The sequence below is a fragment of the Copadichromis virginalis genome, linkage group LG19 (genome assembly GCF_057382275.1).
Source record: "Copadichromis virginalis isolate Kocher_CV1m ecotype Utaka linkage group LG19, C_Virginalis_male_GT1.1, whole genome shotgun sequence".
Lineage (NCBI taxonomy): Eukaryota > Metazoa > Chordata > Actinopteri > Cichliformes > Cichlidae > Copadichromis > Copadichromis virginalis.
The window spans coordinates 32,204,611-32,348,789 of record NC_140636.1 but is presented as its reverse complement, the minus strand read 5'-3'; the positions used below and the strand labels follow the sequence as shown (position 1 = coordinate 32,348,789).

Genomic DNA, 144,179 nt, shown 5'->3' with positions numbered 1-144,179 from the left:
AAAGGGTTATTTTTGTTTATGTACTTTGTTATTTATGTCATTTAGGTTGTGTCTGCATTTTGGTTCTTCTCCATAAAGAGCTAAAATGTCACAATGGGTGAACTAATGATCAAAACTAAATGGCTTCAGACTGCTTATATCATACTTACGACATATACTTGCATGCGGTCCACCAAAAAATACCAACCACCCATAGCCCTGTGGTGATGACACTATGCCTGAGAAGCACACAGTGTAACTTCATTACAAAGAAGGTCTTTGTCTATTATGACTCAGTGTTTTCTGTGTAGGAACAACACACAACCATGCTAGTCCTTAAATTTGGAAAATTGTAATAAATGTGTTTCGGGCATGAGGATCACTGTGATCTTCAAGTTGTATTGTACGTAATGACACATGATGGCGATGCTATTAAACATAGCATGAAAAACGTTTGCATCATCATGATCTGTAGGTTTTAGTCACCAGTACAGAGGAGGGTCTGAATCGAAATCCACACATCCATATGCGCTAAAAAAAATGTGTGTAATATTGTTTCATAAGTACAATATAAAATGTTGCATTTAATGGAATCTGGTTATTTGAAATTCACTTGACAGGTGCACATTCAGTTTACACCAAGCACATTTTCCTTAGTGATCAATTATTTGAAAAAATAAATCTTTCATTTCATATTTCAGTCGCCTTTTTTAAAATATTGCTTCATGTTTACCGAGGGTCAGGGATGTTTTTTTGTTTTGTTTTTTTTGAGTGTGGCCTCATGCTAGAAGTTTTAATTCCATGCTACAAGTCTGGTTAATTACACGTTAAGGTTTCGTGACAAAACACCATAATTCACCACTGTTCCATCGACACGCCTTTCAATGAAAACTCAGAAACTCGCAATTTAGCTTCCCCAAGGTCTTTAGACTAAACTGACCAAATATGGAGGATGTCATTAAGATAGAAAGCCTGAAAATGATGAAATCTGTAAAGTGGAAAATCACGGATTTCCTGTTTGGTTGAGGGCACTGTGTTTTGTACAGACATGTGGACTTCCTAAGGCCTCGACTGTTATTAACTGATGTACACAGAGTTAACGTGTAAATTCTTGCACTAACTATGTGGTTAGAGAACACCTGTAAATTAAACACCATGTTGATGTAGTATATCATGATTAGAACGCACAAAGCTCACTTCCCACTCACGTCTGCCATGTAAATGTCTGCAGACTTGAATACTTGTAAAGGCTGTGAATTCTTGGGCTATTTGAGTTATAACAACTTCGTGTGCCATAGCGAAACAACTCACGTGCTCCCCCAGATGTGCTCTTTATCAGAAAAAGCCTCATAATTTAGCATTATGAAGAACAATTCTGGTAAAAAAAAAAAAAAATCCAGTACATTTTTCTGGGTGACTTAAAGTACAATGGCTGAAAACTGCAAAAGCAACTGAAGACAAAAAAAGACGTTTTGCAACAACTACATGCAATATGAAACGTATTACCATGTACGAGGTGTGCGCTAGGTGTCATAGATGTTCAAGCTTCCCTAGTCCCTCAACAACAACCTCGTGTCAGAGGTGATTTATCATGTCGCCAAACTGAAAACTTGGCGCATTCACACGAAAGCAGCACGGAAGTGTGACAGTTCTTCTGACCTCATTTGAAGTGGATGTGGTCAACCTGCTAAGAGGGCTACATCAAAGTATCAAACATTTCCTAAAAATCTTTTATCTTTTTGCCTGACTTACTAGCCCAGTATCAAAGTTATTGGAGTGGGTGGACAGATACACATGGCGAATGTGTGAATTTATATCCTGCTTGATACTAATGAGCGTATCCATTTAACTGCCAATATTTCTAGTTTTGTGGATTGAATTTAGCATTTTTTTTCCTCAAATGGTTTAGTATGTGGTTTCGACCATAAATTTTGCTTGTTCTGCCAGGAATAAACAAACAGTCCCAGTGTTGCCGCCTCAGTTGCAGAATTATTTAACTGAAAACTATGAAATTACAAACCAAGCATCCGAACTAGGAAGAAACGTAGTTTAAGGAACTTTGGCATTGTTGTTGGTGCCAGATGGGCTGGTCCGGGTACAGTACCGTACAAAAGTCTTGAGGCAAAATGTCTGGAGCAATAGTTCTCCAGGTTTTCTGAAGATCTTTTAAAGTTTTTCCTCAGACATTGGCTGCTTTTACTCATTTTCAGTCCAGTCCTTGTACCTGACCATTTTCAGAGGAATGCTTTTGATCTACTTTAACTATGATTCACTTAACCATAAAAAAATGTCACGTTTACAGACAGACGACAACTTGGAAAAGAATCCATTTTAAATTGTATCTTTAGGCCAGGGGTGTCCAACTCAGGCCTCAAGGGCCGGTGTCCTGCAGGTTTTAGATGTGTCCTTGATCCAACACAGCTAATTTAAATGGCTAAATCACCTCCTCAACATGTCTTGATGTTCCGGGCCCTTGAGGCCTGGAGTTGGACACCCCTGCTTTAGGCACGTTATTAGCAACAGCTTGTCATAAAAATGCATCATTTGTGCTTATATAGTATTAAAAAGGCACAGCACCTCAGAGATGCATTCAACCATGAGCTGAAGCATCTAATTTTCTCCAAAGCCTTGTCAGAAATGGCCTCAATTGTACAAGTGATTTTTCCCATAAATACTGTATTTCCATTTATGTTTCCATTAAGTCTCATATTTTCTACAGAATTACAAGGCAATGAGGAGTAGCTCAAGACCACATGTAGTTTATTTCTGCTGTGATATTCAGATGGTCAGAACTCAATATCAATGTGGAGTGTGGGAGATCCTTTCTTGGGATACCTTGAGCCCCCTAGCACCCTTGAGCACAGTTTAAATGTCACAGTCTTCATAAGTACTGTTCATGTTTGCACCTTGTTGAATCCAAATATGTCTCTCTCTCTCTGGAAATGGGTGAAAATCCACCCAGTAACGCAGCTCCCATCCATGTTTAATTCCCTTCAATTATAGCTCGAGCTACTGGCTCCTCTTTGGCTTTTCCCTGTGTTCAGTGGATACAGAGGAACTATAGAGACATGCTTTTACCAGACCTCTTTTTTATTCCAAGATACAAACAATGCACAAATGCTCTTCTAGTTCACAGAAATAAATCCAACCTCCCTATCTTCTGCACATTAGTCAACCTGACTCATACACGGCAGATATGATATCATGTTAACAGGTGATGGAGAAGTTTCAGCCACAAGTTACTGAGAGGGATTGTAAAGCCACAGGGATCACAGAGAAATCATTAAAGATTTAGTAAGATGACCCGGAAATAGAGGTTCATTTTTTTATTGCTGTTTTATATGCTTCTAAAGTTCAGATGTATAATTACACATTTAACTTCAACAAAGTGACTGTCAGGAGTACCTCATGTGTTCAGATATAATAGGCTGTAATAAACGAGTTCCCCCTCAAACTATTAAAATGTAAAAAAAATGCAAAACTATGCTAACACGTTGTCCTCATAGTTTAACATTTGATAGCCTCGATTATGAATTTGACTTTTATAACTTATATTTTAATTTAGGGCATGTAAATCATCCCTAAACCAATATTCATCTTGGTTGTTTTAAGGCTACTCTAACATGTAGGACAGGGGGTTTAAACACATATCACAGGTTATGCAGTGCAAACTGGAGGTTTTGCATTTTACAGACAGGATGCTGTTCCAGTGTCACAGGAGATATATCACAATAATTCTCCCAAAAAATTGAAATAAAATGGAATTAAACCAAATTTATCCGGGCTTCATGGATTGAGGTATGGAGCTCGACAGCAGATTTATTTTCCCTGCAATATTTCTCCCACCCATATAAACCTGACTAATCTCATAATTCACAGCAGCTGTAATTCTCAATCAGTGCAAAACGCAAGGAGAAAAAAAGTTCATGGAACGTGGATTACAAATCTTTCATAAATGTGTGCAATAAACACAGACAGAAATAGAAAATTACAATTTTTATTTTATAAGATTTCATTTCATACACGTTCACAATGTACAACTACATAATTCTTTGCAGAAAGGAAGACAAATCTGAGAGATTTCTACAGACTGATTTTTATTGTATACAAACAGTGACATATGCTCCCAAAAAGAAACAAATGCTAGCAGAGCGCTGACAGACATTTGCCCTTTTCACATATTTCAGTTTGCTTTGAAATCATGTTTCTGAAGATCTGAACTACAGTTAGATTCGATTTCACACTTACAAATCAAGAAAATTCAGACAATGATGGCGGCAACGTCATCAGACTTGTTTTTTTAAACTGTAGTGATAATAAGTGAGGTAACACTGAGCCCCTATATGATACACGGTTCTTCAATGCAGCCAGTGAGTGTAAAAGTTGCACAATTTGAAACATGTTGGCTGAAGGGTTTTTAGTGTATACCTCTCTGTGACCAGCGACTGCCAGTAACCTCCAGCAACCACACAAGGAATACACATTTCAGTGACCAATCACCAAAATGATTGGGCCTTTATCAACAGATTTCACAGCAACTTCTTGCTACCTGGTTGGAGAATACAAACATTTTTGTACTGTAGCTAAAAAAAGTCACATAAAGGCCACTTAATGTAGTTAAAATTGCTTTTCATTATGTCGAGTTCTAATATCACAATTTCATAATGATCTGTTTTGACTGAAACTAATCAAAATCCTTGGTGACAAGTTCTTTTGTAGAGTAAGGCCTTGTGTGTGTGAATAACTTTTATCATCCACAGCAAACCACTCGCAGTCTTTTGGTGATCACCCCCTCAGCTTTATTTGAACAAGGAGTTGAAGGCTCGTCCAATGATGAGTCTGCGAACTTCACTTGTCCCGGCACCAATTTCATACAGCTTTGCGTCACGCAGAAATCGCCCCAGTGGGTAGTCATTGATGTAGCCATTGCCACCTGACAAAGGACATAAAGATGTTAGTGCAAAGTTACCGAGTAGTAACAGAGCTCAAGGGTGGCCATCTGTTAATCAACAAAAACCATGTTGGAATATCAGATATCTATGTCTCCAAAACAAAATGAATGAAAAAGTGACTTCATATAGGCACCTCAGCAAATAAATTCTATAGATCTACGTCAGCTCCAGCAGCCAGTGACTGTCAGAGCAGAACGGATTAAAACAAGTCAGACTGTTGTTGCGGTTTATTAGGAAAGAATCAGTGTAATGGATAAGGGGTTATCACATCAACTAATTAGTAAGAGGTTTTTACACATGAACTCCACAAATTGTCGGGCGAACTAAGCTGGTAAGAGATCACAGTGCTGCCCTCTCACAACAGGAAAAATATGTGTTTCAGGCACATTCTCAGTACTAGAAATCCTCCAGCTGGTTTAACAGGGTCTGCAAATAATTTGCAAGAAGTCAGACATGTGACCTACACTCGACTCTTTTTCAAGTAAACTAACAAGGTTACACTCATTTAATGAATAATCTGACTGCTACAGACATCTTTGTTTTGTGCAGTTTTGCTGGGTGAAGCCGAGAAAAGCTCAGCTATAGTCTACGTGTGAAACTGGCTTTAGGGGAAATCCCTCATTTTACTATGAACTTTCTTTCTGTTAACTAGACCTTCCTAACAGCTGTGTGTTGGTTGCAACCTGAAATATGTTGTTTGTACATTGTACATTGATTAAATCATGACAATTTCCTCAGTTTAAGAATCTACTCTCATTTCATTTCAGCTCTGGTTCTTGGCACTCACCCAAACATTGAATCCCATCCAAAGCAACCTGAGTGGCATTCTCAGCACAATACAGGATCACTCCAGCACAATCCTGCAAACACACAAAGCATCACAGTCACTGAGTTAGACAAGAAAGTCTCTACGGAAAGAAAAAAAACAAGTAACTGGATGCAGACTTGAAAATGAGAACCTTTAGGATCCAACAAAAGATTATATATTACAACATTTTCTATAAAATTCTTATTTAATGCTTAAAAGGGGCCATTATACAGGATATGAATTTAGGAAACTTCTTGGCTAAAGTGACTGACTGAGTGCTGCAGAAGCAGACGTGATTACAAATCTTCTCACCTTTGCGCTGAAGTGTCCTCTGTCACAAGCACGTGCAACACTGTACAAATACTGCCGACAGGCGCTCAGCCTGGTGTACATGTCAGCCATCTTCCCTTGCATCAGCTGTCAAACAGATGAACATCAGGTCAGTCTGACTTGAGTAAACGTGAATTAAACAAATCATTAAACACAATGGCCGTCAAAATATTTGAATTTTTATTCTCTGAGGAAAGTGAAAAATGAAGGCAAAACCTGAAAGTGTCCGATCTTCTGTCCGAAAGCCTCTCTGACATGCAGATAGGGAATAGCAGCATCCAGAACCGCCTGCATGATGCTGAAACACAATATGAGGATGTCACATTAAATGAAATGTGTCACATCTCTAAGGTTATAGGACAACATTCAAAAAATATATGTTAAACATGTTTAACTAAATTTAAATTACAGGACAGTCTGGCCAATGAACTACCAGAACTTTTCTGTAATTGTACATGTTTATCATGTAGTTTCATTGGTCTGGGCCACTTAAGATTAAGGTGAGCTGTATGTGGCCCATGATATAAAAGGAGTTCCTGCATTAGCCAATCAAATACTGCAAATCAAATGAACTTAAATTAACCACTATACAGAGACGTGAAATTTCAGCTTTGAAACGGCACAAAATATCACTTCATCAAAGTCAGCATGGGCAAACACCTAATGTGCATGGAGTCGTTACGGCAACACGGGAAAAAGTCCGGTGACGTCATGTGTGCGACATGAACACCACAACAAAGGAGGGCGTTGAGGCAGCGGTATATACCTGCTGCTCGGTGTATAGCTTTTCGTCCAACTCGCGGGCCATAGTGTTGCGTTTTGTGCAGCCATTTTCTTTCTTACTGGGCTTTAAAAACGGCCGCATCACGTGATGCCACTGACTAGCCAATCGGTGGCATGCAGTCAGTTGAAGTCACATTTTTGGATTGCCTCAGATCACTTGGAATCTCAGCCAAGTGGGTACTAAAAAGGTGGCTAGTACCAGGTGCTACCACTTAATGGAAAACCCTAAAAACCAAGTGGAGCTGAGCCAACCTGAGCAGGTAATAGTGGAAAATGGCTGTGTCAGTCCAGGCTCAGCATGCTAATGAACAACACATAAACCAACTTCTCGCACACCAAGTCCAGTAACTTTCAAAGCTGAAGCACACACTCACAGAATCACTGGATACAGCATTTATGTACTAAAATACTTGGTCATTTCTAATTAAATCAACATGTATATGTGATTAGATATAACTTGACATCAGTGTAAACCAACCAGCCAACCTCTTCTGGTGAACCTTACCCAATAGGTCCAGATGCAAGCACCAGTCGCTCCAGATCTAAGCCGCTCATCATCACATACACGCCTTTGTTTAATGGACCCAGGATGTTCTCCGCTATAAAAGACAGGAGAAACGAAAACAAAATAAATTCCACGCTGATAAAAGACAATCAGTTTGCATTAGGATGACATAAAGTAACAATGCATAGTGAGGCACACCTGGGATTTTGCAGTCTTCAAAGATGAGCTCACAGGTGCTTGAGCCTCTCATGCCGAGTTTGTCGAGCTTCTGTGCGGTCGAGAATCCCGGTGTTCCCTACACAAAGCGTATATATAAATGCACAAATAAAGACACTTGTTTATTATTAGTACACCTTCTTTTACTGAATTTACCTTTTCGACAATGAAAGCTGTGATGCCTTTTTGATAGGCCTCGGGATCCGTTTTGGCATACACAATAAGCACATCGGCATCCGGGCCATTCGTGATCCAGAACTTGTTTCCATTCAGAACGTAATAGTCTCCTGTGAAAAGATTATGTTCATATAGTAGTTACTTTGTAATATAACAATTTCAGGGCACTGCATTTTCCAACAACTTAAAAATTCTCTCTGGGCTTTGTCAAAATACTGACAATCACCCACAGCTTGAAAGGCAGTACTTACAAAGCATGAATGCTGCCTCCAAACCTCATGGCTTACACCTGATGGCAATGATTCTTTCACCAAGTGGCGCATGTGTGGAAACACTAGAGAGCTGTGCAGCTGGTAATTTTGAGGATTTGACATTTGATATTGTCATAAAAAAATTTTAAAAAATTAAAAAAAACAAAAGGCACTGATACTATTTTGGTTCTCTTAGGCCTGCCAGTAGATACTATCATCTTTTTGCTGTTAAGGCATCACATTTTCCTGCTGGAATTCATGTTTGTATATATTTGCATTTGTTTTCACCGGCCTTGGGCAGTATAGGTGCTTGGCATTTTGGTCTTGTTGATGCCTTTGGCTTATGCCAAGCTCTTCATGGACAGTCCTAAAACTTTTATGCACACAACCTCTAATATTTCTATTTATGTTGAAGTTTGAAGTGGAAAAACTGCTCGTCATTCAGCCAAATATACACAATAGACTGTATATAAAAGATGGACATGGCATTTGAGTTTGAAAAGTGAAGTGCCTCAAACCTGCATTATTTCAAATGGCAAGCAGACAGCGACTTTGACTGTACAGAGGCCCATTGGAGTACAGTGCTTCGGCTCCCTTGATCCATGACTTCATTAACAATGTTTTATAATGAGTTTATGCTCTTAGTTTGTAGTTTCAAGTCTTAATGAATAAAATACGATACATTTTACAAATAATCTTCCCCATTTGTGTCCAGAAGGAAGATAACACAGGGTATGCTTTAGGATGAGGGTTAGTGTGCATGTTTCCCTCAGGGTCTTGATCAGATCCACCACTGCCTCATCACTTCACCAATGAGTGACCTCATGGTAGCTATGTTGATCTTTTATATACAGTCTATGTATAAAACAAAACAAAACAAAAAAAAAACACTGCCTGCATCCACTGCAAGGAGACAAACCTATCAAAGACATGTGAGAACTTTGCTTCACAGCAGTGAAAATTTTCTCCCCATCCCCGAATGTCGCACCAGGCAGCAAAAGTAATTCATCCATGTTCTTCACCACAGCTTGAACCCACCCCAGCAGTCCCTGAGCAAGCAGTGGGGTGCAATCTGTACAGGTTATCACTCCATCAGGAGGCTGAATCAGTGAAACTGAACAACACATTCACCTATTGCCAATTTAGAATCAGCAGCTAAACTAACAAGCACTGTGGCAGGAAGTACCAGGTAGAAATCTGATGCAGGTACAAAACTGTCTTCCTGTGAGCTGATGGTGCTAACAAGGCTGCGAAAACAGCAGCTCAAATAGTTCTATTCATAACTTGTTTATGACATACGCAAAAAAAAAAAAGCTTTTAACTTCAATACTTACATAATACAGTCTATAACCTCACAAACTCCATTTTAAAAAAGCCCGACTTTTTGTTGCTGCTGTCACATCTTATTAACTATCAAAATAATGTTTTCAGATAAACAACACAGTCAAATTTTATGCCTCTATAAGCAGCTCATACTCACAATCTGGCCATGCAGCACACACACGACACCTTGCTGAGTCTGACTCATTTGTACATTTTCAGTGTGGTAAATGCCAATAGCATTTCTGTCAAACCCTGAGCTAATAAAGCCCTGAAAACTCTCTCCCCCCCCCCCATCAAGAGAGTGTCCAACACATATCTATTAACATACCATGATAATAGCTTTCAGAAGATGTTCTTATGTAATAATGCATTCAGATATTAATGATTTTGAGGTGAACAAAATAATAGAATAATTAATCCTTCTTCTTGTAAAGTCCTTGATATTAATAGCACTCAATAAACACACAAATAAAGCTACGTGACACTGGCAAAGCGGACCAAGAGTACAAAAAACAAACACAAAACAAACACACAGATCTGTAAGACCAAGAAAGCTAATAGCAGATCTTATTTATGTGCTCCACATACTGGATGTATGATTAAGCTGAACATTTATCATTACCACAGAGAAGTGAGTCACAGTTTGGGCGTCTTACCTTCTTTCTTTGCTCTGAGTTTCATTGACACAACATCAGAGCCAGCATTGGGCTCACTCATTGCCAGGGCTCCAACATGTTCTCCTGTCAGTAACTGGCAAAGGAAATAACACGATTAATGAAATAAGTAAACAAGCTCATTACGTTCAATGTTTTTCGATAATATTTAAACATGAATTGTTTGATCCTGACCTTCGTCATATACTTCTCCTTCTGCTTTTCATTGGCGTGGCGTACCAGCTGGTTAACGCAAAGGTTAGAGTGGGCGCCATAACTGAGACCGACGGCTGCTGACACTCGTGACAGCTCCTCCATCACAATTATATGATCTAGATAGCCCAATCCTGTGCCTCCACATTCCACTGAAAGGGATATACAGTGTGAGCTGAGTGTAAACTCGCCTAATAACAGCTAAAAAAAAAAAAAAATAGAAACCTTTATGCCTTGATATGAACCATAAAATATGTGTTAGACATAACTGTAACTGTATGAACTGCCTGCTACATAAAAATCACAGCTGTCACACCTGGAGCAGTGACGCCAAGAAGTCCCATCGTCCCCATTTCTATCCAAAAATCCTGTTTAAGAGGGAAAGCAGAAAGTTAGTAGAAACAATACACTGGAGGTACAGTTGAACATGCATATCTACTAGAGCTCAACCAATAGTAACAGCCGATATTAGCTATATATACATATATTGGTGTCATGCAGCTGTGGTCAGATGTTTACATACAGTCATCATGGGCATGAACGTCACGACAAATTTGGTCTTTTAATGATTTCTTTGAACTGTTCTCTTTCCAGGAATGCTTGTACAGCATCTTTAGAGACTTAAAAAATACAAGTGGTTGTTTTCCTGTGGCAGCACAAAGAGGATTTGTTTGATTCTCCACTCATTGGCTTGACCAATGCTCAGAAATGACTTGTAAGTAATTGCAGATTCGTCAGTTCACACAGTTGCATGCAGGTAGAAGTAAATTGGATGTGTCACAACTTTGCCAAGTTCTGGAAGAAGACCCAAACTGTCACCCAAGATGAGAGGAAACTAGTTAGGAGGTTCAGGAACAACCCAGAAACCACCAAAGCTCAAGCCTGAACTGGAATCCCCTGAAAAGAAGCCCCTGCTCCAAACCAAGTTTTAGCAGTGGTTTATGTATATATTTGAGCCTATACATGTACTTTTGAGCCTGTGTGGATTAGAGAAAATCCAAAATAAATTCAAACTTGTGAGCCAAATTCTTGTTTTTTAAAGTTATTAAAGATGTATGCTTTACAATCGCTCCACCCTAGAAAAAGAACAGCTTAAAGAAATCGTTGAAAGTACAGTAAGCTTTTGACAACCACATTTTCCGATATGATTAGATATAAAAGTGCTTTTTTAAAGCTCAAAAAGCAATGCCGATTCCTTTAGAAAAGCCAGCTGAGCTCACTGGATTGCTTACGATACTCAGAAGTGGTGGTGCAGGATACAGCAAGTAAGGAATGTCAACAGATGTATCAACAATGTGTTGTTTTCTTTTACCACCTAGAAGTACTGTCCCCAAGTTCCATTACTACTTGGTACATCAGCTACAACTTTCTGAATTTTGTCACTTGTGCATTTCAACTCACCCGCATTCCTGGGAACTCGTTCTTCTTATCGATCTCGTCGGCATGAGGTGCAAGTTTTTCTACAAAGAATTTGCGAACTGTTTGCCTCAGCTGTGGAAAGGACGTAAAACAATTACTTAGCAAAAACCATACCTGTAATGACTGTGCTGGGAGGATGAAGATCATAAAGTGACGGCTTGAGAAAGCTTTTCACCTGCCTGGAGATGGAGGTAAGTGTGTTGTTTGATTTACAGGTGGATGTGTTGTTTGCCCAATCATACTGAAATGTTTTAACTGGCATTGCATGTATATTTGACTTTATAAAAGGTCTGGGATCTGAGACAACTCCTTCCATCCAATCAAATCCTGTATATGAACCCCACCCACCCCCTGCTCTCCTTGCAGCCTCGGGTCCAGTCTCCTTCACTTTGCGCAAAAATATACCCGGCCTGCAGTCACCTTTGATTTGATTTAATATCGACTGTAAACCAATGTCGGCATCAGTCACTCCATTACTACCATTTATTACCACAACCTACTTTGTAAAGTCATACGTGGAAATTTAATAAAATTGTTTAATAATGTAACTAGTAAAATTAGTTAAATAGACCATTTTCTAATTAGATAAATGTAATTAGATAAATTAATCGAGTATTAGTCGGTAGCTTTTGATTTTTTTCATTTAATTTGTAGCTGTTAGCTAACTTATGTCATCACGTAATGGGGGGCGGTGTCCTCGCAAAACTGTCTTCTTTTATTGCCCTTAAAATTCACAAAACTATACAACACACTAAAAATGTTGGTCTCTGAGAGTATGTGATTGTTTTAATGCCTGCGGTTGACACGCACAGACACAAGTGTGCACTTTGTTTTGCTAGCATTAGCTAGCTAGTGTGGCTAACCTGTATCTGCTCCTCTGTGAGTCCGTTCACTACGTCGTCTATGGGGATGGCAGCTCCGGCACAGCCTCTTCTTGTCACCGCAGGGATGAATAACCTGGAGCCGAGGCGAAGTGCATTTCTGACAGCAAACATGGTGCTGCTTGCAAAATAACAAGGATGAAGGTTAGACCACGGATGAACGTCTGAGGTCTCCTGCCTGGCTGTCTTGTAGCAGATAAAAGGGAAGAGGTCTCACTCCGCCAATATTTCCTAGTCCTACAAAAGTAGTCCACGCTGTCGTTCTTCTTACCTGAAGGGTCGCGCAGGCACAGGAGTGCGCTTAAGTACCCCGCCGCCCCCTGAACCGGTGAAAAATAAAACCACATCATATCTTCCACTTCGTCTTCTTCTAGTGCGATACTGCAAATTTTGGTATCGATCAGATATCCAGTAAATACAGGACCATCGATAACGATACCTATAACTTACAAACTGTAGGGGAGGAAACTCACAATTTCTGAAATGAATCATCATTAATTTGCAAATTTAATGGCCACTAAATCACTGTGATATTTCCTTTTAACAATAATTAGTTAACACAAAAACGCATCTTTCAGCTTTTCATTTATTGTTTCCAGCATAGTATTGTGATATTTTGCACGGCAATATTGCATTTAGATACGGGCTGTACAACAGCTTTGTGTTAATGTACAATCCTTATGTTTTATCTGTGTGTCTGTGTGTCTGTGTGTGTGTGTGGGGGGGGCGCCAAACCACTGGCTACGTTGCGTTTGGCGTTTCGATGGTTTTTGTAGTGATGGCCCGCTTGAAGCTGACGCTCCGGAGCATGTGTCGAAAAAAACAACATACTGGTTCAGAAGCACTGTGTCGAGGCTTGCTTCGTTTGGCAAAAGTCACGTGACCAGTGACGTCCGAAGCTTCATTACGCACGTAACTGCTTCGGTACCTGATTCAAACAGATATAAGGAAGTGAATCATCCACGGGATTCGTGGAGTGTGTTGATGGTGACAGATAGCGACGAGGTGATCATTCCACTGACAGATATGGAGCCAGCGAGGAAGAGAGGACGTTCTGGCGTGTGGGAATATTTTGAGTTGATTTTGCTCAATTCATTTTATCTGCCGAAGTGAAAAACTTGAAATGTCCAAAATCATGTTTTCATAATGTAAATATCATTACAGCATATGACTTTAGGAACACTTCCATGTGAATTAAAGCTAATGAAGACTACAACAATGTATTTGACACTATACGTACATTACATTGCTACACAGTTTAGAAAATCATTTTGTTTATTGTTTTTAGGTGATAGTCTGCAGGACCCAGGAATACCTGCATATCTACCAACTTGCAGTGTAGTTCCTGCACTCCACAGCCTCTTCTGTTCCATGCAAGTGGATTTTCTTCAGGGCAGGAGAAACTATTTCTAAGAAAAGAAACAGACTCAGCCAGCGCACAGTAACACTAATCCTCTTTTTAAATGTAAATAACAAAAGGGCTACCTGACATAGAGCATGTTTTTACTTTGCAAGTTCTTGATTAGGGGTGGGTTTTGATTATCGCCTTTCTGATTACAATCCATGCTAAATTGAATAAAGTGATATTGATTCATTAAAATCCCGTGTCGATTTGTAAATTAACGTTATTATGCCTGAAACGCCAGCATCTCAGGTTAAACCTCACAACATGTCGTCAAACACCATGCAGCTAAAACAGTAACTGGGAGCAGGTTTACGGATTCTGCATACAAACGTGAACACAGAGCGCGGACCCGACGCGTCAGAGTCAGATTTTGATGTGTCGGCGGGTCCGCGCTGTGTTTGCCTCTTTTTTTTTTCGCTGGCTTCTGCAGCTGCAGGTTTCATAACTCTCTGTTTACATCTCTAATTAAGTCTCACATGTGTCAGCTTTCTTTTAATAGATACGAAATTATGGATATATACTGTTAAATGATCAGAATTGTAATATTTCTGACTGAGGCAAAACTTTCCAGATTCCAATCAAATTGAATCGGATCCTGTATCGAATCAAAATGATTCTACAAATCAGTGACGATGCAGCCGTACTCAGCTTCCTAAGCATTTTCCCTTTCCAGTTCACAATCAATCCCACCCCTAGGTCAAAAATATGTATAGGACAATTGGCCTAATCTAATATTTTGTATGAACCTGTCCAGCTGTCCAGTGATTAAACGACAAGTAGATGGAGGCAGGACTTCACAGCAGGGGCATACTCCATAATGTGCTGTGCATTATCATATGTATATTATATATATTGCTCACTTATTGTATTTACCAACATCAAGGAGTTATGAGCAAAGAAAGGCCACCATAGTGCATGTTTAAATAGGGAAAGTTTATTGATCAAAATGTATTACGCAGATACGCATTACATTTTTTTCAGCCCCCCAATCGAGAAAACAAAACCAATTACATGTTCAAAGCAACGGAACGGTGGCCCAATATCAGAGAGAACTCCACTCTTGAGTGAGCAGTGATAATTGAGCAGTCCGTTTTATTTTGCAGATTCAAGCTGCTCTTCAAAATTTTCACCACCAGATGTCACCGGAGAGGACTGTGTTGAAAAGCTTCGAGTAATGAACCGTTTTTCAATACAAGCTTCAGTGCTTCGGAAAGCTTCATTTGGCCATCACTACCGCCAATATTTCCTAGTCCTACAAAAGTAGTCCACGCTGTCGTTCTTCTTACCTGAAGGGTCGCGCAGGCACAGGAGTGCGCTTAAGTACCCCGCCGCCCCCTGAACCGGTGAAAAATAAAACCACATCATATCTTCCACTTCGTCTTCTTCTAGTGCGATACTGCAAATTTTGGTATCGATCAGATATCCAGTAAATACAGGACCATCGATAACGATACCTATAAAAACTGTAGGGGAGGAAACTCACAATTTCTGAAATGAATCATCATTAATTTGCAAATTTAATGGCCACTAAATCACTGTGATATTTCCTTTTAACAATAATTAGTTAACACAAAAACGCATCTTTCCGCTTTTCATTTATTGTTTCCAGCATAGTATTGTGATATTTTGCACGGCAATATTGCATTTAGATACGGGCTGTACAACAGCTTTGTGTTAATGTACAATCCTTATGTTTTATCTGTGTGTCTGTGTGTCTGTGTGTGTGTGTGGGGGGGCGCCAAACCACTGGCTACGTTGCGTTTGGCGTTTCGATGGTTTTTGCATCTTCTTTAAGTGCACGTCATTACATCTCGGAATTCGACAAGACTGGTAAGCTCTCAACTTGCTCTCCGTCTGATATGATCAGGGTTTTTTGTGTGTTTTCTTGAGGTTTTGCGACGCTGCGTGTTAAAGGCCTAGCAGCCGTCATTTAGCCAATGTGAGCCACTCTGTAAGAGCAGGTGGGAGGGAACAGCTGCTTCTGTTGTAAACGTGCTTCCGACTTGGAAATTTCCTCGGTCGAGTGGGTTATCTGGCATTTCCCCTCTTGAGTTTTCTAAACACTAATTTTTGTCGATATTTTAAGCTTGTTAGTTGGACAGAGTTAAATTAGATGTCGAAAGTTACTCTTGTCTCCTGGTGTTTGTTATTTAAAAGGAATCTGACAAGATGATTCAAATAAAAACAAAGGGTCAAAAACAAATATTTGGTCCTCACTTATGCTAGTCTGTTTTTGAATGTAAACAAATCATCCAATCTAACACAATTTCAGATACTTGTTTGCTGAAAGTTTAGTCGATGGTATGAGGGCAATGTTTAATATAGCGTTATTTAACTATAAGCTATAAGAGACTTAGAGCTTTTTATTGTCATTGTGCAGTTTCTTGCACAGCGAAATTGGGTATAATCTGTTAATGTGGCTTTTGTATTTAGTTGTTGTTGTCCAAACTCACTGTACTGCTACCTAACCAGTGTAGAATTGATGTAGTATTTAAGTTTTCTTTCCCTTTCCCTTTTTCCAAATTAACAATGAGAAAATTCAAACCTAGCAACGACTTTGTTTTGTTTTTGTTTGTTTTTTGTTTTCAGTTCATAAACGTATGTGTCTTTGTTCCTAATGCAGCTATGAACAATGACCATAGTTGACAGATCTTCAGAAAAGTCTGACCACGAGTCAGCCGGATGTAACCGATCTTCCTTCACCAGTGGAGACGTGGGGATGGACGGCAGTTGTTCCAGCAGCTGGGCAGTGGGCCCCACTGTACCCAGTGACTCTCCAGACTCTCCAGTAGGCTGCCTGGCCCCCACTCCTGGAGCTGCTGTGTACAACAGTACACCCTCCTCTGTGGACCGGCCCAAGGACCAAGGTCAGAGCAAAGCCTGGCTTTTTTTCAAAATGTCTTTTTAAGCTGTTTGAAGATTTTTATTGTCAGACAGAATAGTTTTCCAACCTGTTTTAGCAAATATGGAACCACACTTTTTAGCCATTATTTACCCATATTTGTCAGAATTGGTTTTAGTAACATACAGCTAATCTTTTTGCTTCTGCTTTCACACAAGTTTGACAACTGCTTTTGTGGGTGTTGTGTTGCTGCTTCCCTTCTCCATTCATTCATCCAGTTATGTAATGCATCCAGCTTTGCATGATCAGTCACTTCAGCTCGTGATGCAATTGCTGTTTTTATATAAAGACCGGCAGTCCAACTTGTTTAGCAGAAACAAAGGAGAAGGCAAACTGTCCTGTCTTTCTTCCTGAGCCTGTTTAGGAGTTGTTCACAGTGGCCAGAATCACATTATATAACTGTTAATAGTTGTAGCTATTACTGTGATGTCCTGACATGACTTTGCCATGTGCCAGTGTGTGGTTGTATAAGTAAGGTAGCATTAAATTATGTCCTTTTTAAAATGTATTGAAACAGATTTTTAGTAATAATTGTGGCTCTGTGTGTCAGTGATGAGCAGTAGCGATGGAATTGACTTGCCCCAGAAGGTGCTGTTCTCACCAGATCGGCTCAGCCTAAAGTGGGCCGAGGTTCACCGCATTGGTGCAGGCCTCCAGAACATGGGGAACACCTGCTTCCTCAACTCAGCCCTGCAGTGTCTCAGCTACACCCCTCCTTTAGCAAACTACATGCTGACGCGGGAGCACTCCAAAACATGTACGTTATTTCACCAACAGTGGTGTTACGCAGTCCTGCGCTGATTCTCACATTGTATCACTCCTTACTCACTCAGTATTTTGTCTCTGTCTCTGCACAGAAAGTGTTGGAGCACTCAAGTTCATTGAAAAACTTGATATAATAATGAGGTATTATATCAACCCAGTGTGGGTGTGGTAAGCTTGTTTTGGTAACAGGGCTTGAAAAGATCAGAAGCAGCTTAAACGTGTAGTAAAACAGGTGTCTGGGATTATGGGGGAGAGCTGCCAGACTTATGCTGGGCAGACACTGTGCGATTTTTTCAGTCGCTCGTCGTGAGGTGTCAATCGCTTCTCGTTACCCCACGTATACTATACGATGCATGACGCACGATGAAGGCCAAAATCGGGCCGATCGCCAAAACGCATAATGCTGGGCTTATTCTGGGCTTACACTGTGCGATTTTTGGCCCATTTTGAGCCGATTTTTGAGTCGTGCGACCGTCGTATAGTATACGTGGGGTAACGAGAAGCGATTGACACCTCACGCGACCGTCGTGAGGGTGTCACCGCAGTTTGTCACACTGCGCACGCGCAAACACAAATGTCAGCGAAAAAGACGGCGCAGCACGGCAGTGCAGCGTGTGATCTGGACACAAGCGACGGAGCGACAACTTGTAGAACTTTGGAAAGCTCATCCGTGGTGGTGTGTCTGTGTGAGTGAAAGACAGAGAGGGAGAGCGAGCGACAGAATTTCTATTATAACCTTCGTTTTATGTACGCACAGTGTGAGCACTCAGGTCGCATCAGAGCATCAGGCCGTATAGTGTGAGACCCTGCATCGTGACCTATGAACTTCTAACCCCTGCGAGTCAATCGTACAGTTTGAGCAGGAGCTGAATCGCGCGACTGAAAAAATCGCACAGTGTCTGCCCAGCATTAGTGTCTAGTATCCGGTTGTTCAGTCTGACGTCACTAGCCGTGTCTGGGCCTAAACTCCGCTGCAGGTCCATATATCAAACGATCACTGTGGCATTACTGAGAGTTGAAAAACTGTCTAAAGTCTTTCATCTTTAATAAAATGATCAGCGTTCTGCTCTACCAAGTGTAACAATTGAGTTTAACATCCAGGCATCCATGAAAACGGAATTTATGACATTTAACGGAGTTAGAAGTTAGCAGGGAGTTAGCTCGCTAGCTTCTATCTAAATAGAATAGAATAGAATTCAACTTTATTGTCATTGCACATGCACAGGTACAGGGCAACGAAATGCAGTTTGCATCCATCCAGAAGTGCTTTAGTGATATAGATATATTACAATATATATTAGCAATAATATAGATATGTGAGTATATTACAGAAATGGGTCTATTATGGTATGTTATAATGTACACGGTATGAAGTATGTTGTGAATATTCTATAACTATAAGTATGTACAGGCTGTAGTGAGTACAAGCTATGTACAGGCTATGAACAGGATATAAATATGAAAAACTATACAGAATATGAAATAAATAACTTTACAGAATCTGGGATATACAGCTATACAGAAATGGGAACTATGCAAGTTGTAAACAGTTGTAGGATTAAAGATTATCGAATGTACAGAATGATTATTTACAGAGCTATACAGTAGTGCAGTTAAGATAAGTGAGATATGTGGATAATTTCTACAGAGGCTATATAAAGTGCTAGTGGTTGTGAGTGGTGGTTCAGTCCATGTTATTATTGTGTTTGAGGGTACAGTTGTCCATTGTGGGTGTGTGTATGTTCAGTCCATGAGTTTAACGTGGGTCAGATGTCAGGAGGCAGAGTTCAGGAGTCTGACAACTGTGGGGAAGAAGCTGTTCCGGTACCTGGTGGTCTTAGTCCGGAGGCTCCTGTGGCGCCTCCCAGAGGGCCGGAGGGTGAAGAGTCCATGTGATGGGTGACTGGGGTCTTTGATGATTTTCCCAGCCCTTTTCAGACACCGCTTCCTGTAGATGTCTTTTATGGCAGGAAGTGGTGCTCCGGCGATGCGCTGGGCAGTTTTCACGACCCTCTGCAACGCCTTCCGGTCCGAGGCAGAGCAGTTCCCGTACCAGACTGTTATACAGTTGGTCAGGATGCTCTCGATGGTGCAACGATAGAAGTTCACCAGGATGTCTGAGGACAGGTGGTTCTTCCTCAGAGTCCTCAAGAAGAAGAGGCGCTGGTGAGCCTTCTTGACCAGCTTGGAGCAGTTGGTCGTCCAGGTGAGATCCTCGGAGATGTGGACTCCCAGGAACTTGAAGCTGCTCACACGCTCCACAGCCGTCCCCTTAATGTGGATGGGTGGATGTGGGTCAGCATTCCTCCTGTAGTCCACGATGAGCTCCTTGGTCTTCTCGGTGTTAAGCAGCAGGTTGTTTCTGTCGCACCACTCAGCCAGACGATCCACCTCCTCCCTGTAGGCGGCCTCATCGTTGTCACTGATGAGGCCAATCACCGTGGTGTCATCTGCAAACTTAATGATGGTGTTGGAACCACCAGCAGGTCTGCAGTCGTGGGTGAAGAGGGAGTAGAGGAAAGGGCTCATCACACAGCCTTGTGGTACACCGGTGTTCATTGTGATGGTAGATGAGCAGCGGTTATCCAGCCGGACATGTTGGGGGCGGTTGGTCAGGAAGTCCAGTAACCATTTGCAGATGAGGGAACTGATACCCAGGTCTGTCAGTTTCCTGATGAGTTGTGAGGGGTGGATTGTATTGAATGCTGAACTGAAGTCTATAAACAGCATTCTGGCGTAGGTGTTGTTGTTGTCCAGGTGTGAGAGGACAGAGTGCATTGCGATGGAGACTGCATCCTCTGTGCTCCTGTTCCGGCGGTATGCGAATTGGTGGGGGTCCAGGGTGGGGGGGAGACAGGATTTGAAGTGTGCTAGGACCAGTCGCTCTAAGCACTTAGTGATGATGGGGGTGAGTGCTACTGGGCGGTAATCATTGAGGCAAGATGGGTTGGAGTTTTTGGGTATCGGGACGATGGAGGTGGATTTGAAGCAGGCCGGTACCACAGCGTGGGCCAAGGACAGATTGAATATGTCTGTGAGCACTCCTGCAAGCTCCCCAGAACACGCTCTGAGAACACGCCCGGGGATGCCATCAGGGCCTGCAGCCTTGTGGACATTGATCCTGCTCAGCACCGCTCCTACATCGGTGGGGGAGAGAGTCATAGGTTGGTGGTCTGGCGTCATGTCTGCTTTGGTTGTGGTTGTGGGGTTCCCTCGCTCAAAACGAGCATAAAAGTTGTTGAGCTCGTTGAGGAAGGAGACATCAGAGGATGCGGGGGAGGGTTTGGTGGTCCTGTAGTCTGTGATGGTCTGGAGTCCTTGCCACATGCGTCGGGGGTTGGAGTTGGAGAAGTGTTCTTCTACCTTCTTTTTGTAATGGTGTTTGGCTTTTTTGATGCCCTTCTTTGGATTAGCCCTGGCTGTACTGTAGGCGTGTGCATCTCCTGACCTAAAGGCAGTGTTGCGGGCCTTCAGGAGGAGACGAACATCCCGGTTCATCCAAGGCTTCTGGTTGGGGTACATGGTGATCCGTTTCTGGGTGGTGACACTGTCTGTGGTTTTGGAGATGTAATCCAGTACAGATGAGGCGTACTGGTCCAGGTCTGTGTGGGTGAACATATTCCAGTCTGTGTTTTTAAATCTGTCCTGGAGCACTGCGTCTGTCCCCTCTGGCCACACTTTAATTGTCCTCACAGCAGGTTTCACACGTTGGATGAGTGGTGAATACCGAGGTGTGAGGAACAGGGAGAGATGGTCCGATTGTCCAATGTGGGGGAGGGGTGTGGCTTTGTAGGCTCCAGCCAGGTTGGAATACACATGGTCTAAAGTCTTGTCTCCTCTGGTGTGGCAGGAGACATGTTGGTGGAATCTGGGGAGGACTGTCTTTAAGTTGGTGTGGTTGAAGTCGCCAGCAACAATAAAAGCAGCCTCGGGGTGTTTATTCTGGTGTTTGTTAATGGCTGCAGAAAGTTACAATATAGCATGTCCTGACTGCGGGGTTTTGGAAACAAATTAAAACGTACAGCTCTGCTATCACTTCCAACATAAATGAAGACAGAAAACTAAACAGCAGTGACGTTTGTAGGGTTACTGAAGTTGGGCTAGCTGGTATATAATGATGTGCTACGTGACCGCTAGCGACACAGCCATGTTAGCATAATATAAACAAGCTAACTTTTTTTCCACTCGATAAAAGTTAACGTGAGTGTTCTCGGTGGTCAGGAACAAATGTAATCGCATGACAGGATGCTGTAAAAGGACCAAACTTCAGCCAGGAGAACAACTGAGATAATCCATCCACAATACGAGGTTAGTCATTCATATACTGCTGCATGGGCTGGGCTGTAGTTACATCCTAAGGTTTTAAAAACTGAGCTTAAATAAATGATTAGCGGTAATAAAAGCCGAGGGAGGTCAACGGGGATCACTGACTGTTTTAGGAGCTTTTTGAGATTAAATAGAAGAAAATACAAAACATTAAACATGTTAACAACACAAAAGCCATATTAAACGCAGACTACTTTAGGCCCGGAAGTAGGATTCGTCACGTCATCACTTAACAATCAGATAGATTTCTTCTGAGCCAACAGGGTAAGCAGTTTGAGCAGGAGCACTCAACCCCTCAGGTCATCTCTTATTCACCCTAATGGCATTCGTGCTATTATTGCAGCAGCAAAATTCAGAAAATCCAGGTTTTTCTATGTGTTACTATAGAGCTTCGAAGTCTATGTGCACATTTAACCAAAACTACACGTTTAACAGATGCACTGGGCTGAGTGTTGTGCTTCTTGTTAGACTCCTAAAAATAATTTATTAATTAATTTATTTTTTTAAGAACCTAAAGTGTCAATTCTCATCAAATCAATTCTTCCCGTGTAGCAGCAGATGGCCTCTTAAGTAATTAATCGTGCTCCAATTCCTCCTATTGTCTTTTCTGCTACTTGAATACTGTAAAGTGATCGTCTGGTTCCAAAATGCTAAAAAATAAATGGTCAATCAGTTAATTGTTGCACTGTCCTTATTAGTTAACTTTTGTGCTTTATCTTTTTATTATAGATTGGACAGGCAAACGCAGGCAACCTCTTTCATCCATCAAGTGTTTGGCGGGTACCTAAGATCCAGAGGTAAGTCACTGTTTTTTAAGGTTTGATTTATTTTTCTTTTATTTGTCTTTTTATGTCTTACAGCTTGTGTGATACTCATAGCACTGATTTCTGTTTCTGTTAAACGTTTAAACTGCAAAGCTGTCTCAGATACATTTGACCCTTTTCTGGATATCACTCTGGAAATTAAGGTAATTGGACAACATTCAAAGTGACGTTGCTACTATGTATTCTCTGCATTATGGAGTGTGAGGTTTTTCCTCTCTCTCTCTGTTCATATAGACTGCTCCAAATGTCTCCAAAGCTCTGAAGCAGTTTGTCAAGCCAGAACAGCTGGATGGCGAAAATGCTTACAAATGCACCAAGTAAGTCAAAGAGATGCCAAACCATGATGAATGTTTGTTTCCTTCAGGTGCAAAAAAATGGTAACGGCCTCAAAAAGATTCACAATCCATCGCAGCGCCAATGTGCTCACCCTCTCACTCAAACGCTTTGCAGACTTCAGTGGAGGCAAAATCACAAAGTCAAATGGCCAATAGTGTCTGCTTAAGTCATAAAGATACATGACAGATGCTTTGTTTTATTATAAAACAGGATATTTGCATGTAATGTTTGAAATTCTTTGTGTGGTGGTCATCAGGATGTGAAGTATTTGGAGCATCTGGATCTGCGGCCCTTCATTCACACCCCAATTGTACTTGATAACAAACTGTAAGACCCCCAAAGAAGCATGGGAGATGCTAAAAGCACAGTTTGAAAGAGATACTGTTGCTAACAAGCTATTTCTGAAGAAGTACTTCCGGTGTGAAATGAAGGAAGGAGAACATCTCAATGATCATTTAAAGAGGATGATCAGCTAGGGGCAATAGGTTCTGTAATTGAAGAGGAAGATCAAATTGTCACTAGGGCTGGGCAAAACGATTATTTTCCTAATCGGTGAATCTAGCGATTAATTTTTCGATGCATCGATTAATCTAACGATTCATTTTTCAATCCGATTCGATTTCGATTCGATTCGATTAACGATTTTTTCCCCATTATTTGACTTGTATAGCAATTTCACATTTATTAATTTATGTATATAAGTGAAAAACACAAATCTATTCATTTGAAGACCTTTTAATAAAAAATTAAAAAATTGCAAAATAAAGTTGTAGAGGTCGTACAATCAATACAATAGAGATAGCATTTAACAAGAAATGAAATGTGCAAACATATATAAAATTAAGGAAAAGTTAACAAAACATTTCAAATAAATAGCAACAATGGTGTCTTTAAACAAACAAAATGTAATATTCACTTTGCTTTCTGCCAAAAAGTGCTCTTCCTTCACAAAACAAAATCCACAATAACATTGTACTGCAATCTTCTGTTTTTAACAAAAAATTAAATGTTTTGCAAAACAAATATAACAAAGGAAATCATAGCAAAAAATTAATAATATACAAACAGCAGCAATGGCGTCTTTGAACAAATAATGAAATGACAAGTTTCCCCTAAGTAGGACTCTGTGACCAGACTTGTCCAAGCATCAGTGGTAAGGGAGATTTTGGATGTGGCTTTTTTTAGTTCATTCCTTAGTTTCTCCACTGAAGTTTCATACTTTCTCTCCATCATGCTTGTAAAATGACGCCTAGACGGCAGAGTGTAACCTGGTTGGAAAGTGGTCAGCATTTCTTTGAATCCCTCACCCACAGCAAGTGGTCTCTTGTCTTTTAAAATCATAGCTAAGACGCTCTCAGTAAGTACAGCCACCTCCTGGGGGGTGCATGGTGTACTTCTTCTCTGACAGTAGTCCTCCAGACTTTTCTGTTTATTCCTGAAATCATAAATCACACACAGCACACAGATGAATTCGAATAATTACTAAATAATTATATGGAAAGCATAATATCAAAATAATTTGATAAGGATCTGGTTGAGCTAGATAGATAGATACACACACACTGTTATGCCATGTGCTTTCATAGCATAACAGTAAGAGGTTAATAATAATCCCCAATGTTGAACATATGATATGCAGTAATCATGATGGCTGGAAAAGATAATGTTTAAACAGCCATAGCTGATGGCACCTTTACTGGTGCACTGCTTTCTAGTCATTAGATGGCATAACTTTGACTTATAAGATCAAGCTGGAGAAGCATAATGTATAAAAACAGCGTTCAAATAGGATGAAACACATTAAATTTGACAAATCAAGAGTTCATTGTCATTTTGCTTTTGCAAGCACTTTAACAATGTTGTAACAGTGTCCACGACGGCTACGTTTAGCAGGTGGTGCATTATCCTTGTTAACATTTCTCCTGCGGCCAATTCGCTGTCTCACATTTTTGTCTTTCGCCGATTCTGATAATCAGCCTGCGTGCATTCAGACTCATTTTGCCAGCATGGGCCACAAAAAAAAAACAATAACAACAGCAGCTGCTATATGTTACTGCTCAGCAGCTTAAATGAGTTTTGCATTTACGGAGGTTGGGTGTTTATCTGTGTCTATGAGTGAGTGTACGTCTACGTGGGGGGGGGGGGGGGGGGGGGTCTGGATGAATTAACGGGTAAAAACTAGCGTTAGTAAAAAAGTTGAAAACTTACGGTGGTTTGTCCTTTGCAGAAGCTGCTCCTGGATGCCGTCGTTTGAGGTGCTGGTGCATAGCCGTCGTGCTTTTATGATAGGCCATTTCCACCTCACAAAGCCGGCAAACGACTGAATCACTTCCTTTTCTGTTAAAATATCCCCATACTGTAGAACTGCGTGTTCGGGTGGAGTGATTTAAGTTGACTGCAACTGCCTCACTCATGATTCCGCTACTCGCTGCCGCCATGTCTTTTTTTGAAAGTGACGACGCATCGACGCAGATTTTTTTACGTCGACGTATTTTTTGCCAGCCCTAATTGTCACCCTTCTAGGTAGTTTGCCACCCAGCTATGCAACTGTTGTTACTGCTTTGGAGACAAAGATGGACAGTCTGACACTACAGTTTGTTCAACAAGCCTTGATAAATGAGGAACAAAAGCGAGTGCTTACTGACAACACCACTGTGTCCAGTAGTGTATCAGCGATGTCATCTCAGATGCATAGAAATGAACAGAGTGGATCAAAAACAGTGGGAGCAAACAGCTCCGACTCATGGAGATGTTACAAATATGGGAAGGAAGGACATATCAAGCGTGATTGTCCAAGCATTAAAAAGAAATACAAGGCCCACAAGGCTAAAAGCGTGGTGTATAAGGACAAAGAGGACGCATTTGAGGGAGCTTTTGTTGTAAATGAGTCATGTAAAAGTGATGCACAACAAGAAGAATGGTTAATTGATTCAGGAGTGTCAAAACACATGACATGGAATAAAGAAGCTCTACAGAACTACCAAGAGTTTTCAGAACCACAAACAGTAAAACTCAGTGATGGCAGAGTAGTTGAGGCTTTAGGTCTGGGCAACATAACAATGAAAATGTCATTCAGAGTTAGTAATGGAAAAGATGCCACAATGTATGATGTGCTGTATGTTCCCAAGTTATCAATGAACCTTTTCTCAGTGGGAGCTGCTGCCAAGAAGGGAAACACAGTGAAGTTCAAAAGGACTCATTGCTACATAAGAGGAAAGAATGGAGCTCTCCATAGAATGGGAACACAAAGATCTGACGGCTTGTATCAGCTGGATATTGAGGGAAACTGCACAACCTGTCATGGAGCGTCAACTGCTTCAGTTCCAGCAAGTATGTGGCATCAGCGCCTAGGTCAACATTGAAAACGTATTCTACGCTAGATTCGACACAGCGAACACCATGAGACCGGACAGTGTGCGCACCGCGGATGACGTCAGTGTGCACACTGTGTCTGAGGAGGATGTGCGGAAGTGCTTCAGGAAGGTGAACGCGCGCAAAGCTACTGGTCCGGACGGGATTCCCGGCCGCGTCCTCAAGTCATGCGCGGCTCAGCTGGCTGGAGTGTTCACACACATCTTCAACCTTTCCCTCTCTCTGTCTGTAGTCCCAGCCTGCTTCAAAATGGCCACCATCGTCCCTGTACCCAAATCCTCCACCATCTCCTCATTGAACGACTGGCGACCTGTAGCCCTGACCCCCATCGTGAGCAAATGCTTCGAGAAGCTGGTCAGGGACTTCATCTGCTCTGCACTACCAGACTCACTGGACCCTCTACAGTTCGCATACCGCCACAACAGGTCCACTGATGATGCCATAGCCCTGACACTACATACTGCCCTGTCACACCTGGAGAAGAGAGACACGTATGTGAGGATGCTGTTTGTAGATTACAGCTCAGCATTCAATACCATCGTTCCCTCGAAGCTGGACAGGAAACGGCAGGATCTAGGACTGAGCAGCTCCCTCTGCAGCTGGATCCTTAGCTTCCTGTCTGACAGACGCCAGGTGGTCAGACTGGGCAGCATCACCTCATCCCCCATCACACTGAACACTGGTGCTCCACAGGGGTGTGTACTGAGCCCTCTCCTGTACTCACTCTACACCTAAGACTGCACAGCCACTAACAACTCCAACATCATTGTGAAGTTTGCGGACGACACTACAGTGGTGGGTCTTATCACCAACGGTGATGAGACGGCTTACAGGGAGGAGGTCAGCGCCCTGACCCACTGGTGTCAAGACAACCATCTCACCCTCAACGTCGCAAAGACAAAGGAGTTGATAGTGGACTTCCGGAGGTGCAGAGAAGTACACACCCCCATCACCATCAACGGCGCTGCTGTGGAGAGAGTGAGCAGCTTCCGGTTCCTTGGTGTACATCTGGCTGAGGATCTTACGTGGTCAGTACACACAAACAAAACAGTGAAGAAGGCGCAGCAGCGCCTCTTCTTTCTCAGGAGACTGAAAAGATTCGGCATGAGCCCCCGCATCCTCAGGACCTTCTATCACTGTGCCATTGAGAGCATCCTCACTGGATGCATCACCACCTGGTATGGCAACAGCACCGCCTACAACTGCAAAGCTCTCCAGCGAGTAGTGCGGTGCTCTGAACAGATAATTGGAGGTGAGCTTCCCTCCCTCCAAGACATCTACAGGAAGCGCTGCCTGAGGAAAGCGGGGAGGATCATCAAGGACTCCAGTCACCCCAGCCATAAACTGTTCAGACTGCTTCCATCAGGAAGGAGGTTCTGCAGCATCCGGTGCCGTACCAGCAGACTGAGAGACAGCTTTTTCCACCAGGCCATCAGACTGCTGAACACTTCATAGACACCTCAGCTTCACTACTGGAACTTCAACATTATGCACTACATACTGTATATAAATGCCACTTGTTTTGCACAATATCCAACTACAAACCTCTGTATATTTTATATATTTTATTTTTTATTTTTTTACTATTTAATTTGTAAAAATGTGTATACACACACACGTAGGAAAATATTTAGTATACACATCCAGAAATGCATACACTATTATATATTGTACATATATTTATTAGTTTCAGGTTGGCCATTCTTGTATTTTGCTCGTTTGTGTTGTTGTGTTTGCACATCTCTGTTGCTTGTGGGGCTCGCACACAAGAATTTCACTCGCATGTGCTGTGCCAGTGTGCCTGCACATGTGATGTGACAATAAAAGTGATTTGATTTGATTTGATTTGAAATACTGATGAAACCTGACACTGACATTGAAATAACATTGATTCACTGTTGTTCTGTCATCGTTGATTGTTGATCTATTTATAGTTGACAAGGTGACAACAATCACGTTGAAAAATCATCAATTTATGGTTGAGCGGGAAATTAAAGCTGCTACCACTTGGACTATTCCGCAGCACCCCTATCACATTGGTACGTCCCTCCAGGTAACCATTGTCTTGTACAGTAGAGCGGGACATTAGATTTACTCTCAGCGGAATTGACCGGAGAAGGCATCAGTTCATGCACTGCACTGGCCTGCACCACGATTAGTATAAGGTAAGAATGAATGACTTTTGTTCTAGTCGTTATTTCCATGGTTGCATTTGAATAACAATAAAAAAAAACAAAAACAAACTTGTTAATGTAAAGTTTCGGATAAAATGTGGGAGCCCGAAATTTTGTCTACTTTCATCTTACAATCCGGCAACAAATAAATTGCACTGCAAACAAAGTCTATCAACAAAGAAAACATTTTCGTTTCATACTTTTCCGTTATATTCCCTTACAAAGCTAGCTTTAACGCTTCGAGGGTTCCTTTGTTCTTGCCGTCGCCTCGGCGCTTGACCCAGACTTTCGCTCTGTGGTTGCTTTTTAGCATAGTACTACAAAAAATTGTAAATCTGTGATATATGATTGATAAACGTAAAAGTAACTGTATAAATGTGTTCAATGACTTTGTTACTTTTAATGATTGGAGAGCACCCACTTCGATTCGCACTCAATTCAAACTCTACGCTGCACGCTCACCTACCTTGCGTTTGCACCTTTTGTCCACACGTAAACTGCGTTTTCATCAACTGAAAACTGAGATTTTTAACAGTAGAAGTCCCAGACTTTTCTAACCCTCTGTTAGCCAAGTGGAAGCGAACTTTGCTAGTCTTTTAGCATCAATTCAAATCAAATCAAATCACTTTTTATTGTCACATCACATGTGCAGGCACACTGGCACAGCACATGCGAGTGAAATTCTTGTGTGCGAGCCCCACAAGCAACAGAGATGTGCAAACACAACAACACAAACGAGCAAAATACAAGAATGGCCAACCTGAAACTAATAAATATATGTACAATATATAATAGTGTATGCATTTCTGGATGTGTATACTAAATATTTTCCTACGTGTGTGTGTGTGTGTGTGTGTGTATACACATTTTTACAAATTAAATAGTAAAAAAATAAAATAAAATAATAATAATAAAATATATAAAATATACAGAGTTGAATATGTGCAAAACAAGTGGCATTTATATACAGTGTGGAGTGCATAATGTCATATGTAAATTAGGTCGTTACCTGAGAATTCTGGAGGGGAGTGGGTGTGTGTGAATGATTGCTGATGTCTAACTGCCAACTGCCTCTTTGTGTGTGTGTGTGTGTGTATGGGGGGTGGGGGGTGGGACTTCCTTTTGTGTTGAGGTGGATATAATCTCACTGCATTTAGCCTAATCCTTCATTGCCCTGAAGAATCCTGTGGTGTACGAACCTCCTCTCCAAGGAAAGAAAATGCAGCAGGCCTTGGAAATGATCCTGAGTGAAGTCAACCCTTGTGACTCGGATGGAGAAGACCTACAACTTCAGCCAGATTCGGACTCGGAGCTGTCTGATCAGTCTTCAGGTTAGGTTTCATTTCATATTATTTCCTATTTCATTTCAAACAAGTGAAAAATACTAAAAAAGCAGAGCAGGATTAGGGTTAGCTAGTAACCCTAACTCTAGTTGTTTCTTTTTATTTAGGAAGACATTTCATATCATTTCCTATTTCATTTCAAACAAGTAAATGGATGTAGTAAGTAAGATATTTCAGACATTATTCTGATACAGATGAGGAGATACTGGAATTATAATTAGTATCTATGCATGCATTTGTGATTTTTTTTTTTTTGACCTTCCCATTGCTCACAATTTGAATTTGTTCACACTGCAGATGAGGAGACTGCTTCTCCACCTAAAAAGAGAGCTTGTTTGGGGACTGAGACAGCGAAAGATGGCACAGTGTGGCGCGAAGAACAGGTGGGGACCTGTCTCCCTTTCACCCCAATAGAAGCGTACGCTGCAGATGGAGAGCCAACGGCTAAGGCCAGGAGAAGTATCTCGAGTCGCCTTCAGAGCTTCCTGTGTTTCATCACTCTTGACATGCTTCGTAGCATTCAAGAATGGACTATTCAACATGCACGGCAAACGGAGCATGTTCATTGGTTCATGGACCTCCCTGAACTAATGGCATTTATTGCAATTGTCATCTTGCGGGGGGTTACCAGGGTTCCATCTGTAAATGACTGCTGGTCAGCAAACCTGGGAAACCCACAGATAATTGGAACTATGGCACGAAACCGCTTCCAAGACATCATGCAACACCTACGCTTTGATGACAAGTCCACCCGCAGTGATCGAGCAAAGACTGATAAGTTCGCTGCAATTTCCAGTTTGTGGGGATCATTTGTCACCAACTGCATCACGTGCTACAACCCTGGTCTACATATCACCGTTGATGAACAGCTTTTCCCATCAAAGACTCAGTGCTGTTTCCTGCAGTATATTGCAAGTAAACCTGACAAGTTTGGGATCAAGTTTTGGGTGGCTTGCGACCTAAAATCCAAGTACATTTGCAATGTCTTCCCATATCTTGGCAAGGACCCCAATCGTCCCAGTGGGGAGAGACTGTCTGAAGATGTAGTGATGAGGCTGATGGAACCATTCCTAGACAAGGGCAGAAATGTTACCACGGACAATTTCTTCACATCGCTTTCACTTGCGCAAAAACTTCTTGGACGGAAAACCACCATCCTCGGCACAGTCAACAAGATTCGCAGGGAAATTCCTCAATCCACTAGACAGACAGATCGCAATGAATTCACCACTCAGGTATGTTGCAGGTCTTTTGTGGTTCTATGTTTATGTGTTTCATTGTGTGTAAAAGGGCTATGGAAATAACAATTTATCTTATTTCTTAGGTGTTTTCAACCTCTGCTGCCACGCTGACGGCGTATGCGGCCAAACGGAAGAGGACAGTCTATATTCTTAGCAGCATGCACAGCGTGGTTCAGACTGATAACACTACCAAAAGGAAGCCAAACACTGTCACCCTTTACAACAAAACAAAGTGTGGCGTGGATGTGATGGACCAGATGGTTCGGGAGTACACTGTCCGCAGAGGAACACGGCGCTGGCCAGTTGCCGTGTTTTATAACATGATTGACATGGCAACACTGAATGCACATGTGCTGTATCAAGCATGCACCGGGACGAAGGAAAGACGGGTGGACTTCCTGGTGGCGCTTGCAACAGAGTTGGCTCGCTCTCATGTAGCTGCGAAGAAGGCAAGAAAAGAACAGTTGCTTCGGACACAACCCTCCACACCGAGCCCTGGAAAAAGAGCCACGTGTCAGGTCAAACACAAATGCAAGAAAAATCAGGCCACTATGCGATGTGTTCACTGCTACAGATACACATGTGGTAAATGCAGACGACAGATACCATGGCAGTGCCAGGATTGTGAGTGATTGCTGAAAATGTTGAAATGTACTCACTCACTTTTTATTATTATTTGTACATATGTGTACAAATGGTTGGTTTTTTTGTACTGTTTTCATCAATAAATCTCAGCAACAAAGGACCTACACCCATGTGTGTTGATTTCTCCCTAAGATGGCAAACTGAAACACTCCACTCCCCCACCCCCTCAATCACTCACCCCCACTCCCCTCCCTCCAGAATTCCTAGGTAACAACCTAATATACATATGAATGACTAGCCAATTTAGCTTCCACTTCCAGCATTTGACTGACTGCTCTCCGGCTTTTAAAGGTAGAAACGCAAAATGATGACTCCGCGGGGGTCTAAGGTAGAAACCCAAAATGACTGCTCTCCGGGGGTCTAAGTGTTTAAAGACGCCTGCCAGGGCGGATATTTTCGAAAACTCCGTTTTAGCATTTACGTGTGGACAAAGGAAGACGGAGAAAACGCAGCGTCAAAGGTGTGCGCCTATTTTGATGCCACACTGTGCGCCAAGTTTTTGTCTCGGTGCCATGAATTCCTACAATGGCAGACTTAGACAAAGTACTGTTAATTTTATTATCTTCAGTGTTTAAATGCTTACATATACACACGCAGTTGTATGTTTAAAAAAAAAAAAAAAAAAAAAAGTTTGTTTTATCGGGTTTGCTTGTAATTGTTGCCTATATACATTTTAAGCTATTATTTATTATTTAGTTCAATCAATAGATCAAGTTTTGTAGTGACTATGAAATATATTGTAATTATCTGTTTCCTGTTTATCCTAGACAGGGCAAAAAAGGACTCCAAATTTTAAAAAAAGATAAAAATGAAAGACTGGTGCATTGTGCAGTTCAGCACTGGTGGTACAGAAATAGTCCCTAGTTCATGGATAAATGGGGAGAAATTGTCATGGCCTCCATATCCTCCGTGAGACACATTCAGGATCCACGCCACAGTAAAGAGGAGAGTTCATCCTGGTGCAACATGGCTCACCTATGCACCAGTCCGACTTCTAATAAGCCATGGTGGGTATCATCTGGATTGGTGTTGTATAAATGTAACAATAACAAGTTTTTCGTGTCCTAATTTATGTCTGGCCATACATTGTGTTTGTACTTCCAGACACATTTCACGAAGCAGAACGCAGTCTTCAGAAATATCTAAGTGAACACTGTGATACGTCTGACCTTCAGTCCGAAGCTGAAACTCAGACCAGTCATAAAAGAAAGCACAAGTAAAACTTTTTTTATTTCACAAACATATCTTTGATTGCTAAGAATTTATGATCTTGTCTTTTATACATATCTGTGGTGCTTCCTTACTGCAATATCACCACATAATATAGTCCAAAAAGTGGAAGCTTGTAAACTTTTTATAGATGCAAAGCCGTGTACACTTGTGCACTTCAAAAATTCCTTGTATACTGTACCTTCTTGCACATCTCCGTTTCCTGTGTGTGTTGTTATAAATCAAACTGTAACTTTAGGAATTAATATTCCAAAAGCACATTTGTAATTACTTATGACCGTTTTCAACTTTTTTTCTTTAGACCAAATCCCCTGTACACATAGTGACTCAGAGGATGAGCAGCCCACAAAAAAATGGTTTCCCCAGGCGCCTCGAGTGACAATACCAGGTAATAAAATACTGTCTGGTGTCTTTGTACATATCTGTGTGTGACACAAGGAAACTTTTGACAAGTTGTCTGTATTCTTAAATACTTAAAAAAAATTATCTTTTTCTGTCAGACCTGACAAGAGCTGTTAACGAACTCCGTGAGGAGGTCAGAGCCATCCGCAATACCGGCTGCAATGAATCGGTAGATGCTGGGGTACTGCCTCTGGATTTGCCCTTGCACAACATTGAGGAGCTAAACAATGCAGAGGCACCTCTTCAATCACAAGAGGCAAATAAGGCAATGGTAAGTATATAAAGGTTATGTACACTTTGTAACTATAAAGTGTAATAGCTGTCAGATGTGATTTAAATACATAACAACGGCCTGTTGATTAAACACACAAGCACTTGCATACACATTAAAGACATGAGACACGCTAATTCCATCTCTTAAAATGTGTCTATAGGTGAGACGCTTTACCTTGATTGGAGGGACCACACTGGAGGTGCGAGTCCGCCGTGTAATGGCTTATGCCATTACAAACGAGCTGGCCTCGGTACTAAACTGGGCAGGGAAAAAAACCAAGGACCAGACAAGGCAAAAAAGGGCATTTAAAGATACAGCGCTCTGCAAATGCATATTTGGTAAGTTTTACTGTTTTTTTGCTATATTACTTTGTCCTTCTTAATAACAAGACTTTCATGTCCGGTTAATCTGGAGATGGAGTCTTTGGTCTTTGGCTTGTTTAGTCCTCGGGTTGTAGTTTGTACAGCCCGAGGACCCCATGTTTATTTTGTTTTAAAGACAGTTAACAAGAGCTTATTCATGTGCTCTAATTCACTTTTTTTTGTTTGTGTGTGTGTGTGTGTGTGTGTGTGTGTGTGTATTTTTGTCCTAGATGGCCTGACGCAGCAGTTAGGGGCAAACTCTATGTCCGAGTTTGTCTTTGCACAAGCAGTGCAGAAATGGCTCCGATACGCCCCAGATCGTTTGGGTGGTGCAGGACGCACATCATGCATCCCCATCCCAGAGTAAAAAATTACAAACTTCTGTGAAACATATAAATGTAAATAGGAAACTGTCTTTTAATAAAGTATTTAGCAAACGAAACATGCCTATTGACCTTTTTTTGTTTAGTTTTTTCTCTGTTACATCACATGCAATGCTTTCTTATTTTAGGATATTAATATTGACATGATACATTGTGAGACATTTGGTTTTTTTTTTTTTTTTTTTTTTTTTTTTTTTTTTTTTTTAAGGGTGTCCAATTTGAGGAATAAGTACAATTATGTGTTTAGGTGGTTTAAGTATTGATGGAAACATGCAGTAGTTTAGTATTGGTTAAAATACCTATAAAGAGAGGTAGATTTCCAGTCATGATTTAACTGTTGTTTTAATAAAAAGCAACTGTGCGAAAGAGGTGGAAAATCAACACCATAGCTCAACAGTGTTTCAATATCAGAATCTGACATTGTTTCAATGTCAACAGTATTAGAAAATATAACGTTGAATCAATGTCAGGTTTCAACATTGATTCAACATCAAAACCTGACGTTTCAACGTTAAAAAAGGGTGCAAGAGTGACGTTAGGTCAACGTCACACTTCAACGTTGATTCAATGACATCACCTGATATTGACTCAACATTGTTTCAATGTTTCCTTGCTATCTGGGTAGGAGGAAAAAAGTACTTTGTGACTTTCTTTGATGACTACTCCAGATGTTGTAAAGTGTATTTCATAAGAGAAAAAACAGAAGTCCTGAGCAAGTTCAAAGAGCTTGAAAGAACCTTCTCAAATGAATGTGGACAGGGAGTAATAAGACTCAGAACTGACAATGGTGGGGAATACACATCTAAAGAGTTTCAAGAATATTTGAAAGCTCAAGGCATCCACCATGAAATGACTGTACCACACACACCACAGCAAAATGGTGTTGCAGAGAGAAAAAACAGAACTCTAGTGGAATCAGCTAGAAGCATGCTGTCACATGCAAAGTTGCCAAACACATTCTGGGCAGAAGCTGTTGCTACTGCAGCTTACATACAGAATAAGCTCCCAACATCTGCTTTAAAGAACGAAACACCCTATCAGAGATGGTATGAAAAAAACCCCAGACATTAGCCATATGAAAGTATTTGGTTGTGTTGCCTATGCTCATATTCCAGACAGAGAAAGAAGCTGGACAAAAAGGCAGTGTTGTCGCAAAATGTGCAACAACAGGGACTGAAGGACTAAATACTAAAGGAGCAGTATCAGTCCAAGCCTAGTTCTAGTTGCAATGAAAAACGATCTTCCCGAGACAGGAAAAGACTGTACTCTAGCTCTGGCAGAGATAGAGAAAAACACTACAGGGATAGGAGTCACGAACGAGAAAGCGACGATTACTCCTCAAAGGAAGGAAATTTCTCACCTTCTACAGCACCAGAAACAAACAAGTTCAAGAGCTCGCCTTTCCTCTCCAGACAAAGAGGTTCAAAATCGCAAGAGGACTCTCAGCAAAGACAGGGACGACAGCTCTGAGGCCCGCCACACTAAAAAACACAAAAAGAGTAAGAAAAAGAAGAAATCAAAGGATAAAGACAGACACCGTGAGAGTGGGTGAGTATTGCCATCTTTCTCTCGATCCTTTAATGAAAACAGAAGGAAATGTGTTTGTTTGTTTTAAGCTAGATTTTTTTTGAAAATAATATGGGGTTAAAGCTCACTATCAGTATTAATATTTTCTTAAAAACGGAAAGAATTTTCATCATTTTATTGATAATGGGTCACTTTTTCTGTCTTAGGCTGGCCGTAAAGCTTGAGATCTTGGTTTTGTTAAACAATGTGATTGGTTCTCTGTCATCCCGTAGAAGTTCTGACGGAGATTCAGACAGAGCTGCGGAAATGAAGAAGAAAAAGAAAAAGAAGAGACATCGGGACAGCGATCCCGAACTGCACAGCCCAGTGCTCTGAGCCAGGGCCGTGCAGAGAGGTTTAAAGGGGCGGGTGCTTAAAGCTAAAAAGGGGCACATTGAGCCAGGCTGAATAACAACAACACACATTCATCAAGAATCTAATATGGGCAACAAGGCAAAGCAAACGTAGCCGATGTTTTACCTGATGGGTACAATGTTGCTGTTGAGGGGTTGCTGTGGATAGTGCTGGAGGGCAGGGCTGTGTTGATCTGAGACTGTAGACATTAAAAAGTCCACAGGAGAGATGGTAGCTGATTAAACAAGTGTCATGAGATAATAACTAAATGCAAAGATTGGTGACAGCGCTTAGGCTCTGCCTGTGAATCACTCTTTGCTTCTCTTCTTCCTTCCATCCCATCTTTTCATATATCACTCTCCACTTGCTATGTGAGAACAAGGCACAACTTGCTATTGCAATAAACTATAATTTAATCATCCACACCTAACAACTCCAGCACTTAATCTACAATAAAATGATGAGAGAAAAATGTTATAGCACTGCCTTTAGTAGCCTCACACAGCTCTGTTTCCTCCTCATGTCCTTACCAGGCATGTCTGGACAATGTTATATCATGAGTAATATTTTTTTTTAAAATCCATCTAAATAAAACACACACATGCACACACACAAAGTGACATTTTAGACCTTCTTCAGAATACTGTATATACTATGGGCATCATGGTGCTGATCCAGAATCCTTACATTATTATTTATTACTAGAGCTACAATAATAAAGCAAAGAGGAGGGGGAAGTAATAAATATAAAATAATGTATTTATGATGATTCCATTTGTTTCACTATCCACTCTGTGCAGGGGCAAAGCTTATTACATTTTTAAACTATAGAGATACAATCATTTTACTGCTGTAAAATCCAACTTTTGTCTTATTTAAAATATAAATCTAATATAATCTGCTTCTTAATGTATGTTCTTTAAAATACAGCGTGTGTTTTTTAATATATTATAATTATAATAATTATTATGTGGACATGAATATTAGATCGTTTTTTAGTGAAATATAATCCCTCCAGAAAGGCAGGAAAAGCCCAGAAACTTACTTTAAAACTAAATATGTTCTAAATACTTTAAAACTAAATATGTTCCCTAAAACGGTGACAGAGCTACAGACCCATGACAGCCTTACACAGGTAGCCAGCAGCTATGACCAGCACTACTTGTGCAGTTAATAAAAGGACAGGTAATGTTTGTCGCGCTGTTGCACACACAGCACGCTCGTTTGTCAGTTGCAACAAGACAGCTTACCAACGTGTACGTTGGTAACCTGCGGGACCAACATCACCCTGCGCGCCACCTTTTCCATCTGCTGCCCTCAGGGAGAAGGTACAGGTCTATACAGGCCAGAACATCCAGACTGGCCAACAGCCTGTATCCACAGGCTGTGAGGCTCCTGAACTCTCTGCCCCCCTCTCACGGACAATAACCATATCCAACTTCTTAATAGCAATGAACTGGTCTGCATTGGTGCATCATATCTTTATTCTCTTCCCCCTCCTGCCCCCCCTCTTTCTTAAATAGATACCTATCATATCTGATATCATATCTCACAGTACAATAATATTGAATGGGTTGCATTGTTGTATTTTGTCATGTTTCTCAGGTCTTTGTCTGAATTTCTACGAACATTATTGCTAAGGATTGTCTTATTGCATTGGAGTCACACTGGGTTAAATATGTACACTTGGGTTTTAAGGGGTATTTATTATTTTCTTCTTTTTTTTGGGTTGTATGGAAGCCCCAAACGCAATTTCATTGTTCTTGACAATGACAATAAATAAATAAATACTAAAAATACTAAAATACTAGTAATAAGATAATACTCCTGGGTGCTACACACTACAGTGTACGCTGTACACCTACTTACTGGTTTTGTGGCATCAGTCTGTATGGAAGAAATATAGTAAGTCTGTGTCTCTGAGTTAACTTGTGTTTCTCCTACAGCTCCGGACCGCAAAAAATGCGCGTGCTCTTTGTGAGCTCGTTCCCGGCTCGTAACCAGCGCGTTCTGCCGTCAAGGGCGATCATTGGTTAAATGTGATCATGTGACTGATGTACGGTGGCCCCTAGAGACAAAGCACGTACAACCTCTTTCATCCATCAAGTGTTTGGCGGGTACCTAAGATCCAGAGGTAAGTCACTGTTTTTTAAGGTTTGATTTATTTTTCTTTTATTTGTCTTTTTATGTCTTACAGCTTGTGTGATACTCATAGCACTGATTTCTGTTTCTGTTAAACGTTTAAACTGCAAAGCTGTCTCAGATACATTTGACCCTTTTCTGGATATCACTCTGGAAATTAAGGTAATTGGACAACATTCAAAGTGACGTTGCTACTATGTATTCTCTGCATTATGGAGTGTGAGGTTTTTCCTTTCTCTCTCTGTTCATATAGACTGCTCCAAATGTCTCCAAAGCTCTGAAGCAGTTTGTCAAGCCAGAACAGCTGGATGGCGAAAATGCTTACAAATGCACCAAGTAAGTCAAAGAGATGCCAAACCATGATGAATGTTTGTTTCCTTCAGGTGCAAAAAAATGGTAACGGCCTCAAAAAGATTCACAATCCATCGCAGCGCCAATGTGCTCACCCTCTCACTCAAACGCTTTGCAGACTTCAGTGGAGGCAAAATCACAAAGTCAAATGGCCAATAGTGTCTGCTTAAGTCATAAAGATACATGACAGATGCTTTGTTTTATTATAAAACAGGATATTTGCATGTAATGTTTGAAATTCTTTGTGTGGTGGTCATCAGGATGTGAAGTATTTGGAGCATCTGGATCTGCGGCCCTTCATGTCTCAGTCCCACGGGGAGCCCCAGCTCTACAGGCTGTATGCTGTGCTGGTTCACTCTGGATTGAGTTGTCATGCTGGACACTATTTCTGCTATATTAAGGTACTGGCTGTGCCCGAATCTGTTTGAATGCTGCTGTTGCTTAGTACAAACAAACACACACCATAAACAACACATTTAAGCAGAAAACTGAATGCAAACAGAGAAAAATACTTTGTATGCATTGAAAGAAAGAAAAAAAAAAAGACCCCTATATAACCATAAGATTCTTCTTTTTAGCTCAAATTCAATTCAGAAACTGAATCTGCTGTGTCACATCTCTCTCATTCTGTCTCTTGATAATTCTCCCAAAACCGCCAATGGGGAGTCAGGAGTGCACCATCACGGCAATGGATTAAATGGACAAGCGTATGGAGACTTCAAATCCAGCCAAAATGGGCACCACAATGGTCATCACAAAGTGAATGGACACAGCGGCCCTGACAAGGTAAATCTTGTAAATCTTGTCTTTATTTTTATAAGTTCAAGGGCTCCCCGCCACGGGCTCACCTTTCCTCTCCAGACAAAGAGGATCAAAATCGCAAGAGGACTCTCAGCAAAGACTTTTTTTTTTTTTTTTTTTAAACAAAGTTGCAAAAACTTAACTCAAGGCAACCCACTGCATTTACGTTTTTAGGTTCTGATGGATCACTTATAATTTCAAGTTTAGGAGAAAAGTTGCTTCAACTAATGTTTTTGTGTTTACAAGATTAATAACTGCTTTTTCTTCTCATATTTTATTGTTTTAAGCAATGTATTTCCTAAAGTTTACACAAGGTATTAGTTTTAGTTTACGCAACATTTTGTTTTGCCAATCAATTTCCTAAAGTCTAGAAAAAGTATCCTTTATAGTTTCCCTGTTGTATTAATGAATGTTTACACAATGTTGATTTTCAAATAACTTTATTGTATTCAAACACAATTGCACCACTGACAATGTTTTGAGATGAGCCATTTTTAACATACTGACAACATTCAGCCACAAATAAAGTCCTTTTCCCAAAGAGGAAAAAAAAAAAAAAAAAAAAAAAAAGTCAAATTTTTGTAATAAATGTTACAATTTTAAAGGTGTGGTATTGTCAGACAGAATATCAAACCTATCTTGATTGATAGTCACTAACAAACAGATTCAAAACATCAGATGGCAGGATGTGAACTCTTCTATCTGGTTTCCATACAGCAAACAAATGTGTACTTGAGTTCTTTGGGAAACTCCATGTTGAGTCCATAAAGTAGGCCAGGTAGGCAAAGGCAGTGGGAAGGTCTGGCAGATCATCAAGAATAATGTTCTCATCCAAAACAATGGCAGTGTTGACCCCTGTGGACTGCGAGTTGGGTCCCACGTAGTCCTCCAGAACAGTGAGGATGCCCACCGTAACACCTCAGGTTGCCCTCTCAACTGGATCTGTATCCTATGCAAAATTAACAACAGTACATATAAGTCTCTGTAAACTAAAACTGAAGATTGAGTAGATTTGCATACTCACCAGACATGTTAAGAAGAGTTTGGTCTCGTCGTCGCGAACAAATATCCCTTCCAAACTGATGGTTCGTTGATGCTGGACTATGTTTGAGACCTAAAACAAGGAAATCAAATAAGACTCAGACTCATTTATAAACCTACCATTTTGTTTTTAAAACACATTAAGTGTTGTTGCTAAAAATACAGCCTTAAGAAATAAGATGTTAAAATTAGTTATTCCAGATAATTGCTCATGGTTTTGTCAGTGTTTTTAAAGTAATTTTGATGCACAACCAATGTAGCACACTTATGACAACATTTTTTGAATGCATTTATAACAAAAAGTGGAATGAGAGTTGAACTCTCCGTCATGACCTGCCATCTGCCAAACACACAACGCTGCTTGTTAGCTTATAATCCCCATTCAGGAGGACACACTTTTTGAAAACTAATTTTATATCAATTTGGGAACTTCATGCACAAGTTTTGCAAACAAAGTTATATGGTACTATTTACCTAAAAATGCAGCCAAGGCCTCAGGCGTTTTTTTATATAACCATTTAAATCTATTTACAAAACAATCAGGTGTTCTGCATCAAATAAGAAGGCACACAAATTATTTGTGCCAGTCCAAAAATAAAATAAAATAAAAAAAAAATAAAATAGTTTGTGTTCAGTATAAGACAGGAGAACACCAAAGGCCTAAACCCTGCAGGTCTGGCAACAGGTGTATCAGTCCTGTTTTCCATGTGGGAACAGCGTTTACAATGGAATCTGCTTTTGATGGCTTTTTTTTAAGCAAATGTGACATTGAGCAGTATAACTGACACACAATACAAAACAATAACTACACAACACACTAACTACAGCCTCCAAACATGCTAAACGTCACTAATGTCTCACATATGAAAACTCGCGCTCTCTTTCTTTTGTTCGCCCGCTTTCCGTCGCGGGTGTCACTCCTAAAACGGCCCCTTCTTCCTAAACAACCAAGTGCCACATGTTGCCATATCATTTTTGATTGGCTGACATGGTAAACTCTAACACCAATAGGGAAGGGGTGTTTTTTGTTTCGCTTTTTTTTTTTTTTTACTCGTAAGTAGAGTGTTTGCTAGCGCGGTCGTAGAAAACGCAGTTTTTTCCGTTCTTCTCGCTGTAAACACCACTGTTTTGTTAAAAAACACATCGCGTGTATTTTTTAATCATAACTCTGGTTTTACGTGGCCTATCGACACAATTCAAAAACTGGTGTATAGTTTGAAGTCCGCACTTTCGACCCAAGTTGAAATAGAGACAGAGTTGCTGCATCGTCTTAAATTGGTCATGTGATTTTGACGTGCCCCCAGAGAGTTAAAGTCTGTTTGATATGACTCTTGCAGACTCTAGTCTGCCTTCGTATTTAAAATACCCCCATATTTACTGCTCTGCTGCTTGTGCTCTGTAGCTGCTTCTCCGATCTTCCTCTCCCTCCTGTTTGTGTGTTTGGTGGAGCTCGCTGGCTGCGAGGACTCCACCACACGTTTACACAGAAACTAAACCACATTTTATTGGCTAAATATGCTTTTAACAAATTAAACGACATGGCAGCGTGCGCCCCGAAATTATTATTTTTTAATAAGGAGCGGCGGGGCGGGCGGGGGGGTTCGCCGCCGTTGGTCGTCAGCCATGAGCGAGCTAGCCTATTTTGTGGGGGTTTTTCGTTCGGTGGTATGTCGGCCACAAGCCGCACTTAATGAAATACACGTAGGGGGTGTCGCGGAGGCTTGTCAGACATGAGCGCGCCTGTTTGGTAGGGATGCTTGTCGGATTTTCATTGTTTTGTGACATGGCGATTTTTATACGAAAACTTTAAAGCACTATTTTATGATGGAAAACATTCAAGTTGCTCACGAGGGCATTCAAGCAGCACGATTGAGTAAAACAGTCTAGGGGGAATCTTAAATGATGTAGTAAACACATATAAATACACAATAAAAGAAACATTACTTGCCTTAAGAAAGTTGAGAAGAACGACCTTAGCCGCATCCAGCTCCTGGTGTAAAAAGCCTCGTGTTCGCGTTAAAGCAGACGGCAAGGTGGCTTTCAGTCCTTGCAAAAGTGCAAGTAGACCCCGTAGTATCCAAAAATATGAGATGTACAGAAAGGCGCCAACAGCTTCAACTCATGTAAAACTTGAATTCATTCATTTTGCCAGCAATAAATTTCAGCTGAGACCAACTTTTGCTCCAAAACGTTAAATGATTAGTTGAAACCCTTAATGTATTTGAGTTTATGGGGCAACTCAGCTTTTATTGTTGAATTGTGAAAGAAATGACTGTAAGCTCAGCAATTGCAAGTTTGATTTTTTACAGTGCAGGGATGACAGCTCTGAGGCCCGCCACACTAAAAAACACAAAAAGAGTAGAAAAAGAAGAAATCAAAGGATAAAGACAGACACCATAAGAGTGGGTGCGTATTGCCATCTTTCTCTCCATCCTTTAATGAAAACAGAAGGAAATGTATTTGTTTGTTTTAAGCTAGATTTTTTTTGAAAATAATATGGGGTTAAAGCTCACTATCAGTATTAATATTTTCTTAAAAACGGAAAGAATTTTCATCATTTTATTGATAATGGGTCACTTTTTCTGTCTTAGGCTGGCCGTAAAGCTTGAGATCTTGGTTTTGTTAAACAATGTGATTGGTTCTCTGTCATCCCGTAGAAGTTCTGACGGAGATTCAGACAGAGCTGCGGAAATGAAGAAGAAAAAGAAAAAGAAGAGCCATCGGGACAGCGATCCCGAACTGCACAGCCCAGTGCTCTGAGCCACAGAAACAGAAGCAGCGAGGAAAGGGAGAGCCGCAAGCGACACCACTCTGACAGAGACTTTGAACATGACAATGGCTTTCCACCGGAAAAACGTCGCTGCACAGACTACGCTGACGGCAGCGGTGGCCATCTACTACCTTCCAATCATACCACACCGGCAAACTGTTCAAGTTACGGCCATCTCAATGGACAACCAGGTATTTATATTTAGTCTCCAAAATCACAGGAATGCTGAATTAAATGGTGCTGATGAGCTAGTCCAATTTTAAACCATCAAACCCTGTTTTGTAGGTTACAGCCAAATCAGCGGCAGTGGATTTCCCAGTGACCTGAAACAATGACTCTAATAGCTACTAATACTTTCTCTTCACTAAGACCTCATCTTTGTCATTTCAGATCCATCAACCGAATTTTAACAACAGCAGAGGAATGACATCAACTTTATTGACGTGGTGCTTCTTCATTAGGAATAAAGTGTTTTAAAATTTAAACTATCCCCCTTTCTTTTTCTTTCTTTTGTTTTCTCAAATGGGCTTATTTGCTGTAATTTCTCCTAGCTATCGGCTAAAAAGAAACCTGTTGAACATTTATGATGAAGAATATTAATATATACTTGTATGAACACAAAGCCTGGAGCTTAAACATCTCAACTGCTGCTCAGTGGAACTCAGGACTTGGAAAAAAATGTGTTAACATCAATCACAGAAATCCACCTGCTTCGAAGAGGAACGAAACAAAGGGAATGTGTCACGGTCCGCTGTGGCAGACCGTGTGGAGAGTGTGTGGAGGACTCAGGTGCAGACACAGGCGAGGACACAAAACTCAGTTCGAACGAAAAGCGAGCCTTTATTGTGGCTGATGATACGGAGTGCAAACAAGGCAGAAGTGCAGTGACAAGACAAAACTAAACTATAACCAAACTGGGAAACTGATGCTATGATAAACTATGAAGACACAGAAAACCATAACTATGAATACAAAGACTGGCTGTGAAAACATGGAGGGTGGGAACACAGACGACGCGACACAGACTGTATGAAACACAGAGACTAAATATACATGAGGGATGATCAGGGGAACTGGCCACACATGGGAGCACAGCTGACACACATGAACCTAACGACAGGAGAAGTGAAACTAAATACCCTGACATTGAATACAGACTTTCAAAGTAAAACAGGAAACATGGAGATTAGACATGACATGAACTAAACATAACCACGCAGACGTGACGCATGAACCAGGGAGACTTAGTACAAGGGAAGATGACTTAAACAACTAAGGAACAAAGGACTAAACAGCAATCTCAAAATAAACTAGATGAGCTAAACTAGGGCACAAATGAATTTTCCTGCACAAACGCCAAACCGTGCTTAGAGCTGAAAGCTGCGCCCGTGAGGAAAGTTTTGGCTTTGTGGGGCGGTTTGATCTGTCTGGGGAAAACGGTCCTCAAGATTCCAGTTAGAGCATTCACACGTATTCCAGCAAATTCCAGTATCTTACTTTGAAAGGGTTTGTCGTAATTCTCTTTCATATTACATATACTAACTAAACCTCAGTAATAACAGTGTGAGGGGAAGCTGCACAATGACCCTCTTCCACTATTGTAAACTTGTTAGCTGTCAAACTAAAAATGAGAAGAAAAAAAATGAACAGGTAAAGGCTACAGCCATTATGATTTCCACACTACGTGAACACAATACAGAAAAAACAAAACAGTATGTAAATTATATACTATACATGCATAATGTGAGTCGGGGGGGAGGGCTGCTTTTTTGTGAAAAGATGAGAAAATAAATACAAAAGAAACGATCGCAGAGGTGGATCTTCACTATGTGAGTTAATATGATGCGTTACTGCTGGCAGGCTTTGTTACACACGACTTGGTTTGCCTTTAAAAAGGAAATATCGTAAATGGACGTGTACGAGCCCATGTTGAGTATGTTTGCATATACAGGTACAGTCACTTAAAGGCTACATTAATCAGACCAGCTGACTGATGAGCTTGAGGCTTTCTGTAGTTGCGAATTATCTACAAAATATTGTTGGCAGTTGTCGAAGGAGGTGAAGGTAATAAAACGCTGAGACCAGACAAGTTGGTCTGAGTGGCTGGGAGCTGAACATTCAGCTTTCAAATCCTCCCAATGTGTTGCAGCACCTTATGTGTCCAGCAGGGGGTAGTCTCACATTAGGGCATGACGAAAAGACTAATGATTACAGCTTTGGCCATCTCCAGTTACATGAAGTCCTCATGCTGTTCTCCATCGTCGTCTAGTGTGGTGAGAATTTACCTTCTTTTTTTAATTATATTTTTTGCCTGTAGCAGACTGAATTTGAATCTTTAATTCCCAACAGCCAAGAACTGAGGTGCAGACAAATCTTCAGGCAGAAGTAGGGATGATCCACGTCAGTCCCATATGTTTTACTGCATGTCCCGCAGGGCTGACGGAGAACGTATGAATCGGACGCCTTTGAGACTCTTAAACACACACACATACACACAAGGATTCCTCTGATGACAGAAATGCTGCTGACACTTGACGTAAGTGAGGGGGAGTCATCATCATTTCTTGTTGGCTATCCTCCTCTTCCTGGTGGCCAGCATGTCGTAGAAAGGATCCCTGATGATGCTTGCTCTGTGGAGGACAGGAAGGAACAGATTTAACAACGACAACACCTATTTTTAATATCAGCAAAACTGCTTCTATCTAGTCTGTCTGTGTCAGCCCTGCGACAGGCTGATGGTTTTTCCGGGATGTACCCTGCCTCTCACCCCATGACAGCTGGGGAAGGCTACACCCCCTCCCATCACCTTGAACTGGATATCTCTATCCTATCCATCCTGTTTTGTCTGTATAGTTGAAATAAATCACCCATCTACAAGTTCATCAGCACCAAAATCTGGCACTTACACTGAACGCTGTTCTTCACACACACACACACTCGCTGAGCTAGAAATCTGTGCGACTGATAATTGTGTATCTTAGTTCAGTGGAAGTCAAATATTGAGTAACAGAATTTTAGGATGGAGCAGACATGCTGCAAGCTCATGAGCTTTTAAGTTGATGTGCATTTTTTCTTCTCCAATATTTCAGTGAGGTAGTTGCTAACTTTGCGTGCATTAAGCACTGCTGTGCTGTGAAGGTGAGAGACTGAACCAAAATGAGCTGCGGGCTGTAAAGTCAACACAAGCTAAAAAAAGCTCCAACACGTCACGAAGCAAAGTGGTACTGTGGGGGAAAGTGCGAATCATGTGGGTTTGTCACAATGAGCATCTTTCACCTCGCACATGTGATACGGAGCTGCCATAAAATTGTAAAAATTACAACTTCAAGTTTTTCCATTAACGCAGCTGCTCGTCAACCACGGCGTATTTAACTTGGACTTCTATAGCGGAGTCACAGATCGCTGATGGGAATAACGCTGAGTAATTAGCCGCTTTCCCACCACCATGACGGCTGACGTGTGCAAGTGCAGAACAGTTTCTACAACAGCAGTTTCCAGCCTTGCAGGTTGAATCAGGGCCGGACAGTGTGTGTGTGTGTGTGTGTGTGTGTGTGTGTGTGTGTGTGTGTGTGTCTGTGTATAGTCGCGTGCTTGTGTGAAATCTGCTGACCACAGGACAGTCTGCCGCCCCGGAGTGTGGTTGCGGCAGCACAGCTCTGCCCCGCTGAGTCTAATGTGTAATCATTCCACTGCCAAAGTGACAGGAGGAGACTTCATGATGTGCAGCCACGACAAGCCAGCAGTCCCCCCCCCCATGTGAAATTTTCTAAACCAAGAAAATTAGCAGTTTTCAGTCTATTTAACCATACCCCAGGCCATGCTCACCAAAATAAGATTCCAGTAACTCACCCTTAAACCTTCCCCACTTTCATCAAACATCTCTCCACACCAAGGGCTTTTAAATCTCATCAGGGCACGGGGAAGATTCAGCAGTACAATTTTTCGCCTGATATTGATCGCACTGAAACAGAGCCGATCATAACCAGCATGCTCGAAAGTTACCCAGTGGGTCCAATTTGCAGCAGCACCTCCACTCCTCTCTGTGTTTAACAAGTGTTTGGATGGGAATGCATTAAAACTGTCATTATGTTTTTAAGTGTACAGCAGTGCGCCGAGTCTGAGCAGGTGTGTGTGTGTTCCCCCCCCCCCTTTCTTGTTGCGCGCTAATCAAAGGCAAGTGTGCTTATCCAGCAGAGCAGACATCACCTCCGAGTGTTATCTGCATGGAAGTGTGAGAAAATGAGTCAGTTAGTCACCAGCCTGCGTGTGTGTGTGTACTCAAGCCTCAAGCATAGTTATGATTAAGCTCGCAGCTCCGTGTATGTGTGTGCGCGTTTGAGCTTCTCACAGTCAAGGTCAGACATGAGAAAGTCCCACATGGGAGCAGGCAGGCGTTGGCTAAGTGCCCTCTCAGTGTAAATGGATCCACACTAACGCAGCGTCTCTTACTTGATGGATTTGATCCACTCTTCTTTCTCCTCCGGGGTGGGGGCAGATATCCTGTATACTACGTGGTTTCCCTCGACGACGCGTCCATCCGCCTCCGTTTTGCAGGCCTTGATTACCTGACCTTTATGGTTGGGGTTGTAGAGCTCAAAGCAGTTCTAAAGAAAAATCATGAAACTGTTGATTTACATGATGAAAGAATCCGAGAACACATTGTTTGTGTGTTTTGGATTTTTTTGGCAGTGCAAAGGTATTTAAATTTAAATGAGAGGAGGATTTATTCGCAGGGACAGGAGGTGTTTCTTACAGGTTTTCTCGGCTCATCCACGAGGCTCTTTATCCTGAAGAGACAGAAAAACAGTCCTCAGTATCACTTATTCATTTGCATGCACATCATTTTACCACCACATAAAATGAAGACAATAATCATATCTATGTGCAAATGAAGTCACAGTGACAAAAGATCCGCCTGGATCATTGTCACATCACCTGTGACACCTTTAGCCTTATGCTGTAGCAGCTAGCATGGCTGCCATAACCCAGTCACAGACTGTATATAAAAGATGGATGTAGCCTCCAATTTTTAAAAAGTAGTCTGGACAGAAACTAACTATTTGCTAACCTGATTTATGAATTCAATAAACACCGTTCCGGTGAGTTTATGGTCTCAGTTGCATGTTTCAGGTATGATTGATATAATATGATGTTATTCTATAAATTATGGAACCATCATGGTAAAATAGATGATAAAGCAGGGCATGATGAGATGTGATTGACAAGATGCTTCTGGACGAGTGTTTCTGAGCCAGATCCTCCCAAAAATGACAAAAACCAAAATGTGATTTTTATTTTTTTTTAATTATCCATCTTTCATATACAGGCTATGCTGGCTGTCTTGTTTGTTGGTGGGACAGAATATGATTCATTAAAAAAAAAACAAAACAAGAATTTGTAAAAAACGTAATTGCAAACAACCTTCACACTTTTATCATCACTGGTAATATTGAAGACATTTAGTATTTTTTGTTTTCTAGCGTGGAGTTTTACAGTTTCAAATAACAAGACCTCAAAAATATGTGTGGGCTGTAGTTACATCCTAAGGTTTTAAAAACTGAGCTTAAATAAATGATTAGCAGTAATAAAAGCCGAGGGAGGTCAACAGTGATCACTGACTGTTTTAGGAGCTTTTTGAGATCAAATAGAAGAAAAGCACACCTTCACCATTGTGCACCATGAAATGGTCAAATTCTGTCCTGACACACACACACGTGCACACACCAAATTGCCTACTTACTGTTGTGTATTCAAAGTAATAGAGGCAGTTGTCAGTCAGAATAAACCACCTCCTCTTCCACGTCTTCACTCGGCCACCTGCGAGGGAGAAACAAACAGCGTATGACGGTAAACTGAAAAGGTGAATCTGTTCGTGTATGTGGAAGCTAACCTGCTTTGTTCCACATTCCACATCTGGTTCTAATCAACATTTCCCAGCATTATAAGACCGAATCAGACCCTTATCCCTCAATCCCCTGCTCTTTCAGGGCCACATCTGCTTGGAGATCAATCAGTTGCATTTGAAGAGGCCCAGCATTTGCCCACTTGAAGTGCTGTGTGACTTCCTTTGAGAACCCTCTGACATCAGTGATGGCAAATGGGTTCTTTATGAACATTGTGAGCTGCTGTCCAAAGCTGAAGCTATCAAAACGTTTGCTGAAGTTTTCAATCAGCTTATCAACAAAGTCAACAAAAGAGGACACATCTCTCTGTCCCTGAACCTGTTCCTTCATTGTTGGGAAGTGTGCATAGTCTCCTTGCAGGTCTTCTTTGAACACTTCAAGTTTCCTCTGAAAGCAGCAGACAGCTGTCATCAGTTCACAAATTGTCCTTCCCGTGCAGGGAAGAGGTAGAGAGCATGAGATGACCCGTTCAGCTAATCGGTATGAATCACGATGATTCCTGGCATCTACAAACAATTGACGTTCTATTGACGAGTAATTTGGCCTAACCTTTTGGGTGACTTGCTGATATTTTCATGGCTGTTATATAATTTTATGCTTCCTTTCAGTGAAGTTGCAGAAAGGATTCCAATGGTTGTGTGCAGGTTTTGAAGCTAATGCTACAGCTGATATTGGGCCAGCTTATACAGCTTTTTTTGGTATGGAAAAGGGCTCTCGTAAGAACGAGCTTAGCTGTGTCCTTTGTGCCTTCTCAGTAGCCACAAGAGGAATAATACAGCCAATCCCCACGCAGAATGAGCCAGATCATTGACCTCTGACTTAACTTCGAATAAGATAATCCATCACATCACATTGCTTATACACTTATTTTCCCATTTACAGCTATGATACAACAACACAATTATATGAGCAGGTCAGCATGTTCAAGGGCCTGTTGTGCTAAGGAGATAATGGCAGCCAGTGTCAGAACGAGGGCGCTCGGTGATGAATTGAGCGGAGGAATGAAGACAAAGTGTTACCTTCCTCCTAATACAGAGATTTAAAGAGGGCGCAGCCATCACAGAGCAAAATGGAATAGCAGAACGAAGAGTGAAACAGAGGTCAGAGAGAGGGAGGGAGGAACCAAAACATGGGAGGAAAAAAAAGAGAGATAAAAAACACCATGGCAGGAAGATGAAGAGAGAAAATGCAGAGATTACTATAAAATGAGAAGAGAATAGTAGACAAAACAAAGAGGAGAGGTCACAAGCTGATGGATAAAGACAAAAACAGACATGCTGCAGGTGCACCACAAATTTCCTTTGAAACCTTTTGCCAAGGCCAACTTAGTTTTGCCTAGCTCTTTGTTTCCTTGTGATCTCACTTGCCTGACAACCAAGTCTCCCCTGTGTTTGAAGCTCATGCTGCCCGCAAATCTGTCTCGCACCATCATGCTTCCACCTTCAGCACGATCAACCCCAGCCCTCTACATTTGCTATTATTTTGCTTCTCCAAGGTTTTAATTATTCTGGAGTGAATCTGGTGAAATATTTAATCGAGTCAGTCTACCCTAGGTGCTTAACATTTATTCTTGCATGCTCGCATGCGACAGCGGTAACAGGCAAACGTCATTCGTTGGTCATAGGCACCATTTTTGTAGTTTTTTGTGGCACCTCACTATGTGATGTCTATCACAAATTTATGTTAATCTATTAACAAAAATACAGCACACGTTTGCAACTAACATGAACCACCATGGTGAAGGTTAATTTTACACCTCTGAGGCGCCCCATACATACCGAGCTTTAAGAGCCAGCCTTCCCTGTCGGGGTTGAAGAAGGTGTGCGTCAGATCGTTCCCGCCGTCTAAATAAAATAAATGTCACCGCACAGCCAGGAAACTACCCGTCAGCTTGCTGGTCCGTAACTACGCTTCTCTGCGCCGTGTCAGCCAGCGTGCTAGCTAGCAAGTAGGCAAGCTAGCTAGCCGCACAAAATGCTAGCACAGTTCGATAGCTACGTTTAGTAGCGGTTTTAGATACGGGCGGTTGCCCGGGACGGCATCACGGGCATCGGTTAAAAAAAAAAAAAAAATTGCTCGTACTCATGCTGCCCCGACGTCAGCCAGCGCATATTGGGAATGGCATAGGCACCGATCGGTTTTCTATCGCCCATTTGCTGGGAGTAAGGGCGCCCTTCGTTTGTGAGGTGCACCTGCTGCTTGCGGCGCAGAGAGAAGAGGGCGGGGCGGCGGGGGATTCTCTGACCGGCTGGAGCAGCATCTAATAACCAACTCGCAAAATAAAACAAAATAAACACAAACCAACAAACACGAAAACACCAGACATTATAATACAGACTTATAATTTGCACCAATGTTTTTTCGAAATTCTATACACGAAAAGTGAGCGCGAGAGCCCTCGGTGCGCCTGCTTGCTGCTGAAGTCAAAGTAAACTTTATTGTCATCTCCGCTACAGTCCAGTATATAGAGACGAGACGACGAAGCTCCAGTTACAGCAGTGCAAGTAAACAAACAACATATATAAGAAGAGTAAGAAAATAAATGTACACTTTAGGACTCGGGATAAAGGGATCAATAACAATTTAAAATTTACAGTTTGATGATTTAAAGTCTCACCCCGTTGAAAGGGGAGGGGGGCCGGCTGCTTCCAAATAGAGCGCATTTCATTCATAATGATGTAAATCCAAGCCCGTTATGTAGTCATGATTTGAATCCTGGGTTGTGTGAAATCCCAGAAATACACCTTAGACAAAGTGAATCTGTGAACTAAGGTGTCGGTGTGTTAGATCATGTTGTGGTGATCCTTGGGTTGAGGGATGGGTGTTCATACTGCAGTGCAAAATTAAAACCAATGGAAGATGGACAAGAAAAGTTCAAAGCCATCAGGTCCTCAGTTTAGAAAAAAGAGAAAAGAAGAGGAGGAGAAACGAGCAAAAGATACAGGTAAGCAGATGTGTGATTGGATAATGGCAGGACATCCTGAAACAATCAGAATCAGAATACTTTATTAATCCCTAAGTAAATTATGTGCATTACAGTTGCTCCAAGAAGAAATGGTAAAAATAGTAACAGTAACGGACTAAACTCCAAACAATACATTATGTTACAGATTTTAATATTAATTAGTCAGTGTCAATTGTTGATTTGTCCTGTTCTCATTGTATGACGAATTATGATGGCTGTTTGGTAGCCGTTTGCGTACCATGCATACTCTCTCTCTCACTTCATATATATATGTGTGTGTGTGTGTACAACAGCTTTATGTTAATGTACAATCCTTAATATGTTTTATCTGTGTGTGTGTGTGTGTGTGTGTGTGGGGGGGGGGGGGGGGGGAGGCAGAGGGAGTGTTCGCCCAGGGCGCCAAATAGGCTAGGACTGCCACTGCTTCCAGTGACAACATTGACATCTCAGCTGCCTGTCTTTTTGTCGGTGCCACTGTATCCAAACTACATATCAGAGCAGGTGTCACTACCACAGGTGTCACTTAATTCAAGAGTGTCCCTTTCACTCTTGAATTAAGCTTCCACTCCTTTGTCTTTATGAAGACGTCCTTGCAGCATTCCCAAAATCCATTGCAATGTCCATCCTCCTCTTGTGTCAGGAACGAAGATCCTCTGTTATTTATATTTAGCAGTTAAATAAAGGCTTGATTTAATGCAGTGTTCTCAGGTCTTCCTTTTCCTTTCTGTATTTTCCATTTGAAGTCATGACTCTGGTCGATTTCTGTGTGCTGTAGCAGTATCGCCTCTTGATTCAAGTGTCCATATCTTTTGCCACAAATCCTTCGCTGTCTTTCTTACCAACAACTTACCATAAACTTTTCAACAGTTTCCTCATTACCTTTATAAACTTTAGCTTAAGGCTGCCTTCCACACCATCATCGGCAAGGAATCCCACAGAACAGCAGATTAACTAGTATATACACACACTCCCTCATGACTACTCCCTCCATTTTTAGATCCATCAGTAAATACCGACATGATTAAAATAATTCTTCTTTACATAACTGGAATTCTTTCTTGTTTTTTCTTCTTCTTTGTTCTTGCTTTACCAACCGACTTATTGGTGCATTAGCGCCGCCTGCTGGATAGAATTTAAATTCAAATTTTATCCAAATTCAAATTTTATTTGTCACGTACACAGTCATACACAGTACGATATGTAGTGAAATGCTTGGACAACTGCTCGTGACCTAAAGAAAACAAAAAAGGAAAAGGCTATGAATAAGATAGGAAATAATAATTTATAATAAAATAATTTAATATAAAAATAAAAGATTTCTGGGTTAATCTGCTTGGGGTCCCCAAATGTTCCATTCAGCCTGTTTTGCCATACTTTTCCAGAATTACGTTGACAGAATTTAAAACAAACAAGCAAACAAACTACACTGATTAAGGACTTATATTCATTTATCTATTTTATTCAGTATTAGCATAGCCTCCATAGCCTTCTGTTGCTATAATGTAGTGTTTTACTCATTTGCCTAATAAGTAAGAGAACTCCGAGACACAAATTCCTTGGGGGCTGTGTCAGGAAGGGCATCTGGCAAGAAAATCTGCCAAATCAAACATGTGGAACTACCTGCTGTGGTGACATCTGGTGAAGGGAGCAGCTGAAAATAGCTCTAAATGAGCATAAACTTTCTCTGCTCAGTAGTCTGCTTATGCTTCCATCTGTTAACCCATGCCTTCTGCAGAGAAAGCATTAACAATGCACACCAACATCAGCTCAACACCACCTTGACAATGAGTGCAAGTAAACTACTGTAATCACTGTTTATGAGAGTAAAACACTGAGATTTTATTACTAAGCACATGCAGGTTTTTTGTGATGAAGATTTTTTCGTGTGCATGAATGAGCTGATTTTCCAAACTGTATCTTTAATCCCCCCTTAACTTTAGAAAAAACACTAATTTAACCCCTAACCTCATGTCCTGAGGTATGTATCAACTTCCAATGTGATGATGAGCAAAGACTTTCTCCTTCAGACTAGCACACAGGTGTGGTTCATCCAACAAGATCATAGAGCCATGCCCAGAGACCATCAAAGTATTAATTATTTCTAGGGCTACAGTAAAGTGGAGGTGGCCTCCGATGTGGCATAGGGGTGTGGTAAAGAGGTCCACATCAGGGCTGCTTGTAAATCGACTGAAGCAGAACCACCAAGGCCCAGAGGCTGAAGATGTTGCACAACAGCAGAAGGCAGTGCAGACAAAATGCACAGTACAGTTTTCGCTAACATAATTCAGAATTTCTTACAGCAACATTTCGGTATGTAGGATTATTAAAGGTGGCCAGAGTTGAGCTGCCAAGTGGTCAAATCCTGACCAATGGATGGCTTTGGAAAATGAAAAAAGTGGAAATGAAAGGAAGGCCTCCTCACAAGTATAATTTGTCTCATTTTAAAATAACCCCAACATGCTCATTATTTATAAAATACAGTATCATTTGAGTTGTTTTTCTTTCCTTTTCAAATAAAACCAAATGTAGTCAGACAGTAATACTCAATAAAACAAAAACAGCAACCCTTACTCACAGGGGGACACCACAACCTCACATGTTTGAGTTTTACTCCAGATGTCCTTCCTGAAACAAGCCCAAAAGGACTGTTGTATCCAGCATTGAACTAGGGAGCTTTTGCACATCAGGCATGTGTGTATACCACTAAACTACAGAGCTACCAAAATCAAACAACCAACCAATCAAACCAATAGACAAACATTCTCACACTTGCATCCATAAGTTTTAATGACACTATTTGTGTTATAGTTGTGCCTTTGTACACCAGCACAGTAGGAGTGACTGAAGTGCAGGTCAGCCTTAATCCTTAAAACTTATGTCATTTTATAAAAGTACTAAAATAACTGTTTAGGAATTGCATGCACACTGACACATTTCCAGAGTAACTGGATGAACTCACAGAATTTGAAACATAAAACAGTTTTTAATACTCAGCCTTTATTGCAGTCGCCTTCAGATCCTGCTTGTTTGTGGGTCTCTACCCTCAGTTTTGTCTTCAGTAACTGAAAAGCATGCTCTTTAAATCAGGTGACTAACATGGCCACTAAGAACATTTCTTTGCCTTGAGAAACACTTGGATTGCTTTTTCAGAATACTGTGGAGTTGCGTCCAGTCAATTTTAGAGCATTTGTCTGAATCTTAGCAGAAAGTACAGCCCTGTACACTCCACACTGGCTACGTCTTCCATGCCATAACATTCCCTGCGCTGTGTTTGACAAATAATCATGAGCGATTCCTTTCCTTTTCTCCTTTTAGAAATCTTATCACCTCATTTTGATTTTTCGCTTTAGTCTCATTTGAAGTTTTCATTTCTTTTTATTGCAAATGCTGCATCTGCGATGAAGGTGCTTTACTCTGGTGAAGAAAGCTTGCTGCTCTTCTAGAAGCCCATGCACTGCCCCATGCAGTCCTTCTGTCATCGTGATTATGAGATGATAGTGAGAAAGCCCCTCTTTGAACCAGTGCTGATACAGGGTTTCCTCTCATCGCAGTGTGACTTGTGAACAATGCTGGAGTTCATATTTATAATAGATGAACAGGAGCTGCAAGCAGACTCGCTTACACGAGTATCATCTCCGCGCTGCTTGAGCGAAGGAGTTAACACATTATATATTTGCTTACATTTGATTACTGAGCTAGAAATAGTCACGAATCAACATCTTATGCATTCTACTACTTTGTGTGTGTGTGTGTGTGTGTGTTCGTGCGCGCGCGCGCGTGTACATCCTTTGATAAGAAAACTTAGAAAAAAAATATTTCGAAGTTTTCACGCAGTTATGACAGATGCCCCCTTCTGTGGATGTGAGCGCGTGCGTTTCTGTTTCTTTAGATTTAGCATTTTTTCCGCTCAATGTGTCCGATTGATAAAGATCGATTTGAAGGTGTCCGCTGATGTTTCGGCTCAGGTTTGTCTAGAGAAGCAAGTCAGAAGGAAGTCTGCAAACCTTAAAAAAAACTTAACGTGTCAGCTGGTTTAACGTTTCAGTCAGGAAGCAAGAAAGACAATGCGGAAGATAATAAACGCCGTGCAGTTGTGTGTGGGTGCGCGCACAGTGGCGCGCGCGCGTGAGTAAACCGCGTAGAAGCGCGAGCCACCAAAGAGGGGTTCCCTTTACCTTACAGTCGGCGAAGGGTGCAGAGCAGCGAGCCTGGCTCGGGCTTCTTTTTCTTCTTTTTAAATGCGTTTACGCTTGGACAGCAGCGACGGAGAGCTGCAGAGCACCGAGTGGATACGCGCTCCTTTTGGTCTCCGTCGCGTTTGAACTTTTCTCAAAGTGAAATGACCAGATTTGAAGGTTAGAGTGACGCGTCTTTGCGCCTGTAGTCGTGCGCTCTCACGACGAATTCAGCTCGCCAATGCCCAAGGAGTGCAGGAGAAAGAGCTCCAAGGACTTCGGGTTCTCGGTGAGTGGAATAAATGAGGCGTCTCGTTTAGAGCGAAGAGTGGCTGCCAAGTCTTCGCAGATTTGCGATGAGCTCATTGAGACAGCCGCTCAGATCGCTCCGTCGTCCGGACCGCCGATTGTGATGGATGCGCCCCGGGTACCGCAGGTCACCATCACCCCGGAGGGGGGCGGCTGCTCCCGGGAGATGCAGCAGGAGGACTGGGATCGGGCGGTGGACGGTACGCTGCGCAGGAAACTGTCCAACTCCTCGATCTCCTCCACGGGATCCTCCGCCGTGGAGTCCGAGGATGATCTACTGAGTGACAACGAGAGCAAAAGCAAAGGCATCGTCACTTTAGAGCATCTGGTGGAGCCCGGAGAAGTGAGTAAACTGCAAAGAGATAGCGATCTAATGGTCGGTGCAAGGTCGCCACGACGGTTCATTTTCTCTTAAACAGTGAAAAATAACCGAATGCACAGCTAACAACAGTAAAGGTGGAGAAATACCACTCTGGGTTTTTTTTATTTATTTCTTTTCAAACTGCAATCCTGACTCCCATCTGTGTGCCTTTGCAAATGTGCTATTACACCGTGAAGAGCTGAGGGTTAAAAAAGAAGAAGAAGAGGGCAAAGCAATAAAATAAACAGCACTTAAACAGCAAGCTACTTCCTAACGAAAGACCCACGGGGACTGTTTTACTGCAGAGAACAGGCAATTACAGAGTGATAACAGCATCCTTTCATTTTATATTGTTTAGTTTAGTTTTCAAACGACATAAACACACAGTCTGATTTCTCCAGAAACACATCCCCCTGGGAAACCAGTCACGTCTACATTTCAAGCTATCTTGCATCTCTTGTTTTGGTCATGGAAGTGTGTTCTGGGAAATTTCAGTTATGAGTTATACTGGTCTGACAGGTGTCTCTTGCTCTCTATACAAATACATATGTATGAAGATGCTTTGAGGTCTTTCAATAGCATTGGCAGAAAGCACAGGAGCATTGTGAAACTCTGGGTGACTCTCACCCATTTAAGTGATGTTATCACTCCTTATTTTTAATTGGTCATTAGAGCCTTTCCCATTCTATTAATGACCAGGCTGTAAGTAAAGAAACTGACATGAAAATGCTGCTAAAAGCTGGTTAGCCTTTGTTGCATGGAATGTGTTGGATGACTGATGTCAGAGTTATGTATCATCTTATTTACTGGTTTTTATCTTCAAGGCCACATGAAACTCCTTGAGAGAAAAATACAACCTTTTTTTCAATGGGATGTTTTGCACAAAAGATTGTGCACAGCTCAAGTAATGCAAATTATTAATGTCAAAAACGGACCTGTTGAACGTCAAGCTTGATATATTTTGATACTTTAAGTCTCGGCCTTTTCCCTCCTTAAGCACACAGGCTTGTGTTGAAGGACTGGCCTTTCACCCTCACTGTGGGTGGAAATTTGTTTGTATTTCACATTCTTGTGGCTGGCAAGTGTCAGGGGACATGCTTGCGTGGGCATTAAAACTGAGCTGTCTATCAAATCACATGATCTCTCTGATTATTGTACAATTACATCCGAACAGAATGTTTTTGCAGTTCTGGAGCTCGATAGCTGTCGCTTCACATGAGCTGCTGGGAAGTTGAGTGCGATCACAGTGAGTCACATCTGTGTTTCTTCACTCTGAAAGCATAATCTGCTTTTTGTCTTCATTGTCACCACTCTTAGATTCAGACTTTCTCTTGGCTAGCGTGCGCCTGAAAAGCTGACCGTTTCTCTTTGCTTTTCCATACAAGGTCCGGATCTGTCACTTTCTTTTAAACAGACTGAACACACATGGCCCGTGTGACCCAGAGGACGATCTCGCTGAACGTCACGGTGTCCAGTCTGTTAGATTCCTTCCTAAATAAAAGGTCGTTTTCGTAACTTAAAATGGAAAGAAAATGTCACTTGTGTCAACGCTGATAAAAGCTACTGTTATGCTCCTCTCCCATCAACCCACACTCCAGCCCACACAAGGACGCCCACACACAGAGTAGCATAGGCTAACTTGTCATTGTGTAATAAAGTTTTTGTGGTCAGTACCCAATTTTAGATTTGGCCTTTGACATTTAACAAAGAAGCGCCTCAGGAAGTCAAATACACTCACGTATCAGTAGCTTTTACTTGTTTACATTTCAGGGCAGACGAGATGTTTTTAGTCGACTAAACAGCAGGTGGACGCGTTCATTTGCCAATCTCGCAGTGCTTTGCATTCAATTACCACGTCAAGGTGGCTTCACGTGGAAGGCATGAGTTATCGTGGCTGGTTTAGCAGAACCTGACTGAGTCACATGAAGTCTGATTTCAGCTATGTGTGTGTGTGAGTAAGAGCTTTTCTTTTTGGAGTGTTGTTTTTGACTCCTTTGTTCAGATCAGCCTGTTGAGTCAGTGTCTCACTCACACAGTACGGTGTTACAAAGAAAGGTGCGCCTGACGGAGCAGAAAAACATTGTTGAAGGGTGACCTTTAAGCAAACATTACACTAGTCCTGGAGCTGGATTCCTTTTAATTTGAAAGAGCAAACACGCATTATTCCACAGCTGGTGAATAATTATGAGACATTATTTGATAACTACCTAACTTTAAAGCACTTTGCTGCAAAAAGCAACTAAAATGCAAGACACTGTTAAGGATTCAGCCACTGTTTAAAAAAAAATCTTTTTGGTATCCTGCTCTTATTAGATCTCTATGCAATTACTCAGATGATGGAGAAAGAGAAAAGCTTTCTTCTGCACAGTTTTTCAAGTTTTTCTCATCTTCACTTTTGGGTTGCATTTTTGTTTTAAGATCTAAACTATACTTTTCATCATTAAAAAAAAATTCCATGCTTTTTAAAATTTAACATATGTTCTTTTAAGCTCTGATATGGTTTTATGACCTGTGAATATCTCTGTATTGAACCGAGTTAGTCATCTAATTTAACATGAGTCTCTGTGTCTGTGGAGGCTGATCTCCTTTAGACAAAATCAGAGTAACATAATCAGTCATGGAAACATGCATCGTTGCCAACAACCTCATAATGTCATGCATAATAATAGGTATAGGTCACAGATGTCAGCTTACCACAGAATAACTCTTCATTAGACTTTGCTAATATTAGATAAGCAGAGCTCAGAATGCTGGCACTTTACTTGCAAACGCATTTTTTCACTGTTGCGCCATTGGTGCTTTTTTCTTCCTAAGTAAAACTCTTAAGTGCTTTTCTTTTTTCCATCACCTTTGCCGAGGCATGTTTTGAGCTGCTATTCTTTCTCTAGCAAAAACGCACTGTAAGCAGGTTCCAACATGCGAGTGAAACCAGTATAATATCCAGTGTTATCAGTCCAAACTCTTCCGTCATCAAGGTCAGTGCAGCGCAGGGTGAACGATGTGAAGTTTCAATGTCAGACTGTGTTTAAAATCTAAATAATGGCCTAAGAGCTGCAGGGTCGTTATGTTTACGATAAAGCGCAGAATTCAGATCTAAGCCTCTGGTTCCTCTTGCTTGTGGATGACAGCAAATTATTCCTAAATACTAAGATTCCACTGAATTTCAGCCAGTAGCCACTCGAGCTTTTCTCGCGTTTTTTTCCTCACTAATGTGCTGAAAATGTGTGCACTTAAAGTACTCACATTAACTGATAAATCAAGAAAAGCATCTGAAATTAAATCTGCTTGCTTGTGGAAGTCTTCACAGTGCAGTCTTATCAGCAAACAAGTAAGAGTAAAATCAAGTGAAGCATATCACCTGACATTTAAGAGAGCCCCGGCTGGCCCCTGAAGACTTCTGCTATTAGCGAGGATGGTAAACTGTGAGATACTCAAGCATGAGCTGAGGGTTTCACTGAGAGAAGAGCCCCTGTTTCGTTTCCTCTTTCGATCAGAGCACACAGAATGTAATGACCTCCCAAGGCTAAAACCTAAACTCCAAGGACATACACTGGTCTTTCTATCCCAAAAGTGGGAATGCACTTATTTTGCTTTAGTTGCACTTCTAATTAGTTTTGAGATGATCTGAAGAAGCACAAAAATCTTAGTGTTTTATTTAAGATGTGGTAAGTTTTCTTGGAGGAAAGATAAACAGGCAGTTCCACGTAAGTGTGAAGCATTTTTGTGTTTCTGTAAAAATGCAAGCTGTTAATGTGTTTGTTCTGAGCGTGGTGTGAGACAGAGAAAGAGAAAGAAGAAGAAGTTGGGGATGATGGTAAAAGCAATCCATAAAAAACAAAACAGATTCACCAAGAAAACATGGAATACTCCTGAGTCATGTCATTTTATTTTTATCTCCTAAATTTTTATTAGCTAAGATGACAAATCCTACTTAAAGGTGCATTCCAGATTTTTCCACTGCAACCAGGAAATGAATTAAGCTGCAAACAGGCTCCTGGTTTTTCAGCAGGAGGTTTTGGAGACTTAGATTCTCTCACTGTGAATCAAAGTTGTCAGCAAATCACCACGCCGCGTTGGAGATGCTGAATAGAGATGCTGAATGAGATAAGAGTTTCCACTGAAATGGCATTTAACTGACCTAGATAGGGGGTTTCATGCAGAGGAAAACCAAAAACCTGGCATCAGCCTCACTGGGCAGAGTTTCCGTGTGATCAGATAACTACTCAGTGAACAAAGTGGAGTGGACGAAGGCCCGTTAACGCCACTCCTTCCTGCTATCAGACCAATAAAGAGCCCACAGTTAGACCCAAGTGCTTAAAATAATTCTTAACTTTAGCAGGTTTTGAAATGTTGTATTTCTTTTAACTCTACATGAATTAATTTCCTTTCTCTTTGTTCTCTTGCATGACTTCACCAGAGCAAACCACCGTGGTGGAAGCTAAAGACGTTCGTCCACTGGCCGTTCAGTGTGTCCCAGAGGAAAAGAATAAACTGGGTCCAGTTAGCCGGGCATAAAGGTGTGATCTATTCACATAAACCACACTTGACTCGGACAAATTACATAATATTTGTCCACCAGTTTAGTGGAAGTAAATACTGAAGTTGTTTCCCCATATTTATTGCTGCCCTGAACTTTGCTATACATTAATCATGTCAGACCAGACATTAGTCATTGAACTGCCACCTCTGTATTACAGAGGTTTGTGATGCCCAGTAGAGAAGAACACGTAGCAAGGGAGTCATGTCTTATGGTGCCTACTCATCCTCTCCAGGTGCTGCCCCCCGACTAAACCAAAGCATTTCCTGAAAATCTGCTGTTGTATGAAAGTACCAAATTCTCCCAACATCGCCTGGTAAAAGCTGACAGTAACTAAAAAACAATTTGGCAAGAAAAATCCATTACAATTGCACCCCAGCTATAGACTGTATATAAAAGATGGACGTAGCTAGGACTAGTTTTTGAAAGCTCTTTCTGAAGCTTCAGGTTGCTTTTTTGGAACCTGATGTGAACATATTCAGACAAGAGGCTGGTAGGCTGCGTTGCGACTGTGTGGGTGACACAATGCCTGCTAATTAGTACTAAGTAACTATCATACTATTAAAACAGTAGATTGTTATGCAACAAATATACATTTTGGACAGTCCATTCCTAATGTTGTTTGTCAGATAATCGTATTAAAGTGCTCCAGAAAACAAATACAGTCAAAGCACAAAGTTCTATGGCTAAATTAGGTAGATGAAAGGAGTTGAACCTAGTCAAAGAATCCACCTGCCATTCAAAGATGTCACACACTGAACTTTCTATAGGATTTCAGTCTGTGTGTAGTAAGGATCAAAGTTAGTGGCATGGCATATTTGACTGATAGCCGCTGTTATCCTATTATTCGTTTAAAATAGCCTATATCAAGGCTTTTATTGCGTCTTAATACAATTTCAGCCCTGTTTTGTTGTCAAGAAGAGGCAAAGAAATGGGAAAGACTAAAGCCATTTTTAAGCATGACTGAATTTGGTATTTGTTACATGAGGGTCAGAGGGCGGTTCTTTTGGAACCTGCCTCAAGTGACCGATCAAAGAACTGCAGCAACTTTAGGTACCTCCTTGTTTTTCATCCACAGAAGTCTTTGCTTGGTTACGAGTCATTTAATATAATTTAAAAGAAAATGTAACATTACATTAGAGTACCTACTTGTCACAGACAATGAATTTACATTGAAGGACACTTTAATTTCCCAGTATCTCCCAAGTCTCCACATGCAGGTATATTTACCTCACACTGGCAAAATCAGGCCGTTGTTCATTCCTGTCTTCATCTAATCTCAGGCAACTTCAAAGCAGCAGATGAGGGCACCATTCTGAAAAAGTTCTCAGAGAACGAGATGCAGTGTTTCGAGAAGCTGAGGAATGACGCATTGCTCCCGTTTGTGCCTGGATACCACGGTGTTGTGGAAAAAGACGGAGAGTCTTTCCTTCATATGACTGATTTACTGGCAAACTTTGACCTTCCTAATGTTATGGACTGCAAAATGGGAGTAAGGTATGAAAGTTATGTCTTCACTGTCTTATTTACATGTAATTAATTTTTATGCACTGTTTTTATTTTTTCTGCACATGTATTTTTTGATAATAGAGCCATACATTCACGTAATACATGTAACTGCAGTAATATGTATATATATGTATGTATATATATATATATATTATCACTACCACACTATTCGGCTAGTTGTTAGTTGCTAGTGTTTTTTTTAATGAATTAATAGGAAAGTGCAGGCGAGTGATGGTACATACAGCTTAAAGTGGTTTTGCTCTACAAGGGAACACCTGTTCTAACTGCAGGCTATATGCTTGGCTTCCTGCCACAGCGGGTGGGGTGTCTCAGTGTATCATGTGCACAAATAGGCAAACACACACATGCGCACGCACACGCGCATACAAACACACAATGGCATACATATATGCTTGAATGCACACATGAGCGTATACATGCATATGTTAGTGCATGCAGAGGCATGCAGGTACTGACACTCACCCCTCTGAGGGTTTTGTTTCCGGTTCAGCAAAAAAAATACGCAGACGCACATACGCACACGGACTTAGAGACACTGACTCACAAAAACACACACGCAGAAGAGTTACACACACTACACTTACAGAAACACCCAGCATAGCGTTTCATTGCCTGTTTGGTGTTTGCGTGTCTTTATTTCTAAACTATTCGTATGCATACACAGAGTTTCACACACTCAGGGTGTCCCTGGAGACTCCCCTTTGTCAAAAACACTCTCAACCACACAGTTGCAAAACCGCTAAGTTGCACAAACACACACTCACGCTTTCACTCAGCTAAATGCTGCACACTGGAGTCTCCTCTTAGCTTCCCTCTTCAGCACAGAGGAAGTGTGGCTCGCAAACTGAAAATGAAATTAGCATCTGTTTGCACATAACTTTATGCCAACTGTGAGTGTGCTGCTGGAATGTTCATAAACAGAAATAAAGGCTTTTAGAGTTGCAGGTTTTCTTTCCCCCCCTCTTCTGTGCACTGATAAGCTCTTCTAACATTTGCTAGAAGGGTGTAGATCTCTTTGGCTTTTAGCACAACTTAAGAAAAATTGCTCTGTAAAGTTGAGCATGAAAAAGGAGTAGACTAATCTTACTTATCTTTCATCTTAATTACTCAAGATAAGTGATTAAAGCCAGACAAACCCTGAAAGTCCACTGACATTTCTGTGCCTTTAAACTTCTCACTTCAAATGCCAATAGCCTAAATTCAGCACCTGAAAATCCTTTGCTCCATTCTTGTTGAAGGACCTACCTGGAGGAGGAGCTTGTGAGAGCGAGGGAACGGCCCAAGCCGAGAGAAGACCTCTATAACAAAATGGTGGAGGTAGACAGCGAGGGGCCAACTCCTCACGAGCATTCCCAGCGGGGGGTAACCAAGCCTCGTTACATGCAGTGGAGGGAGTCCATGAGCTCCACTAACACCCTGGGCTTCAGGATAGAGGGAATCAAGGTAAAAGGAATGATGTGGGATATTTTTAGTGTAAAGGAAGGAAAAAATAAACTTACACAAAGGATCAGAATCCATGTGTATATAAGTCATATCAGGCACTGTAAGGTAAAGCATATAATATTTAATATTTGAATTTCCTTACACCAGTATTTGGACAACAACTGGGGAAATAACTGCCTGTAACATGAAGGCTTTCTCACTGACAATGAACTCAGACTGAACTTCTCTGCTCTTTGGATCTTTTTTAGCTTATTCAAGGTCGCTCTTTTAGTTGCCTTCAATGTTACTCTTTTTTTCATTCTCACTACTCTGATCAGTCACTATTGGCTACACCAAGCATCCCCTTTTTGTTAAAGATCTTTGATAAGCTTACTGCAGCTACGCAACATCAAACAACAGCAAAACAGAGACAGCAATAGGCACCGAATGTAGTTAGGCACTTAGCAGTGGTGCTGATGGAGACTGAAAGAAAGTGAAAGTGAATGATAGCGTGGCTTCATATATATTGAGTCTGCAGCCAAAAATTGTTTATTAATTGCAGTTTTAAATCTGAGTTTAACATCTGAGTCATGTGGCCTCCTAGTTACTCTTCCTGTGCTACACAACCTTAAATTCCAGCTGACACACCAGATAATTATCTTGAGGCATGGTGCCACACTGTGATTAGAATTGTGGCCTCACAGCAAGAACGTCTTGGGTTCGAATCCACCATTCCTGTGTGGAGTTTGCATGTTCTCCCCGTCCAAAGACATGCAGTTAGTGGGATTAGGCTACTCGGTGCATCTAAATTGCCCATAGGTGTGAACGGTTGGCTCTCTCTCTTTTTTCTTTAGAAAAGTGACGGCACATGTCGAACTGACTTCAAGAAAACAAGATCGAAGCGGGATGTCATCCAAGTCTTCAAGGACTTTGTCGGTGGAAACGTCAACATCGTGGTACGTGGCAGTCAGTTATCCTCTTCACGCACATTTTTATTCATCCGTGTAAGGACTCGGGAGTAGACACACAGTGCAGCGGTGCAGGCGTTAACCTGAAACGGCTCATCAGCTACGAATGCAGCAGCCGAATAGGCTCCCACATCCGCGTTCAGTGTTTGAACAGATAGAAATTGTTTGTAGGCTCTGCCTTTACATTTGAAAAAAGCTCTAAAGGCAAACAAAAACAGCCTCGAAGCGATCTACGAGAGTAAACCACAGAGCAAATATTCGCACTGTGATGCTGTTTGAGTTTTCTATTAGGGAGGAGGTTCTCAAATATACACTCTGCCTACATCCTGTTGTGTTCCAGCTATCTAATACCAGCTATCTAATATATGAAATATTTTAATTTTGTTTTTCAACCACAGAAGTCATATTTGAGCAAACTGACAGAGATCCAACAAGCCCTGAAGACATCAGATTTCTTCAAGCGACACGAGGTGAGAGCTCCTCTGCGTACAGTAAAGATGTGTGGCAAATTAAAGGGAAGCAAACAAAGCAGCCAAATAATATTTTTGCACCTGGCACTTACATAGATACGCGGCCGTGTATCCGTACTGCTTACACTGAACCGTGGCTGAATTATCACATTATTTCTGGCCAGTTGTACGTCATGTAACAGCTAACGATGTGTTGGATTAAAAAGAAAAAGTACTGCTGCAGGGTTTTTTTTAATATGTCGCCCATCTGTATTGATGCAAGAGTGGTTATTAAAAGCAGAAGATGAAGAATCAAAAGCTAATACTAACAGCTTTTTGTTTTATCAGGTCATTGGCAGCTCCCTCCTCTTTATCCATGACCATACGGGCAACGCGCAAGTCTGGATTATTGACTTTGGCAAGACCACGGCATTACCAGAGGGCCAGACATTAAGTCATGACATTCCCTGGCAGGAGGGAAACCGGGAGGATGGTTACCTGTGGGGTTTGGAAAACCTCATCCACACACTGGAGTCTGTGAGCAGTGCCGCCGGCGCAGAAACCGGTAGCTCGGTTACCAAAGAAAACAGCCAAAATACAGAAACACACAGCCAGTGACCTTTGATTCAACGGGTTTAAGGAACAGCAACTATATTGATGGACACTGCGGGATGGTTTCAGATATGATTGATTGGTCGGGGTTACTTTTTTTAAAGCACAGAATACTAAAAATGAAAACAAGAACATGACGGGCATCAAACGTAGATCCGAGGCTCAGGTTTTCAACGTTTTAAATGTAATGTGACCACATTTAGCATCGACACCGACAAAAAAAAAACGACGCTGTGCGACGGATGCTGAACAGAGGGAAGCAGGAAGTTTTGTCACTATAAAGAAAATGATTGAGAAAATGCACCGACACTAATTCAGCCTCCTACATGATGAACAGAAGTAGAAGTGCAGGCATTGTGCATTTCACTTTCAGGATGTTACAAGTGAAAATGTGCCTGTTCATTGTCTCAAGAAGAGAGCGAACGAGCACAAGTTACAGACTCATTCTCACGTTACACCACTTACTGTAACCATCAGCCTTCAGTGTATTATTAAAGGTTGGGGCGTATGTTCAGTATGTAACTGTTTGGCTCACAGACCTCACAGTTATAACTACAAAATATAGCACATTCCCAGTATAGCACAGTCTACTGCGTAATGACTGGAGTGTATTATGTGTGTTAGTCTCTGGTGAACTGTCTTTCATTGTATAGCAGATTATTTCTCTTTAATCAAGTTCATTCCTGTGATCAAACTTGTAATCGTTTTTATTTCCGGTGATGGACGTCATCAAATGTAAATGAAATTAAAATGGGAACAACGTTTTTCTTCTATCTTTAGTGGTGGAACACTATTTCACACTATATGTGTTACGCGTGTTAGTCTGGACAGAGTTGACGGCCTTTTGCAGGGATATAAATGTGTGTGACTGATCATACTCACACAAGTGAGGTTGATATATGTTGATTTATTTGGGGCACAGTTAGGTGAGATGAAAGTAAAGACGGTATATTGCATAGAATGTCTTTGCACTTTTGTTTGAGGCATCCTCAGCTACAAAAATACAGGAATAAAAACTGAAATGAGTGTGAAATAAAATCTACCGGGACATAAGAAATATAAACTATGAGTAAGATGAGGGTCTTTTTTTTTTCTTCTTTAAGAAAATGAGAAAAAAAACAATCCACAGTAATCAGTATTGCTATATGGCACAAACGTTTTTTTTCTTAAAGAGATAAACAGCAGATAAAGACACAAATATCAGCAGGTCTTATCTTATAACACACAGTAAGCCTACAGAACTCTTACATAAATGTAACAACATATCAAAAAATATAATATTGCCATGTTCAGGCTCAAAATAATGTCACACACCAAGTACAACTATAAACTTGATTAAATAAGAATAACCTGAAAGCATAAATACAGCAACTTGTTTGGTATTTCAGAGTTGAATACCTCCCCCTGTTGAGTAAACGTAAGTACTACCAGCACTACATCTATAGAGGCAGTGTAGCAGTACGTATGGCAGTGATCGATTACAGATTCATCATTAACATGAATGAATGCAAATGCAAAAACAAAACATCAACAACAAACAGCTACAAATGTAATGTTAGTCCAGTGTAAGCAAGTAGGAGCAAGTACAAAAATAGCTTTCCTGTTTTCTTAGCTGCAAGGTCGTCATCAAACTCGGACTCTTCAAACATCTCTAAAGCCAAGTAAATATTGGGACAAGGGGAACGAGACCTCATCCACAAAAATAAAACCCTCAAAGAAAGCAAATGTGTAATTTGGTGGGCCGGCTTCTTCAGAAGCTAACATCCATTATTTCAATCTGGAGCGGTGGTTCTCAGACTGTTTCTGGTACACTCAAGCTCACGACCCCCATCCCACAATTTTTAGCGCACTGTGAAAAAGATGCAATTCAACACGAAAGCATTAGCATACATAAAGTTATATTTACACCTCATTAGATTTAGATACACCTTACTAATGCAGGGGTAGACCCCATGTACCCTCAGAACTACCTCAGTTCTTCATAGTATAGATTCAACAAGGTGCTGGAAACATTCCTCAGAGATTTTGGTCCATACTGTCATGACTGCATCACAAAGTTCCAACATCCAGGATGTGAATCCCTTTTTCCACCACATCCCAAAAGTTGCTCTATTGGATCAGAAGATGGGTACAGCGTGGTCATAAATCACCTTCCTTCCCCATTCTGATGCTTGCTTCAGCGGGTCGCCTTGACCATGCCTAAATGCCTAAATCAAGTTGCTGCCACCTGATTGGCTGATGAGATGTTTGCAATAGCAAGCAGCTCAACGCTTTGTTGAGTGTACCCTGATTCCTAACACCACTCCTGCAGTGGCTCTTTGCTCCACTGGGTGGGGCCCCTCCCCAGTTTGAGAACCACTGATCCAGAGTCAAAAAGAGTTTAAACCCCCCAAACTTTAAATTTATAGACCAGTATCCAGTTAGCTGAGAACAAGGCTGGAAACAGGCTCGTGCTTCACCTACCAAGTCAGAAAATACACGTTATTGCCAGAGGAAGTGTTTTCACATTGTATGGGATGAAACCAATTATATTAGAGTACCAACAAGTAGTATAAGGTCCTAAAGTGTATATAGAGCTGTAATTCTGCCCATCAGCATCAAAAGAGTGGAATTACTTTTCAAAAAATTTATACCTATGAAATTAAAACGTCTTGGAGATTCTCCTCCCAATGACTCAATATTCTTTTAGTCTTTTATGGTCATAGACTAAATACTACAAATTCACATATACTGCCAGCAAAGCTTTCATGAATAAAATACAGCAAAAAGAAAAAATAACAGGTATAAAAGGAGTCCATCAACAGCAGTACATTTTGGCAGCCCTCACCCACAGTGTGGACACTGAGGAAGTGCAGGGCCGCCAGTCTCCCAGTGTTTCAGCATCAGTGTTCAGCTACTATGGTATCAGAAGCCTTTGACAGGGCTCCAGTGTTGGCTCTCTGTATTACAGAGTGTTTGTGTGGACGGGAATGTTCAGTTGTGTTTTCCAGCATTCTACGAGCTGTAAAAATCAGACACTGTGGCACTTGACAATGAAGGAGCCTTCATGGTCATGCTTTTTATTCTAAAAATTCCAGAGCTAAAGTCTCAGTTTCTGAGAAACGGATTCAGGTGACATTTGAATCCTTTTCTTAGATAGGAGTAACACTGAGGTCTTCAGACAGAGAAAAGCCAGAGTCTCTGTCACGTGTGGGTTTCTCAGCTTTGGTGTGTCTCCTCACATCCTCATGCCCGTAGCTGGCATGGCGCTTCAGCAGCAGCAGCTTGGGCATGCAGGATGAGGGGGTATGGAGGCCTAATGCTAGTCCCAGGCTACTCCCTGATGAGACACTGGTAGCAGAGCTGGTGTTTTTCACATCTTCTGGGGCTTTGGGCACAACCAACGGCAGGCTTTCTGCCTCATAGCTTTGCTCGTCGTAGGCATAGTTGACGTTGCCACATGGGAAACTCTGGAGCTTAGCAAGGTCCATAGATTTTGTGCCACCGCCTGCTGGTGTCTTATGGGAGGACGTGCTAGAGGCAGCCTGAGCCTGGCAAGAAGAAGATGAAGTCGAGGAAGTGCAGAGGCTTTTAGGGCTGAAGTAGGTGCTGCTGGTGCCGTCACTGCCAGCCTCGTGGTTTTCTGAAGCTGGGCTGTGGGTCTGCGTTTTGGAGGTGGAGCTCGAGAGTGGCATGGACTGGGTGTGAGTGAGTGCCTTCTTCCCCCTTAAGTTATCCAAGACCCAGGATCCATATGTGGGGTTCCAGAGGTTCTTAGTCTTGTTCTTCAGCCTCTGGTTCTCTGAGGAAGAGCTGTTTCTGGAGTAGGGTCGGTGATGAGGAGGCTCAGGGTGGAGCCAGTTGGAGACCGCTGACAAACCAGGGGCAGGAACGGGCTCAGCCCAGCATGGCTCCAAAACCTCGCGACATGATGTGACTTCATGGTGGACAGGTTGGGTCCTCTGCAGGAGCAGACGGGGCTTTGTAGGCTGCAAGGGAAGAGGGGTGGGACCCAGGCCCATGGCTGAGAAACCCAGCTGGGAGGGACAATCCTGGGAGGGAGGGTGTGAGACTAGAAGTGGAGTGAGGCAGGTAGATGTCGGGTCAGTAGGACGGATTACAGTGCCTCCGTCATCATCCGTGTTGGGGCCATATTCCACAGGTAGAGGCGTGTTGATCACATCTGGATCCTGAGAGAGAAAAAGAAGAGTGAGGATTAAATGATAATCAGAGAAAAAACATTTAAAAGACACAAAAAAGCAACCTTAGCAGTCTTAAATATCTAGAGAAGATGCATGCCTGAGTACAGTAGTTGATTCTCTCCAGGATAGTCGAGAAGTTGGGCCGATGCTCAGGACAGTGCTGCCAACACTGGGTCATGATCCGATAGCTAAACAGTAATCGACAGAAGCAGAGAAACAACCAGCAAATGAACAACTGTTGAAATTCTGAATTTCTCCTTAATTCCCGTTTATCACTCACTGAGTAGACAAAAGAAGCAGGTTTAATCAACATCACATCAAAGGTGGAAGATGAAGCAAACATTATTATGTCTTTAAAAAAATACCAAGAAAAAAAGCCCACAGAAACCGCAACTTGAGTCAGTACTCACACAGGCCCTGGGCAGGCTTTGGGAGGATCCATCCTGCCTCCGCTGGTGACAAACTCCAGGACCTCCTGGTTGGTTTTACAAGGATATGGCATGTAACCCAGCGAGAGGATCTCCCAGAGCAGAACTCCAAATGACCTGAAGAGGGAGACATCGATCAATAACTGAGTGGATGAAGTTGTCTTTGAGTGCTAAATTTATTCTACTGTAATGTTCCTCAGACAAGGAACAACAAATGCAAACAACACGAACAAACACAAAACCAAAAATTTTTTCCTGAATAGAAGTTGACACCATTCAGGGTGATTCTTTTGTTTCTTTTGACAAAATAAATGCTTGTAATTGCCCTTTTCTTTCCCCTGCTGAATTAAGAGTGCAGCGAGTTTAAGTATTCGTGTAGAAATCTCCTTGTTTTTGTTTTTCTAGCTCTCTGTTTTCTCAGTTGTGTGCTTGTCATGACCCCCTGTGACCCAGATCTCAATCACTCTGCTTCCTGCTCCCGACTCTAACTGATAAGAGTCCCCAAGAGACCCTGAAAATGTTGTGTAACATCTTTTACACCTTGATAACCATGTCCAACACTGTTCAACACCTGGCAATGACCATGGAGGTGTTACCCAACCAGAACAAATATATAAAAAAACCCAGTGAATCTCCCAGTACAGCTACTCTAAAGTGTATCTACAGTGCGCCTCTGTCAGTGCGCCCCAGGGTGGCTGTGGCTACAATGTAGCTTGCCATCACCAGTGTGTGAATGTGTGTGTGAATGGGTGGATGACTGGTTGTGTAAAGCGCTTTGGGGTCCTTAGGGACTAGTAAAGCGCTATATAAATACAGGCCATTTACCATAGTAGGTGGTTTTACTAAGGTTTAGCTCTCCCATTTCCACAAACTTGACTTTCACTAGACAAAGGATCAAAGATTATCCATTGTTAGTGACATTAGGAGTGAGACTCCTGCTGTGGTTTACTTTGTTTTGGGCAGGGTATTATTTTCTTCTTCTAAATTAGTATTCTAGTGGAACAGTGTTAGTAACCACCTCTGGTTTTATTAATTTCTTTGGCTTTCTTGTAAAGCATCATTTTTGCATTTGAGCAAAAAACACTCTAACCTTACCAACAACATCCAGTTACAGGTTGCTACACCGAACAGTGCAGTATAGGGATGTCAAACTCATTTCACATTGTGGGCCACATACAGCTCAGTTTAAGTGGGCTGGCCCAGTAAAACTACAGGTTAAATGAATAAAATTGTTCTTGTAGTTCATTTTTCCAGACTGCTCTGTAATTCTAATCATAAAGTGTTGGTTCATTCACAGAAAAACTGACATTTCCATAGCAGACAGTGTGAAAACAGGGATTTTTCCTGTCACATAATCTGTTAGTTAATCACTTTGTTCTAATATGAATGCCAATGGGGGAGGAGGGGGAGGGGGGGGGGGTCTTGATTAATAGGAAAAGCTTTAAAATCTATGAAACACAACTAAAAGTTCAAAAATCAACGCACTGCTTCACATTTTCCAAAGCCGTCCAGTGGGCCGGATTGGGGTCTTTGCTGTGCCAATTCAGGCCCCCCGGCCTTATGTTTGACACCCCTGGGGCAGTAGATCACTGGCGTTGAGTTTTGCTAACCAATAATAATAATAATAATGGATTGCATTTATATAGCGCTTTTCGGGACCCCTCAAAGCGCTTTACAATTCCACTATTCATTCACTCTCACATTCATACATGACTGGAAAGCCGCAGCAGCTGCAACACTCGTGTGTTTTTTTTGTTTTTCCTTCATTTGTTCAGAGGAGATATCTTGCCGATGAATGATTCCCCGTCTAAACAGCTTTGAAGGGACGAACTGCGGTGCAACTGTAGCTGCCTCTGTGCACGTTTCCATCAATATCCTCGGATTTTAATAGACTGCTGGTCAAATCGATTATGCTGCGGTCTCTCCTCTATAAGGGTCTAACTTTCTGATCTGCAAACAACCCTCTCTTTCACTCTACCAAATAGAGGTTTTGAAATGGTTTGCCCCAAACTAAATATTTGACTTGCACTGTCACAGGAGAAGCGGTTTGGACGCCGCTCCTCTACCATTACAGCCACTGCGCTTTCCTAACAACAATAGAGTGCTCTTTGTTTGGCTGGCTCAGTGTCTTGAATACAAATGCTGTCCTGGTTTTGAAAAGATGTTCACTTGATGTAACGCACCCTAGCTTTGTCTACTAGGAGTAGACATGTTTGGTTTGTGGAAACCTCCCTGCAGGGCATCGTACTGACCACATATAGGCTTTTAATAAAATCGAATTCAGTTTCGCTGGCGAATACTTTTCATGCCTCGTGAGAAATTTTTTTTTCTGTTGTTGTTTTGTTTTGTTTTTTTGCATTTTGACACCGCTGCAAAGTAAATTTCTTTCATTGCCAGCGTCTGTTTTCGATTACAATAAGTTCGCCATCTGGTATTAGTTGTTTTATTGTCCAGAAAATTTTTCAGACGTCTGAATAATCACTGTAGTGTTAGAACAGTTAGCATGACCGCATGATATTTCCAAAGACCTACAAATGTGTGGCACTTCTAAATGATATATTTCCGAACATGGTGTCCCAGTGTTGAGACAAAAGCAAAGTGTATACAGTTCAAAATTAACAACAGCTGTCTTGTGATTTTCTTTGTCTACTGGTATTTAGTGGTAGACTTTATACCATGTGTCAGTTTTGCAGGTGAAGATCCCCTCCATGAAGGCCTCTGGTGGCATCCACTTAACTGGCAGCATGGCCCGGCCGCCCTTCCTGTAATAGCTGGCTCTGGAAAACAAAGAAAGAAAGGCAGGGTACATTTAGGCTGAGTTAAGAACAAATGGTAAATGCTAAAAGGCCACGAACTGAAATGTAAGTAAATTACGTGGCCCTGTGGAGGGAAATGAAAAATCTATTTAGCCACACTCCAATAACCACATCAATCCATCTTAAATTATGGGTGGATAGGGCGCCACTGCAGATTTAGAGTAGCGTATATGAACCTGTAAATATCTCGTGCCATGCCAAAGTCTCCAATCTTAGCCACTCTGTCCGACCCAGGGCAGGTAAGGAGGCAATTTCTGGCAGCGATGTCTCTGAAAAACACAAAATCCTTTACATGATTTATCTGTGCGATGACACGAAACAGAGAAGCTTGTTGTTACTTTGTCAAATTTGTTGCCGCAGAAAATGTTCAGAACTGTGGTTTGCAATGAAGAAACGAAGGCCTTTGAAAAACCTTCAAATGCATGATTGATCGTGCTTGCAAATGATTGTACACATTTTTCAAGTTAAGAGAAGCAAATTGCTCAAAGACAAACTCAAACTGCAGTCAAAATGAAATAATAGTTGTTGATGTGTTTTTTGTCGCATTGCAAGAGGTTTCGTTTAAAGCAACATATGCAGCGTTACAGAATGTCTAATGAATCATTTTTATGCAGATTTCACCACAGCGTAGCTCTGCTAACACATTTCCTTTTTGCCGTGGCTGAAAAACCGCTTTGAGTTTGCACTTTTATGAGCTCTAAGCTGCGAAAACTGGGTGCGAATCCGAACCTGTGTATGAAGTGGTTCTCCTCCAGATAGCGACATCCACAGGCGATATCTCTGGCCATGCGCAGCAGATCCCGCATGGTGAGAGACGAGGTCTGGCCCTGGACATAGCACAGATCAGTTTAGTGTGCGACGTAAACACACAGAGCTTGCAGGCACAAACACACATGTTAAAGGTGTAGTACAGACGCACCGCTCGTGGCCTGTTTCTTCTCAAAAAGCTCTTCATGTCTCCTCCGGTCATCAGCTCCAGCAGGATGAAGCGCGGCAGGATGTTCAGACTGACGCCAATGCAGCGCACGATGTTCTCATGGCTGAACTTGCTGCATGGACAGTTAACAACAGGGTGTTTTGTTTAGAAGGCTTAAGATGACTTTGACGTCCTTAAATATACATTGATGGTAACAAGAAAGTACAATTGTTAGGTTTTAAGATTTAATAAATAATAAAAACAATCTGGTCCTCATGAGGTCTAAAAAATAATTTAAATACAACCTCAAAAACCATCAGAACAACACATGTTAATGCAGTCGTTATGTATTTAACAAAAACTAAGCCAGAATGAAGAAGCAGAGTGTGAAAAATCAAGCGCACCCCATGATTCGACTCTCCAATTGTTGTGGAGGAATTCTTTCCTTTACACTCTGGATGTCAAACTTGTTTACATCATACAGCGAAGGTATGGATGCATGCATTTGTACGTGTGGTAAAATTGCTGCTTATTTGTGTGTGGATTAGAGCATGTGCTTGTGACTCTTGTGACACATCTGTAAATCTTAGTTTAGCTATATAAAGGAGTTCACGGTCAACTCCTTTGAATGACCGCAAGGTGCCGAGGTCCTGTGACCGCAAAACAAAACCTTTCCAAACCTTTCTTTAGTCTTAGTCTACAAAATGTAACTAAAGTGTAGCTCTTGGATTTTTTGCCGTTATTCTGAGCGCTGGAGGGTCTGAGCTTGGGTTGAATTTACTGGGATGTCTGTCACGGTCCGCTGTGACAGACCGTGTGGAGAGTGCGTGGAGGACTCAGGTGCGGACACGAGTGACACGGGAGTAAACTTTAAACAAAAGCGAGCCTTTTATTGTGGCTGGTAACGCAAGAGAAACAAACAAGAATAAGGGCAGCTCAAAAGCAATAACTAAACAGAAACCTAAACTGGGAATGAACTAAGGTAAGGCTATGAATACAACAGACCGGGCATGGAAACATGGAGGGTGGGAACACAGACGACGCGACACAAACTGTAAGAAACACAGAGACTAAATACACATGAGGGATGATCAGGGGAAGTGGCCACACATGGGAACGCAGCTGATATACATGAACTTAACGACAGGACAGGAGGAGTGAAACTGAATACACTGACAGTGAATGCAGGCCTTCAAAGTAAAACAGGAAACATGGGACATGAACCGGGGAGACGTAGTACAGGGGGAGGTGACAGACGCGACAGCATGAACTTGACAATACAAGACACACAGACATAAACACACGAAGGGCAAGGGAGGCTTGATACAAGGGTAACATAACTACAAAAGGACTGGACTACCTTAAAGAACCTAAACAATCAATAAACATCAAAATAGACTAAACACAAAACACTGGGTCGCACGACCCAGGACCATGACAGATGTCCACTCCTGGGAAGATTGGCAGAAGTTTGCGACTTAATTTTTCACACGCTGCTTCTGCATTTTGGCTTAAATTTTGTTAAATAAATAATCACACTGTGTCATATTGTCATATCTTGCCTCTTTTTTAGTGTTTATTTTTTTAAATCTCATTAATGATAAACTTATTATACAACTACAAAAAAGTCTCAATTTTCAATCAGCCAGAATACAAGTATTTAAAACTGTCACTTGCTGACTGAGGGATGGACCTGTAAATAGAGTAGACTTTAACAAAATCAGACGGGAAATCATAATACTTTATTAACACCTAAGGAAATTAGGTAAACTAAGCACGCCTGAACAGGGACTTGAACCCTGGACCCTCAGATTAAAAGTCTGATGCTCTACCGACTGAGCCACCCAGGCCTGAGCAACCCCCGCTAGAAACCAATTAACGTCACACATTTTCCTGAGCTCAAAATTTACCCCTGCAGACACGATTGTCTTTGAGGGACAATTCTTGTGTGTGTGTGTGTGTGTGTGTGTGTGTGTGTAATGCACAAAGGAAGTGTATGGTTGCTGTCTCGTGCACCTCATAATCAGAGCCTCCATCAGGAAATCCATTTCATCCTGCTCGGAGCAGATTTCTGGTAGAGTCTGCAGAATAGAAAGAGAATTTGAGTGTGTGCTACTTTTAAGGGGAAATATAAATTTTCAGACCTAATCAGCAGAGCATTGTAAGCAGGTAACCCCATGCGGTGCTCTCTCTGCTTTTTTGCTTTTCCCTTTTTAAACTGTGTGCCTTTTAAAGCATCTTATCCAGGGACGCTGAGCAAATCTGCATTCTTCTTTTTTAGTCATTTTGTGCTGCAGTCTTTGCACAACATAAGAAAAGCCAACAATCATTTTGTAAGTGAAAGCATCTCCATGACCTTTAGCTCTGAGAAGCAGAAGCACCACTTATGGGATTATAAGTACGGAACATACATGCGAGGTGTCATTGTTAAACATTTAAGTGCAAATATTTAAGAAAATATGAGTGGCTGACCTTTATGGCCACCTGCATAGCACTGCCATCACCACTCATCCCCAGAACTTGACCTTCATAGACTTCACCGAAGGCTCCGTGACCAAGGGCCCTAAAGAGGAGAGAAAACACAACGAATGAAACGAAGGCACACGTTTGGTGGAGAGCAGAAGCTTAAACTGGCACTCTAACATTGAGTCCGCTTGTGTCATACCTCAGTAGGGTGATGTTCTTGCGTGGCACTTCCTTCAGCTCACTGAACGAAGCGGCTTTGCCGGTGAAAAAGTAGTTTGGGTTGTAGTCCGTCATGATGGTGGAGGAACGGATTTTGCTCAGCTTATACTCGGGACTCTGAAGACGCCCCCTCACTGCATGCAGGTCGTTCTTTTTGCGGTACCACACTGCAGAAAAAGACGAGGCAGAGGGACGAACAAGCTTGTTATATTAAAGAGTCGACAAACCCTTGACAAAAATTATCAGCAAACTTTAATCAGGACCCTACAAGTGCATGTAAGTGGCAGAAGGATCTTCCTGACCATCTGTCTGAATGTAGGAGCGGCAACACAAGGAGGGATCAAGCCACATCTCAATAACTTTTTCCAATCCTAAAACAACATTCTTAGTGGGAATAAAGCTATAAAAATATGGCAAAAAGGGCTTCATTTTTGTTCTTAAAGAATACTCCACCAATTCTGCATAGCACTTCTCCAACACTGGAGTTCTACCTCTTCAAACACCACCCTCAGTATGGATCTGTAATTCACACGTTATGTTATGTTAGTAGCAGTTATTGAAGCCTCAAGCAGAGACGATGAGCTGCCTTCAGAAGTCAAGTGAGCTGGCTTCTTTCTAAAGCCACTAACCTAACTGACATGCATGTGGGATGGCCTCTCCTTGGTTACTGCTCCTATACTGTCTGTGCCAGTGAGTTTGGACTCACCCGCCATGGAGGCAGCCCATGTCCCCGATGCAGGTTGGTAGTCTGCCAGGGAGGGGGGGCGTTGCGTGCAGGTAAGAGGTGCCGTCGAGCCATCGCCCGGTGCAGATGCTAGGGACTCAGGAGTTGGGATAAGGGGAGTTTTAAGGAGGAGAAGCAGGAGAAGGAGGAGGAGGAAGAGGTGGGGGTGAAGGACATGGGGCGCCCAGGGAACAGACTACCTCCCTGCATGGGGGAGAGCTCAGGTAAGGAGACACCATTAACCTGAAGCGTGTGTGTACGTTCATTGCCTTTTTTAAAAAATTAAACACGCTCCAGTAAAAACACCCCATCCTCCCCAAATATGTATTTTTTAAAAGCAGATGTTATAAAAATGAATGTCATCAGCCTTTGTTTAGGAACTGATTTATTTAAGAGCAAGTGCACACATTTACACACAATGCAGTTAGTGTTCCATTTTGCATATAGTGGCCCAGTACGCACCACTAGTAGCACCGCCGTATCTGCAATTATCGTCTGTCAGATTACACTCTGATAAGCTGATTGCGGGGTTGTATTTATGCTTAATTACACCGAGCTCAAACTTTCTTAAGGAAGAACTTCACAGCAGAAATGCAGACTGCAGTCTTTTATCCTAAAAGGACATTTATCTGATGAATAACTCGCCTCTTCCAGCTCTCACACGTCGCTTTTCACCAAGTCCGCCGCACTTTATCGACATATTCTCTCACTTCTGCTGACAGAAAACCAACCACATCCAACATAAATCGCCATCTTTTAATGGTCAGCCATTAGCACTTACTGATAACAAAAAAATAGAAACACTCGACTCCATCAGAGCACTGTTTCACTGCACTGTGTGCGTTAAGGGTGTCATTTAAAATGGGAGGTTAAACGTTTCATGCTAAGCTATCATGAGATATAAGGGATTCAGAATAAAGCTTGTGGCGAAACGGAAATTTGAGGGGGGAGTGTGAAGGTGGAGGTCACCACATAAATTTTCAAATACCTTCTGCTTCAGGCTCGGCTGGAAAACAGACATTATTCTGCTCGGATTTCATTGCCAGGAGGTGAAATGTCCACATTACTCTTAAATCTGTAAGAGTTACTCCATATCGCTTTCCTTACAGGAGGTTTTTACATGCATTACTTCATTAAAAAGTCCCAACTGTTTGGTCATGCCTGGTTTTCTTGTCAGGCTGCTTTAAACCCCCGGGGAGCTGGGAGTGTAGCTGTTATTCTGCAGGAAGTCAGCGCAGCGCCGATTCCTCCAGAGGCTCTGACACAAAGTTTACTCTCATCAATTCGCGCTGTGGGAAAATAGCTGAGCTTTGCTTAATATTTGAGTTTTCAGTGAGGTCATGAAAAGGACAACAGAGAGAGAGAGAAAGAGAACCTGCTATACACGCACACCTTTACAAAGCTCTTGTTAGAGGATTCCCTTCTCATAAAGTCTGCAGCACACAGTTGTCACAAAAGGTGACAAAGGTGCTCCGAGTGTTATTAGCTGTATAATCCCTCACTGTCCTACATTACTGGAAAATGACTCCACGTGTTGTTAAAACTGTATTTGTATAAAGTGTCTGGAGTTAATCAAACGAGATTTGGTATACAAAAGAAGGCACTTAACAGTATATTTTGCATAGCAGCCTTTGAGACCATGTTCATTGTCAAAATGTGGTTGTCTCAGAATCCCTCTCTTCTTTCTTGAGCTTCCTGTTTTAAGTGTGGTTGCTACAGAGTAGTTAAATTAAAGCTATACAAATGTAATGGTTAATTCCCTAATTACTCCTATTTTAGCATTTTACAGCCTGCCTGACCATCTGATTGTCTCAAACCCGCAGCCTACAAGAGAAACTCTGGTAACCTTGTCGCTCAGCAAACAAGGACCTACTTATTCTAATACTCCATATCATTGCACTTTGTGTGGATAGCATTTAACACTTTTAAAGAGGAACAATTTCTGCTCTATCCTCTTATCACGGAGTCGATGCCCGTGGGTTCAGCTCAACTCACGCTTGTCGCTGCGCGCTTCTCAAAATGACAAAAAAGGCTAATCTCTTATCACAGTTCTTCATTTTCAAATACTGTTGTAATCTTCATGTCTGTATAATCACTTCTGTGTTTGTTTTTTAGTTTTTTACAGACAATAAATTATAACAGCTGACATTTACCGCTACAGAAACCCACTCATACTGAAAGAAACTTAAATGTCAACTCTTTCTGCTTGTGCTTTTTTTATAATCAGCATTTTTTTTAGAATGAATTCATGCAGCGAGACACTTACAGCACGTCTCGAAAATGGTTCATGCTTCCACGAGAGCAATCGTTCCACTGCAGGCACTGAATACAGCATATAAACAATACGGTATTTAACAGTCACCTCTTTATCGCCTCTCATCAGCAAAATAGTCTAGTTTCACCTATTTATACTGTATATACATACAGCCAGAGAAAAGAGAGCGTTACCTGGAATGAGTGCTTGTAATGAGTGTTCATACTGTGCTCACTGTCAGCGTCTAATAATTCACAACCATATCTTTGCCATCGCTCCTTTAGTCATCTTCCGCACAGCCAGCGAAGGGCATTTAAACCAACATTTATCAAAGTTGTTTCTGTTTCTGTTATTAGTAACATCTGGAAGCATCTGCGTGTCCCAGCTGTGCTCACAGCCGGTGGAAGGTGGAGGGCACAGACTGCGCACAGAACTGGAGGAGTCTCTTACTGAGGATGACGCCGGCGCAGACCAGTGCAAAGCCGCTGGCGACGGTGGAGACCACAACAGCCAGGATCAGGGATGTCGGCATCGGGACCGGTAGAGTCGGGCTTTGATGAGTCGCTGGAGGGGTGGAGCAGAGATGGTCAATTAGTGTTTGTTAGCTGCTTAGATGGGAAAGAATTGTGAGGGATTAAACGTGTCATTAAAACTAACATTAAAACAAAACGTCTGACATATCATGGCTCACAAGTAAAAGCAAGACCGTTTGCTGGGTTTTACAGACATACTTGGAGGCCTAGAACATGTAACGTTGTCAGTGTCCAGGACTTCATCATCATCATCACAGAGGCAGAGGATGAGGTGAGTATCTGCTTCTCGTTTGCAGCTCTGCGTCTGACAGTGGCTGCAGTTCAGCTGCACCTTGATCTCACACTCACCGTGACTTTCCATTGCTAGAAAGAAGACAGGAAATAAACACAAACATCAAAAGGAAAATTATTTGTTAGAGAGTGAGGGGATGAAACCAACACACATTTAGCTCTGCAGCCTATTCATCTGTGCCATAGAGGGAAAAAGACATCTGTAGCACAGAGAAACAAGCTTTAGTATAGCAGGTTTTGGCTATAAAATGAAAGCCACACTGCTCCTTTGTTGCCCAGTAAATTCCAACTAGACCACCAAACTAAAAGGTAATCCTTAAACAAAAACTCCCACAAAACAGAGTACATAAAACTGTGTTTTTTTTAAATGAAAGCACAATTGTGACAAATTAAAGAATAAGTAGATGGAGATGATCCAGATAGTACTTTGATCTTTCCATGACACTATAAAATCAGACTTGTTATTGTCCTAACACATCACATGTCAAAAACATCTTGTGCTTGTGATCAAATAGCTTTTTAATACATTCATAACCCCCACCTCTCTCCCTTTCCAAAAGAAGTGGGACACTCTGTAAAATTCTGCAACTACAGCAGTGGGTCTTCTTGGTTCCCAAGCTTTTACAGAGTGTTTACAGAGTGTTAAATGATGAGATGATGCAACAAAGTGGTAAACGTGTTGCTGGCCTCAAATTCAAAATGAGCACATAAAATAAAAACAAAAAGAAGACAATTTCTCAACATCTGATGGGTTGCCTTGGTGAGTTATAGCCCATGGTCCTGGCTCTCCAACCAGTTATCTTGAATTTGTGTTGGACTTATTATCCGTTTCTTTGGAACTAGAAGATTTTCATGTTCTAGTTCTTGATTAATGACTCTTGACTTTAGTATTCATTGGTGCCCTTGAATTTTGTTATTTATATTTCTTCTTCTTGGTTCTTGTTCAATTATGTTAGATCCCTTTTTGTGTCTGTCCTAGTCGTGTCTCTCTTTGGCCTGTCTCTGTGGTTGTCTGGTCGAGTTCCCGTAATCATCACTAATCTTTGTGTTTCGTCTTTTTGGGTCCCCATTGTGACATGGCTGGACGTCTGGTCCTTGTGTCAAGTTAACATGTCTTAGTCTGGTTCTCAGTATGTGAGTTAGTTCCTATTTTATTTTGATTGTCGTGTTGTGTACGTCATGTACAGTTTTTCTTCCCCTGTCTTGTTAGATTCTGTTCAGCTGTGCTTCCAGGTGTGTCCACTCTCCTCTTGTGTCTATAACATCTGCATCTCCCTCTGTTCTTTGTTGTGCTCTCCCTCTTAGTGTGTGAGTTTCTGTTGGTCTCATTTGCCTCTTGTTAGTTTATGCTTATCCTGCTCCTGTTTTTCTTTCTGTTTACCTTGCCTGTTATCAGCTAAATAAAACGGATTTTGAGTTTATTTCTGTCTGTTGAACCCTGCGTTCAGTCCACTCTCTGCCACATGTGTGTTCCTTTTACAGAAAATGATTGTAATACATTCAGGTTTTCTGTTTTGTTTTAAACACATATTTTTACATTATCAGTGCATGTGTACACTACACCATCTACATATATGGTGGATATGAAAATGACATGATGTTACACATCTGAAAATCTGATGAAAATCTCCTGGTAAACAGGTGCTAAGGCTGCCTACAAAAGTCAGACAAACGTTGGTAAAAGTGTGTCCCACTGCTGCTGAAGTGTGTTGCTGGCATTAATATGTTATATTAAGTTAAATATTATATATATATATATATAATTTGAAACTAATAAAGGATTTTAATTATTGGAAAACAATTACTGCAAATTTATGCATACAGTACAGCAGAGCTGCATTTTTTTAATGTTCTTTCTATAATTAGTTTAATTGATAAACTATATTGTGACGTAGGAAGAGCCTCGCTGTTTTAATGATGCAGTTTTCTAACAGGAAGAAGAATAGGGCTTCTCCATGTGTCCTCGATTTATTAAACTCATCCTTCAATTAAAGCGAGAGATCATTTAACTACATCACAGAGAAAAATGCATTTGCCTTGAAATTTAATTATTATAATAATGTCTCTCTCTCTCTCTTTTTCCCCCCTGATCATGCTTTGAATGTGTTTCATGTTGCAGACCCCGACATTGTGTTTTAAAGTGGCATGGCACACTGCATAAACAACAAAGTCTTTCACATGAGAATGGAGGCCTGTCTGTTGGCGCCGAAGGCAACAGGCTGCATGACGCTGTGAATTAGCCACTTTCCTCTTCCTCCCACTGAATAATGAGAATCAGATGGGCTGTTAGTTTCAACAAAAATAGGAAAAAAATAAGCCCATATATTCATGAGAATATACTCCTAAATGTTCATACAAACAGATAGAAAAGCAATTAACACACAAACACATATCCTTGCACACCTTTCTGAGGACTTGTCCTTGATATACAGGTAGTGCATTCCCTAGTTAATCCCCTAGTCTAAACTAAACCATCTCATCACAACTGATTGCCCAACCCTAACCCAAACAGCCACTTCTGCTTGTGGGATCCAGCATTTTTGGTCCTCACAAAGCTGCTGAACCCTGCATGTACTGTGGTCTCCTGGATTTGTGACCCCACAAATATAGTTCAAAGCAAACTTAGACAAAAGCACACCGAGAGACATTGACTGGTTTAGCTGTTAGAAGTATTACATGAACCTGAGGATTCGTCATTTGAGATTCACATTGCTGTCACAAAAACACAATGCATGGTGCTATCTTAGACCAACACATACTGAGCCTGCAGTTTGTAGCCTTATTTATGGCATTAAACATTAATCACACACTAATCAGGCAATGACCTCTGTTCTATGGGCTCAAATTGTGGTCATAAATATTTTGTACTTGTAAATCAGGTTTGTACGGAGCCCCGCAGGGGACATGGGAGAAAAAAAAATTAAGACTTTTGCGAGATCTCGCAAACCTTTTGTGAGATCCCAAGTTTGTTTTGCGAGATCTCGCAAAAGTTGAATTCCAACAACAACAGCTACTTAGTTGTAATATTACTCTTTCTGGGTCACAAAATACACTTTTAAGATATTTTGAGGCGTGAATGTAGTTGTGTAAACGTCAGATTTCTGCTCGGTTTACAAGACATCACATATTTGCAAAAGTGCTCCGACGTTTTCGGAGATGTATGAAACTTTTGCGAGATTTCGCAAAAGTTTTGCGAGATCCCGAGTTTGTTTTGCAAGAAGCTAGGTCCCCTTACTTTCAGCAGATGTTGAAATGATAAAGTTGTGGTATGTCAGTGGTTAGAAATACCAATATTACTTTAGGATTAGTTTAACACAAAGTCAGGGCTGACCCAGAACCATTGCTGTGAGTCACAGTGCGCAGCATGTGCTGCTAATGCTAACTAAAAGCAAAGGATCCAGAATTTGTTGCGCTGGCTGCTGAGCTCTGTGGGCTTTTGCAGCAGCTCTACCTGTACTAGATGCACCTGCTCCTTGTCGTTTCTATCTCTGACTTTGTCCTCTACAAGAGTTTCTGTTTTTTTTGCTGGTTCTTCAAATGTTCAATAAAAACATGTATGATAATTCATAACGAAGAAAGCTTTGTAAGTATCCCCACTAGTGAAGACTGTCATTTCCACAACACTGCCCCCCCCTCCCGCTCACGGAGGTTCGCAGCGCTGTTGAAAAGGTTCAGGAGGTCCCTGTATTAAGCACGTAAACCTGTGACACAAAAATCACCAAACTCAGACCACCACAGACTGTTTTCCTTCGTGGTGATGAAGGAAAACGCTGGGCTGGCATGAAAAAGGGCATTTATTCCCTTCAAGAACCTGCAGTTCAAAAAAGCACCCCGCCAACAGCCAAACCCATCTGTTCTCTGATTGGATAGTTAAATTTGTGATTGACATGACATTGGCCAATCAGATGAAAGGAAGAAAAATAGGGTCAAAATTCGTACTTGAAACTTGAGTGCAGACTTTCTCACGTATTTTTGTCCACACACAAATCTTTTTTACAAACACACAAATTCTTTTTACACATACAAATCCTGATTTACACGTACAAAATATTTATGACCACAATTTGAACCCATACTGTTCGCTGATGACATTTTTGGTAAATATCTGAGCGCACGCAGAGATTTTCATTACAGAGTTGTGTCTGTTTTTAATACAGTGTCGCCCGGGGGCCGAGCGAGCACAGCGAGTCGGTGTTGGTTTGGCCTTACATAGATATTATTAAACCGTTTAACGATGAACTCATGAGCGTGGGAATTTCCTGTTACTAGCAAACTTTTACTTTAGCTCTGCTGTTTTCCATTCTACTTTGCTGGAGTCTTCCTCTTAACTCTAGCATGATCACACAATTTTAAACCTATGCCAAGGTGCTACATGCTTTCAGCTGCATCTCATTGGCTTTATTAGCTGATAAAGTATGAAGCACTTGGTCTTTCTTGCTTTACTCTATTTAGTACTTGAATAAGCACTCAAATCTGATCTTGTACAAAGACTTGTACAAAACGTTTTAGCGAATCATCCAGTTATAACCTTCTGAAAAATATTCAGTAGCATCTCAAGGTTTCCATCTGGGAATGGTATTTGCTCTTTTGCGTCCTGTATCCTCCGCTAATCTCTTAAAACCTCTCGATATAAAGATGCAGGAGTAGGGTGCCACGCTCAGTCTCACCTGCCAGAGGCTGCAGAAAAATCTCTCCCATCGGGTGAATAAATGAAATTCCATTCTGACCATCAGCTGTGATGTCATCTGTCAATGCAGCATCGCCTCCTGTCAAAAACAAACCAACAAAAATAATAGTAATAACTTTAACTCTTGTCTAAACGACAGTTTTCTTTTGATGTAAAATATGATTATCAAGGCAAAAAAAATACCTTAATCCTAACTCAAATCTAGTTCTTAACACTGCTTGCAACAGTGGAAATTGTACATGAATGTTACACTAAAAATGAAGAACAGATTGCTGGCACAGAAGTAATGAATCAAGCTGAGCAGTATTTTCAGCAGACTGCAGTCAAAATAACCCACAATCAGCTGATACTCCTCTATGCATTCAGTCATCGAACCTCACAAAGAAGTTCGATGACTGAATGCATTTGCTTTAGCCTTCCAACAGTTTTTACTCTCTTGCATGTCCCTCTGAAGCCCTGTCAGCTCTGAGTTATAAATGTTAATCTGCAGAGTAGAGTACTATACAAAGGACAATGAAGATGAGCTGCCAGGAAGAAGAGGAGAGAAGAAGAAGTCCATAGAGTAGATTCATGGATGTAGCGAAGGAGCACATGCAGAGGGTTGGTGCGAGAGAGAACAAAGCTAAGGGGACAAAGTGAGATAGATGCAACAAGTCCTTTGTGGTGACCACTAAATGGAGTCTGAAGAAGAAAAAGAAGTACAGGAGTAGGGTAGTAGTGCCAAGTAGCTGACTAAAAATTTAGTCTGGGTTGAAATAACAATATGATGACAAAATACGGTTACCTCTGTATCCTCCTCCACCTCCTCCAGCTGTGCACGCACCGCCTCCTCCTCCAAACCCTCCGAAGGTCGACCAGCTGAGCTTAGACAGCGCCAGGGGGCATGAAGATCCCCCCTCGGCACCTTCCACCAGGGATCTGCCAGCCATCAGGTGAGAACTTGAACTATCTTTCCAGCCGCCACCTCCACCTTTAAGGGAAACAAAACAAAGTCATTCACTGTTACAAGAGCTACTTTGGGAGCATTGCACAAGGTTGTAAAACACGGTTCGTGTGTTTGATGTTTGCTGCAGTGAAAAAACTCACCGACTGAGAACAACGAAAAAATGAGTTGCCATTAAAAATTAGTTTAATAAGGGTTCATAAAATAACCTGAAGGCTTACACTGTTGCTGTAATGTGAGCGAGCCAGCTTTGATTTTAAAAGGGTACTCGGGAGATTTCGAAATTATACGCAGGCCAAAGTATCCTGACTTTTAGGCCCCGGTGTGGATCAAGATCCAAAAACAGGCTCTCTGTCATAACTTTGCATTTACCAAACCCAAATCAGGTTGTATGGCTGATATCTTTTAGGCAGCTTTTTCAGACTTGACAAGGGTCTCTAAAGAGTAACTATTTTCACACTTCATGACTACTAAATGAATGTTTTTATGTTCTGCTCGGGTTACACTGAGATTCTTTGCAGTCTGGATATAAGCACAGACACAGTCATCAGTGAGGTTTTATGGAGTATCTACAGCCACCAATGTGTGTAGTGTCTGTTGTGAGCTCGTCTCCGCTGTCACAAATTAGGCCCTACTTTCGACTGGTGATTCAGCATATTGAGTCAGCGGTGGAGGCAATCAGTGAGAGAGCTGTCTGTCTGTTAAGCCAGAAGGCACACTTTAAAGACAAATAAGTTCAGTCTTGTTTAGACTATAATTGAGAAGGTCAGAGCAAATCCACTCGGATGTGGAGCGTATCAAATATAGAAATGAGGGAGAAGTTTTAGCACAGGGCTTTTGATTTTTCCGGCTGTTTTTTGTTCTGTTGTTGTGTTTCTTTGTTTCCATTCGCAGGCAGCTGGTGGGTGGACAAAGGGTCAAGAGTAAAGCGTCAGCTATTCGGTCGCCATAAAAAATGTTAAAACTGAAAGGAGACTTTCCGCCCATCCACTTATACAGCAACAATGTAGCTATACTGCAGCTTTGTTTTGGGCATGAATTTAACCTTTGACTGCACCAAAGTGAACTGATGAATACAGAGACGCCTCGCAATGAATAAAAAGAGTTAACGGGTTCAACCATCATCTCTAATCTACAAAGACGGGCAGATATAAGCAGGTTTCATACAAACAACATATCAAAGGAAGACAAGCTTCACTGAAAGATGCTCCTCTGCCCTTCAGAGGTCTTTGATCAGTGATAATATACTGTATATATAGGGCTTGTCTCATGTGGTGGCACTTTAAACATCAGCACACATGCAAACGCACGTAAACAGAAAGACCTCATCTGCTCAGTACTTCGAGCTGCAAACTTGCCCTGACACGCAGATCTTTATCTAAACAGTCTCTCAGAGGTTTCAATAAGATGAGTTGATAAACGGTTCTCGTTGAGTCTCGGCTGGTCAGAAGGGATTTACTGAGAATGTTCCAGCGAAAGAAGTGAATTCCAGATACATCCCATTATCCACAGGCCAAACACATGCATGCCAACCTGCGCCACCCTGTGTGTGTGAGAATACAGAACAAATAAATCCTCTCATATCTCCGGCTACCTTTTGGACAAATGAAATGCGTGCTTTGGTATCAGATGACACTGAATTCAGTCAGAACAACGTCTTCTCATCCAAAGTTTACAGCACGTCCTTTATAAGAAAATGAAACTTTTCTTTGAACATAAAGTGTAGAGGGTAATTTGTAACCAAAAAGAAAAAATACCCACAATTGCAGCTTTTAAAGTTAGGGAAGAAAGTATCTGGACAATGAAACAATTTTTGTAATTTTTCTTTTGTACACCTCCACAGTGGATTCTGAATCAAACAATCAAGATGTAATTGAAGTGCAGACTTTCAGCTTTAAATGAAGGGGTTTAACAAAAGTGCTGCATTGACTAGGAAAACATAAAAGGACAAACTAAGACAAGTTTACTTATGAGGACTGTTTTCAATACTTGGATGAAGTTCCTTTCCTTTTGCACACTTACAAAAGAAATGTCATTGCCCCAGAAATCTATGGATCCAACTTTATATTAAATTTCATACGCTGCTTTCTGTAATACATTTTTGTGTGTGCTGCTAAGTAAAAAAAACCCTGTTATGCAACAAACAATAGCATTCCATCTAACTAATTCTATTGAATCTAGTTTTTAGTAGGGAAAAATGCCAGGAACACTGATTCTGGAAAGCCGTTTCATTCTTTTACATAATTGAATAGAATATTTAATACTGTGGGCACAATAACAGTAACTTCATTTTCCTCAGTTATGCAAGGGTGGACGGAGTCATCTTAAAGTCAGACATCTCAAGATTTGAACACATCAAAGTGAAGTTATTTAGTGAGGAGTGACCTTTGTGGCCTGTATTGAACAAAGACTCACCCCTTATTAATTTCGTTTTTGCTAGGAAAATAACAAAATATTTGTAGTTGTTCATTGGAAACACATTATAGAGCAAATAGTTCAATTATAATGAGTTTGAAGGCAAATGTTTGGTACAACCACCTTTATTCGTTGACACAGAACTCTTTCGGGCTGCTTTCTTGTAATTTCCCTGGGCTCTTTGAAGGACATTCAAAGCTCTTCTTTGGATGTTGGATGCTTTTTGTTGCATTCACTGTCAAGATGAGTCCACACTGCTTCAATAATGTTGAGGTCTCAGCTCTGGGGGGACGAATCCATCACTTATAGTTATCGATTGTGTGTTTTTCTACCTCCATATGCTTTTACTGAATTTGCAGGGTATTTGGGATCAATGTCATGTTAAAAAATGAAGCCACTGCCAATCAGATGCTTTCCAGATGGTATTGGATGATCAAGATGTGATGGTACTTTCCTATGTTTCTAATTCTGCCAAAACCTCCACTGTGTTTCACAGATGGCTGTAGAAAGTTAATGTTGTACCTCACTCAATGATTCATTATTCCATTTGACGTTTTGCCATTGACTTTCAGTCCAGTTCTTGTATAATGTCGCATACCTCAGCTGTTTCTCCGTCTTTCCCTTCCTTAAGAATGGCTTCTTGATAGCCAGCCTTCCACTGAGACCATTTCTGATGAGCCTTCAGTGAACGGTAGATGACTCAAAAGAGGGGTACTTTTGGCATTTTTTATACATTAAACTAAAATAGCAGTTTTTGCAACAGGACGCTAGCAACAAAGAGCTTATATTACACTACCTGCTGCACCAGTTTGGCCATTGCTACTGGGAGCTTCGGTGCTGTTTTCATACTGCTCCAGTGGTATGTTGTCCAGACTGGACTCAGGGTCCTCCAGGTAGGCATTTCCTCCTCCACCAGCTGCGATCAGCAAGGGAACCAGCTCTCCATCCTCCTTCTGAAAAGACCACGCACGAGTAAATCTTTCAATTTAATTTATTTAAATGATGATGAACACTTTATATAAGCTACACAACAACTTTAGAAGTCCCAATGGTACAATAGATAAGAGCGATCATAAAAAAGTGAACCTCGTGCTAAAGTTCCATGCTGCATGCAGATATAATCGATCTATATTTAAATCTATGGATTAAAGAATGAAACACTGCTGAATCATTTCAAATGCTTATGTGCCACAGTGCTGTATCTTAACAATGCTATGCACACAAACCCAGAGAAAATGCACACAGTTCTGAAACAACTCAAAGTGTCTTCTGCTACCTTAAAGACGTACGTTGCTCCCCCTCCTCCGCCTCCTCCTCCAGCCCACTCTACACCAGCCTGCAGCTTGAGGTTGTCTTCAATCACAGATGACTCTCCGAGGCAGATCTTTTGGGTGTGAGGATTTCTCTAAAACATGTGGAAGATGGAAAATCAAGCTCCACAAGATTTAAAAAAAAAAGAAAAAGAAAAGTTGCAGAAACATGAACTTGGCATTAAAAAAGGAAAATCAGAATTTGGGACGCCGTCTCGTCTCTCCTCTTTAAGACATCCCACTCATCCCACATCAACAAATCCTTCCAGCCTGTTCTTACCCTCACTATACTCACCCCTGGGCATGCGTCTTCTCCCTGGTGTCCCACCAAGATGTAAAGCATATCTCCTTTTTCCAGAGGAAAGATGGCAGAAATAAAGACCCCATGGTTGCGTTTGTTGTGGTTTTTGGCTCCTTTTCCTCCTGCAGCCCCATAAGCAGAGATCCTGAGGGGGGATCATTGCAACAGAAGGAGATTTAATCCTTGGTCTTAAATGAAGTGCTTTTAGGCTTAGCCACGCACTGTATACCGTAATGGATAGCAAATACCTCATTACACTGAGCAAATGGCTGCAGATGTCTGTTGTAAAATGTGGATTATGAAATAGTTACCAGTGATCCTAATAATTCCTTATTATGAACTCACATCGTGTTAATGTGGCTAGGAATTACATGTGTGTATAATTTAACTACCAAAGTCCACTTTTTACAAAAACCGGTACATGTTCCCTGGCTCGGTATCACCAACCACTTACAGGTATCTGTTAGTAGCAGGCACCTTCCACATCTGAATTCCTTTCAAGTGTCCCTCCTTCCCCACGGTAACGTTGATATTTTTGTTCCTGTAAGTGCTGTCACACTGGGCTTGGGTTGGGCCCTGTGGTCCACTGGCACCGCATGATGTAAACCACCAAGTCATCAGAGAAACCTCTACAAAAGGCAATAGAGGGGGAAAAAATACTGCTTTTAGTTGTTTAATAAGCTGCAAAAACTATAACCATTTTCAAATTGTTATGTGGAGGGGGGGAAAGTACCAAAAGCATGAAAATCAGTAAACAGCTGAGATAAGATACACAGTAAAGAACAGATGCATACATATGGCACATCTATAAGAGTCACAGGTAATTGCATTAAGGAGCTGGCATGTAATTGCCGAACACAGGCTGGATTAAAAGCTTCTGGTTAGCTGTGATGAGTAAACAATTGACCACCTGGTGTGCAAATTGTGCAAACAGAATGGATTAAAGATGACACAGTAGACTGGGACACTTCAGAAATTCACACGCTATACAAGATAACTGCTGGAGCTGTGCACTACCTGAGGCCAAAGGCTCTGGAAGGGGGCTTAAGAAATCTTCAAAGTCGGTCGCGGGCAGCAGAAAGTTGAGATCTGATGGAGGGGAGGGGAAGCCAAAGTAAAGGTAAAGGCAGGGGAAGAAAAAAAAGAGAGGAGTCACAGTCACTCATCTGGATTTCACCTGATTATGAACTATATTTAGAATGAAAGTGGCACAGATTTCCTGAGAACAGGGCTACACCATGAAAACCTTTCTATCTTGGCAGTGTTTACCCACTGTGGAGCGTACAGACACGGGATTTTTGTCCGTTTATTGGTGGTAAAGGTTGTACGCTCCTCATTGCCAAGCCCTTAGGCAATGAGGAGCGTACAATGTCCGGCAGCCTCGCCTCTGTCAGTGCGCCCCAGGGTGGCTGTGGCTACAATGTAGCTTGCCATCACCAGTGTGTGAATGTGTGTGTGAATGGGTGGATGACTGGATATGTAAAGCGCTTTGGGGTCCTTAGGGACTAGTAAAGCGCTATATAAATACAGGCCATTTACCATTTACCATAACAAGAGCCGTTAAGGTCTTATAACCCTCTCGAACACAACAAGATCCCCGCATAGAGTGAGATCATAAATGTGATGGGCAGACTCATTATTCTGAATTATTGCTTTCTAAATTTACTCTAGAAACCTGATTTAAAGCCGAAGTCAGTTAGAAAATGTTCCGTCCTCGCCCAACTGCAGAAGCGCAACAGACAACTGCGCCTCCCTGGAGGCTTCAAACCATATTTCTCCTAAATCCCGCCGAAACAAAAACAGACCTTTTCATGTCTTTGTTATTAGCGTAGCACCATAGTGGCTTGTAAAAGTCTGCTCTCTACTTTGAGAATTAAAAGCTGAAGTGCAACAACACGGGAGCAGGAATGTTGGCACACACTGCTGTCGTACTGCGGCGCTACATTTGCAGCAAATCATGAAACGTCGGTTACCCACATGTCTCAGCCAATCAACTAAACGGGGCATCAAATGAATAGCTGAGGGCCGCTGTGGTGCTGAACAAAACACAGCAGTTGGGGAGGTTTCTCTGTGCTCCTCCCAAGCTCAGCCGCAGTTTGATTTCATAAAGTGCACCGATCATTATGAAAGCAAAGACTAAATATGCGGTAAAGCAAGACAAATGTGTGTTTTAGCCCTTGAGAACTTTTAAAGAAATCTGTATTGGCTTTACTTAATGGTTGTGTGATCTTAGCTTACCTGACTGGAAGCAGGCTGCTCCAAGTGCAATGTCATCTAGGGCAACGTCAGCATTGGAGCCTTGTCCCCACACAGCTGTCACTTTAACACGAAACCTGGAGCAATCAGAGAATTACAGTTGTCTTTTCTTATGAAAAAGCAGCAGGATTTCAATCCCAGCGAGTGTACTTAAAAGTAGGAGTGAAATCTCTTTTATTATGAGCACTAAATCTGATTACACATTCTTTAGATGAAAGGAGCAATTTTCCTTTTCTTATCACTGACCTAAAGCATGTACTCATCCCTAAGCTCCACTATCTCTGACAGGGGAAAACAAAGGAGAAAATGAAACTTTATGGAGCTCCATGGGAAAAAGAGGTGAGTAAACCTCAACGACACATCATCCCTTTAACACACGAGAGATCAGCCTTTATTCTTTCATTCCTCCCCCTGTTTGTTTTCCTCTTATGTACCCGTGATGAAGGTCAGTCAGTTCCAGGGCAACCGGTTCCCAGTTATCTTCGGCTTGACCATTCCTCTCCCAGACCGGTACCGCGGCGACTGTCCCGTTTTCCTCTATAGCCACTTGCAACGAGCCATTAAAATGACCACGCAGGTACAGAGAGAAATGCATCTACACAAACAGAGATGAAGATCATTAAGATTTTTGGTGAGATATTTAGTATGATTTGAACTCCCCCACACAGACACAGACAAGACAATCAAACGTGCTTAAATTGAATAATTCAACTACTACGTCAGGCGAGTAACTGACCTGGCAAGCAACAGAAGAGACTGGACGAGGGAATGCAGAGCTCTGAACGAACGCTTCTTTAAGTGAATTACTCTCTCTGACAGGGAGAAACAAGAAGTGCCCTAGGGGAAGACAATAAATGTAACACATTTACCAGGTTATGTGATTTAGCTAGTTAGTTAGTTAGATTTTTGAGCCGAACCCACATCAATCTTTCTTATTGATCAACATAAACCAGCAGCTTATAAAAGTAATGACTTTTATGGAGACGCAAATTGGCCATAGACGCGAGGCAGATAAAGTACTTAAAGCTAAAAGAATAAAGTGCTGTATGAATGTGGGGTTAAAATGTGACTTGTAGACTAAAGCGCATTGAGGTTAACAGAGCTGTAAATGTAATGCAATGCTCTGCTAGTCTCAATGAATGCCGGACACTAATTTGCTTGCTAAATGACTTGTGTACAGCCACAAGATGGTCAGCTGACATTTCAGTCAACCTGAATAGAGCATATTAACTACCAGTTACAATTACATCTTTTATTTCATCTTCTGCTGGCAATCCTGCTTTCATCCTCTTTCGACATGCAAAAAAACCTCCTGCAGTGTTTTACATTTGCCTGACAAACGAAAGCTCCACAGTTCAATCCTGGGAAGAAACTTACACCCCTTGGGGTTGCTTCAAGAGCATCCAGCGTAAAAATGTTGCCAGATCAAATACGTGGCACTACCTGCTGCGGCAAGCCCTCGTGAATAAGGAGTAGCACCCGTCAGGTCTTTCTGACAAGCATACATATGCTTTAAAGTTACACTGCGAACTAGAAATGACCTGACAATGCTTCTCAGACAATGCAGCAATAGCGGTTTTATTGTTTTTACTTACTGAACATCAAAACAAGCATTCTCGTCATTGGCTGTGTATTAAAAAAGAGTAAATGCAAAAATCCTGTTTGCAACAAAGGAAAATTAAGAAGTTTTGACACAAGGAAATGTGAGCTTCAAAAACAAATGAGGGTATTTTCCCATCACTCCACACTGCAATAATTCATCGGAGCTGGAGGAGATTCACCAGAGGAAGAGTAATTAAATTAGGGCATAATTCACATGTGCTGTGCACACACACGCACACACATTCACACACACATGCAGACACAAACCTTGTGTGCGCTGCAGAGCGAAACCCTGCATGTCTTTTCTCTTCATGAGCTCATCTCCTGCAACTCTCCTCCAGCCCGAGTGCTGGTTGGACATAGACCAACCACATGAATCCCCGTCAAACGAACAGTATGAGCCAAAGGGGAGAGCATCTGGGAAGGAAGCAGATTATCATCATACTTCAAAAAGACAGAAACCACAGCTGCTAAAAAGTCCATCTCCTACCCCGGATTCCTCGTCTTTCAGACAAGAATTATATTTTGAAAGAAATCATCCGAGCACAAATTATACGGAGGATGTTTTTCTTCACGTGAAAGTCGCGCGTGTGTTTTCTTCTGTCACTCTCCACACTTTGCACTACACGTGTACTGCGACACATTTCAGATCAGAGCACTGCGATTACTCCCAGACCTTTTAGGATGTTTTTTTCAGTTTCACCTTCAAAGTGAAAATGTTGTCCAACAACTCCAAAACATAGTGACTCTTATCAGTTTTGGGGGCTTGCAAATACTTCACTGGGTCAACATATACTGCTCAAAAAAATTACTTCTTTGAGAAGATGCCACATTGTTTGAAATGAAAATTCTTATCTTACAGAGGGTTGAAATAACAGAAACCCTGAAAATCTAGATTAAAAAATGATGCAGCAGGCTTGTCCATTTTCCTGATATTCCATTGCTGCAACTCAAGATATTACTTAGTAATTTGTATGGCCTACAGGTGCTTGTGTGCATGACTGACATCCTAATGAGACGACTCATGGTGTCCTGGGGGATCTCCCATCAGATCTGGACCAGGGCATCACTGAGTTGCTGGAACAGTCTGAGGTGCACCATGAACTAGTAGGAATCCACTGCAACAGCACAGGATCTGACAGAAGGTGCTGTTGCCTAACCGATCTGAGGTCTGTGTCTCCCTCCATGGATACGTTTCCCCAAACCATCACTGACCCACCACCAAACTGCTTGTGCTGAATGATGTTAAAAGCAACTTAATGTTCTCCACAGGTCAACCTGCTCTCATCTATGAAAAGCACAGGGCAGCAATGGCCTTCAGACCACCATCATGAAGTCTGTTTCTGATTGTTTGGTCAGAAGCATTCACACCAATAATCTTCTCATCCTGTGGAGCAGATACTGGTTGTCCTGGTGGATTAAAGTCTTTGTACGACCCCCTCCTGCTCTCCTAGAATAACTGTCTGTCTCCTAGGATACCTCAATGCTCTTGGAGATACCCTACCTGTGCAACCTCTGTAGGGTCCAGGTATTGCCTCATGCTACCAGTAGTGACACTGACCCTGGCCAAATGGAAAAACAATCAGAAAAGATGAGGAGGGAAAAATGCCAGTGACCTCCACCTGTAAAACCATTCCTGTTTTGTTGCCTGTTGTTAATTTCATTAATACCAGAGGAGCTGAAACTGATTAACGATCCCCCCTGCTGCCTAACTGACCAGATCAATATCTCAGGAGTTGAACTGGCGTTCCTTCATATCTGAGGTAATGTATTTTGCTGAAAAGCTAGGACATGAATCACTTGTTGCATAAAATGCACAGCACACATGCAGACTATCCTTTGATAGTCAGCATGTGTAGGTTTAACCACCAAGAAGTATGAGGTCAAATAATCAATGTAATGTGTAGGCATATCTTTGAGCTTTTTAGGTACCTTGTGATAAGGCTATGTTTATGCTATGGAAGCTTCCCCGACTCCACCTTTGTCCTTGATGCAGACGGGAGATCGGTGTAATTCTTCTCCTCTCACTCTAAGCATGTATTTAATTGTGAAAGAAGCCAGAATACAGATAGAGCTGTTTCCAGTTTTTGTGCTAAAATAGACAAAACATGTAAGCCACCTCTCTATAGAACCCACAGAGATTAAATTGATACCGATGTTTGCACATGAAAGTGGTTAAGACACCCGTGTGCTCGTTGAAGAAATTACATCTCCGCTGTGGCCTTTCCCCCCAGCGTTTCACAGCTCAAGTGCTTTAAATAACCCTGACTATATCGATTTTACTGACTGAAGCGTTTTGCCTTTTCAGTGTCTCGGAGAGTTTTTTCTTTGCACACAGTGATTGATGTTATAAAAAAGAGAAAGAGGTAACTTGTTAGATTGTGATGTGAGAGGAACTGAAAGGTAATGACTGATGCTTTTTTGTGCATGTTTTTTTCAATAGGATAATAAATCTGCAAAGGGTTTATCATATTATCTGAAATCTTTGATGTAGACAGAGAAGAGAGCTTTGAAAAGAGAACAGCCTATTGGATTCCTGACACTACATTTTACTGCTAATTAGGAAAAAACACACTAGGCGGTGAAAGCGTTTTAATGCAAATTATCCGAGGAAGAGAATCTGCACTCAGGTTTCAGACTTTAAACACCCCACATAATACTTATTCTCTACACTTTAAATTTATTGTGTAAAGGCCCTTGGCATGGAATAATCTTGTGCCTTTGGTGAAAGGATTAACAATTTATCATGGACTTAAATTTTATACAGCTAATGCAAATGGATTACAGCTTGCCAATAGCTCGCTGACTGCTTCAGGACTGCGCAACAGTACGCTGGCCTGATATAACTCCCGATGTGCACAAACTGAAGCATTCACACGTGTTTTCCTGCTCATAATGCTGTCGCTATAAGAATCGGTCAGATGGTGCAGATGAAATCGAATCAAATACATCATCATAAAAGCTCTGCTGCACTCTGTGTGATTTTATTTAAAAAAAACAACAAAAACAAAATCTCACCACAGATGAAGCCCTCGTCTTCTCCATAAGGACAGTCCGTGTGGAAGTTACACACTTGGCTCGTGGCGATGCACTCTCCTGAGTGGTTGCAGTGGAAAGATTCCTCACAAATGGGACTCATTTCACCGAAATGGTGTTCTGCAATGGAGACAACCACACAACAACTGTAACAAGGTACAAAGCAGATTTAGAGGCCCGGTGAGTTAGGATGAGTGACGAGGCAGCTTTTACAGGAAGGTCGGTTGATTCTGCGGAGGGGCTTTTCTTGACTCGCTGCTCTATACCGTAGAGACTTGAAAAATGTGAAACCACTGAGAAAAAAGGTTCAAGAAATCTGCAAAACAGACCAGGCATCTTTTGCCTGTTTGCAAATTGACCGCAAATCATGAGCTTTTAAATTTTCCTGACACCAGAGCATTTTTGTGTGCTGACATTAACTTGCAAAACATGCATGAGACAAAAAAAGTAAACCTAAACACATTTTGAGTGAATCAGTTTTCATAAGCAACCTTAACTGTAATCTGTAGAGAGAAAAGTTCTCCTGTAGCAGCTGTGGAAACGTTAAAACACGAGTATGTGCTACTGTGAAAGTACCTCAGGTTTTAAAATAAAGTTTACAGCTGGTTCCTTTTATCTGGTCTGTACGGTTGTAGGTGCTTATCACGGGAAATGACCAAGAGCATCTGGTTTGAAAGCTCTTAACGACCTGATAAACTCACCTGATTCACAGTTTATGAACTCCAGCGAGTCCAGAGCCACAGTGGCTTCTCTCTCACACGAAGTGTAGAGCAGGGTCACCTGAAAGGGTCCAGCCACCCAGCCAATCGGAACTCCAAAAATCTGCCACTCAAGCCTGCATTAAGCAATCACACAGAAACAAAATCAATCGAATTTCTCACATAAGCAGCAGCCCTGGGCCATGTACTATGAAGCGAACTCAACATACCCAGGGTATCTCTCCAATATCTAGATTCACTTGCCCTAGCATCAGCAATTTGGGTAGCGTCAGCAAACTCTGGTTTTCCCCTCTGGGTTCACATGAAAGTAGTTGCTTTGGCAACAGCCAATAAGTATACTGGCAGCAGAGGGGCTGAGTTTACAAAGGATCCAGAAAGTATAAGATTACAAGAATTTAAAGAGGTTGGACTCATAATACAGACCGATGCTCATCAGTGAAACGCAAAACCATCAGCCCCTCTTACTTTCGACGTGCAGAGGTTTGAGGAGTGGTGACACGATTTAGGTGATTCATTTATACCTGATAATCTCTTACTTGGAGCATAACCTGTAAGTCACCATGGTGATTTACCCCAGGAAGAAATGAACCACCTTCATAATACAATAACCTCCGTGCTAACCCTGAAGTTCATTCAAAGTACACACTTCTGAACTTTTGTGGACCTTACCTGACGAAGGTGCACGTGAGAACCAAAGATCTCACACAGTTAGAGCTCACATCAAAATGTCAGCTCACCAGTGCAAACTACACGTATTATCCAGCTGCAGTGATTTGTAATGATGGGAGAAAGCGCAGGTAATAGACTGGTGCATTCATAGCTAGTGGTGATCTCGCTGTGACCTGCCTCCAGCATGCTCTTCTCAGACATCATCTTCACCTAAACCAAAAAGACTCTTTCCATTAGTGAAGTGAAAACTGTTTCCTGCTGTGCGCTACATTTGAAGACAACTGCGGACCACGTCCTGACTTGACTCTCCCCCACGTCTTCCAAAGTTCAGATGTGAAAACAGCTACATGTGTATCTTTTTTTTCTAACTCTAATTTTTGGCTTTTATAGTTACATTAAAAAGAAGTGCATTAAAAGTAAAACAAGTAAAGGTTAAAACAAGAGTATCTTCACTTTCTTGCCTTCTTTATGCAACATTACTGCCAAGATGATTTATTTTGTATAAAAGCCTGCACTGCAGTTTCTACAGTCAAGTTTGCATTTGTTATATGTTCTGCTAAAGCCCTCTGCATTCTCTGAAATAAAGAACCTTTGTAATGTATGAAAACTGAAGCTGAATATTAAAATCCTTCACCTGCACCCTCTTCTCATTTCTCACCATAGTGTTTTACTAAATAATGTTTGAGCCTTATTCCATCTGTCATTTATTGGCACATTTCCACTACTGCTGCCATTATCAACCATGGGAACCGCACTCCTCCATGAGCATGTGTTCCACGTAACAAAAGCACCAAACATGTCGCTATTATTCAGCATAATCCATCTGTCACCTTGTCATAAGTCCAACCTGATTGTGTTTTCACAAAGCTGGCCCACAGCTGTGTGATTATAGGTGGCGTAATAAAGCAAAGCAAATCCTGCTACCTGGGATATGTGACAGCACCCAAGATTTACCTCACACGTCACAAATCCTGCTCTCCATTTCTAAAAATACGTCCATGCTACGTAGCGCCAACTGCGCAACCCTATCGTATATGCAAACTAGACTATTTTCACCACGAAAGCTGTTTAGAGATCAGTGCCCGGAAATTATGTTTGACCATTGAAACTTTTGCCTCTGCAGTGCTGCCTGATCTCCTCTGGTGTGACAAAGCAGTGATCCCTCATCTATGTTTTCATTCAGAGAAAGCAGGAGGTGGTGAGCAAAGTTTGTACTGATGTGATCAGAAGAAGTTGCAATGTTTCCAACACACACGGTGGCAAATGGTGATTAAGTAGGACGCTGTGTCGACAAGTCTAACTCCTGTTAACGCATTCACACCTCCTGGTCACCAGTTTGCTCCTCACACGACGCACCACCTTGAGTCTAGGAAACTTTGGACTACGTCAAGTTCTCATCACGAGGATTGTTTCTCCACACGAAATCCAGGCCTGCGGACGTTCAAGGTGAATAGGAAAATCACAGACCGCACACTGCGAGTGATTAAAAATGGCAGCAGCGATCAAAGTGGTTTTGAAAGAGAGATTAGCCTAATTCTAAGTGGTACGGGTTTTTTTTTGCTTATTTGTCTGTCCCAAGTACACAAAACTTTTTGACAACACCTCATACAGCCCGATGTCAACTCCTGTGACCATTCAGTCTCTATTATGCACTTAACAAAATTGCGCCATATGTCAATACGCATGACATCCCACACAACGCACAACACACACTGAACTACTTCACTGAAAGATGAAGCCTGTTGGATGGTAACTGTGCTTTAAATGAAGAGTGTGTCCAGACATTGTATCTACAGATTTTGTTGGATGAATAGCCAGCTTAATAAATAAAGTCACTGTGTGTGAGTGTGTGTGCTTGTGACTCATAATGGAATTGCACAGCCCATTACTGCGCAGCCACTAACAAACCCAATGTACAAACTTATTGCATATGCCAATCCATCCTCCTCTGTCCTAACCAATTATATGTAACTTCATTTCCAGCCTGCTTCTAGTCTCAGGAATGCTTTTAGCTGTTCTAAAGATAGTTGTGCTTCAGCATTAGATCAATAGGAAATATCTGTCCGTGTTTCCCAAACAACACGCAGTCACAATTCTACAGTTTGCCTTAGATGGTAGGCAGGAAACATTTTTCTTACATAACTTTAGTGGGACAGAAGTGTGCCTTCTGTTTTTTTTTCAGTGAAGAGGACTGGTTGTGTTGCACAATAACAAAAGGTGAGTGTGTTCGCTGACCTGCGGTCGTCTCGTCCCCTGTGGTGCAGCATCTCCGAGTGAACGTCTGAATCTGGTTGAGCAGGCTTGATCAGCAGTGTGAGGTTCCCCACCACGGGGCCGGCCTCATACACAGCCACCTGAAGCAGGCAGTCCATGCTGCTTTTTGGCAATACTGGGCTCATTAAGTGGTAGTCACATTTCCCAGAGGCCTCAGCTTCAGGTGACGGGGTTAAAAGAAGGAAGTGTCCTAAGGTAATAAAACAAAGTGGAAAATTCATGGTTGAGGAACACTGTGTATCAGAGCACACTGATTTAGCTGCTCCTCTGTGAGTCTCTGCACTCTTACCATCAGACCTTCCCTCTGAGTTGTCAGTTGCAGGCATCATCCCAGCCTTTGTACTCTGTGGTTGCTGTGGCGACACCAATAACCAGTCACTTCGGCTGCTGTTCGATAAAGTCCAGAGACACGGTGACTCAAAATCACAGGAGGGAACTGCAACACATGAAACAACAAAGATGAAAACTCAATTTTTAAAAAAAGAGTCCATCAAATTATGTAGATTATTTGTTGTTGTTTTTTTAATGTTTTTGTCTGAATGTGTAATTACTGTATCGATTTAAAAATGCACTGATTTGATTACAGCTCCAAGCTAACAAATATACTGAAATATAAACATAAAATACGTCTTAATGGCATTTTTTTCCCCACTAGCCTGAAATAATCATATTTATACACACATGCAAAACAGCCCCAAATCTAAGAACTGAAAAAGTGTATATTTCTCACGTTATCTTTATCCCACTATGTATAAAATCTTGAAACGAACTGATACTGTATTAAAGAAAAAAACAACTTGTCCGCAAAACTTCACAGTAAATAAACAGCATCTGCGATTTCACAAAAAAAGCCTCCAAACTCATTTATATGAATGCCTGAGTGGGGATGAGTAACACCATATGTTTTTTAGGCTTTTTTTTTGGGGGGGGGGGGGGGGATTGGGGTGGCGGTGGTGAGTGGAAATATGAGAAATGTGTTTCTTTATTATCTCGAGACCAGAAAAAAGTTAGGATGCAACTCCTCCAGTGATGCTTCTCTCTGAAAATATCTCTCTTTAATATAAAAAACTAATAAAACGCAAATTCCAAACACATAAAGGATAGATAAAACTAGACAGGAAAAACTGTGCCTGAGAAAATGAAAAGCTATGAAGGATATATATTTTAAAAAAGCCACAACATTTTAAAAAAATTGTATAAAATGTCAGCTCAAGGCCTTTAGTTCCACTAAATCAAATTTAAATCCAAAATCTGTTTAAAAGTCAAACAGACAGAGCCTTTGACTGATTTTGTGTCTGTCTGTGTGGGGGTCGATGAACAGGAAGGGGACGGAGGAGACGTTCAAGACATCATGTGACAACTGGAGAGGAAACTGCCTTAACCACTAATATGGCAGCAAGCCAGGGGAATTAGGAATCCCTCCTGGGATAAAGCACAGAATTATTAACTAATTATTTCATATTAACCCACATTCATTTCTTTAAACCAGATAAAAGAGTAGCCTTCCTCTGATCACAAATGATATAAAAATGTTGCTTTTTCACAGGCATCAACATGCTACTTGTGCTCCTGGCAATCTAACAGGGGAGTGTTGTTACAGCTCGAGTGATGCTTGCACTTGAAATTCAAAATGGGTAGTTTTGTCTCAAAAATCCAGTTTTTCAGGGATAATTCCCAATGTAGTCATCTTTGACAGATGCCAGTCTTTTTGATCCTCTGCCTGCACGACAAACTACTCAGGTTCTTAATTTAACCATGCTTTCCAGTCAAAGAAATATTCATGTAGATGCATGCAATGAGTATAAGAAAAGCAATAAAAACAACCCAGGTGATAACTGGAATACAGATTTTCAATTTGTGTCAAATCATCAAAGGGGCGATCGTGGCTCAAGAGTTAGGAGTTCGCCTTGTAATCGGAAGGTTGCCGGTTCGAGCCCCAGCTTGGACAGTCTCGGTCGTTGTGTCCTTGGGCAAGACACTTCACCTGTTGCCTACTGGTGGTGGTCAGAGGGCCTGGTGGCGCCAGTGTCCGGCAGCCTCGCCTCTGTCAGTGCGCCCCAGGGTGGCTGTGGCTACAATGTAGCTTGCCATCACCAGTGTGTGAATGGGTGGATGACTGGATATGTAAAGCGCTTTGGGGTCCTTAGGGACTAGAAAAGCGCTATATAAATACAGGCCATTTACCATCAACACATCAGTATTCTAGATACAAACTCACAGTGGCTGTCATTGTCCAGGGGATGAGGAAGAAACTCATCTGGGAAGTCTTCGTCCAGAAATCGGTCAAAAAGGGCGTGGCAGGTACCGCTCACTAATGACAGAGACAAACAGGTTTTATTAGTTCGAGATGTCATACAAGCATTTCACTGTCTTCAGTCACTCTAGTAAACTGCAGCCATCAGAACCGCTTTAACTCTTCATGGCAAAAATTCAACAAGGTGTTGGAAACAGTCCTCAGAGAGTTTGGTCCATATTGACACGATAACATCTCGCAGCTGCTGTAGATTTTGTCGGCTGCACATCCATGGTGCAAAACTTTCCATCACATCCCAGAGGCTACTGGACTGAGATCTGGTTACTGTAGTTCTTAGTGCTTAGTTAGTAATAAAGGACCAAACCTGTGCCAAACTGTACAGAGAGAAATTCCCTAACACCATTACATCATGACCATTGATACAAGGCAGGGTTTATCTATGCTTTCACATTTACGCACATCCTCAGACCAGGCAAGACTTTTCCAATCCTCTGTTGCCAAATTTTGGTGAGCCCATGGGAATTGTAGCCTCTGTTCCCTGTCTTTAGCAAGCAGGAGTGGCACCTGGTCTTTTGATATGGTCACCTTGATTGATTTGATTGATTTTCCCATTGATTTGAGATACTGTTGCCTTCCTGTCAGCTTGAGGCAGTCTGGCTTTTCAACTCTAACCTTAGGTAACAAAAAGGCATTTTCACCCAAAGAACTACCGCTTACTTGATATTTTCCTCCTCTTGGAGCATCCTTTGTACTGTAAACCTGACATGCCTAAATCTATTAAGTTGCTGTGATTGGCAGGTGTACCTAACAAAGTTGCCAGGCAGTGTATCTTTTTGTTTTGATAAACAGAATCAATAATTTTCATGGATGAGTCAAAGAGAAACACTCAGATTTAGTATGAATAGCTAAAATAAAGGAGGTTTACAGCAGCGTCTACCAATAAACCATGCTGCTGCAAACAAGACGAAACAAAGTGTAACACTGTTAAGAAAAACATCAAAGTGGTCGTCTGAATCCAGGCTGTGGAAACCTAAAAACTAATATGACGCATAATTGCCCTGAGTTTCCACTGCTGCCTCGTTAGCGCCGCAACAAAAGTGCTACAAAACGAACACCGGAATTTTCAGGTGTGAAAACATATTGTTAGCATGAAGTTTCACATGAATTAGAGGACTTTACATGTCAAGACGAAAAACGAAAGCAATTACCAACTGGCCCTTTCCCAGCTTAACTTTTATTTTATTTGATTCCTTATTTTTTTGGCATCTGTCTGAGACCTTTAATAAAACAAAGTGGGGTTCTGGCAGCACTTCACATACAAGCAAGAGTCATGGAAAGGAATAAAACTGCTGCGATACAGTAACTTTAACAGTAAACCAATGCTTTTAGATACACAAGCCTTGAATCCATGAAAAAAACAGCAGTAATTTCTGCTATGCAAGAAACTCCACACACTGGAAATTCTTCCAGCATGTGGCACTTTCTGCAGCTCATTGTGAAACCAACCTCTCAGTCTATTAGATGTAGCTGAGTCAAAATGTTTTTACTGTCCCCCGTTTAATTCCATCCCTTTCAAAGACAGCTTGCCTTGAGGCTTAAATGCTCACACAACCACCAAAATATAATATTTTTTATCTTTTTCTCCTCGTAGATAAACTCCTACATGAATGGAAATATACATACAGAAATAGCATTCACTGCTTCGCAGCAACAATCAACAGACATGCTCTTATTTTGGAGACGCAAGCTGAAAGAAAAAGTCACATTCAACGTATTAACTAGCATGACGAGTGGACAATGAGGGAGATGATAATATCTTACAGGGTCACAACTCAAATGTTGCAATGGCCCCTGAACAGTGGCGTTACTGTTATCTGATGCCTGCAGGGCAAAGTCAAAAAAGCCAAGCAGGACAAATTCAATAGCTGAAATTGCTGTTTACTGAAAGCGGTTAGTGATGCTAATGATGAGGAGGTGAGGGGTCGTGCCTATGAATGGCAGCCTTGCTATTTATTGATAATTATGGAATAACAGCTGCTATGGATAGTTCCGAGCACGGAAACGGGAAAAATTAAACTGTAGGAAAAAAGAAAAGGATTCAGCCAAAAGAAGAAAAAAAATTAACCCGCTATTATTAACATAAGCTTGGGAATCCCCCAAGAATCCAAACTTTTTATTTTACTCCCTCCAACTCCTTTCTTATCTTGTCCAGTATGGATTTAAAAGATAAAGAACAAAAGAAATACAAATTTAAAAAAAAACACCCAAACACTCTCTTTTAAGCTAGAAAGGAATTACTGAACTATCTGCATCATCATCAGCCGGCAGCGAGTTTCTTTGATGACAATCCAGGACCCCGACTACACTGTTACTGCACCAAGGCCTTTGAGGAGAGTGTAACTTTTAAAAGCTGTCAGCTCAGTTGAAAGCAAAGCCTGCCCTTGTTAGTTTCTCTATCAAGGTACTGTGGAGTCAGAAAACTGCTGTGCGTTGTAGTTTAGCTAAGTTCAAGGACGGGGCTTTGTTGCAGATCTGAACAGCTCAATAGAAAAGGCAGCAAACTAGCAGGGGCCTCTTTGCCACCAGTTTGCTGTCTCTCCGTCACTCAGCAGAAGTGAAACCATTAAGAGTGAGCTTTTGTTTAAAAGCAAGATCAGCCAGAATCAAAGGAACTTATCATCAGGCCACAGAGCAGCGGCCTGATGATAAGGTGGATAACCTGGCCTCCATCTCCTTACCTATCTCCTGCTCTGTCATCCATCGCATACGCTGGCCTCTCAGAGGATTTGCTTTGCACTACCAGGAAATGTATGACAACAACAACAACAACAACATCTGGGTGTGTCTAGAAAGCTTTTTTTTTTTTAAATGTACGTGTGAATATTGGCTGCTTGTCAAGTCAACAAAACTCCAAAATTGCAGCTTCAGAAGGACTCGGAGCAATTTTCTAATGAGCAGACCATGAATTATACAGTTTTTATCTTCAAGGCTAGTTTCTGAGTGCTGAAAGCTATTTGTTACATTGGATAAACACATTCGCTCTCCATGTGCTCATGAAAGTGGCATGCTGTAAATGCCTGAGCTAAATTAAGCTAAGCAAGGGTACAACCAGAGCACTGCCTGATGCTATTTACACGCTCGCTCCTGGATTCTCTTTCTCTACCTGTGCCTAAATCATCATATCACCTGACTGAGGGCATTTCTCACTCTCTCTAATGAGTTTTGTAGTTTTGCTGCAAATTTTGCTTCCAGACCAACAAATTAATCATCAATCAATTATGTTGAAAAGGTATTTTTTTCACTTTTGGTGTTATTTAGATGCCACCTTCCGTTTTCACCATGATTAGGGTCTACTGGTCATTTTCACTTAACTCACAAATAATGCTGAAAATAAAGTTTGCATTATTACGGCTGTGGACGTTTTGAGTTACAGGTTGGTGCCATAATGGTATAAAACATGGACGTAGTTTCCAGGTCAGAAAAATCATGCCAGTGTACAAGTACCTTGAACCTGCATTCTACCTGAAGGCCACCAGATGGCGATAGCTGTGGTCTAAAGCAGCGGTCGCAATCTTAAGTTGTTAGCCAGTGGGTGCATGGTTTCATGGTCATACTCGCCCTCTTTGTCGCCTCTGTTTTATTACAGCCAAGATGGCGATGGCATTAACACTCATGCTGAGGCTTCAAAACAGGACTTCAGAAACCAGTGGCTGATGTCACAGTAGCTACGACCACTTTCTATTTTGTCTGTGGTTGGTGCCTGCCAGACTTGTCTACTAGGCATCACTTTAGCTAATTTGAGCATTTGAGGAGCATTTTTAAAACAAACAAACAATGTAATTACATGTCAAATGATATGTAGCTAGTGCACTTAATGGGCTTAAGAGCCAATGTGAGGAAGTTTTCTAAATCTGGTGAGTGAAATTCGGATATTTATTTGTGGGTTTGCGCTAATGGCTACACTTTGCTATCAAACCCCATTGTAGTTAGCTGATAACTTAGTATTCCCACTTCTCATTCAATAAATCTAGCTCCAATAACTCAACGTAGCAACAACAGTAATGCAGTAATGGGTGACAGCCCAGATGTGTGTGTTTTTTTACGATCTATATATCTGAGAAAACCAATAAAGGGAACAAAAGTGGAAAGAATAATATCTGCTTAAAGTTTTATTGTAAGCCATCCAGTAGTTCCTACAGATATTCTTAAACAGATATGTGTACTATTTAAGTAACACTTGATTAGGTGGATTTATACCTCCTTTAAAACAGCACTAGAGCTCAGTGGGACATGACACAGTTCTGCACAGCTCTCACACCTGGTAAAAATAAAAAAATGAGTGTGGAAACATTAAGTACCTACAATTTATCTCCTTGCGCATTATGCAGAATCGTCCTTTGTAGGAAGAAGCTTCATCTCTCCACACTCGCCTAATAAAGTCCTTAACCTCTCAAATCTCTTATTCGCTACCAGGCCTTTATCCTTCATTCCCAAGATACATGACAGCTGAACTGGCTATAGACAGAGCCACGATCTATAATTGAAATGAAAGTTCAGCATTTCAGAAGTTCAGAAGTGAAGCCAGATGGTGGTTTAGAAGGAGATTAATCAAAAAGGAATAAAATATGGAACTAATATTGTTCTGATATGGAAAAAATACAAGCCCCACCTCCCCACCCCCAGAAAAAACAATACTAGAGCTTAATGTTTTGCCTTATTAGGATTTTATGTCCCACACTACAATTTATTCACCAAAGTGAACCATTCTTTTGCATTTTTCTCACACAAAATGTTACTTGATGCATATTTCATTTTTTTTCAGTTTCAAAACAGGCCACTTACATGAGGAATTCATTTCATAATGAGATGAGAACAAAATTAAAATTGACCATAGGCCATATATTATTCTATTCATTTTCTATATGGACGATAAAGAGAGAACTTCAAAGGTAATGCCTCACATGAAATTCACATAATAAAAGTCCTCAAGTTTACCCCTGTCCTTGTTAGCATCACTATCATGTGCATTTTAACCATTGTAATTGCTTTCAAGTGTGCAGTTTTGAGCAAAGTGGTCTCAGAACTATGCATTTTATTTATGAGGATGTCAAAGAAAGGGGGGAAAATGAACCAAATACACTGTAATAAAACAAAACCAGCAACTACTCACATTGCCTATTCTTGTAGTGCTTCCTTTCAAGTTAAGAAGTACGATTAAATCACAAAACCAGAAGCAGAAGTGTGCGAAGAAAAAATAAAATCAATGAAGTGGCTGGAGATCCTTCTTACTTAACTGGGGATGGGGGCAACATTTCTGGGAGACTAATGATGAAACAGTGACAGTAAAGTGACGTAAAACTGACTGTAAAATTACATCATTAGTTAGAGACTGGATTCATGGAAGTCATTTAGCAGAGTACATACACGTGTGAGTGGGGGGATGTTATGCTTTCACGTGCAGTGACTCATTTCCAATTGATTTTACTGGAGCAATTTATAGTCTGTTCTCTGGGTTATTATTGTTGGTGGAACGTAAAATGGAAAAGTGTAAAGCGCATGGTCAGTCAAGGCTAATTGGTGCATGTGAATGGCAAAGGCTGGCACATGTGACTGGAACCCGTGTAAGAGCTATGGCGGCACAGAGTGGTGAAAACCAAAATGCTGTATATGATAAAAAGCAACAAAACACACAGTTTATTACATATTTAAAAAGCAGAGCTTCAGAACTACACCACGGAGAGATAGAAGAAAGTGCCCTGTCGCCATTTGGATGTCTGGGTGAATACAAGTCAATTCCCTTTACTGGCTCGCTCAAAAAGAAAAAGCTCAGGAAGTATTCAAGATATTGACTGGGCCTCCAATTTCCCCAGATCTCAATGAAATCGAGCATTTTTGGGATGTGCTGTGGAAACAAATCTTATCATCGAGGCCTCGTTTCAAAACTTAGAGGATCTGCTGCAAACGTTTTGGTGCGTGACCTCACAGGGGACACTCGGAGGCCTCAGACAGTCCATATCTTGAATGATCCAGGGCAATTTCAAGCAGGTGGTTTTAATGTTGCCGCTGATTGGTGTACGTCCATACAGTACATTACTTTTAATTAGTTATGACTCATGGTGCAGTCGAGATGATATCGTTTTGGAGTGGGGTTCTTTTGGCTGGCGCTTTGTCAGAAAAGTATCAGAAAAGGAGAGAAAAGTAAAAGGAAAATGTCATAAATGAGTTTGAGCGAACTCAGAACAGCTATCAAAACAATACAAAGTACAAAACAACAGGAATAGGCTTTGGCAGGAGAAAAAATAGTCTGACATTTTGGGAAAAAGAGGAGGTTGATGATTCCTGGACTCTGATACAAGGTTATAAAAAAAAGGTAAAGGTTTTTTTTTTTTTTTTTTTTTTTGGCCTGTCCCGTTTGGCTCTTTTGCCCTCAGAATTGTTGTCTAAAGGCAAAGAAAGATGCCCAACGGATTTACTTTACCAAACTGACCATCCCAGCCTTGCCGTAATGGTCCATTTGATTCACCTTTTATTGTTTATTTTATTTTCACTTACTGAATACGGGACAGACTTGACTGGGGGAAAGAAGGGGAGAAAGAAAGAGGGAAAGAGAAACAGCTGAGAAGAGGGACGGGGGAGAAGGGCAAAAGACAAAAACCAACAGAACGGGCAGAGAAAAAAAAATGCATATATCAATCACCTGGATCACCTGCTGAGAAAGAAAAAAGAAAGCAAGCAGAAGAGAACAAGAGTAATAGAATAAACAACATCACAATGATATATGGGAATATGACAGTAAATACTAAATGTTAAACATTATTGTGCAGCACATAAGATCAACAGAACACAGTGTGCTTTGAGGTAGGAGCCAAAAAGGGTGTAGTTTGTGGGTGTGATCACCCGTGTGTACACCTGTGAGCATGGACGCGCTTGTTTTTTGTTTTTTTAAAAGGTTCCTTCATGTAATAATCTGCTAGAGGGTGTGGGGGGGCCACAGCCCCGTCCTCCAGGGCTTGAAGCAGGTGTGGAGGAGATCAAAACTCCAGACATCCAGAGGCCCCCAGAACACAAGAGACCAAGGAAGACCAACAGAGGGGCAGCTGCACCACTGTCCCGGAAAGAGCTGAGGAGAGTCCCAGATGAGGGCTCACTCAGCAGCCGCGGAGCAGAAGCCAGGGGGAGTTGCAGTGACGCGCCCGTGAGCTCCGCCGGCAGCCAGCTGCGCCTGAGTGACCGAGCCCCAGGCCGAGAGGCCGGGGGCACCCCACCTCCGAAGTGGCCCGAGCGAGCTCCAGGCTCCAGGCCCCGATAAGCGGCCGCCAAGGAGTGAGCCGGTGTGTACCTGGACGCCCATCCCCGGACACAAAGAACCACCAACGCACCGATGTCTGAGGGCGTCTGCCACTGGCAGGGGAAGTGGTGGTGGGGGGAGATAGGCCTCCAAACCTTGGAGGGCCTGAGATGTCCCCAGAGAGGTGGCGCCTGACACCCAACCTGACATATAGACACAGACATACAGGCACACACAGATACAAACATCCATTCCCACCCTCATGCTCTCATATGCACTTACTCCACACTCAACCAACGTGGAGACAGACATAAAGAGACGCTGTACACACGATCACACTCCCCAAGCGTACTCTACAAACCGGGTCTAGGTGCCCCCGCCCCTGGAGGGGGGAACTGCACCCAGACCCAGGTGGTGTTTCCCTTTTCCCTGCGGTGGGGGGAGGCAGACCGCCCCGACTCCGCAGCAGCAGGAAGGCTCCACACTCCAGACCGCAGTCGGACGGCCAACTCCTCCTCCTAGCCCCCCTGCTCCAGCAGGTCGCAGAGAATGGGGGTGAGAGAAGACTCCAAACCTCCCTCCACCTGCTCATTGTAGTGTTGATGCATGTGTGTTTTAAGGTGTATTTAAAACCCAGGAGGGCATGGAGCTACCTGCCAGAGAGCAGCAGGTAAGCGCATGGTAAAGGTAAAGGTTAAAAAACGTAATGTGCCGGTTTCTCTTTTAATCACTTTTACTGCCATTAATAAAAATCTAAAAGCTGAACGGCTCAAAGATATTTAAAACCTAACATGGGCTTTAGTTTATATAAAATTTCAGGTAAAGAAATCTGCATCGACCTTAGGGGAGAGGAAAGAGAAAATGGAACGAAACTACACAGGAAATAAATGAATAAGTAGAAGGATGTGTCAGCTGAAGACTGCAAGGGGAGCTAACTAATTACAGTGGGGCAAAAAAGTATTTAGTCAGCCACCGATTGTGCAAGTTCTCCCACTTAAAATGATGACAGAGGTCAGTAATTTGCACCAGAGGTACACTTCAACTGTGAGAGACAGAATGTGAAAAAAAAATCCATGAATCCACATGGTAGGATTTGTAAAGAATTTATTCGTAAATCAGGGTGGAAAATAAGTATTTGGTCAATAACAAAAATACAACTCAATACTTTGTAACATAACCTTTGTTGGCAATAACAGAGGTCAAACGTTTACTATAGGTCTTTACCAGGTTTGCACACACAGTAGCTGGTATTTTGGCCCATTCCTCCATGCAGATCTTCTCGAGAGCAGTGATGTTTTGGGGCTGTCGCCGAGCAACACGGACTTTCAACTCCCGCCACAGATTTTCTATGGGGTTGAGGTCTGGAGACTGGCTAGGCCACTCCAGGACTTTCAAATGCTTCTTACGGAGCCACTCCTTTGTTGCCCGGGCGGTGTGTTTTGGATCATTGTCATGTTGGAAGACCCAGCCTCGTTTCATCTTCAAAGTTCTCACTGATGGAAGGAGGTTTTGGCTCAAAATCTCACGATACATGGCCCCATTCATTCTGTCCTTAACACGGATCAGTCGTCCTGTCCCCTTGGCAGAAAAACAGCCCCATAGCATGATGTTTCCACCCCCATGCTTCACAGTAGGTATGGTGTTCTTGGGATGCAACTCAGTATTCTTCTTCCTCCAAACACGACGAGTTGAGTTTATACCAAAAAGTTCTACTTTGGTTTCATCTGACCACATGACATTCTCCCAATCCTCTGCTGTATCATCCATGTGCTCACTGGCAAACTTCAGACGGGCCTGGACATGCACTGGCTTCAGCAGCGGAACACGTCTGGCACTGCGGGATTTGATTCCCTGCCGTTGTAGTGTGTTACTGATGGTGACCTTTGTTACTTTGGTCCCAGCTCTCTGCAGGTCATTCACCAGGTCCCCCCGTGTGGTTCTGGGATCTTTGCTCACCGTTCTCATGATCATTTTGACCCCACGGGATGAGATCTTGCGTGGAGCCCCAGATCGAGGGAGATTATCAGTGGTCTTGTATGTCTTCCATTTTCTGATGATTGCTCCCACAGTTGATTTTTTCACACCAAGCTGCTTGCCTATTGTAGATTCACTCTTCCCAGTCTGGTGCAGGTCTACAATACTTTTCCTGGTGTCCTTCGAAAGCTCTTTGGTCTTGGCCATGGCGGAGTTTGGAGTCTGACTGTTTGAGGTTGTGGACAGGTGTCTTTTATACAGATGATGAGTTCAAACAGGTGCCATTCATACAGGTAACGAGTGGGGGACAGAAAAGCTTCTTACAGAAGACGTTACAGGTCTGTGAGAGCCAGAGATTTTCCATGTTTGAGGTGACCAAATACTTATTTTCCACCCTAATTTACGAATAAATTCTTTACAAATCCTATCATGTGGATTCATGGATTTTTTTTCACATTCTGTCTCTCACAGTTGAAGTGTACCTCTGGTGCAAATTACTGACCTCTGTCATCATTTTAAGTGGGGGAACTTGCACAGTCGGTGGCTGACTAAATACTTTTTTGCCCCACTGTAGAGTGTGTGAGAAGAAAAAGAAAAGACAGTGCTGTGTTATTTCTGCATTTCACTTTTTGGCACTTTGCCCTTTATTGAATAGTTGCAGCAGAGATGGTCAGGAAAAGAGCAGGACAGTGACAAACAACTCTTTTCTTCAGTCCTGCATTAAGCTTGACGCAGCTACAGTTTTGCAGAATATTAAAGAAGGGCACAACGATCCTGTTTGATGCTAAAGGGTTTTCCCAAAGGTCTACTGGCAGAGAGTAGAAATAAAAAAAAAGAAACCCAATTTACTATCATGTTTATGAGGAAATGTCTGGATAGTTCAACTTAAGAAATTACACTTACTGTATGTTTTACCAAAAAAAAAAAAAGGTTTGTCGGTTCAAAGAAATGGTTCATAGTGCTTGATAGAAATACTGCAAGCTGGTGTTAAAATAGAAGTCATCTCTTTAGATGAACAACCTTCATAGTTTCAATGTTTCAGACAAAAACATAAAATAAATCCAACCATCCATCCGCTCTTGCCCACTTGTTCAGACGGGTTTGTGGGGGCACTGGAGCCGATCCCGGCTACCACTGGATTAGATTCGGTGTGCACCCTGGACTGCTCACCAGTCCATCACAGAGCTAACACAGAGACTCGCCCTTACATCCGTGCCAATTAACCTGACCTGCATGTCAAGTTAATGGGACTGTATGAGGAGGCCAGAGCACCCAGACAAAATGGACACAGGCAAAGGGAGAACATGCACACTCCACAGACAAAGGCTCCAGCCATCAAATAAATCTGCTGTGTGTTAAAGCGTATTGAAGACAGAAAAGGGGCAAAGGAGTTTTCCATGAGTTTTGTATTCCTCCCTCAGATCTACCAAATGGAGCCATTACCCTCTCCTCTGATCTACAATACGGGACTTATTATACAGGAAAAAGCACTTATTTAGAATTGGAGAGCGCTGGGAGAAATCCGGCTTCAGGGCTTGCAGCTCTAAAGGCTGTTCGGCAGAAAGCTTTCTTTCCTTTTGTTGTATTCAGTTTTCAGTCACCACTTGCCTAGATTCAGCTAAACAGTAATTGGTTAGGTTAAGGGCAAGATTGTGGTTTGAGTTAAAATATAGAGAGCATGTCTGGTCAATACCCCTCATGGAAAACTCTTCCCACACATGGCTCCTGAAAGCGTCCTTGTTATTCCGATATCACGGCGATTTGTCACATTTTCTTTAATGTCAGTTACTTCTGTTGTCATGGAGCTAAAACTAATGTCCATCTGCATCATGCTTTTCTCCTGAGATAACTCTTCTGCCGAGGCCACGCTCTGTGTCGGTAGTCAGGAGGAAGCTGAATGTCATGGAACTTGGAGAAAAGGTCGTCTTCTTCATCTTCAACAAGAGAAGTAAGTACGTTTTGGTGCAATGGGAATCAAAACTGCAAAATGTGTTTTTTTGGGGCAACTGTGCCTCAGTAGGGAGAGCAGGTCACACACTAATTGGAAAGTCAGTAGTTTGATCCCCAGCTGCTTCAGTGGGGCTTGTGTCCTCAGGCCTGATACCAAACCTCTCCCAAACATGCATCCATTGATGTGTGTGCATGTCAGTGTGTTTGTCTGTGTGTCAATGACAGGAAAAGCATTGTATAGCCCAGTTAAAAGTGTTGCATGCCTGTGTTTGAGTGGGTGCATGTGGCTTGCAGCGTAAAGCGCTCTGGGTGGTCAATAAGTCTAGAAGAGCGCTGTTTGAATGCAGTCCATTTACCTTGGCAGAGCATGCTCTCCCTTCTGATTATATTGTGTATGAATGGTTGAAAAAAGCTTTAAAGTGCTGCTCTAATCATACCTAGAGTCTAAATCGCTATTTAGTTTTCTTTCACGTGTGACAAAGAACAACATGAAATGTTCTTAACCCCACTCGGTGGAAGCCATCACCACTTTCGCAACTTAAACTTTGGCGTACTTTTGCTAACATTGCTTCAAAACATCCCCCAAGTTTTCCCTTGCTTAACCAGATGCTACAAACAAACCACATGACATATTTCATCATAAACCAGAAAGGTTCAAGTTTAAATTCTTTAAAAAAAAACAACAAAAAAAACCCCCACAAAAAAACAAACAGACACGAATGGTTAATGTTGTTTTCCCCATCCATTTCTTTAATCTACCACCTCCGGCTATCAGTGCTTTAATTTCTTCCTTACAGACAAGCAACTCAATTTAATGAAACTATCACAGAGCGCGTTACTCATGCAATATCTGGCTTATGATGCGACTGTGGCCCTAATTAGAAGTTACAGGAAATGAACAAAGCAACAGAAATCAAAATTGAGTCTATAAAAATTTACTTTGTCTTCCCGTCTGATGCCAGGTCGCCACTTACCACTTAATGCGTCGAATGTCATTAACCATCAAGTTACCAAGAAAAAGATTTCTCGGATCTTTTCTTTGCCCCTTACAGACTGTTCTTGGAAGCTTGTCCAAAATCTCCTCCCAAAACCTCATCTATTTAGCTCCATGCACACACACAAACACATATTTGGAAACCATTTGTACATACCAGCACGATCCTGAACCATAAATCTACTTTAATTTTATGTCAGTCATCCACAAAGCCATTAGAAAGAAGAGGTATTAGACATGCAGAGGCAAATTAAAATTCACTCAGGGCCCTGAAATTGTTCTTAATGTCTTCAGGTTTCGTGTATCCAAATAAAAATGTAGACATATGGGGAACAGCTGCGGACAGCCGTCATCACTACTGGAAATTGAAGCAAATTGCTGGCTTTCATTCAGGGTTGTGCTCCCATTTATTGAATAGTCAGGTGAATATTGAAGCATCAGAAAAAAATACAGTGCTACTGTGTACAATACGGTGTAATGTGTTTTTTTTAAATGCATACAGTACAACATGAATATTCCAGCTTTTAAACATGAAATGGATTCACATTTTGCATTTTCCTAGCAAAATATAGAGAAATAGGTTGCGGCTCAAGACTTTTGCACAGTTCTGTACCCAAACCTGCACATTTTCTTACTCAAGTCATTTTGTTTTAAATCTTTTCATTGTAGGTTTCAGCTCAACCGTTTGCCAGTAAATTCCCTGTTGAAACTCTAAGGTTGGAAATGTGTCAACGCAGCGTTTGCTGATTTAAGAATATTAACCGAAAGCATGTCAGAATCCACCAGAAAATATTCCCACAGTGTTCCCTTTCTCTAAAAAGTGTTTGCTTGCTATGCATGACAGGCCTGTCAAGCTTTGGTTCTGCTTGTGTCTAAATGATATGCATTGCTGTGGTAATATGTCAGAAAATGTGAGACGGTGACTATCCAAAATATGAAGCAGGGAAATATCTGGTCTTATTGCACTTTCAGTATGGAAGAAATCCACAGGTCTCATTTTTTTGTGTGCAAATTTTTATTTGACAAGTGTATCTGATAGGATAAGAGACTTCAGCTGTCAAGTTAGCCAAATAAAAAGGGCAATCCAAAGAATCACATTAGTTTCGTATGAACTGAGGAATCCAGTTTTGTCCACAACAGCGACTGTGGACTTTGTCTCCCCTTTGCTCATATGGAAAGCAGATAGATATCTTTTAATGTTTGCACAGGTGGCAGCAATAGAAGCAACAATAATGTTTTAAATGGGAAACTTACTCTTGTTTGCAGAGTAACTGAGAGTCACTGGATTTAAAAAAAAAATCATCTTCCTTAATTTTTCTGTTGCAGTTTTTTTTCCTGGAATTTTATTTTTAAAATTTTAACAACACTAGGGTGGAAACCTCGTGAGTGAGACTGCATACAAATGACACCACGATACTGAACCCAAAGCAGCTCATCATTACCTCCACAAAGGCAGGTATATTTTTGGTAGGGTTTGCCTGCGTGTCATTCTGTCTGTAAATGCAAGAGCTCGAAAAGTTTTGAATGTATCCGAATAAAACTTTGTAGGGGTGCAGAGTGGGGTCGTGTTGACAATCCATCAAAAATGGGCTTGCACCCACCAAGGTCTTCAAAGTCAACTTAATGGTTTATTTGTCAAAAATTGTCAAAAAGTCCTATAACTTACAAGTGTGGTGGGTATTGTCAACATACAAGTATCATATAAAGATAAAGATCTGAAATAACATGTGACATTTGATCTCTGACCTCCTCTTCTTTAAGGTCAACAGACTGAACAGAAGGTCAAAGTGATTATAATGCTATATAGAGATATTTACTGCCATTGTTTGTATTGAGAACATTTAGGGATGTAGGTAGTGATATACAGCATGGGGATTCTAAGTATCCCATTACTTTGGACCTCTGACCTCTTCTTTAAGGTCAAATAAAGTCAAACTTTCATAAAATGTCTTTTATCTTTAAAACTATGTTCAAAATTCTCCTCCCTTTATTTGTATTAGCAACATTTAGCAAATGATACTGGTATATGGGGATACTACATTTGACATTATAGTTTGCATTCAAATATCATGTCACGTTTGACCTCTGACCTTTCTTTAAAATTGACCCCAATAAAGTCATCGATCATTTAAAAAAGTATTGTTAAGAGAAAGAGAATGAGCTGCTTGGTTAGTTAGAAATATGCTCTAGTTCAATATTACATAATAAGCTCAAGTTATTTGTATCCAGTTGTTGACAAATCTGTTACCCATTACCTACGTCTACATAATGTTTGCGTAATCAAAGTAAACACCTGTCAGGCTAACCCTTATCTGAGTATTACAGCACTACAAACTTCTTACGGTATGTTTAAAAAGATCAAAGAAAATAAAATGAGTATATACAAAATACAATACTATTCCCTTAAAAGTAAATACCACAAGAGAGCAAGCTGCTTTGGTGGAGGTTTGCGCTCTCTGAGTGCTTCCAGTTGATTTTACTATTTATACCTGTGATTTGCTTTTTAAGTGCCTGTAGAAGTGCTTGTTCATGGGAGGTCTTGGGATTATTGGGCTTTTCTTTGTGTTATTGTAGGGTCTTTACCAAGCACGTTGAGAAGACCGCTGTTTTGATTCTTTCCACTATATAAATAAAACTGAACTGAACTGAAGGCGAATTGATAGTTTTCGTGTGATTATGTCAAAATGGTACATGCAGACCTGATATTAGAGACGCAAATTATCAGATGAAAACGAGAGATGTACAAAAACAAACTGAATCTTATTTGTTTAAATAAGGAAAGCATTAAGTATCCAATGACAAAACTCAGCAACTTTTTATCAAGAAAATTTGGATTCAGCACTTCTGATGTCACTTCTGCTTATTTCCACTCTCTCAAGGTGTAAAACTTTAGAAAAAAAAGCAAAGTCTTGTGACAGTTCGTCTGGATCTTGCACAAGAAGCAACTTTAAAAAGCCGAAAGACTTCAGAGGTGGAGATACCAAAAAAAAAACATGGGAAAAAAGTATTCACTGGCAAGGTTATGAGAAAAAACTGAAAAATGAGGCAGCTCCCTGAAAGAACACACTAAAAAATCAAGTTATGCTGTCCCTGGCTTAAAAAGAAAATTCATCTTCATACTGAACATTACAAAACACTGTTTGTTCTCCAAACACCTTTTTGCTTTTAGACAATGAAGACTTAAAGTAAGGGGCTTTCTCAGGTCAGAACAAAGAGAAAGATAGCAACAGAAAAAAAACCCCACATTTACCCCAAATTTCACCTTAATGCAATTAAACAGTAATGAATTTATGGGTCTGGGGCAAATCATTAGTCACTTGAAGTGAATAAAAAATGGAAATATCTTCTTTCTCTTTTTTTTAAATATATATATATACACACCAGTACCTTAACCCATGTTCACCCAGCAGGCTTTAATGATCAGGACTGCATTTGTGTCGATGGAAATCGCAACCAAAGACCTTCTGGATTCAACTCTACCTCTGTGTCTCAGCAAATGGAGAGGTCGTCTCCATTATATAATATAATAGAGCCTCTATTATATATATATATTTATTTTTTATAAAAACTAGACAGATGGATGATTGTACATGTCCAAGTCAAAATATGCACACCTTTGCTGAGCTTGAACGTCTTGCCAGCATCCACACAGACTTCTGAGGACCCATTCATGTGCAGTGAATCAGCCTTTGGCATTTAGGAATTAAGACCCATAACTCAATTTATGATTTAATTGGCTGCAGCATGACTTCATTTAACTGGCCTATCGTGTGAGATATGCAGCTTCTTCCCAGAAAGTCCCTTTTCAACAAAACACAGAGATTTTAACGCAACATGCAATTTTCTGTTTTTTCCTTCCCGATTATGAATACAAAGCTTAAAAGCAGCATAGACACAAGCTAATAAGAATTTCAATTCAAGGTGGCTTGGCACAGTTTAGCTCAGGTGGGAAAAGGACATGGGAGTTTGACGGAAAATCAACTGAATAAAAGCTTGGAGTGATGGGGACAGTAAAAAGCTCTCACTACGTTAACACGAGTTATGTTTTCGCAAATACATTTTCATTCTTGTCAGAGTATGCCAAAAGCCCTTCTTCTTTACATACATCTCAAACGGTGTTCATATAGAAGAAGAAAAATATGCCATCTATACATTTTTGTAGCCCGCAATACACAATTCATCACGCAAATTAAATAAAAACTGCACAATCCAAACCAAAATCTGGTTTATTGCGTTAGTTTCAAATGGACTGGTGGGTTATTTATTCACACTGCTGACTTATCCAAATACATTAAGCCACAAGGTGGTCTCAAGAAAATAGACATTTATCTGGCTTTAGCTTGGTGGGGGTGGCATTAAGCTATGATAGCAAAAACGAGGTGAAGTTCTCTAGCCTTGACTTAGTAGTTTCAGTTGTGTAAACAATTACTGACACAGTTTTTTTTTTCAGAAGATTACCATTTTTGAACTCTACACACTACGTTCCCTTTAGCCTATATGTAGCCTATATACTTTTTTACTTCACAATTAGCTGATATGAGATAAAATCTCTCATAGACCTCGTGTGTCCCAGCTGGCCAGCAACAAACACTAGATATTGTTACTTATTTTATCTCATTTAATCTTTATTCTCCTGTCATGCACACCTAGACGATGGTCAGTAACCCTCTGATAACCACCAGTCACTAGGGAAAAGTCCCCGATCAAATGCAAGTGGGCGTAGGAGGTTGCTTGCTGTCGCTCTTAGAAATTGTCTGGAAAGAAGTATACCGCGTTTCACTGGAAACCTCCTTATGGTTGCAGAGGTCAGAGGTAGTTTGTATGGAAGACACTGACTTGTTTTGCAAGTTCCTCACCAACTCCTCGCTAATTAGTGAGTTAATGAAACTGAAGAGTGTGGCACAAACTACAAACAGAGACCGTCTGCCTTCAAAGCAAAGCTGCACCTTTTGAAATGCTTTCGTTTTTCGCAACTCACAACTAACGCAGAAACACATCCGATAAAAAAACATGCATATGTTTATTCGGAAGGTTTAATACACAGATCAGCACCAAGAACACGTGAGCAGCTGACAGTGTCCGAACTGGTCGCTTCGACATCTGTCAGGATAAAACCCCGGGGGGTCCGAGGGGACTGAAGCAGGACCTTCTCATCTCAAACCACAAAGTTCAACTCCCACCCAGTCTGAATGGGCCAGTAAGCTGACATTTCTTCCCTGAGATCAAACAGCAGTGTCTCAGTTCAGCATTAAAGGCATAAATTAGACCCTTTTTTTAAAAGAAAAAAATCACTGTATGACTCACTGAATCACTTTGCTTTAGCGAACCTGAATATCTGCTGCCCAGTGATTTAAGACTGATTCCGTCTGACAGTTTGTTGAAGCGACATTTCCTCCTATTGCACAAGGCTAAATGCATTTAGGGTTTCCTGTAAGAATGTGTTGTTTGTTGTTTGCTCCTAAATGAGCACCAGAAAAACCAGAAAACCACAATAACTCCGTTAGTATATACAGAAAAAGAGAATAAAGGCAGTCTGGATCTCAGCTGCTACCCAATCATTCTGCAGAACAGACATCAAAACCCTTTCTGACATATTAATATCCTTATTAAATGCCGACCTTCTCCTGTGTGTCTTTGAGGAAATGTGAAACATTTAAATGCCTGAAGCCAAACTGGGGTGAACTCTGAGTCATATTAGTGAAGAAACACAAAGCTGTGCTTAGATGTTGCAAAATGAATACAACAAAGGCATTAATGGATCATGGCACCAACACAAATATATGTTATTGATGGATGTGCGGTTTTGTCCTGGTTCTGGAAGACTTGAACAGCTCTCCATTCTCTTGTAGACATCTGGGAGTGCGTGGGAATTTATCCAACTACTCCACATGTGTTTTGTGGACCTGTAGAAGGAATGCTTACCACACCTCAAGGAGTGTCCTGTTAGGGAAGCTTTGGGAGTTTGGTTATCAGACCTGTTTTTGCAGGCTCTGTCCCTGTAGAAAGAGCCTGCTTCACACTGTTAGTAGTATATCAGACTGGTTTGCAGAGCATGTTGGACTCCACCAGGGTTGTCAGTTGTTGTTGATTCTGTTCATAATTTTTATAGATAGAATTTCTAGGTACAGATGAACAATTGCAGGTGATGTAATTCTACAGGCTTCATCAAATGAAGGCAGTGTGAGGGTAAGTGTAAAGCAGCTGGGATGAGAATTAGAATCCCCAAGTCTGAAAACCTCAGTCAAAAAAGGATGATGTGTCCATCTCATTTCCAGGTTGGAAATGAGTTGCTGCTCCAAAGCGTTCAGGAATCTTATTACACAGATTATTCCTATTCTTTCCTTCATCTATGGTAACAGGGTGTGGGGAGTGACCCAAAGAATGAGACTGTGCACACAAACAGCATCACGTGTCTGTCCTCAACCTTAGAGATAGGGTGAATGGCTCAATCATTGGGGAAGGACTCAGAATAAAGTCGCTACGCCTCCACATTGAATGGAGACAGCTGACTTGGTTCAGGCATCTGACTAGGGTGCCTCCTGAATGCCTCTTAGGTGAGGCATGTCCTACTGGGAGCGGACCTTGGGCCAACCTAACACACACTGAAGAGATTGTTTTTCGGCTGGCTTGGGCATGACTCGGTGTCCCACCTGATAAGCTGCAGGAGGCTGCTGAGGAGATTGTTTCGAAGGATTGATTATAACTAGAGTTCCTGCTGTGATCCCCCTTAAAGTGGTCCACAATATTGATTAATTTATTCTGCCCTATGGCAGCTGGGATGGGGTCTAACCCCTTCACAACCCTGAATTGGAGGAGCAGAAGAGAATGAATGCATGGATGGATAGATGGCTGGATTAGTAACAATAATGGATTGCATATATATATATATATATATATATAGCGCTTTTCAAAGCCCTTTCCAACTCCACTAGTCATTCACACACACTGGTGGAGGTAAGCTACAGTTGTAGCCACAGCTGCCCTGGGGCAGACTGACAGAAGCAAGGCTGCCATATCGCGCTATTGGCCCCTCTGGCCATCACCAGTAGGTGCAGTGTCTTGCCCAAGGACACAACGACCGAGACTGTCCGAGCCGGGGCTCGAACCGGCAACCTTCCGATTACAAGGCGAACAGCCAACTTTTGAGCCACGGTTATTGTGGGAAATGGTCGTTGTTGTCATGGACATTAATTCTTTTAATATTGTTTTTTTTGCCTTAACGTACCCCAATTTACAGTTAAAAGATATATAGAAATACTTAACAAATGTCTCTATAAAATGCTATATGCATTTAATAGATGTCTGAGGCCTCATAAATATTTCTGGAAAATATTTTAAGGGCCTAATACTAAGGGCTACTTATGGATGCAAGTATGTTCTCTGGCATAATGCCTTGTTTTCCTCAATCATTTTTGCAGACTTCATCTTCAGACACACAGATCATCTTAGAGTTTGTTGCTGACTAAAGTGCAAAAAACTGACGTGCCATCAGTTACATTCTTAAAAACCACAACTCATCATTCAATTTCAGATTGACACAAAATAGTCTTGCAATGAGAGTATTCACCTTCCCATCTTGTTGCAGTTTTATCCTTTTTTTTTAGAGTTCCAGAGTTTTTAGAGCTAATTATGATCCACCAGCGTCTGGAACACGCTATTTGGGCTTTAAGAGCAAAAAGTTTAATTTGGAAAACTCAACACTTCTTCCAGAAGTAAACACCCACAGGATTTATTAGGTGCCTTGCTTTATGAGGAGTGAGAAGTGAATATATTTAAACTTCACTCATTTTTGTCAGATTGTTTATGACCATCTGCATATTTACATTTTTTTAAACACATACTCATAAATCATAACAAGAGAAACTTCTCATCGTTTGGGTGTGATTTATTTATGTGTGTTCTTCTTTTTATAACCTTCAAAAATATCAGCAGATATTATCTTTAGCCTATCGGTGTAAGTTCTGGTAAAGACTGAAAAAGTTGTGGCCTGTGAAAAATTGTTAAACTTTTCAATGAAATTCACTGTGCTGCCAGCTTCAACTGAGAGGAAAAGGTGAAAAGCCTTGACTTTGAGACGACCCACTCTATTTGCAGACAGCAGTTGAGTAGGCGCTCCCTAGAGGTCAAATGCGACAATATTTGTAGAACTCAAGAGAATCTGTTTATTCTAAGTTTATTTTTTATTTAAAATAAAATAAAATTGCAGTGTGTCAGACTTCAAAACTTATTACCCTTCACCTCTGGGATACTAAAGATTTCCATTGTAATAAAATATTTCTGAACCCTCTTTGAGTATCGGGCTGCTGTTGACATACAGGACATCTCTGGAGATCTCAGAAACTGACACGGGTACTTATCAGTTCTTTTTTGATGGTTTACAATTGCAGGAACAACTTATTAGCCCTTAGGGATTTTCTCCAACTCTGCATAAATATGACCTATGATTTCCACTGAGTTGAAGTCATAAAAACAGTAATGAAACAAATTATACTCAGTCGTTATTTATTGAGGAAAATAATACGATATGGTAGGAAAAGTATGAGAAGGTGTTTTCAATCACTGGGATGAAAATAAGGGCCTGAGAGAGTGGTCTGTTTTTATTTAAAGAACAAGGATTTATCAAAGACTGCTAATTAGGACACATGTTCACGGAAGTGTGTAATGGCACGAACAAGGAGAGTTCTCTGGAAGTATATAAAGTATCAAATATCAGTATCGCTGTCGGTCCTATAAATATTCATTCATGAAGCAATTTGGAATTATAAAAACAATGAGTGAATTCTAAAAAAACACCCATCAATGTCCCAGAGGACAGTGGCTCATGCAGTGACAGTAGCCCTGAACACTGACACTAACCCTAGCAAAGAATAAAGACAATGTTTTTGGAGTGGCCTTAACTATGAATGCACTGATACAATATTTCCTAGTGTATCTGCTAAATCCTCATTTGAAAAGCAAGACTGGTAACATGACTCATCCACTTTAATTCAGTTTTATATTGCTTACAACATGTAGCACTTGCTAGCAGAAGAGCTAACGTAGCATGAGGGATGCTAATATAGGGTGACCAACCGTCCTCTTTTCCCTGGACATGTCCACTTTTCACGTTCTGTCCGGGGCATCCGGGTGGATTTTCGAGATTGATGAAAATGTCCGGGTTTTCCTACAGAGGACCCATATGTGTGATGTATGTCCCTCGTACCGTCCCAGTAGTGGTAATTTTTCTTATACAGATGAGGCCTTATCTCTGTACCAGTATTAGGTTTTTAAGTTATTTTTTGCCCTTGTTGACTTGTAAAAGCCTATATGACATTTTTGTTTCACCATTCATTAACCGCACAGAGAAGGCATTGTTTAAATATGTTAAAATTTTCTTTAAGCAAACAGTATTATTAAAGTTCTTCATGACTGGGCCAAGTGTCCTCTTTTTTGGAGATCAAAATATGGTCACCCAATGCTAATAGGGGCAGCTTGGGGGTATTTCACCTACTATTACAAACGCTGGATTGTTGCATCCCTGAACTTAGTCCAACAAAAACACTGCTCAGTTACCTGAAGTGAACAGTTCACGTAAGGAAACCCATAAACACCCGCAATTGGTGCTATTCACTGAAAAAAAATGAGCTGAAATCAAAGGTTAGCACCGGTTTTCGCATTACAAATGCAAAACATGTTATTTTGGCTGATAAAAAAAAATATTTATGCTGTCTAACTTGTTTTTTCCTCTTTTCCTACTTTAGAACTTGTCACATTGGGTCATTGTGGGTCACAGTCATAAATCATGAAAAAAACAGTTAGTTGCAGGCTATTAATCATTTTCATTTATCTGAGGCTCTGAATTACAGTATTAAGCAAGAAAACAAAAAACCTAACTTAGACGCTTGAAATGTTTGCCAAGTCTAAAATCTCACTCATTTTGAATATCTTGCCAAAGGTCAGTTTCATATCATGTTTCTGCCTGATTGTATCTCTGGACTATTTTAACAACCTTCTTTAAAAAAAACTTTTTTTATGGAAAAAAGGGTTTGGCTTTGTCCCAACCCAAAGTCGCCCTTGAACATGGGCGACACACAGCTGGCTACTCATCTATCTGTTAGCCAGCCAGAAGAGGGAAGCCCCCGAGGTCAGCTTTGATCCTCTATCCCTTCCTCTTTTTGCCAGCAGTGGAAAAAGATCATTACCCTCGAACTACACCTGAGCAATAGACATTAGACCAGCAACTTCACTACAAGGACACAGGAGGAAATACTCTCACTTGTCTCTTTGTGTTACAGGCTGTTGATGGCTCAGGAGGTGGATAGCAATAAACAGAAAGAGCATCCAAGATAAAAAGACAGATGGAGTTCTAAAACATGAGGTCGATGCCAAAGCCTGCCAGACAACTTCAGAAAGGAGAAAGAATGAGGAAATGAGATGTTTTGAAGAGGAAAGTGAGAACAACTTGCATATGATACAGTTTGCACTTCTTAAAACAGAGTGAACAGAGTGATCATATAAATACAACAAATCCTCACACCAAGTTCCTGAAATATAAACACATAGCTCCTCAGCAAGTTTAAAACTTGGACTTACCAGTTTATGCCTTAAATTTGCTCATCTTGGGTCAACCTTTCATTTTTTTAAATTTGATCTCGCCAAAAAAGTTGTCTTCTTTACCATTAATGCCACATTAAACAGCAGGTAAATTCTGGAGGTGAGTTTGGTTTTTCTATATATAATAATAGTCACTCCAATGTTGAACTGACATGCTTTGTATGTGAACGAGCGAAGGGAACATTGCGTGCAATTGCATTCAAACTTTGTTGATTAAGTGCAGATCAGATCGGTCGTCTTTTAACATTCACAGAGACACATGGGGCATAAAATAAACACAGGTGATTGGAACTATCATTAAAGCCTCACACACACACACACACACACACACACACACACACACACACACACACACACACACACAGACTGCGTGTTAGCACTGTTTGAAATTCACAATCAAAATCAGATCCAGCAGTTAACCACATATTGAGTCAGGAAGCTTCACGCATTCACTGCAGTCACACTTCCATTGTATTTACCTTAGAGTCCCAATAGAATAGTATGCATAAGCAATCCCATTTAGTTTTAATTAGCAGATATCGTGAATAACTATAAAAGCTAAAGTGTGATCAAAGCACAAGCTGAAATCTGAGGATACAGTCAATTTGGCCTCTGTTACTGGAAGCAGAAACAGGGTAAACTACTCAAAATGGTCATACGGCAGAAAGAAAGCACGATCGGAATTTGACTCTTTGTACTTTATATTTTTGCATATTTTAAATTCTTTCATGATAAAACGCATTCTTGCCAATTCACATTTTTTCAGGAAATCCCCAGTGGCATTTCGTTAATTGATAAAAAGAAGTGATTGATTGAATCAGTGTGACAAGAATCACTTTCTCCTAATACTAAAGGGATAGTTGGCTTTTGTCTCTGCTTCTTCCTGTGCCATTTCGAAAAATGCAATTTTGGCACAACTCTTAGACATGAGGAGAAGGTAAGATTATGAAACTTGGATAACAGTAACTGTCTCTGTTGTACAATCCTATTTTAAAGCCATCTCCTTTATATATTTTCACGTTCCACTGTGTTAAAGCAAAGTCTGTGTGTTTAAATCTTTCTGTGGGGTGAAGGAGAAATTTCATCTGTCCATCTTTCTTCTTTACCACTTATCCACTTCATTGTCATGCAGGGACAAGAGCCTATCCAAGCAGTCGCAGGGCGAGAGGCTGGGTTTATCAGAGGGCCGAGGATAAACATATATACGGTACTGCGCTAAAGTCTCGAGACACCTTGTATCTGATTTGCAAGGAACAAGATAAACAGGTGATTTACTGAACCCTGTGCAAACTTAGATGGAAACACAGTATATAAGGCAAAAAGAGATAAGACTCTCAACAAGTTTAAAACTCAATATTTAGCATGACCATCTTTATTCTTTAACACAGCCTGAACTCTATTAAACTTTCTTATAATTTCTTTATGGAGTCTACAGGAAAAGTCTTCCAGGCTTCTTGAAGGACATCCCAAAGCTCTTCTTTGGATGTTGGCTGCCTTTTGTTCTGTTCTCTGTCAAAATCATTGGGTTAAACAATTTTGAGATCCAGACTCTGGGGAGGCCAATCTATGACTGGGTGTTTTCTACCCAGGTATGCTTTTACTGCATTGGCGGTGTTGGCACTGGCCAATCAGGTGCTTTCCAGATCTATCTTTGGCTTTTTTGAGAGACTCAACTAAAGAAACGAGAACATGATATGTAATTTTGTGACAAGCTTGTGAAAAAGGGACAAACATGAACTCATTATTTAAGTTAGTTGCTTTCTTTTTAAATGCAATTGATTCATAGGTCAGTGTTAAGTGGCTTAACAAACAGGGAGATAAAATCTCTGAAGTTGATCTGGTACCAGACTCAACTGAAAATGAGTGAAAAAGTACTAAGAAGGACCTTCAGAAAACCTGGAGAACTTTTGCTCAAGACCACTTTTCAGAAAATGTCAAGAATGACTGATGGAAGCAAAATATAATTTGATTTGATGAGCGGCTCAAGACTTTTGTACATATTACCGTATACATCTTTTAAATAATAGGAATTTAATTAACAGTATTAATTAAAAGAAATTGACAAAGATAAGCCTCTTTTAAAAAGACTGCACTGAAAATGTGTTTTTATGAGTGTTGCAAAAAGAATCCAATCTTTTCCTTCGGCCTACTGGGCCCAATAGTGCTTACAGTGCTGCATGAAATTTGCCAACAGGAGCCCAGGAAAGTCCTGATGGTTGGCACTGCCCCAGATACGTCCACCATCCACATTGATCACCCAAACCGTGCTCATAAGGTCCTGCTAAAGGTTGTGAAGGTGTATCTGTACAATGCTGAGTATTCATTAGAGACCTTTGCTGTACTAGATGACCGTTCTGAACGATCCATCATCCTACCACCAGCTGTGCAGCACCTCAATCTAGGGAAGGAAGCCGAGACACTTTGTGGAGCAGGGAAATTATTTTACTGCTATTGTTAAATAATCATCATTATTACCATTGCATTAATAATATAATCTGGAGTTTATATTGCATTCAGGGGTTGAACAGTGTGTGTCTTTCAGAAAGGCTAAAAGTCACAGGCTGACAGGAAACAGGCTTGCAGAGAGTTTGCAGAAGCAGGAAGTTATTTTGAGCAGCAGGCTAAGACGAGGCTTTATCAATGTAACAGATAGCTTTAAGATGGCCTTAAGATGTTTATGATGATGTTAATTTTGTATTTCAGATGCAGTTATAACTATTGTGTACATATTGCATATCTGTGCTTATTTGAGTTGATGTTCAGGTTCTTTAAAGGTCTTAAGCTTCACTGACGTGACTGTTCAGGTGATACATGCTGAGGGAAAAACTAGAACATAGAAGGAATTGCAATACATGCTTACAAAACACTTATATATCAGGTCATTTCATATTAAGGTTTTAGTAGAGGTTCTTGGTTAAAACATTTATTTAGTAGAAGACATACACATAGTCTCAGTGAGCCTCTGGTCTGGTGAAAGGTCAGAAGTGCAACAGGTGAATTGAGAAAGAGCATTTGAGGACGAGACACAGACAGTTAGTAGGTGAAGAGGTGACACAAAGAGCATGTGAGGTCAACACACACACACACATGAGTTAGATTTATTTAGAGGAGAGATTAGTCATGTCTCGGTAAAAGAGGAACCGTCCTTGTTGTCTCGGCAAGAAAGAGGAACAATTCACTTTAAGACAAGAACGGAAAGTACCAGCCATGAAAATAGAAGATGATCTTCTGGGTTAAAAGTCATTGTGGTGTTGATCTGATCTATGTATAAAATGTATCTGTGACGCATGAAGGGGCGTCAGTAAATCAAACCCTGATGCTATAAAATATCTGTTTATGCTTTGATTAAGTCGAAGATTAATTCCTGTCTGTGTACAGATTATTCTTCCCACACGTGTGTATTCATTAAAATCATTGTTTGACCAAGAGCTTCTGGACCATGGGTGGTTTGTACTCTCCCTTCTCAATTTTGAACCTTAACAACTTCCATTAAGAACTGTTCGTCAGGATGTGATTCACCTCCAAGGGGCCTCGGTCTCCTTTGAGATTTCCCCTACCCATAATCCTAAAGTGAGATACCACATCCATCATGCCTTCACTGCTGACAAACTGGGCCTCTCTGAGCACAGTTATCCAGTTATAAGATAAGATAAGATAAGATAAGATAAGATAAGATAAGATAAGATAACCTTTATTAGTCCCACACTTGGGAAATTTGTTTTGTCACAGCAGGAAGTGGACAGTGCAAAAGTTATGAGGCAAAAATTAGAATACAATAAGAATAAATACAGTACACAACTGTACAGAATAGAATAAAATAAAATACTATATACAGTAGAATAAAATAAAATAAATATACAATAAGATAAAAATAGAATACAAATACAAATACTATATACAACTGAGTAAAAATACAACGATGACAGAAGGGATTATTGCACTTAGTATTATTGCATATGTATGGATGTGTGTGCTTGATCAGTTAAAGTCTTTATTATGGAGTCTGACAGCAGTGGGGAGGAAAGACCTGCGAAATCTCTCCGTCCCACACCGTGGGTGCCGCAGTCTCCCACTGAAGGAGCTGCTCAGTGCTGTCACAGTCTGCTGCATGGGGTGGGAGATGTTGTCCATCAGGGATGACAGCTTAGCCGCCGTTCTCCTGTCACTCACCACCTCCACTGGGTCCAGAGGGCATCCTAGAACAGAGCTGGCCCTTCGGATCACCCTGTTCAGTCTCTTCCTGTCCCCAGCAGAGATGCTGCCGCCCCAGCAGACCACGCCATAAAAGATAGCAGAAGCCACAACAGAGTCATAGAATTTCTTCAGGAGTGGGCCCTCCACTCCAAACGACCTGAGTCTCCGCAGCAGGTACAGCCTGCTCTGCCCTTTCCTGTAGAGGGCGTCTGAGTTATGAGTCCAGTCCAGTCTATTGTTCAGATGAACACCAAGGTACCTGTAGCTGTCCACAGCCTCAATGTCCATACCCTGGATGTTCAGTGGTTGCAGTGGAGAATGCTTGTGCCTGCGGAAGTCTACCACCAGTTCCTTGGTTTTACTGGCGTTGATCTGGAGGTAGTTCAGCTGGCACCAGTCCACAAAGTCTTGAGTCAGTCCTCTGTACTCCTTGTCGTCCCCATCAGTGATGAGGCCGACTATTGCAGAGTCATCAGAGAACTTCTGCAGGAAGCACTGGGTGGAATTGTGGGAGAAGTCTGCAGTGTAGATGGTGAAGAGGAACGGAGCCAGAACCGTTCCCTGTGGGGCCCCCGTACTGCAGACGACCCTGTCCGACACACAGCCCTGAGTCCTCACATACTGTGGTCGGTATGTGAGGACTCAGGGCTGTGTGTCGAACAGGGTCGTCTGCAGTACGGGGGCCCCAGACGACCCTGTCCGACGACCTTATCCAGGCACTCATGCAAAAATATGCGCACCTGCGGGGACTCCCACTTTCCCCTATCGACAGGGTGCAGCCTTTAGTCCTTATTGGCTCAGACTTCCCTCATCTGCTTATCCCAATGAACCCTATACGGTCTGGCCCTCCTGGGGGTCCATTGGCAGTCTGTACCCGCCTTGGATGGGCTCTGCAGGGTCCAGCTAACTTAGCCCAGTTCGCTGTGGAAGAGCAACAGTGTCTCTTTACTGGGTCCCCAAGCAATGATCTCCTTCAACATGCAGAACGATTGTGGAAGGCGGATGTACTCCCATACACAAATGTGAAGACTGCGACACGTTCTAAGGAAGATCAGAAAGCACTTGAAGCTCTTGAGCAGCGCACTACCAGAGTACAGGTGGAGGGAGTGACATGCAACGCCCCTCCTCCGTCGCAAAGACATTCGTCACCTCTATGCACCCAGGCTGGCCTTGCTACAAAAGTTACGGAGTACTGAACGTTGGATAGCGAGAGACCCAGGGCAGGCTGAAACCTATTGTCAGGAAGTACATAAACTGGAGGTGGTAGGCTATGTTGAGAAACTATCACCTGAGAAGGTGGATTGTTCGAGCGAGTCATGGTATCTACCCCACCATGTAGTTCACCACAACAACAAGGCTAGACTTGTATTCAACTGCTCGTATCAATATAATGGGCTAAGCCTCAACAGCCAGTTGCTTCCAGGTCCAATTCTGGGACCTTCACTGCTTGGGGTCCTCCTCCGCTTCAGGGAGCATACTGTGGCCATAAGTGGTGACATCAAGGCAATGTTCTACCAAATTCAGTTGCTGCCTGAGGACAAACCTCTGCTCCGCTTCCTATGGAGATCTATGAGGAAGGATGAGGAGCCAAGCGTGTACGAGTGGCAGGTTCTGCCTTTTGGTACAACATGCAGTCCTTGTTGTGCCACCTATGCCCTCCAAAGACATGTCAGGGACAACAGCCAATGTAATGAAGATGACGGTGGAGAGGGCCTTCTACGTCGATAACTGTTTGCATAGTCTCCAATCTGCAGAGGAGGCTAAGACACTCATAGATCGGATGCGGGAGTTACTTGCCAAAGGGGGATTCGAGATTAGGCAATGGGCCAGTAACGTTTCATCGGTGTTGGAGCACCTGCCAGTGGAAGTCAAAGCAGCCAGCACAGAGCTTTGGCCAGCACAGCCAAGACCCAGAAGAACCAGCTCTGGTCCTTTGTTGGAACTGTCTCACTGACCGCCTTGGATACAGGCATCGATTTGTGGAGTACTCTCTGCCCACACTGAGAAATGTTTATCGGGTGATGGCATCGCAGTATGATCCTCTGGGCTACCTCATACCCTTCTCAACTCGAGCGAAGGTTTTAATTCAGGATCTTTGGAAGGCAGGAGTTGGATGGGATAAACAAATCCATTCTACGGCCCTACTAGACAGATGGACACAGTGGGAGAAGGAACTAGTGTACTTGCCACAGGTGGAATTACCAAGATGTTATGTGCCACCAAGAGCAGACACCGGGAGACCAGGTGGAGGGGCTCACATATTTTGTGATGCCTCCGAAAGAGCCTATGGAGCGCCGCCTATCTATGAACACAGGACTCCCAAGGCGACGTCCACGTGGCATTCATGATGGCGAGGTCAAGAGTAAGCCCCCGGAAACAGATTTCTATGCCACGTTTGGAGTTATGTGCAGCTCTTGCCGGAACCCAACTGGCTAGAGTACTCGAGACCGAGCTGGCATTTCAACCCAGTGACATCACCCTATGGAGTGACTCAACAACAGTTTTGACCTGGATCCAATCCGATTCATGCCGCTATAAGGTCTTTGTTGGTACCAGGATTGCCGAAATACAAGGTCTTACTGAGGTGTCAAGTTGGAGATATGTCAACACCAAGGACAATCCGGCTGGTGACCTCACGCGAGGGAAAACCCTTCTCGAGCTGAATCAACCAAACCGTTGGACTCAGGGCCCACCTTTCCTTTTAACGAACCCTGATACCTGGCCAACTCTCCGTGAAGGTGAAGGTCAAGAAGACAATGGGGAGCTGAGAGCAACAGCATTCTGTGGAACCACCACCACATGCAGTCCACAGCTAACGGTGCCAATTTCCAATTTTGGCAAATGGAGTGCAGTGGTTAAGGCTGCTGATCATGAAAACCATGTCATGACTGCTACAGATGCATCAGCTGCTGAGCTGCATCTCCTGAAACAAGCTCAAAATGATAGCTTCCCTGAGGAATTACAGGCCCTGGCTGCTGGTAAGGCAATTCATAAGCAGAGTCGCCTGCTAACACTCGCTCCGGAGGATGACCCGGCTATTGGGCTGATAAGAGTTGGGGGCAGACTAAGAAGAGCAGAAGGTTTGGACTTGGATGCCATGCACCCCATAGTCCTTGACCCGCAGCATCCGGTGACTAAACTGCTGATCAGAGAATATGATGAGCAGCTGTTGCACCCTGGGCCAGAACGAGTCTTCGGGGAGATAAGGAGAAAATATTGGATTCTCCAAGGAAGGGAGGCAATCAAGCGGCACCAGCACAGCTGTGGTGAGTGTTGAAGGTGTCGAGCCCGTCCTAATATTCCTCGGATGGCAGATCTACCCCCCGCGAGGCTGCGCCTATACAAACCACTTTTGGTCCACTGGAGTCGACTGCTTCGGTCCTTACAACATCAAAGTAGGACGGCGCACCGAAAAGCGTTGGGGTATCATATTCAAATGCGTGACTACGAGCTGTGTGCATCTTGACCTGTTGGACAGCATAGATACTGATGCCTTTCTCATGGCTCTGCGTCTGTTTATTGCACGCCGGGGCAAGCCATATGAGATCCTATCTGAATGTTCAACTTCAGGGGAGGAGAGATCGAACTGTGGTCTAGTTTCTCAGCTCTTGAAGCCCCCATTAAAGAGTAGCTGGTGGAGCAGAGGATTGAGTTCCGGTTTAATCCACCAGGTTCCCCCCATTTTGGAGGTACTTGGGAACGGGAGATAAGATCTGTGAAGGCAGCTCTTCAAGTGGTGCTGGGAGGCAATACGGTCACAGAGGCAGTTTTGCAAACTGTGCTCGTCGAGGTGGAAGGGATCATTAATGCAAAGCCTCTTGGCTATGTCTCTTCGGATGTAGCGGATCCGGATCCAGTCACACCCAACTTATTGCTAATGGGGCGACGAGATGCATCACTCCCCCAGGTGATTTATGCTTCGAGTGAGATGCTGGGAAGATGGCGATGGCGCCATAGTCAGATTCTGGCAGACCATTTTTGTTCCAACTTCCTGCGTCACCATCTGCCTGATTTTCAGAGGAGACAAAGATGGCAGGGTGATACTGACAACTTAACCACAGGTCAAGTGGTTATGGTGGTTGACTCACAACTACCACGAGCGCAGTGGCCTATTGGAAAGGTGGTCAAGGCCTGTCCAGGGCCAGATGGTCGGGTGAGAGCGGCTGAGGTGACAATCAAGGGACAGACATATCTTCAACCTGTTGCCAGATTAGTCAGACTCTCAGCCTGGGAGGATGAGGAGGACTGTAAACCCAATGATGCTTAGACTTTTGGTTGAAGAGCAAATTTACTACTTAAATTTGGGGGCGGCTGTGTCTCCTTATATTTCAGTTGCATAGTTATAAGTGCACTGGTAATGTCTGCCGATAAGTTCCACTTTGTTCTTACTGTTTGCTACGGTGATGACGTCACATGCTTTTACAACGGTCCTGCCGTATCACGAGTCCGGGGAGCACTAGGCATGCTTTTCTCCATGAGTGTGGGTGAATAGCGATCTCCAGCCGTGTGCGTTCCTGTGCAAATGTGAGTCGAAATCCTTCCAATTCTACGAGTCCATTTCCACTTGTACTTTGATGATAATTACAGGGGGTTTAGGCTAGGATATTTATCGAGATTGGTAGAGGCATGTGACTTACCACCGTAGCCTTTGTTGCGGGTTGGATCTGTGCACCGCAGTTAGGTTATTTAGCCACTAGAGGGCACTGAAGACCATGTAATTGTCAACTTTTCCTAATTTTGGGGCATTAGGTCTTTTCTGTTGCCTGAGATATGCAGGTCTTCTTGTTTCCTGCCTGTTCAAATGGGATTGTGGGACTTTCTTGTGTCAGAGCATTCACCTCCGGGCATTATTTGTGTTACAGTTCGTTATATTGGTGTGATGTTGGGAAGTGATAATTGTTATATTTACATGTGATAATTGTTTCTCCTTGTTTCTTGTTATTCAGAATCACACGTGTGTCCGCCCCTCCCACACTTGTTAAGTATGCCTACTGCTGTACTGTTGAGCTGCTGTTAACTTCCACTAAAGTATATCTGGACATCACTCTCTGTGCCCCACTCTCTGACCGGAGTTTAAGTCCTGAGGGAGCTATCATCCCAGCATCCCAGAGATAACTTTCTAACAGTGATGTTTAAAAAAAATAACATAATGATAGGATCTTAATAATACACATATGATGAAAAGACACCAATGCAGGAGTATGAGAAACAGTTCACTGAGCGGCCACTTGAGCCGGCCTCAAATGGCCTCCTAGACCCTGCTGATAAAATGCCCCAATTTAGAGAAGAGATAAACATGTTTACAGAATAGTGAGACGTCTACAAACCGATGGGTGACCTCACAGCGCACACATCCATCATTTATACAGTTTATCATGTTAATCAACACTAAGCACACAATAGGACAGTGCTACCAACCTGGTTAATCACATCTGCCCTTTGATCACACAGTATTTGCCACAGCAGAGAAAGCAATTTTCAGTCAAATATGTATCAGCTGATCTGTTTTCCATTTCCACTTGAGTGTAATTGTAATTTTTATGGGCTTTCTATAATTATGGTTAAAGATTCTCTCTCCAACTCCCCACATGTAGTTTGAGAATACTGCGAATAGATAATGTTGCGAAAATCAAATATTGGCCGCGCTGGTATGAGAAGACTATCCCTCACGAGTCGGATGCATGCTAGATGTGCCTCAGGCACAGAGAGGGGAGGAGGGGGATCTGACATAATACTGTGAGTTTTGGCGGAGCTCATCCTGGACTCATTCCTGTCACTGGAGTGACTGCAGTAAGAGCCACTTACACTGATCCAGCCACAGTGGCTGCTAAAGCCAAGGGGAGGGGCTCCTGCATGTGGCTTTTTCTTGCAAATAAAAAAACAAGGTGTTGTTGCTTCAAGTGGAGTAAGCTATCTACAGCCCTCTTTAGGTACATGTTGATTGGCTAAACATATATGATACATACAGCTATTCAGCAGAAAGAGAAAACATGTGGTGCTGCATCAACCTGTGTGAAACATAACAAAATATATGAGCACTTACCAGCAGTAGTACTAATAATAACTCCCCCCTCTAAAGAACTAATAACAAATCTGGCTTTCAATAAGCATGAGCAGATCATTCAAAATAGCATTAGCATGTAGAAAGTGAACTAACTGTGCTGCATGAGATGATTTAAAGCCAGAGGAAGTTACAGTGATGCTAATAAGCCAGCTCTAGTGGATCCCTGTGAGTGAGTTCACCATCATTTCCCTGACCACATGACATGCCTCTGCTGGTCACAAACACTCACTCTATTCATATGAAATTAAGCCTGATTGGATCTGGCAGGCAAGAAGCACAAACAAACATGATTTTCTTCCAGTAAACAATGATTCATGGATTTTATTTTTTTTATTTTCTAAATACTACAAAAGGGGGGGAAAGGAAAAAAATTCAGGCATTTTTTGTTTAATGATATTTGCCTTTTTCAGCTAGGTTTAACAAAACAAAATCTGGGTTAATCTGCTTAAAGCCTAAAGAAAAATGTCATATTTTCTTCTGTTTATTTAAGATAAGCAGTATAACCAACAGCATACAATTATTATGTAACCCCATTAACTGCTCCGAGAGCCCATTCCTTGCCAAGTCTTGTCGTCCTGCTGCAGTGTAAATGAATGTAAATCAAATTCCGTCAAGTGTTGCCTCCAGAGAAAATGACACCTCGCCTGATGTCGCTTCTCAGAGTGGATGTGGAAGCACCGCTGGGACGTGTGCGAGACGGCGCGTTTTTGTGCCAAAGATTCATGATCGGATCAAACTGCAATAGACTCGGTCTAAACCCTGGACCAACTCTCCCCCGTGGCCCCTGTGAGTGGCACGACGCTGCAGAAAGGCTAATTAACGTGGCACACTGTTGCCAAATGTGCCCATTCAACCATTTAAAGAAAACACAAAGTAAGCGCAAAAAGGAGACAGAAGACGGGGAAAGTTTTACCAAAACACTCACTGGAGTCAAAGTGCGTGACTTACTTATTAAAATGAAGAAGGGGAGATAAGTGTTGTGGTTTTTTATATAGTCCATGGCTCCTCTTTCTTCGGCGGCAGCTCCACAGAGAGTCCGTGTTGGGGGTTTCCTTGTTGGCACCTTTTAAGCCTTCATGAATACGCTGAAGAGAAACCCGGCTCGTGAAGTTAACGATTCAACGTCACACGCGCGCTCCTCCAGACACTATAGTTATTTCTCAAGTTGCGCACTGTTACTCATTCCGGTGATGCTGATGCTGCTGCAGCTCCCAATGACGACAACCGCCCCAAACCCTCCTCCCTCCAAACCCTCCTCCCCTGCCTCTGCTCCCTTTCACTGCGTGTTAGTCACCAGTCAAAAGGGCTCCGAGTCCAAGAGAAGCTTTCAGGCTCACTCTGCCCACATATGTCAAGACAGACTTTTATGGAAAGGACTCTGTGAACCAGCTTCTCACGCCAGGATTAAAAACCTTACCCTGAGAAAATCAAATTAAAAAAAATAAAGCGGACATTATTGCATAATTGAAGTAACATCGCAGAAAATCATTAAACATTTTTCCATATTTCAGTTTTATCTGAACAGTGTCAAAAACAGCAAAAAGGGAACATCTGTAGATAAAATGAATGCAGTCGAATGCAATAGTCATATACTAGAGCCTACTTATATTCATGAAGACTAGCTATAAAGATAAGCCTTCCAACTTTATGGTTATTTTGGAAGTTTGGAGTTTATGGTGTTGTAAATAGACACATATAAGGTTTTACTTACTAGACCTTGTTAGTATCGGTTTGGACCCCGTTTTGCCTTCAGAACTGGTTTAATTCATCGTGGCAGTTGCAGCAGATTTTTTTTTTTTTGGCTGCACATCCATGGTGAGAATCTCCCATTTCATCACATCCCAAAAATCCTCTATTGGACTGAGATCTGGTGACTGTGGAGGCCATTTGAGTACAGTGAATTCAATGACATGTTTGAGCAAGCAGTTTGAGATTATTTGAGCTCTGGTGCATTATCCTGTCTAGAAGAAACCATCAAAAGATGGGTACACTGTGGCAATAAAGGGATGCACATGTTCAATAGAAATACTTAAAGTCTGTAGATCATGAGTGGTCTAAAATGTGTTGTGAAGATATCCCCCACACCCCCAGAAGCAACTTGCAGTATTGATACAAGGCAGGATAGAGATGAGCAGTTTCTGAGACCAGCCTGTCTGGTACCAACAACCGTGCCACATTCAGAGTCACTTAAACTACCTTCCTTCCTCATTCTGATGCCTGGTTTTAATTTCAGGAGGTTGTCTTGACCATGTGTACATGCCTAAATGCAGTGAGTTGCTGCCATGCGATTCACCCCTCAGCCAAACATCACACTATCACTGATTCCTTCTTATATAACTCACAGTTACTCCATGAGATCATTAATACCTCCTGCCAGCAGCTGATTTTGAGTAAATATTTATTCAGGTTTCAAGATTGTTCAAACTTTTGGGGATTAAAATAAACAATGCATATACCCAGAATATCTTCAAGTGTTTTGTACCTGTCAGATTAAAGTGATGGAAAACAAGTCAGTGGGTAACCAAAAAAGCAGCAGTGCATGACAAGGCTTTACTTCAGAACGACATAGAAAAAGGTAGACTGTGGCATTTAAACGATTCTCTGCTGACACTAGGGGGCCCAGAGTGTGCCAAGAAAACCTCTCCCACACCATTACCCCACCACCACTAACCCGAACCGTTGACACGTGGTAAGTTGATCTATGCCTTCACATTAGTTACATCAAATTTTGACCCCAGCATCAAATGTCACAGCAGAAATTGAGACTCATCTTATTAGATGGTTTTCTGATCTGCTACTGTTTTATTTTTGGTCTTTATTACAGCCTGTTTTGTGTTTCTGCTTTCCTATTTTTAGCTAATAGGAGTGGCATACAGTGTGCTCTTCTGCTGTTGTAGCCCATCTGCCCGAGTATTTTATTTGTGCATTCAAAGAAGCTCTTCTGTATACCTTGTTTAGAACAAGTTACTGGGTTACTTCATAACAGTTCGAAGCAGTCTGGTCAGTCTCCTCTGACCTCAACAAAGCATTTTTTGCCCAGAACACTGCTGCTTGTTGAATATTTTCTCTTTTTCAGACGATTCTCTGTAAAGCCTAGAGATCATTATGTTAGAAAATTCGAGGAGATCAGCAGTTTCTGAAATACAAGCAGCAGCAACCATGCCACATTCAAAGTAATTTAAATCAGCTTTCTTCTCCATTCTGACGCTCTGTTTGAAGTTTGGCAGGTCACGTCTACGTGCCTTATTGAGTTGCTGCCATGTGATTAGCTGATTAAATGTTTATGTTAATGAGTAGTTTAACAGGTGTAACTAACAACATGGTGAGTGAGTGTATCTGAATATTTTGAGAGTCTGTAGTCAAAGAGCAAGACTTTCACTTTTAGGAGGTTTTGTTCTATTGACAAATCACATTTGAGCAGTCTTAGATGTTTGCAAGTAAAGAGTTCACGTGGAGAGACAAAGTCAGCCCACAGACTGATGGCCCTGCTGAACTGAATTGCATCCCACAGAAAGGTGTTCCTGTCATTTTCTCCACTCCAATTTGTATCATTAAGGGCAGGCCATTGTAAATATCAAATTGCAGTACAGTCAAACAGTAGGCTCCATTAGTTGTGGTAAGCATACTTAATAAAGTTGCAGCTGAGATTATTATTGGCTGCAGCCTAGAAATTGTAAAGTGTCATTCAACTTTAATTTTCAGTAGATGACGATATGTTGTTATTTATTTATTTATTTTGTCTATAAGATCGTAGCTAACACAACAAATACAGCTGTCCTTACTCCTGGTGATCTAAATATAACAGTACAGGTGTCATGCATATTTATCAGGTGTTTCTAATAAAAAGATTAAATGCTCATAGACGTGATACAAACATGCAGAGGATGTTAACTTTAATGAACAAACACCAGGCTTTTGTATACAGACACTTGTGTTTTAAATATAAGCTAGGGTAAATCACTGAATTATTCAGCTTGAAATACGCACCCGTCCATCCACATCAGTCAGAATTGGCAGATTGCACGTACTTCTAAAACGACTGAAGTCACAGGCAGGTTGAAAATTAAAGCCGGAGTAATGAAAGGCTGTCAAGAAAATGATTAGCTTTGTTTTTGTGCTTTTTTCTCTTATAAAGAGAATTTCTTTCACCTTTTCTTTGAATTAGTCCAATATCTATAACCTACATTTACACACTGACGGGTTTGCAAAATCCAAGTTATAAATCTCCTTTATACACTGTTTAAGTTTTCTGTCTTTCTTTCTTTCTGTCAGTCAAGCATGTAGCACTAACTGTAGCTTTCTCTCCAGAGGATGACAGTTCAAAGGTCAAACCTCTGTGTTGTTCAAGTTACATCTTCAAACCTGTGAAAAGTACCTTTCTCTTCATTTATGAAGCTGTCAATCAATGTCAGTTTGAAGAAAATGTTTTTCAAGGCACTGACACTATAGATCTGCAGGTAGGGAGTGCATTAGAGTGGGAGGAAAATAGCTCCAGGATAGGGAACAATACATGAACTGAGAATAATAACCATTGTTAAAATAATTATAAATCATTACATACTATAAAAATGTGCTGCTCACAATAACAGATAAGAATAAACACAGGAAATGCAAATTACTGTCAATGATGCCATGTGCTCTCTTCTTTAAAAGCCCTCAAAAAGGCATTTTAATGCTCATTGGCCAACAGTCCAAGCTAAAGTCCTGGTAAGCACCAGGAAGTTGCTGATTTTTAAACTTACCTTTCTTTCATTTTTAAACTTTGCCAACAACAAAGCGGGATTTAAGCTATAATTCTGCACATCTACCTTCAAATCTGAGGTAGTATATCATTAAAATCAGATGTGTCTTCTTTTCTGTGGACGTCAAACTGTTCATTCCTAAAATACTTTCATGTTTTCCCATCTGGATGACTGCAATTCCCTCTGTATGTACCTCAATCAAGGTGCACAAAATCGATTACAGTTGCTTCAAAATGCAGCTAGTAGCCTCTCAACTACAACTATTGCCCATCTGATCTTCCACCCCCCAAACACACACACACACTTGTTTCCATTAAAATTGATAATAAAATACATTATTTGGTTGATTAAGTGAACTGCACAGCCTTACTGCTTTTTATATTTCTGATCTTGTTGTTCCTCTTTCTGCTTCTCAATCACTCCAGTCCTCAAATGTCTGCCTTTCATCCATCACCCACTCCAAGTGCAAAGCAAAAGGCAACAACCCTCTGCAATCACCTTCCCAAATTCATCAGTGTTTCTGAATCTTTAGGTTGTTTCAAGAAGCTTCTAAAATGCATTGCTTGTTTGTTTGTAACTTAGCATTAGAATGTGCTAGATAAATGACGCTTCACTAAATTACATACGACACTAGAGATCTGTCAGACTACCACACAACCAAAGTGCAGGTTGGTCTGCAGGTTAATGGGGCTAGTGCCCTAAATCAAATCTGATTTAAGATCTGATAATCCTGAAGGTCAGGATCAGGGTTATGTTAAGTTACAAGATGAATGTAATCGTATTAGATCTGCTGACATGAGGTGATTTGCAAATGTCTTGAGCTACCTCTCATTTCTTTATAATCCATGTCACGGCTGCGGTGGCAGACGTGCGGGGTTATGAATGAAGGACCCAAGATGCAGGCACTGGCTGTGTGGCGAGGATGGCAAGGACCGAACTAAGAAAACCTAAACTGGGAAAAACCTAACAAACCAAACTCGAAACCATACATGCAGGGAGAAACACAGGGCATGATGAGCAAAAGACCCCACGACAAACACTACAGAACACACACTCATATACACAAAGGGAAACAAGGAAACAGCACACAGGAGGGAGACACAGCTGAACCCAAGAAGCATGACAAGACAGGGAGAACGCAAACTGAATACACTGACATCAGACACAGACCTTCAAAGTAAAACAGGAAATACACGCACACAGAACTCAGAGACACCACACTGACAGAGAACAGAGGGAACACACGGGCAGGGACGTTAAACATAGGGAGCACAGAACTAAAACCTGAGAACGAGGAAAATCTTAACAGAATACATAACCTGAATAACAAGAACATAAGATAATGTTAATTAATACCCAACCCTGAGTCAACAGACTCAGGCCCATGACAATCTGCCTGGAAAATGAAAAAAAAAAGACATTGTGATTTATTAAAACATGTTAAAAATACATAGAAAGTTTCCTTTAAATTCACTAATAACCTTGAAAGCCAATATTAGCTGCTGAGTTTGAGGAAAACTTTCAAATAATTTCTTTAAACAGTCTTCACAAATAATTCTCCAAGCTTCTTAAAGGAGATTCAAAGCTCTTCTTTGGATGTTGGCTCCCTTTTGTTTCATTTGCTGACGATCCCACATTGGTTCAATAATGTTGAAGTCCAGGCTCTGGGGAGGCCAATCCACTGACTGATACCAGTATGCTTTTACTGCATAAGCAGTGTGTTTGACTACAAAATGAAGCTGCTGCCAATCAGACACTTTCTAGACCTATCTTTGACATTTTTGATAGTCAACTATAGTCATGCTGAAAAATGGAGCCGTTGCCTATCAGATGCTTTCCAGATCGTATTGCATCTTGGACGGTACTCTTCCATGTTCATAATTCCATCAAACTGACAAGATTCCCAACACCACCGGCTAAAATGAGGACTTGAACCGTGACATAGTGTCCATCGTTTTTTGCAGATGGCTGTAGACACTCATTGTTGTACAACTCTCTTCACCTCCTCTGTATATAATAACAATTATTTAAGTCAGAAAATTTCAAGGCTTTTCCACAGCACAGTGTTTCCAAACAATATGATTAAAGTTCTTTGGAAAAATTAAAGTGCAACATCATCAAGGATTAGGCGGATCACAATGAGCTGTCTCTACAAGTAGACAAGCTTCTTTAATTTGTCTGCATGTACTTGAACTTTTAAAATTGTTTTGAAAATTTGTATTTTGTGTCACCTGTCAATCAAATCATGGCAATCTTGGCCTACCATGCCTGCAACCAGCCAACCACTCCAAGGTGAGTGGCCACTTTGTCACATAGAAAGAATTTTTCTTGTAATGTAGAAAAGGGCTCTATCAAT

The 144,179-nt window shown here is 41.5% G+C and overlaps 5 protein-coding genes, 2 long non-coding RNA genes and 1 other non-coding gene across 10 annotated transcripts; 4 read left to right on the top strand and 4 right to left on the bottom strand.

Moving 5' to 3' along the window:
- Positions 1–3,960: 3,960 nt before the first annotated feature.
- Positions 3,961–12,759, bottom strand: ivd (isovaleryl-CoA dehydrogenase). The gene is made up of 12 exons (XM_085442092.1): positions 12,473–12,759; positions 11,592–11,681; positions 10,507–10,558; positions 10,173–10,342; positions 9,981–10,074; positions 7,730–7,860; positions 7,556–7,652; positions 7,358–7,451; positions 6,286–6,367; positions 6,052–6,156; positions 5,719–5,791; positions 3,961–4,912 (listed from the first exon to the last, which is right to left on the bottom strand). Exons 1-12 carry the CDS (start codon positions 12,602–12,604, stop codon positions 4,779–4,781), a joined length of 1,254 nt encoding a protein of 417 aa, XP_085298218.1. The 5' UTR covers positions 12,605–12,759; the 3' UTR covers positions 3,961–4,778.
- LOC146686516 (ubiquitin carboxyl-terminal hydrolase 42-like) lies at positions 11,677–17,598 on the top strand. Its single transcript, XM_085440983.1, has 3 exons — positions 11,677–11,800; positions 16,519–16,762; positions 17,348–17,598. The coding sequence occupies exons 2-3, from the start codon at positions 16,528–16,530 to the stop codon at positions 17,596–17,598; spliced, it is 486 nt and encodes a 161-aa protein (XP_085297109.1). The 5' UTR covers positions 11,677–11,800; positions 16,519–16,527.
- Positions 17,599–32,690: 15,092 nt separating this feature from the next.
- On the top strand, positions 32,691–34,533 carry LOC146686515 (uncharacterized). The gene is made up of 6 exons (XM_085440982.1): positions 32,691–32,760; positions 32,971–33,039; positions 33,355–33,441; positions 33,554–33,726; positions 33,890–34,067; positions 34,322–34,533. Exons 1-6 carry the CDS (start codon positions 32,691–32,693, stop codon positions 34,456–34,458), a joined length of 714 nt encoding a protein of 237 aa, XP_085297108.1. The 3' UTR covers positions 34,459–34,533.
- Positions 34,534–35,851: 1,318 nt separating this feature from the next.
- LOC146686514 (uncharacterized) lies at positions 35,852–43,984 on the top strand. Of its 3 annotated transcripts, XR_014916827.1 has the most exons (9): positions 35,852–36,022; positions 38,341–38,528; positions 38,649–38,698; positions 38,790–38,872; positions 39,148–39,288; positions 39,558–39,673; positions 43,039–43,135; positions 43,387–43,690; positions 43,890–43,984. It is a non-coding gene; the product is annotated as an uncharacterized LOC146686514 (long non-coding RNA). The 3 variants fall into 3 exon arrangements; XR_014916825.1 differs by lacking the exon at positions 35,852–36,022 and having other exon boundaries at positions 37,948–38,528; XR_014916826.1 differs by lacking the exons at positions 35,852–36,022; positions 43,039–43,135 and having other exon boundaries at positions 37,948–38,528.
- A 331-nt stretch (positions 43,985–44,315) lies between these two features.
- Positions 44,316–51,633, bottom strand: LOC146686513 (uncharacterized). Its single transcript, XR_014916824.1, has 5 exons — positions 51,181–51,633; positions 49,240–49,316; positions 48,253–48,286; positions 47,949–48,103; positions 44,316–46,129 (listed from the first exon to the last, which is right to left on the bottom strand). It is a non-coding gene; the product is annotated as an uncharacterized LOC146686513 (long non-coding RNA).
- A 4,864-nt stretch (positions 51,634–56,497) lies between these two features.
- On the top strand, positions 56,498–67,503 carry itpka (inositol-trisphosphate 3-kinase A). Its single transcript, XM_085442686.1, has 7 exons — positions 56,498–57,194; positions 61,630–61,729; positions 63,033–63,246; positions 64,518–64,722; positions 65,556–65,657; positions 66,068–66,139; positions 66,467–67,503. Exons 1-7 carry the CDS (start codon positions 56,784–56,786, stop codon positions 66,734–66,736), a joined length of 1,374 nt encoding a protein of 457 aa, XP_085298812.1. The 5' UTR covers positions 56,498–56,783; the 3' UTR covers positions 66,737–67,503.
- A 119-nt stretch (positions 67,504–67,622) lies between these two features.
- On the bottom strand, positions 67,623–138,254 carry ltk (leukocyte receptor tyrosine kinase). Its single transcript, XM_085442685.1, has 29 exons — positions 138,030–138,254; positions 103,989–104,081; positions 102,060–102,206; positions 101,732–101,960; positions 98,810–98,943; positions 98,091–98,228; positions 95,340–95,489; positions 94,207–94,307; positions 93,905–94,065; positions 93,453–93,547; positions 92,232–92,303; positions 91,669–91,843; positions 91,209–91,359; positions 90,880–91,008; positions 90,400–90,556; positions 87,030–87,215; positions 86,226–86,324; positions 81,466–81,630; positions 81,185–81,298; positions 77,737–77,923; positions 77,544–77,634; positions 77,088–77,152; positions 75,075–75,204; positions 74,885–74,982; positions 74,332–74,424; positions 74,015–74,116; positions 71,322–71,456; positions 71,009–71,099; positions 67,623–70,899 (listed from the first exon to the last, which is right to left on the bottom strand). Exons 1-29 carry the CDS (start codon positions 138,079–138,081, stop codon positions 69,862–69,864), a joined length of 4,578 nt encoding a protein of 1,525 aa, XP_085298811.1. The 5' UTR covers positions 138,082–138,254; the 3' UTR covers positions 67,623–69,861.
- trnak-uuu (transfer RNA lysine (anticodon UUU)) lies at positions 76,849–76,921 on the bottom strand. The gene has a single exon. It is a non-coding gene; the product is annotated as a tRNA-Lys (tRNA).
- Positions 138,255–144,179: the final 5,925 nt, after the last annotated feature.

Excerpts from the sequence above, each read along its gene's own strand:
- ivd (XM_085442092.1), bottom strand. The coding sequence starts at position 12,604 with ATGTTTGCTGTCAGAAATGCACTTCGCCTCGGCTCCAGGTTATTCATC. Across the intron at positions 7,861-9,980 it reads ACTCAGAGCAAAGAAAGAAG|GAGACTATTACGTTCTGAAT; the intron begins GTAAGACGCCCA and ends ATCTTTTCACAG. Across the intron at positions 7,452-7,555 it reads TGAAGACTGCAAAATCCCAG|CGGAGAACATCCTGGGTCCA; the intron begins GTGTGCCTCACT and ends TGTCTTTTATAG.
- LOC146686516 (XM_085440983.1), top strand. The coding sequence starts at position 16,528 with ATGACCATAGTTGACAGATCTTCAGAAAAGTCTGACCACGAGTCAGCC. Across the intron at positions 16,763-17,347 it reads GGACCGGCCCAAGGACCAAG|TGATGAGCAGTAGCGATGGA; the intron begins GTCAGAGCAAAG and ends TCTGTGTGTCAG.
- LOC146686515 (XM_085440982.1), top strand. The coding sequence starts at position 32,691 with ATGGATAAATGGGGAGAAATTGTCATGGCCTCCATATCCTCCGTGAGA. Across the intron at positions 33,442-33,553 it reads GCCTCGAGTGACAATACCAG|ACCTGACAAGAGCTGTTAAC; the intron begins GTAATAAAATAC and ends TTTTTCTGTCAG. Across the intron at positions 34,068-34,321 it reads GCTCTGCAAATGCATATTTG|ATGGCCTGACGCAGCAGTTA; the intron begins GTAAGTTTTACT and ends TTTTTGTCCTAG.
- itpka (XM_085442686.1), top strand. The coding sequence starts at position 56,784 with ATGCCCAAGGAGTGCAGGAGAAAGAGCTCCAAGGACTTCGGGTTCTCG. Across the intron at positions 63,247-64,517 it reads GACTGCAAAATGGGAGTAAG|GACCTACCTGGAGGAGGAGC; the intron begins GTATGAAAGTTA and ends TTCTTGTTGAAG. Across the intron at positions 66,140-66,466 it reads ATTTCTTCAAGCGACACGAG|GTCATTGGCAGCTCCCTCCT; the intron begins GTGAGAGCTCCT and ends TTGTTTTATCAG.
- ltk (XM_085442685.1), bottom strand. The coding sequence starts at position 138,081 with ATGGACTATATAAAAAACCACAACACTTATCTCCCCTTCTTCATTTTA. Across the intron at positions 102,207-103,988 it reads CCTGGACAATGACAGCCACT|TTCCCTCCTGTGATTTTGAG; the intron begins GTGAGTTTGTAT and ends CATGTGTTGCAG. Across the intron at positions 77,635-77,736 it reads AAGAACATCACCCTACTGAG|GGCCCTTGGTCACGGAGCCT; the intron begins GTATGACACAAG and ends TCTCCTCTTTAG.